The sequence below is a fragment of the Phocoena phocoena genome, chromosome 2 (genome assembly GCF_963924675.1).
Source record: "Phocoena phocoena chromosome 2, mPhoPho1.1, whole genome shotgun sequence".
NCBI lineage: Eukaryota > Metazoa > Chordata > Mammalia > Artiodactyla > Phocoenidae > Phocoena > Phocoena phocoena.
The window spans coordinates 116,882,644-117,015,832 of NC_089220.1; the positions used below are offsets into that span (position 1 = coordinate 116,882,644).

The following is a 133,189-nucleotide window of genomic DNA, read 5'->3' on the forward strand; positions in this document are numbered from 1 at the left end:
AGACCATAGAACAAACTTACTCCAGCAGGTCTGATCTTCTAGATGAGCCTCTTGACAGCCCTGAGGTCGAATGGTTTACTGATGGGAGCAGTTTTGTAGAAATGGGAACCTGAAAGGCGGGGTATGCCATAGTTAGTCTAGATGAAGTTATAGAAGCCAAGACCCTGCCACCCCAGACGTCAGCCCAGAAGGTTGAACTAATTGCATTAATGAGAGCTTTGCAATTAGGGAAGGATAAGAAATTAAATATTTTTACTGACTCTAATTATGGGTTCCATGTGCTACAGGCTCAGGCTGCCATTTGGAAAGAAAGGGGAATGTTAACCCCTAGAAATTCCCCCATAAAACATAAAGATTTGATTCTGGCTCTTTTAGAAGCAGTGCAGCTCCCGACCCAGGTAGCAGTAGCCCACTGTAGGGTCCATCAGAGGGGTGGATTTTCTGTGAGCCAAGGGAAGAGCAAAGCTGATCAAATTGCAAAACAGGCAGCTTGATTTCAGGAACCTGAACAAATTATGGCCCCCTGAACTCCCTAGCCTTCCCCAGTATTCCCCATAGGGACAAGAAAATGCTGAGAAATGGGACTATGAGAAAGGAAGCACTGGCTGGTATAAAAAGGAGGATAAAGTTCGAATCCTACTGGCCCAACAGTGGAAACTCACTAAGAGCTTACATGATGCCACCCACTATGGGAGGATGCGCTATGGGACTTGATGCAAAAGGCTTTTTCAGGGAAGGGGCTTAAAAGAACAGTAAAACAAGTAACACTTGCCTGTGATTTATGTGCCTGTAATAACCCACAGACCCATCCAATCCCCCCTTCGTTACTCAGGCCAATTCAATGCCAAGGGACATACCCCGGGGGAAGACTGGCAGTTAGATTTCACCCAATGTCCCCACGATGAGGATATAAATATCTTCTGGTGTTTGTTGATACTTTCACAGGATGGGTTGAAGCCTTCCCCTACCCGATCTGAAAAGATTATGGAAGTCTGTATGTCCCTTTTAAAAGAAATAATTCCTTGGTTTGGACTTCCAAAGTCCCTGCAGAGTGATAACAGCCCCTTTATAACCATAATCACACAGGGGTTCACAGTGGCCCTAGGGATAGATTACAAGCTACACACCTCTTGGCACCCCCAGTGCCAAGGAAAGGTAGAGAAAGGGAAGGTAGAGAAAATGAACCATACTTTAAAGAAAACCTTAGCAAAGCTCTGCCAAGACACTCATGAACCCTGGACCAGCTTGCTTCCTACTGCACCCCTCAGGGTCCGTGTAGCCCCCAGGAGTGGTCTGAGGCTTAAGCCATTTGAAACGACCTATGGGAGGCCTATTCTTACTACTGACATTGTACTGGGTGAGGAAGTAAACCAGGCCCTGAGATATACTATTAACCTAGGACAAGTTCAGAAGGCAATCCAGGACTGTGCCCACAAAGCACGGCCAGCTCCCACTAAAAATACAGAGGAAGCAGCAGTTCCTTCACAAATAAACCCCAGGGACCAAGTGCGTAAAACCTGGAAAGTTGGATCCCCGAAGATCAACTATTGCCAAAATGGAAGGTCCCCTATAAAGTAACTTTAGCCACTCCCACTGCTGTCAAACTCAAAGGATATCTAGTTGGGTACATTTGTCCACACTAAAGCTTTTACCTCCAGAAGCCCTGCAGGTCACAACAGAAGAACAATACACCTGTGAGCCAGTGGAAGATCTGAGGTATCTATTCAAAAGTCAGGCACCATCGACAGATAGTCTGTGTGATAACTAACACTTTCTGCTGCACCTGGATCAATGCGACAGGACAGGTAGAAGTTAATATTAAGGAAATATATGCCCGAGCAAAGTGGCTTCACAATTTTGGCAGGGGTGATACCGCCTCAGCTGTCTGGTCAACAGTTAAGGAAGCCCTCCCAAAGTTAACCTGGTTCCTTCCCTTTCTAGGCCCTTTAATGGCTATTGTTGTTCTTCCCCTTTTTAGCCTTTGTTTGTTTAACCTTCTGGTTAAGGTTGTGTCTTCTAGGCTCCAACAGTCTGAAGTAAGGCTCATGACGGCTCAAGGCATTCAACCCATTCCAGCGGAGAGTGGCCCAGGTCCCTACAAGTCCTTGAGACAATCAGCGAGGGACTTCTACACCTCTAGGGTAGGCTAGGGTCTGCAGCCCATCCAGGAGGAAGAGTTTCAGAAGAAGAGACCTTCAGCCCCTTACCCCTTAAGAAAAAAGGTGTAGAGTCTCTTGGGGGAAATGAGACAGGCTGGGACCCGGGACCCTTTGCTGCAGTGCCACAGTGCTGCGGTGCTTGCACCTGGTCAAACATCACCTTGAGCAACAGAATACAAAGAAACTATAAGGGACTAAAAATAACTGTGTGCATGCGCAGTTGGGGCAAATTCTGGACAACAAGATACAAAGAGACCAAAAAGCCCAAGTGGCCCTACTAAAGAGCCCGGGGCAAAGGCAGGGTACTGCGCATGCCCCCAGCACACAGCACCACCTAAGGGGCGGGCACACCATCTAAGCCACCCCACCGGCCTGAACCCTGGACACACCCCTACCCTCACCCCACATAAGGAATCAGCTCACACCACCTTGAGGGAGGGAGTTAGCAAGGGAAACTGTTACTTGTTCTTGCTCCCCTCTGCTACAGCAGGGGCCCCAGTAAAGCCTTACTTGAATTTCTTGTCTGTCCTCTAATCAATTTCTATTGATTAAGGAGGCTAAGAACCCTGGTCTGTAACATATGTATAACTGAGTCACTTTGTTGTACATAAGAAATTAACACAACATTTTAAATCAACTATGCTTCAATAAAATTTTTTAAAAAAAGAATTACCCCTAGGCACTCAGTGAACATTGAAGAATCTTGTAATAGCATGGAAGATCCAGATCATGGATATGAGTCTGACTGCAATTTAGTGATGACGTACTCATCATTCCACTTCCTTTCGCCCTCATGTGGAAAAAGGAGCTGGGATTGCAGCAAGCAGCATGAAGCAGAAAGGAGAGAAGGTGGGGGAAAGTGATAACTTATCTCTCCGTACTTATGCAGACCTATGTGGAAGATACAGAGACTTGTACTCACGTTATTCATGCAGCTGCTGCCTCTGGGCCCTCCCAGCCCATGCATGGTCTCTCCTGCTGCCCTTGACTTCCATGTCTCCTTCCCCTGAAGCCCAGTCACTGTCTCAGATGCTCCCTCATAGTTGGTTATTTTTTATTTGTAGCAGTGGGCATGTATGGGGAGGGGAGGATGTTTTTCCCAACCTCAGATACTGAGGTAGGAGATAGATGGGCCCCTGGGCTGGACAGCTGGTGTTTGTCAAGTGGAGTAAAATTGAAGCTTTGTTCTCACCCAGACGCTCCAAGGACAAAGCTAGTGGCAGAAGCTGAGCTCTGCTGAAGTAAAGAGATAAGATGACGGCTCCTGAGGTCAAGGAAAACTTCCCTGTCTGCACATGCACAGGAAGGCTCCTTGGGGGTCAAAAAGGGAGGGGGCGCCACCCCATAATAAGTGTGGACATACCCCCACAGGCCTCTGCAGTGGAATCCATCTTAGCAAAAAGTTGTGCACGCAAGTTGGGAAGGGTCCTAGGACCAGTCAGGTGTGAAAAAGGAAATAAGATAATTGGCCAAAGGTAAACAAACACTCAGAAGAACTGCCCTATTTAAGTGATTTGAATCACCTCTTTACTGCGCTCCTCCTCATTAGGAAGGACGCCCATATCCTTTCTCTTCAGGTGTGTATTTCTGCCTGCTTCTTCTTAAATGAACAAACTGTTTCTCTGTGTGCTCTCCCACTTGTTGTGCTGTGTCTCTAATAATAAACTTTGTACCTGTTCTTACAGTTTGTGCCTCGCTGAAACATTCTTGCTTTCTATGGGGTAAGAGCCAGGGGAACTTTGCTTCTAGCCTCTAGCCTCTGGTGGGCTACTGGCTAGGATTCCTGGTTTTCATCCAGGCTACCCAGGTTCAATTCCTGGGCAGGGAACTAAGATCTTTCTTCAGCACCATTCACTGCTGTCTCTCCGAGATCAGTACCAACTGTCTTCACATTGTTAACTCCACATCCTCTTCTCTAATAAAACAAGCCAGTCAGACATGGTTAAAAAAAAAAAAAGAGAGAGAAAAGAAAAAAGAAACACCCCCAGAGATTCCAGATATTGGAATTAACAGAAACAGACACAGACTAAAAAATAACCATGCTTACTATATTCAAGGAGATAAAAGACTGAGAAAACTTCAAAAACTACAAAACTACAAAAAAAAAAAAGGCACAGCAGATTGGAAAAAAATTTGAAGTAGAAAAGCACAATAATTAATAACCCCATGGATGGTTTTCATAGTCAATTAGACAAAAATGAAGAGAGAATTAGTGAGCTGGTAGATAGGTCAGGAGAAAATATTCGAATTAAACATGAAGAGACAAAAGAATAAAATATGCAGAAGGGAGAGTAGGAGATACAGAGGATACACTGAGTAGATCAAATATGCCTTCAGTTGGAGTCAAAGAGGGGAAAGAGGTAATGAGGTTGAAGCAATATTTTAAAAATAATGACTGAGAATGTTTTTCAAATAATGAAGTCATACAAATTACAAGCAGGATAAATAAAATTAATTATACACCTAGCTAAATTATGGTAAAACATCAGAAAATCAAAGACACATTTTTTTAAACCTTAGAAGAATTTGAGGAAAAATGTCAACTTGCCTTCAAAGGAGCAAGAATGAGGTTGAAAGCTGACTTCTCAACAGAAACAGCAGGAACCAGAAGACCATAGAATGACACCTTCAATGGGCTAAAAGAAAATGACTGCAGCTTCACATTCAAGACATAGCAAAAATATATGTCAGAAAAGGAGGCAAGATGAAGATACTTGCAGACATATAAAAACTGAGATAATCTGTCACTAGCAGACCTAAGAGGTACTTTCAGGCAGAAGGAAACCTATTCAAGTTGAAGGTCAGGTATGGAATAGGAAATAAAGAGATAGATAGATAGATATAAAGATTTATTTATAAATTCACACACATGTACATCTAAATGAATATTTTTACCCCATTTTAATGAAAATTTTCTACCTATATAGAAGAAAATATAATAACCCCATTATTCATCTTCAATAATTATTGACATATAGACATTCCTGCTTCCTCTATACTCTCCACGCCCTGCTTACACTGGATTATTTTAATCAAACCCTAAACTTCATATAACATCACCCATAGATAATTCAGTTTGTATATCTTCAAGATAAGGATTTTTTTTTAACAAAAGCCTGGGACTATTATGAGACCTGAAAAGTAAAATGAATAATAATTCCTTAAAATCATCAAATGTCCAATCAGTCCATCATTCAAAGTCCAATTTTTGTCTTCTTTTCAGATGGATGTTCAAATGAAGTCTTAAAATACCATTTTATTATATTTGACTAATGTGTTTCTTGTGTCTGTTTTTCAAAAATTAATTTAAAAAAATTTTAAAAACCCTCTTTTTGTTTTAAAATTTTCAAATACGAACAAAAGGAAGAAAATAGTATAATGGACCTAGTGGGAGCTAGGATGGGTAAAAGGACCCTGACCTCCGAATGTTGGAGATTATTTTTTTTCTTTTTTTCTTTTGGCCAAGCCATGCAGGTTACTTCCCTGACCAGGGATTTAACCTGGGCCCTTGGCAGCGAAATCACAGAGTCCTAACCACTGGACCACCAGGGAATTCCTGGAGATCTTTTATGATTGCTGATTGCTGCTTCTGACCACAGAGGTGCAGAAAGAGAAGTGGGCAGCCATTGTTGTTGCACCTCCCCCCATTGTTGCAACCCCACCCCATCTGATGAAGTGACTTCCAAGAGATACAGAAGGCTAGCACCATTTTCACTCTCTTCATTTTTCATTTTTCCCCTTTTAGGAGCCAGACATTCAAAAACAACTAGAAAACTAGGCTGCTCAAAAACAACTGCATATACGGGGAAAATTAGAAAGTTACTATGCATGCCCAAGGAAAGGCTCAGAAAAGACCTAAGAAGACATTAAATGTATACCTCAGGCTGATCCTCAGCACAGAGACAGACTACATCAATTTTTTAAAAAACCATACACACAATAAAGAAAATCAAAAACAAAAAGCAGCCCTGAGGAAGGGAAAGAATCTGATTTCCAGAGTTACCACATTATTAGATTCAAATGTCCAGTGTTCAACAACAAAAAAATTGCAATGCATAAAAAGAAACTGGAAAGTATGACCCATTCAAAGGAGAAAAAAGAATGCAACAGAAACTATCTCTAAGAAAGACATAATGGCAAATATACTAGACAAAGACTTTAAAACAACTATCTTAAAGATGCTCAAAGAACAAAGGAAGATGGGAGAAAGTCAAGTAAATGATGTGTGAATAAAATGGAAATATCCATAAAGAGATAGAAAACCTAAAAAGGAGCCAAGAAGAAATTCTGGAGCTGTAAGTAAAAAAACCGAAATGAAAAATTCACTAGAGCGATTCAAAGGCAGATTTGAACAGGCAGAAGAAAAAACCTGTGTACTTGAAGATAGGACAAAGGAAATTATCAAGGCTGAGGAACAGAAAGAAAAAAATATGAAGAAAAGTGAACATAGCCCAAAGGACCCATGAGATACCATCAAGTGGATATCATATATATTGTGGGAGTCACAGCAGAAGAAGAGGGAGGCAAAACAGCCAAGAGAATATTTGGAGAAATAATGACTGAAAGCTTCACAAATTTGATGAAAGACATGAATATAAGTGTCCACGAAGCTCAATGAACTCCAAGTAAGATGAACTCAAAGAAGACCCACATGGAGACACATTATAACCAAATTTCAAAAGACAAAGTGAATCCTGAAAACTGTAAAAGAGATGCAAATAAATACATGGGATTCTCAAAAAGATTATCTGCAGATTTCTCATCAGAAAAATTGGAGCCAGTGGGCTCCCCTGGTGGCACAGTTGTTAAGAATCCGCCTGGCAATGCAGGGGACACGGGTTGGAGCCCTGGTCTGGGAAGATCCCACATGCCACGGAGCAACTAAGCCCCGTGTGCCATAACTACTGAGCCTGTGCTCTAGAGCCCGTGAGCCACAACTACTGAGCCCGCGTGCTGCAGCTAATGAGGCCTACCTGTCTAGAGCCTGTGCTCCACACAAGAGAAGCCACCACAATGAGAAGACGGAGCATTGCAACAAAGAGTAGCCCCTGCTTGCCGCAACTAGAGAAAGCCCACATGCAGCAACAAAGACCCAATGTAGCCAAAAATTTAAAAATAAAATAATTAAATATTTTTTTTTTAAAAAAGAAGAAGAATTGGAGCCAAAGAAGACAGTCGGCCAATATACTCAAAGTGCTAAAAGAAAAAAAACAACAACTGTCAATGAAGAATCCTATATCCACAAAAATGGTCCTTCAAAAGGGAGGGAGAGGGAGCCCCCTGATGGTCTAGTGGTTAGGATTCTGGGCTTTCACTACCGTGGCCCAGGTTCAATTCCTGGTTGGGGAACTGAGATCCTGCAAGCTGTGCAGCACAGCAGAAAAAAGAGAGAAAGAAAAAAAAGGGAGGGACAAATCATGACAATCCCAGATAAACAAAAGCTGAGGGAGTTTGTGACTGCTAGACCTGGCTTGCTCAAGAAATGCTCGAGAGAGTCCTGCAAAGTGAAATGAAAAGACACTAGACAGTAACTCAAAGCCATATGGATAAAGATCACAATATAAGTAAATATATAGGCAATTACAAAACCTAGTATTATTGTAACAGTGGTTTGCAACTGCACTTCTTGTTTTGTACAAGATTTAAGAGACTAATGTATTTAAAAGAATTATTAGCTTTTTGTTTTGGGGCACACAATGTACACAGATGTCATTTTGTGACAACAACCAAAAGAGGTAGGGACAGAGCTGTAAAAGAAAAGAGATTTTGGGCTTCCCTGGTGGCGCAGTGGTTAAGAATCCACCTGCCAATGCAGGGGACACGGGTTCAAGCCCTGGTCTGGGAAGATCCCACATGCTGTGGAGCAACTAAATCCATGCACCACGACTACTGAGCCTGCACTCTAGAGGCCATGCTCGGCAACAAAAGAAGCCACTGCAGTGAGAAGCCTGCATACCACAAGGAAGAGTAGCCCCCACTTGCCACAACTAGAGAAAGCCCGCACACAGCAACGAAGACCCAGCACAGCCAAAAATAAATAAAATAATAATTTTTTTAAAAAACAGAGATTTTGCATGTTATTGAGGTTAACCTTGTACAAATTCAAGTTACAGTGTTATAACTTTATGATGTTAAATATAATCCCCATAGTAGTCACAAAGAAAACAGCTAAAGTATATACACAAAAGGAAATGAGAAAGGAATTTAAACATTTCGCTCCAAAATTTGACTAAAGAACAAAAGACAGGAATTCAGGAAATGAGGGACAAAAAGGCTTAGGGCATACAGAAAACAAATAACACAATAACAGAAGTAAGTCCCTCCTTATCAGTAATTACTTTAAATGTAAGTAGATTAAATTCTCCAATGAAAAGACAGATTGGAAGATTGGGAAAAAAACACACGGCCCAATTATACAAGGGACTCACTTGAAATTCAAAGACACAAACAGGTTGAAAGTAAAAAGATGGAAAAAGATATTCTGTGCAAATAGTAAACAAAAGAGAGCAGGACTGGCTATACAAATATCAGACAAAGTAGACTTTAAATAAAACAAGTTTACAAGAAGCAAAGAAGGACATTATATGTTAATAAAACATTCAATACAGCGAAAAGATATAACAATTACAAAAATTTATGGGACTTCCCTGGTGGTCCAGGGATTAAGAATCTGCCTTCCAATGCAAGGGACACAGATTCAATCTCTGGTCAGGGAACTAAGATGCCACATGCTGTGGGGCAACTAAGTCCATGCACTGCAACTACTGAGCCCATGCATCACAACTAGAGAGCCCACGCGCTGCAACTACTGAGCCTGTGTGCTCTAGAGCCTGTGCGCCACAACTAGAGAGACGCCTGTGCACCACAATGAAGAGCCCACGTGCCACAACTAAGACCCAATGCAGCCAAAAATAAATAAATATTTTAAAAAATAAAAAACAAGAAAAACGGACTTCCCTGGCAATCCAGTGGTTAAGACTCCAAGCTTCCACTGGAACTAAGATCCCACATGCCATGCAGCCAGAAAACAAAAACAAACAAACAAGAAAGATCTCAAATCAATAATCTAACTTTACAACGTAAGAAACTAGAAAAAGAACAAACTAAATAGAAGGAAGGAAAGGAAGGAAAAGAAAAGGAAAGAAAAGAAAAATAAAGATGGAGCAGAAATAACTGAAATACACTAGTTCCAGGTCTGGAGTTTTGCCCAAGATCACAGAATTCAGCAGGTGATATAATTAGGATCAGAATCTAATTTCAACTAGATTTTTTTCTAGGGAAAAATATATTTTTTAACTTTTTATTTTATATTGGAGTATAGTTGATTAACAATGTTTTGATAGTTTCAGGTGTACAGCAAAGTGATTCAGTTATACATATACTTGTGTCTATTCTTTTTCAAAGTCTTTTCCCATGTAGGTTGCTACGTAATACTGAGCAGAGCTCCCTGTGCTATACAGTAGGTCTTTGTTGGTTATCCATTTTAAATATAGCAGTGTGTACGTGTCAATCCCAAACTCCCTAACTATCCCTTCCCCTGACCCTTCCCTGCTGTTAAAATAACTGAAATACAGATTAGAAAAACAATAGAGAAAAATCGATGAAACCAAAAAGTTGATTCCTCAAAATAATCAACAAAATTGACAAACCTTTAGCTAGTGGACTAAAAAAAAAGACTCAAATTACTAAAATTGGAAATGAAAGTGGTGACACTACTAATTCTGCAGAAATAAAAAAGATTATAAAGCTATTATGAAAAATTGTATGCCAAAAAATTGGATAACCTAGATGAAATGGAAAATTTCCTAGAAACACAAAACCTACCAAGATTAAATCATTAAGAAATAGAAAATCTGAACAGACCTACAACTAGTAAGGGGATTGAATCAGGAATCAAAAATCTACCAACAAAGAAAAGCCTTGGACCTGATGGATTCACTGGTGAATGCTCCCAAACATGTAAAGAAGAACTAATGCCAATCTTTCTCAAACTTTTCCAAAAAATTGAACAGGAGGGATACTTCCTAACTCATTCTGAGGCCAGCATTACCCTGATACAAAAGACACTATAAAAAACCACAGACCCAGAAGTGGAATTGCTTGTGAACACTGATGCAAAAATCCTCAACAAGGGGCTTCCCTGGTGGCGCAGTGGATAAGAATCCGCCTGCCAATGCAGGGGACACGGGTTTGAGCCCTGGTCCAGGAAGATCCCACATGCCGTGAAGCAACTAAGTCCGTGCACCGCAACTACTGAGCCTGTGCTCTAGAGCCTGCGAGCCACAACTACTGAAGCCTGTGCGCCTAGAGCCGTGCTCTGCAACAAAAGAAGCCACCGCAATGAGAAGCCCACACACCGTAACGAAGAGTGGCAAGCCCGTGCGCAGCAACTAAGGCCCAGCGCATCCAAAAATAAGAAATAAAATAAACAAATTTATTTTAAAAAAATCCTCAACAAAACACTAGCAAACAGAATTCAGCAGCATACTGAAAGAATTATACACTAAGACCACAAAGGATTTACTCATGGAATGCAAGGATCATTCAACATATAAAATCAATCAATAAGCCACATCAACAGAATGAAGGGAGAAAAACCACACGATCATCTTAACTGATGCAAAAATAAACAGAAAACATAAAAGCATTAGACAAAGTTCAAACATGCTTTCATAATAGAAACACTTAAGAAAATGGGAATAGAGGGAAAGTATTTACACATAACAAAAGCCATATATGAAAAACCCACAGCAAACATAATACTCAATGGTAAGAGACTAAAAGCTTTTCCTGGAAGAATAAGGCAAGGATGTCCACTTTCACCACTTCTACTCAACATAGTACTAGAAGTTCTAGGCAGAGCAATTTGACAAGAAAAAAATAAAAGGCATCTAATTTGGAAAGGAAGAAGTACCATTATCTCTCTTTGCAAATAATCTTATAAGTTGAAAATCCTGAAGCTTCCACCAAAAAAACCTGTTAGAACTAATAAACGAATTCAGCAAAGTAGCAGGATACTAAGTCAATGAATAAAATCAGTTGCATTTCTATATGCAATGTGCAATCTGAAAAGAAAATTATAAAAGCAATTCCATTTACAGTAGCACCAAAAAGAATAAAATACTTAGAACTCGATTTAACCAAGGAGGTGAAAGACTTGTACAATGAAACATACAAAACACTGCTGATAGAAGTTAAAGAGATATAAATAAATAAAAACACATCCCATATTCATGGATTGGAAGACTTCGTATTGTTAAAATGTCAATACTACCCAAAGTGATCTACAGATTCAATGCAATCCCTATCAAAATTTCAATGACTTTTTTTGCAGAGATAGAAAAACCCATCCTAAAATTCGTATGGAATCTCAAGGAACCCCAAATAACCAAGACAATCTTGAAAAAGAACAAAGTTGGAGGATTCATACTCTGATTTCAAAACCTACTATAAAGCTACAGTAATCAAAACAGGGTAGTACTGGCATAAAGACAGACATATAGACTACTGGAATAGTATAGAAAACCCAGAAATAAATCCTTTCACATATGGTAAAATGATTTTTAACATGGGAGCCAAGACTATTCAATGGGGAAAAGACAGTCTTTTCAACAAATAGTGCTGGGAAAATTAGATGTCCATAAGCAAAAAATGAAGTTAGCTAAAAATGGATCAAGGACATAAATGTAAGACCTAAAACAATAAACTCTTAGAAGACAACATAGAAGTTTCACAACATTGGATTTGGCAATGATTTCTTAGATATGACGCCAAAGGTACAAGTAACAAAAGAAAAAATAGACAAGTTGAACTTCATGAAAATTAAAAGTGTCAGAGGACACTATCCACAGAATAAAAAGGCAAACCACAGAATGGGAGAAAATATTTGCAAATCATACATGTGATGAGGGATTAATATCCAGAATATATAGAAAACTCCCCAAAAGCAACAACAACAGCCGGATTTGGAAATGGGCAAAGGAACTGAATAGACATTTCTCCAGAGAACATATACAACTGGCCAACGAGCATATGAAAGATGCTCAACCTCACTAATCATTAGTGAAACACAAATCAAAACTATAATGAGATACTACCTCACACCCATTAGGATGACTTCCCTGGTGGCGCAGTGATTGAGAGTCCGCCTGCCGATGCAGGGGACACAGGTTCGTGCCCCAGTCCGGGAAGATCCCACATGCCGCGGAGTGACTGGGCCCGTGAGCCATGGCCGCTGAGCCTGCGCATCCAGAGCCTGTGCGCCACAGTGGGAGAGGCCACAACAGTGAGAGGCCCGCGTACTGCAAAAAAAAAAAAAAGATACAACAAGTGTTGGCAAGGATGTGGAGAATTTTTTCATTGAAGTATAGTTGATTTATAAAGTTGTGTTAGTTTCTTTTTTTATAAATTTATTTTTTTATTTATGGCTGCATTGGGTCTTCATTGCTGTGCACAGGCTTTCTCTAGTTGTGGCAAGCAGCTTCCCATTGCTGTGGCTTCTCTTGCTGCAGAGCACAGGCTCTAGGTGTGTGGGCTCAGTAGTTGTGGCTCATAGGCTGTAGAGCTCAGGCTCAGTAGTTGTGGCACATGGGCTTAGTTGCTCCATAGCATGTGGGATCTTCCCGACCAGGGCTCAAATCCCTGCATTGACAGGTGGATTCTTAACCACTGCACCACAAGGGAAGTCCCAAAGTCGTGTTAGTTTCTGCTGTACAGCAAAGTGATTCACTTATACATGCATATATATTCTTTTTCATATTCTTTTCCATTATGGTTTATTACAGGATATTGAATATCATTCCCTACAGTAGGGAACAGTATAGTAGTGCTATACAGTGTTGTTTATCTATTTAATATATAGTAGTTGGTATCTTCTAATACCAAACTCCTAATTTATCCCTACCTCACTTTGTCCCCTTTGGTAATCATGTTTGTTTTCTATGCCTGTGAGTCTGTTTCTGTTTTGTTAAATAAGTTCATTTGTATCATATTTTACATTCCACATATAAGTGATATCATATGACATTTGTCTTTCTGACTTACTTCATTTAGTATGATAATCTCTAGGGCTATCCATGTTGCTGCAAATGGCATTATTTCACTCCTTTTTATGGCTGAGTAGTATTCCATAGTATATATATACCGCATCTTCTTTATCCATTCATCTGTTGATGGACATTTAGGTTGCTTCCATCTCTTGGCTATTGTAAATAGTGCTGCTATGAACACTGGCGTGCATGTATCTTTTTGAATTAGAGTTTTCTCTGGATATATGCCCAGGAGTGGGATTGATGGATCATATGGCAACTCTTTTTTTTTAGTTTTTTAAGGAACCTCCATACTGTTTTCCATAGTGGCTACACCAGTTTACATTCCCACCAACAATGTAGGAGAGTTCCCTTTTAGGATGTGAAGAATTTGGAGCCCTTGTGCACTGTTGGTGGGAATGTAAAATGGTACAGCCACTGTGGAAAATAGTATGGTGGTTCCTCAAAATATTAAAAATAGAATTACCACATGACTCAGCAATTCTACTTCTGGGTATATACACAAAAGAATTTAAAGCAGGTTTTCAAAGAGATATTTGTACACCCATGTGAATAATGCTGCTATTAAACAATAGCTAAAATGTGAAAGCAACCTAAGTGTCCATTGACGGATGGATAAATAAGAAAAATTGGTATATGCATACAATGGAATATTATTCAGCCTTAAAAAGGAAGGAAAGAAGGACGGTGGAAGAGTAAGAAGCGGAGATCACCTTCCTCCCCACAAATACATCAGAAGTACATCTACATGAGGAACAACTCCCACAGAACACCTACTGAATGCTGGCAGAAGACCTCAGACCTCCCAAAAGGCAAGAAACTCCCCATGCACCTGAGTACAGCAAAAGAAAAGAGAAAAAACAGAGACAAAAAAAATAGGAATGGGACCTGCACCAGTGGGAGGGAGATATGAAGGAGGAAAGGTTTCCACACACCAGAAGCCCCTTCGCGGGCGGAGACAGTGGGTGGCGGAGGGGGGAAGCTTCGGAGCCACGGAGGAGAGCGCAGCAACAGGGGTGCGGATGGCAAAGCGGAGAGATTCCCGCACAGAGGATCGGTGCCGACCAGCACTCACCAGCCCGAGAGGCTTGTCTGCTCACTTTCCGGGACAGGTTGGGGCTGGGAGCTGAGGCTCCGGCTTCGGAGGTCAGACCCCAGGGAGAGGACTGGGGTTGGCTGCGTGAACACAGTCTGAAGGGGGCTAGTGCGCCACGGCTAGCCAGGAGTATGTCCAGGAAAAGGTCTGGAACAGCCAAAGAGGCAAGAGACTTTTTGTCGCCTCTTTGTTTCACAGTGCACGAGGAGAGGGGATTAATAGTACAGCCTAAACGAGCTCCAGAGACGGGCGCGAGCTGCGGCTATCAGCGCGGACACCAGAGACAGGCATGAGACGCTAAGGCTGCTGCTGCCGCCACCAAGAAGCCTGTGTGCAAGCACAGGTCACTATCCACACCTCCCCTCAAGGGAGCCTGTGCAGCCTGCCACTGCCAGGGTCCCGGGATCCAGGGACAACTTCACCGGGAGAACGCACGGCGCGCCTCAGGCTGGTGCAACGTCACGCCGGTCTCTGCCGCCACAGGCTTGCCCCGCATCCATACCCCTCCTTCCCCCCACGGCCTGAGCCAGAGCCCCCGAATCAGCTGCTCCTTTAACCCCGTCCTGTCTGAGTGGGGAACAGATGCCCTCAGGCGACCTACACGCAGAGGCGGGGCCAAATCCAAAGCTGAACCCCAGGAGCTGTGCGAACAAAGAAGAGAAAGGGAAACCTCTCCCAGCAGCCTCAGGAGCAGGGGATTAAATCCCTGCAATCAACTTGATGTACCCTGCATCTGTGGAATACCTGAATAGACAATGAATCATCCCAAAACTCAGGCAGTGGACTTTGGGAGCAATGATATATATATTTTTTTTCCTTTTTCTCTTTTTCTGTGTGGATGACAGGGTCTTGGTGCTCTGGCCGGGCGTCAGGACTGTGCCTCTGAGGTGGGAGAGCCGAGTTCAGGACACTGGTCCACCAGACACCTCCCAGCTCCATGTAATATAAAACAGCAAAAATCTCCCAGAGATCTCCATCTCAAGGCCACGACCCAGCTCCACTCAACGACCAGCAAACTACAGTGCTGGACACCCTATTCCAAACAACTAGCAAGACAGGAACACAACCCCACCCATTAGCAGAGAGGCTCCCTAAAATCATAATAAGGTCACAGACACCCCAAAACACACGACCAGACACGGACCTGCCCACCAGAAAGACAAGATACAGCCTCATCCACCAGAACATAGGCACTAGTCCCCACCACCAGGAAGCCTACACAACCCACTGAAACAACCTTAGCCACTGGGGTCACCAAAGACAACAGTAACTACGAACCTGCAGCCTGCAAAAAGGAGCCCCCAAACACAGTAAGGTAAGCAAAATGAGAAGATAGAGAAACACACAGCAGATGAAGGAGCAAGATAAAAACCCACCAGACCTAACAAATGAAGAGGAAATAGGCAGTCTACCTGAAAAAGAATTCAGAATAATGATAGTAAAGATGATCCAAAATCTTGGAAATAGAATGGAGAAAGTACAAGAAACATTTAGCAAGGACCTAGAAGAACTAAAGAGTAAACAAATGGTGATGAACAACACAATAAATGAAACTAAAAATACTCTAGAAGGAATCAATAGCAGAATAACTGAGGCAGAAGAACGGATAAATGACCTGGAAGATAAAACAGTGGAAATAACTACCGCAGAGCAGAATAAAGAAAAAAGAATGAAAAGAATTGAGAACAGTCTCAGAGACCTCTGGGACAACATTAAATGCACCAACATATGAATTATAGGGGTCCCAGAAGAAGAAGAGAGAAAGAAACGGACTGAGAAAATATTTGAAGAGATTATAGTTGAAAACTTCCCTAATATGCGAAAGGAAATAGTTAATCAAGTCCAGGAAGTGCAGAGAGTCCCATACAGGATAAATCCAAGGAGAAACATGCCAAGACACATACTAATCAAATTATCAAAAATTAAATACAAAGAAAAAATATTAAAAGCAGCAAGGGAAAAAAAACAAATAACACACAAGGGAATCCCCATAAGGTTAACAGCTGATCTTTCAGCAGAAACTCTGCAAGCCAGGCGGGAGTGACAGGACATAGTTAAAATGATGAAAGGGAAAAACCTACAACCAAGATTACTCTACCCAGCAAGGATCTCATTCAGATTCGATGGAGAAATTAAAACCTTTACAGATAAGCAAAAGCTAAAAGAATTCAGCACCACCAAACCAGATTTACAACAAATGCTAAAGGAACTTCTCTAGGCAGGAAACACAAGAGAAGGAAAAGACCTACAATAAAAAACCCAAAACAATTAAGAAAATGGTAACAGGAACATACATATCGATAACTACCTTAAATATAAATGGATTAAATGCTCCAACGAAAAGACATAGACTGGCTGAATGGATACAAAAACAAGTCCCGTATATATGCTGTCTACAAGAGACCCACTTCAGACCTAGGGACACATACAGACTGAAAGTGAGGGGATGGAAAAAGATATTCCATGCAAATGGAAATCAAAAGAAAGCTGGAGTAGCAATTCTCATATCGGACAAAATAGACTTTAAAACAATGACTATTATAAGAGACAAAGAAGGACACTACATAATGATCAAGGGATCAGTCCAAGAAGAAGATATAACAATTGTAAATATTTATGCACCCAACACAGGAGCACCTCAATACATAAGGCAAATACTAACAGCCATAAAAGGGGAAATCAATAGTAACACAATCATAGTAGGGGACTTTAACACCCCACTTTCACCAATGGACAGATCATCCAAAATGAAAATAAATAAGGAAACACAAGCTTTAAATGATACATTAAACAAGATGGACTTAATTGATATTTATAGGACATTACGTCCAAAAAAACCCAGAATACACTTTCTTCTCAAGTGCTCATGGAACATTCTCCAGGATAGATCATATCTTGGGCCACAAATCAGCCTTGGTAAATTTAAGAAAATTGAAATCATATCAAGTATCTTTTCCGACCACAATGCTATGAGACTAGATATCAATTACAGGAAAAAAATCTGTAAAAAAATACAAACACATGGAGGCTAAACAATACATTACTTAATAACGAAGAGATCACTGAAGAAATCAAAGAGGGAATCAAAAAATACCTAGAAACAAATGACAATGAAAACACGACAACCCAAAACCTATGGGATGCAGCAAAAGCAGTTCTAAGAGGGAAGTTTATAGCAATACAATCCTACCTTAAGAAACAAGAAACATCTCAAATAAACAACCTAACATTACACCTAAAGCAATTAGAGAAAGAAGGACAAAAAAACCCCAAAGTTAGCAGAAGGAAAGAAATCATAAAGATCAGATCAGAAATAAATGAAAAACAAATGAAGGAAACAATAGCAAAGACCAATAAAACTTAAAGCTGGTTCTTTGAGAAGATAAACAAAATTGCTAAACCATTAGCCAGACGCACTGAGAAAAAAAGGGAGAAGACTCAAATCAATAGAGTTTGAAATGAAAAAGAAGTAACAACTGACACTGCAGAAGTACAAATGATCACGAGAGATCACTACAAGCAACTATATGCCAATAAAATGGACAACCTGGAAGAAATAGGCAAATTCTTAGAAAAGCACAACCTTCCGAGACTGAACAAGGAAGAAGTAGAAAATATAAACAGACCAATCACAAGCACTGAAATTGAAACTGTGATTAAAAATCTTCCAACAAGCAAAAGCCCAGGACCAGATGGCTTCACAGGTGAATTCTATCAAACACTCAGAGAAGAGCTAACACCTAACCTTCTCAAACTCTTCCAAAATATAGCAGAGGGAGGAACACTCCCAAACTCATTCTATGAGACCACCATCACCCTGATACCAAAACCAGACAAAGATGTCACAAAGAAAGAAAACTACAGGCCAATATCACTGATGAACATAGAGGCAAAAATCCTCAACACCCATTTATGATAAAAACCCTCCAGAAAATAGGCATAGAGGGAACTTACCTTAACATAATAAAGGCCATATATGACAAACCCACAGCCAACATCGTCCTCAATGGTGGAAAACTGAAACCATTTCCTCTAAGATCAGGAACAAGACAAGGTTGCCCACTCTCACCACCATTATTCAACACAGTTTTGGAAGTTTTAGCCAAGCTATCATATAAGAAAAAGAAATAAAAAGAATCCAAATTGGAAAAAAAGAAGTAACCCTGTCACTGTTTGCAGATGACATGATACTATACATACAGAATCCTAAACATGCTACCAGAAAACTACTAGAGCTAATCAATGAACTTAGTAAAGCAGCAGGATACAAAATTAATGGACAGAAATCTCTTGCATTCCTATACACTAATGATGAAAAATCTGAAAGAGAAATTAAGGAAACACTACCACTTACCACTGCAACAAAAAGAATAAAATACCTAGGAATAAACCTACCTAAGGTGGGCTTCCCTGGTGGCGCAGTGGTTGAGAGTCTGCCTGCCGATGCAGGGGACACGGGTTCGTGCCCTGGTCCGGGAAGATCCCACATGCCGCGGAGCGGCTGCTCCCGTGAGCCATGGCCGCTGAGCCTGCGCGACCAGAGCCTGTGCTCCACAACGGGAAATGCCACAACAGTGAGAGGCCCCCGTACCGCAAAAACAAACAAACAAACAAACAAAAACCTACCTAAGGAGACAAAAGACCTGTATGCAGAAAACTGTAAGACACTGATGAAAGAAATTAAAGATGATACAAACAGATGGAGAGATATACCATGTTCTTGGACTGGAAGACTCAACATTATGAAAATAACTATACTACCCAAAGCAAGCTACAGATTCAATGCAATCCCTATCAAACTACCAATGGCATTTTTCACAGAACTAGAACAAAAAATTTCACAATTTGTATGGAAACACAAAACACCCCGAATAGCCAAAGCAATCTTGAGAAAGAAAAACAGAGCTGGAGGAATCAGGCTCCCTGACTTCAGACTGTACTACAAAGCTACAGTAACCAAGACAATATGGTACTGGCACAAAAACTGAAATATAGATCAATAGAACAGGATAGAAAGCCCAGAGATAAACCCACGCACATATGGTCACCTTATTTTTGATAAAGGAGGCAAGAATGAGAAAAGACAGTCTCTTCCATAAGTGGTGCTGGGAAAACTGGACAGCTACATGTAAAAGAATGAAATTAGAACACCTGCTAACACCATACACAAAATTAAACTCCAAATAGATTAAAGACCTAAATGTAAGGCCAGGCACTATAAAACTCTTAGAGGAAAACATAGGCAGAACACTCTATGACATAAATCACACCAAGATCCTTTGTGATCCACCTCCTAGAGAAATGGAGATAAAAACAAAAATAAACAAAGAGAACCTAATGAAACTTAAAAGCTTTTTCACAGCAAAGGAAAACCATAAACAAGACAAAATGACAAACCACAGAATGGGAGAAAATATTTACAAAGGAAGCAATGGACAAAGGATTAATCTCCAAAATTTACAAGCAGCTCATGCAGCTCAATATAAAAAAAAAACAAACACCCCAATCCAAAAATGGGCAGAAGACCTAAACAGACATTTCTCCAAAGAAGACATACAGATTGCCAACAAACTCATGAAAGGACGCTCAACATCACTAATCATTAGAGAAATTCAAATCAAAACTGCAATAAGATATCACGTCACACCAGTGAGAATGGCCATCATCAAAAAACCTATAAACAATAAATGCTGGAGAGGGTGTGGAGAAAAGGGAACACTCTTGCACTGTTGGTGGGAATGTAAATTGATAGAGCCACTTTGGAGAACAGTATGGAGGTTCCTTAAAAAACTAAAAATAGAACTACCATATGACCCAGCAATCCCACTACTGGGCATATACCCTGAGAAAACCATAATTCAAAAAGAGTCATGGGCTTCCCTGGTGGCACAGTGGTTGGGAATCCGCCTGCCAATGCAGGGGACACGGGTTCGTGCCCCAGTCCGGGAGGATCCCACATGCCACGGAGCGGCTGGGCCCGTGAGCCATGGCTGCTGGGCCTGTGTGTCCAGAGCCTGTGCTCCACAACGGGAGAGGCCACAGCAGTGAGAGGCCCGCGTGCCGCAAAAACAAAAACAAAAAGAGTCATGTACCATAATGTTCATTGCAGCTCTATTTACAATAGCCAGGACATGGAAGCAACCTAAGTGTCCATCGAGAGGTGAATGGATAAAGAAGATGTGGCACATATATACAATGGAATATTATTCAGCCATAAAAAGAAACGAAATTGGGTTACTTGTAGTGAGGTGGATGGACCTAGAGTCTGTCATACAGAGTGAAGTAAGTCAGAAAGAGAAAACCACATACCGTATGCTAACACATATATATGGAATCTAAAGGAAAAAAATGGTCATGAAGAATCTAGGGGAAGGACAGGAATAAAGATGTAGACCTACTAGAGAATGCACTTGAGGACACGGGGAGGGGGAAGGGTAAACTGGGACAAAGTGAGAGAGTGGCATGTACATATATACACTATGAAATGTAAAACCGATAGCTAGTGGGAAGCAGCCGCATAGCACAGAGAGATCAGCTCGGTGCTATGTGACCACCTAGAGGGGTGGGATAGGGAGGGTGGGAGGGAGGTAGATGCAAGAGGGAAGAGATATGGGGATATATGTACATGTATAGCTGATTCACTTTGTTGTAAAGCAGAAACTAGCACACCATTGTAAAACAATTATACTCCAATAAAGATATTAAAAAGAAAAAAAAGGAAGGAAATTCTGCAATATGCTACAATGTGGGTGAAACTTGAGGACATTATGCTAAATGAAATAAGCCAGTCACAAAAAGGCAAATACTGTATGATTCCACTTACATGAGACACTTATGTAATAGGGAAGAACAAATCTGACTCCAAATTGGATCTGTTTCTTTTACTTTGTAAAAGTTTCTTTCACTTTGTGTTCTATTGCTTTTGCTACAAGTTAATCACTAAAGGGATGTTGCCTATAGCTTAAAGTACACATAATGGCCCATCACAGGGAACCCTGCCTCCCATGCAATGAGCATTAAGCTAAAATACCTTTGTTTATCTCACAGAAAACATTCTGATCAGACTCACCTGTGAATGGCTGCAGTAAAGAAGCCATTCCCCTCAGGCACCTGGCCAGAATCAGGAAATATTTGCAACAACTCATCGCCCTTTTACTTTACCTCCTCACCTCTCCCTCTTCATTCTGTGAAAGAAACTAGCGTCCAAATCTGGGTAAGATGGTTCTTTGGGACACTAGTCCGCCATCTTCTCAGTCTGCTGGCTTTCCAAATAAAGTCGCTATTCCTTGCCCCAACAACATGTCTCTTGATTTACTGACCTGTAGTGCAGCAAGCAGCACAAGCTTGGACTCGGTAACACTTAGAGTAGTAAAAATTATAAAGACAGAAAGTAGAATGGTGGTTGATAGGGGCTGGGGGAAGGGGAGAATGGGGAGATTTTGTTTAATGGGTAGAGAGTTTGTTTTGTAAGATGAACAGGGTCATGGGGATGGATACGGATGATGGGTGCACAACAACGTGATGGTATTTAATACTTTAAAAATGGTAAGTTTTATGTTACTGTATTTTACCACAATGAAAAAGAATTTTCCCTTCTCAACTCTTATATTTGGTAACCCTATAGTTTGTTTAAGAAAGGCAGAAAGGGGCTTCCTTGGTGGCGCAGTGGTTGAGAGTCTGCCTGCCGATGCAGGGGACACGGGTTCATGCCCCGGTCCGGGAGGATCCCACATGCTGCGGAGCGGCTGGGCCCGTGAGCCATGGCCGCTGAGCCTGCGCGTCCGGAGCCTGTGCTCCGCAACGGGAGAGGCCACAACAGTGAGAGGCCAGCGTATTGCAAACAAAACAAAACAAAACAAAAAACAGAAAGGACTTCCCTGGTGGCGCAGTAGTTAAGAATCCATCTGCCAATGAAGGGGACACGGGTTTGAGCCCTGGTTCCAGGAAGATCCCACATGCCGTGGAGCACCTAAGCCCGTGCTCCACAACTACTGAGCCTGCGCTCTAGAGCCCATGAGCCACAACTACTGAAGCCTGCGTGCCACAACTATTAAAGCCCGCATGCCTAGAGCCCGTGCTCTGCAACAAGAGAAGCCACCACAATGAGAAGCCCGCACACCGCAACAAGAGTAACTCCCGCTCATTGCAACTAGAGAAAGCCTCATGCAGCAACGAAGACTCAATGCAGCCAAAAATAAATTAATTATAATTTTTTAAAAAAGAAAGGGAAAAAAAACCTTGATTCTTTCCCTTACCAGGTTTAGAATAAAAGTTGAATCACTAACATCCTCCAAAGATGATCAACTTATGTCTTCTAAATAAATAGAACGACAGGCTTGACCTGGATAACTATCAACTCAGAGCTCTCATAGCTTAACACAGTTGATGTGTTTCAATTCATTGCAGCTCTTTTTGACGCTTGAAATATTATATTTTGTCCAGAGAGAGGCTCTTCAAAGACAGGATTTAAAGAAACCCTCTTCTCCTGCCCCTGGAAAGTAGAATAGGCAGAAAATCAGACGCAGAATTGAATCAGAAGGATGGCAGAACTGCAAAGGAGACTGCATGATCAACCGTAATTGACCTCCTATCCTAAATGCAGGGTCCCTGATAGAAAAGTAATGGGATCCAGATACCTGGTATGGGAAAATTTGAACGGATACACTCGAGAACCTTGAACCTCCAGTTTTCCCTGAACGTGCTAGGCTAGAAGCTGCCCCCCACCCCAAACCCTAATAAGCAGAACAGCTGCCTGCTGCCTGGAGACTAGGTGAAGAACTTCCCCGAGGTGGGTACCTTACAGAATGATAAAGTGTGCCCTTCTCATTGCTGCCCCACATTGCCATCACACCAATAACTAGGGTCAGTCATCATCACGGCCCAAGATCACAAGTACAATCCTGCTCTGGGCGAAACAGTTTATTCACCAGAAGAGTTGCAGGAGCTAATATATAATGGAAGAATTTGGGAGAGGAGGTATAAGAGAAGACAAGGGTATAGGGCCAAGAGTAGAATAAAAGGTTGTATACATGAGAATTTATTGACCTGGGAGCACTCTCCTGTGACTAAGAATTTATTGCCCTGTCAACAACACCTGGAGCTCTAACATGCTGCTGGAATGGCTCCTTGAAGCCTGGACATGACATTTGCTGCAGTAAATTAGGTGGAGATCATATAACTACTTTCCCAAAGAATCAAGGAAGGACATTCCCAGAAACTGACATGAGGGCCTCAAAGGCTATGCTTTGGGAGTAAGGAAGATTCCCTAGGCATAAGGAAAAAATGGGAAAAGACACACCCTAATAAAACCTAAAACCAAGCCTTGACATACATGGTCAAGTTAATCCATTAGTAATTTAATTGCTGGCGAGAACAAAACTCAGCACTATTTAGAGTACAATAACACAATCCAAATCTCTACAATGTATGTTCAATGTCCAGCATATAAAAAAATATTTGTGGGACTTCCTTGGTGGCGCAGTGATTAAGACCCCATGCTCCCAATGCAGGGGGCCCAGGTTCAATCCTTGGTCAGGGAAGTAGATCCCACATGCATGCTGCAACTAAGAGTTCACATGCTACAACAAAGGAGCTGGCGAACCACAACTAAGGAGCCCACATGCTGCAACTAAGGAGCCCAAGTGCTGTAACTAAGACCCGGTGCAACCACTATAAAACAAACAAATAAATAAATAAATAAAATTTATTAGACATGTGAAGCAGCAAGAAAATGTATCCTAAAATTAAAAGAAAAGCCAGGGGCTTCCCTGGTGGCGCAGTGGTTGAGAGTCCGCCTGCCGATGCAGGGGACACGGGTTCGTGCCCCGGTCCGGGAGGATCCCACGTGCCGCGGAGCGGCTGGGCCCGTGAGCCATGGCCGCTGAGCCTGCGCCTCCGGAGCCTGTGCTCCGCAACGGGAGGGGCCACAACAGTGAGAGGCCCGTGTACCTCAAAAAAATAAAAAATAAAAAAAAATAAAAATAAATAAAAAAGAAAAGCCAGTCAACACAAGCAGATTCATAAATGGCTGAGATATTAGAATTAGGAGACAAGGGCATAAAAAAATAATCACATTAAATACACTGAAGAGTTTAGAGGAATAATTTCTTTTAGCTTAAGTATGTCCCAAATAATGCATGGGACACAGTTATACTAAAAAAAATATTCCTTGTTTATTAGAATTCTAAATTTCACTGTGCATTCTGTATTTTACCTAGCAACCCTATCCCAATGCCAAGCAGGAGAAGAGTCCAAAGCCCCAGCCTCCTGCAGGTGGCCTGCTGGGGGGCAATTGTACATTGGATGGATTTGAGATGCTCAGTCATTTACTATGTCAATTTTTGCCAGACCTGTGTACTGTTGATTTTTTTTTACTTAATATTTTCATTTAAATCAATTCTTTTTCATTTTTTAACTTATTTGAAATCATTATAGATTCAGCGATTTCGAAGATATTGCAGCGAGGTTCTGTGTACGCTTCACTCTGTTTCCTCCAATGGTTACATATGAGTATAGTCCAATATCAAAGCAATACCAAATGTATAGTTCTATGTCATTTTATCACATGTAGATTCGTGTAACCACCTATGATCAAGATTCAGAACTATTCCATCAATACAAAGAGCTCCCTCTGCTACTGGTTTGTAGTCACACCTTACCTTCCACCCTCCCACCATCCCTATCCCCTGGCAACCACTGATCTGCTTTCCATCTCTATAATTTTGCCATTTCAAGACTGCTATACGAACGGAATCATATGCTATTGACCTTTTGAGATTGGCTTTTTTTTCGATTCAGCACAATACCCTTGAGACCCATCCAAGTTGTTGCCTGTATCAATAGCTTGTCCCTATTTATTGCTGAATAGTGTGAAAATAAAGGGAAATCTCACTAAAAATGGAATCAAAAGGCCAGAAGGGGGAGCTCTTGTGCAGTACCACTCCATGTCAATTACGGGAAGAATTGTCAATTACAGACCCCAACAGGAAAAGATGTACATTGCATCTTCTACAAGACATTGACTACCTCCCCAACTCAGCCAAACAGAAACCACCATCACCCTGAACTCTCACTTTTCTCCTACGGACTTTCATTCAGAACAAACCCTCTTAACTTCCTCCTTTTACTCTATAATGTTCCTCTCCTTTGTTTGTTGGACTTGCTTATGACTTTTGCTGCAGCTTGCTTATCCAGAATTGCAATTCCTCTGCCATTTCCAAACAAACCCATTTTTGCTAGTAAAATAACTTCATTTCTAAGGTCAACAATAGTAGTTTGCAGTATGGATATAAAACAGTTTGCTTCACCATCATTCGAGGGATATTGGGCTGCTTCCAGTTTGGGGCTCTTACAAATAAATCTGCCATGAACAATCATATATAGGGTTTTGTGCAGGCATAAGTTTTTATCTTTCTGTGATAAATGACCAGGAGTACAATTGCTAGGTCATTTTAGGTATATGTTTAGTTTTTAAAAGAAACTGTCAAACTATTTCCCAGAGTGTTTGTACCATTTTATATTCCTATCAGCAACATATGAGAGATCCAGTTTCATCTGTATTGATATTGTCACTACTTTTTAGTTCACTACTTTTGAGTTCAGCTGTTCTAATAAGTATGTAGTGTTCTCTTACCATGGTCTGAATTTGCATTTCCCTAATGGTTAGTGATGTTGAACATCTACTCATTTTTAAAACCTAAACAAATGTATTTAAAAAGGCAATTTGCAGATATTTGGTCAAACATTTTTCTGGGTGTTTCTGTTTTGGGGTGAGGTTAACATTTAAATCAATAGTTTGAGTAAAGCCCTCCCTAATATGGGTGGGTCGGGGTGGGCTGGGGTTGGAAGCAGGGAGGGCTCATCCAACCCACTGAAGGCCTGATAACAGAAAGGATGATCCTCCCCCAGAAAGAGAGAATTCCTCCTGCCTGACTGCCTTCAAGCTGGGACACCGCCTTTTTCCTGCCATCAGACTCAAACTGAAACCTCAGCTCTTCCTTGGTCTGAAGCCTGCCATCCTCATATTGGAACAACACCATCACATCACCTGGGTCTCCAACTTGCTGACTCACTCTGTAGATCTTGGGACTTGTCAGCCTCCATAATCTTGTGAACCAATTCCTTATAATAAATCTATTTTTATTATATTTTATCACATAAAAAAATAATAATAAAAAGGCAATTTGGTAAGTGATTCTCAAAGTGTGGTCCCCGAACCAGCAGCAGCAACACCACCTGGGAACTTGTTAGAAATGCACATTTTCAGGCTCCACCTCAGATCTACTGAATCAGAAACTCTGGGGAGGGAATTCCCTGGAGTCCAGTGGTTAGGACTCAGCGCTTTCACTACCGAGGGCCCGGGTTTGATCCCTGGTTGGGAAGCTAAGGTCCCGCAAGCCACACAGTACGGCCAAAACAAACAAAAAACAACAAATGTGGTTTAATAAGCTCTTCAAGTGGAAAATCGGTATCATTTACTACAAATAGAAGGTAACTATAAAACTGAATGCATTTGCATGCCACCTAAAATCATCTTGTGTACCAACAGGTTCACACACCACATTTCGGGCAGGGCCCATTCATTACTCAACTCTGGGCACGCCATTCACACAGATTATGACAAGAATACCCCTCCTCCTCCCCCTGGAGCTGTGCAGTGCACAGCCTGCCCAGCTTTAGGTGGCAGCTCTGACTTTCAGACACTGATCCAGTACTACCCACACCCTTAATTTGACCAAGAAAATCGAGGCTCTGAGGAGGGCAGAGACTTACCCAAGGTCACCCAGCAGCCTGGTTAGGCTCCTCTTCCAGTGCTCTCACCGCTGCTGGAACCCAGGGCAGGGCCCGCACAATTCCTGGCCTATTCAAAGCCTGCCACTAGTCACCACTGAGTGAAAAATTAGGTTCCAAAACAGAATATAGGATAGGATACTATTTTATAAAGCTTATTTTCACATTTGCTAAAAGGAAAAACGCTATTCTTCCACACTGAATACTCTGACATCAAACGTGTGGGTTTCTCCCCACACCAACCAATTCTCCAGCTGAGTGTCCTACAATTCAATTCAGTTCTGACACTGTCTACCGGAGGATAGCATCAGACCACACAGGATAAGGCTCAGTCCCACAAGACTGCTCCTTCCTTCAGACACTAATCACCAAGTAGTCGCTCCCCTGGTCGGTCCAACTTGGCTGCAAATCAGGGTCCTCACCACCCCTTCCTCGGGTTAGATAATTTGCTACAACAGCTCACAGAAGCTAGGCAAATACTTACGCTCACCAATTTACTATATGATAAAGGATATGTAAATCCTTTCGCGAGGATCCATTGGAGGGCAAGTCTGGTGCCAGCACCCACGGTAATTCCAGCTCTAATCCTGCCAGTAGCATATGCTTGTCTCAAAGATTAAGCCATGCATGTCTAAGTACGCACGGCCGGTACAGTGAAACTGCGAATGGCTCATTAAAGGATATGATAAAGGATACAGATAAACAGCCAGATGAAGAGACACATAGGGCAAAGGCTGGGGGGGGGTCCCGAACACAGGAGCTTCTGTCCCCGTGGAGTTGGGGTGTGGTTCACAGATCATTATAGAGGCTTCATCATGTAGGCAGGATCAACAGTTAATTCACTCTGCAGCCCCTCTCCAAGCTTCTAATCATGGCTTGGTCTTCCTGGCGACCAGCCCCCATCCTGGAGCTACCCAGGAGCCCACCCAGAGTCACCTCTTTAGAACAAAAGAGGCTCCTATTTGCCCAGGAAACTCCAAGGGATTTAGGAGCTCTGTGTCAGGAACCCACGGTGAAGACCAAATGTACATTTCTTATTGGGTCAGAGTTGCATATGCATGGGAAAAAAGTCAGAAAGGGGTGTTAGAGTAGTTATCTGGGGAGAGAAGGGGTTTACTGATTTTTGTTTTTCTCTAACTTCTCTGTATTTTGTTAATTTTATTGCAATAATGTTTAGTTATATAATTCAAATGTACCAACTATCATTTTGAAAGTCAACATGAAGCCATTACCTGTGATCCAGCCAGGGCCTGCAGTTGGCAGGGTCAGGAAGCCTTCCAGATAGAGCAGGGCCTGTCCCCACCCCAGTTTCACAAGCTGGGCTCTGCCTGGACACCCTTGCCCCATGGTCGCCCACACCCCTTCCACATTCACACCTACCATCACCTCCTGTGAATGAGGCCTTCCCCTTCTCAACCCTGGGTGCCCATACAATCGGAAGACATCTGAGTCTGCCTGTCTGTCTGTCTCTAAACAGAGAGGGAAGGAACTTCCCTGGTGGTCCAGTGGTTAAGTCTCCACGCTCCCAATGTGGGGGGCCTGGGTTCATTACCTGGTCAGGGGACCAGATCCCGCATGCTGCAACAAAATGTCCCATGTGCCACAACTAAGACCCGACACAGTCAAATAAATAAATATTTAAAAAATAAAACAACCAACAGAGTTGGGAGAACTCCTCAGGGTGGGCACCCTGCTTGACCTATCACCCCAGAGCCTGACATAGAGAAAGAGACAGCGAGTATTTGGTAAATGAGTGAATGAAGGTGGAACTAATCCCAAAGAAGGTGATTTCCTAAGACCTTTCTCCAACAGGTGCGACCAGTTCCCCTTTCAGCAGCCTCCTGGACAGGGAACCTAGTGTGAGGAGTAGTGGGTACAAAGCCCAATGTTTGTTGGCTTTTTAAAAATTATTTATTTTTGGCTGCATCGGGTCTTCATTGGGGCGCGCAGGCTTTCTCTAGTTGTGGTGAGCGGGGGCTACTCTTCGCTGCGGTGCACGGGTTTCTCATTGGGTGGCTTCTCTTGTTGCAGAGCATGGGCTCCAGGTGCGTGGGCTTCAGTAGTTGTGGCACGTGGGCTCAGTAGTTGTGGCTCACGGGCTCTAGAGCACAGGCTCAGTAGTTGTGGCGCATGGGCTTAGTTGCTCCGCGGCATGTGGGATCTTCCCAGACCAAGGCTCGAACCTGTGTTCCCTGCACTGGCAGGCAGATTCTTAACCACTTCGCCACCAGGGAAGTCCCCAAAGCTCAGTGTTTTCTGAAGCCTGGGGAGGCAGACCAGATGGACACGGGGCTTGAGGTGTGGTCTGGGGGGGCAGAGCTGCTGCAGGGCCGCTAGGAGGTTGCCAGTCTCACAGAGGTCAGTCCTTGGGTCCCCCCTTGCCGGCAGCCGTGGCTGTACTGTGCGGTGTGGGAAGTCCTGGCTGAGGGTGAAGATGCACAGGGACTTGTCTGGGACTGGCCCCCTGGTCCAGCCCGAGGAACTGACCCTGGACCATGGGCCTGCACCCCCAGTCCCTCAGACCCCCTCAAGGAGACACTCACCTCCGCTGTGGGGCTGCACGAGTGTGGCAGGCAAGAGAGAAAGGTGAGGGCCTGGGCATTAGAAGCCAAAAAGTCACATCCTGGCCAGAGGCTGGACCAGACTCCCATGATGATCTGTGGGGCAAAAGGACAGGGTCTTCAACTAGCCCAGGGTCCCAGGGCTCTGGTCAGGGCTCTCCCCTTATGGGCTCAGTAACTTGGGCTGACCCTCCCAGCGCTGACCTGGGGCTTTCTCTCAGGCAGGCAGGAGGTCAGACAGATGAGGCCTGGGCTCCCCTGCTTGCCTCCACCTCCTTACAAAGCCTTCCTCTCTCCACCTGTGAGGTGTGTGGGGCTGGGACGAGCAGGCGCTCACCTGTGGACCTCTGACTCCTCTGCACCAGGTGGGCCTGGAGAGCCTGGTCTACATACAGCGCTCCAGCACATTCCACTAGCCACCGACCACCTTTTAATTCTTTGTTACTGGGGACCGTCCTACACCTTGTAGGATGTCTAGCAGTATCCCTGGCTTCTGCCCTCTGCACGTCAGCAACACTTCCTAGTTGTGACAACTAAGAGTATCTCCAGACATTGCCAAATATCCCCCCGGAATACAAAATCACCCCCAGTTGAGAACCCCTGGCCTTAACACCTCTAGGACAATGTTGGGTCACAATGAGAGTGCGTTACTGATTCTGACTTTAACAGGAATACGTCTAGTATTAAAATATACACTAGTGGGACTTCCCTGGTGGTCCAGTGGCTAAGACTTCCTAATGCAGGGGGCCCTGGTTCGGTCCCCGGTCAGGGAACTAGATCCCATATGCTGCAACTAAAGATCCCACACGTGGCAAGGAAGATTCCATTGTGCCGCAACTAAGACCTCGCACAGCTAAATAAATATTTTAAAATATCTATATACACTAGTATCTGTATACTCCTGTCCAGGGCTAGTACACAAGTATACTCTATCAAAGTTTAATTTGACAAAATGAAAAACGTGACTTTCATACAAGTGAAGGAATGCATGTCAAATATTTTATTCAATTAATGAGGGAAGAGTAAGATGGTAAAGCTAACTCGAAGAACATTCTGAGAAGTATTTCTAGCGCACTGGCAAAGGCATTTTGAAGTGTGTGCTAAGTTAGAGACAAAACCTGCTAATTTCCCAAGGGGCAATGAAATTGTAATCTTTGGGGTTAACTTTTCTATTGGACAGAAATCTGTCAGTTAACATAATTTCTCAGGTACATTTTCCTACATGAGCGGTTTTCAAAGTGTAGTCCCCGAACTGGAAATCTCAGCACACCTGGGAACTTGTTGGAAATGCAGATTTTCAAGTCCCACCCGAGACCTATTTAATTAAAAACTCTGGGGGTTGGGCCCAACATTGTTTTAACAAGCCCAGCAGATGATCCTGATACACTGTAAAGTCTGAGAACCACTGCCCTAAATAGGCAAATCATCTTTATTTGTGAAACAAATCTGTGCGACAATGCATGACATTAAAAGGACATGCCACCCACCTTTTCGCCTTATTTCCAAATTTAAATAATTTGTCTTTTTGATGTTTGCTGTTTTGTTTTTCAAATACTCTATCAACTTAAGGCAGTTTTCATCTATTACTGATTTTTTTTCTTTTTAATAAAAAAATGGTTTCCCAAATCTATCAGTTCTTTTCTTTAACCTACTGAGATGATGAAATACAAATGGCACTATTCTTATACTCTTAAAATTTTTTATTGATATGGTGTATTGTAACACACTCTTGACTTCAACATGATGTTTATGATTTTTAGAAAGCTCTTTACAAGTGAGATCAATTTTAGCAGGAATTAGCTTTCCATCTCTTTCTATTTAGGGAGCAGTTTAATTGCCATAGGCTCTATCTGGACTTTGAAAGCCTGCAACAATAAAACAAGCGGGGCTAGTGTATGGGTGAGGGGCATGGAATTGAAGACAGATCTCAAACAGTTCAATTTCTTCTTTGGTTATTAGTCTATTCTCTAGTGTATTTTTGTTGTTGCTATTTTGGGTTTTTTTTGTTTTTCCCTCTTCAAGTGAACATGGGAAACTTAGTTTTCCTAGACTAGCCATTAGCTCAAACTCACAAGTAAGCAGACTAATGCAATTTAAAGCAACCTATGTTTCTCCCATTAAGATAAACATCTGATGTTGGTGAAGCTGAAAAACAGCTCTCCTGAGGGTGTCAACTGTTACAGGCCTTTTTGCTAGGCACCTTAAGGGATTCATCAAAATGAAATAAAATACCTAGGCACTTGAAGGAGATATCTGGGGTACTGGTAATGTTTCCTTATTTGGGTGCTGGTTACATGGGGTGTATGGTTTATGAAAATTCATTAAGGGGCTTCCTTGGTGGTGCAGTGGTTAAGAATCCGCCTACCAATGCAGGGGACACGGGTTCCATCCCTGGTCCGGGAAGATCCCACATGCCGCCGAGCAGCTCTGCCCGTGCACCACACTACTGAGCCTGCGCTCTAGAGCCCGCAAGCCACAACTACTGAGCCCACGAGGCACAACTACTGAAGCCCGCGTGCCTAGAGCCTGTGCTCTGGAGCAAGAGAAGCCACTGCAATGAGAAGCCCGCGCACCACAACAAAGAGCAGACCCTACTCGCCGCAACTAGAGAAAGCCCGCGCACAGCAACGGAAGACCCAACGCAGCCAATAAATAAATTAAAAAAAGAAAATTCACTAAGCTCTGTGTTTACACTACGTACAATTTCCTGTATGTGCATTCTATTCCAATAAATTTTTAAAATACGTCTTTTGCCACAGCCCACAGCTGTATGTAATGGCATTGCTTACTTAACCAAAACACGGAGACAACCTGAATACCCCGGCAGAACGGAAGGCTCCCGCTCCCTTAAGGCGAACAAATTAAACGGTTTCTACTACCTCTTCCTACTGCTTTGGTTCTGTTCTCAGTTAACCTGGGGGTTGGCGCTGGCCCTTTCCAGGGAAAGGTTCTGGGGACTGAGAAACGGACCCGGTATTCCGCCCCAACAGCTCGGAACTGGCCGACTTGCTCCCGCCCCGATCCGAGGAGGCCTCCGCCCCCACGCCCCAGCGTCACGTGACCGCCACATCACCTGACCCGGCGCAACCGGAAGGTGGAAGTCTTGGGCGCGGGCTTCCTGGCGCGATGGTGAGGGCTGAGGGGTGATACGAGGCAATGGGTACTGGGGGCGGGCAGAGTACGAGACCCCCAAATCTCACCGCCGCGGCTGCGGGAAGGGTGGGGCGCCGGGTGCGAGGAGATGGGAAGTCTGCCGGGCCCCTCAGCAGACACTTGGGTGCAGTCGTGAGGGCCGAGGCTCTGGTAGAAAAAAGCCTCCCTTCACCCTCCTCCCTGCAGGATGGGTAGGGCAGGGCGGGCCGGCAGGCTAGGAGTGCCTTGATGGGAAGCAAGGGCCCGCGCACCCCCGGGACACGAGCTGGGGCTTGTCCCTCCAGGCCTTCCTCTGCCCCAAGAGGCCCTCCCAAAGGTGCCCACTTCCCAGCGCTCCTGTGGGACCTGGAGAAAAACTTGCTTACAGTTAAGCTCAGTCTTCTGCACTGTTAGGAAGGCCCTTCGCTCTTCCCAGAGCCAGAAAGGAGTAGATTTGGGGTTGGGATTTCCCAACTCATACATCCATTCATTCCTTCAACAGGCTGTGAGTGCCTGCTGTATACCATGCACTGTGCTAGGCACTGAGACTTTGGCTGCAGGAGGGCAGGGCCACGCTGGAAGTTTGAATGGGCAGTCATAGCTAAGACGAGGGGAAGGGGCCAAACTCACCTTGTACATAGTGTCAGGGAGGCGACCCAAGGATGACATCATATGAGGGCCTGGGAGCAGGGAAGAAAGCTAGCTGGGTGCAGTGCAGTTTGCGTACCAGGGGTTAGGAGGCATGGAACGGGGCTGGTGGGAGGCTGTATCTTCAGACAGGGAACAGCATTCAAAGGCTTCAGGTGAGAGGGAGCATGGCTCCCTAGGAATGAATGCATTTCATCACCTGGAAGAGTAGAAACTGCAGGCTAGTGAAAGATGAAGCTCGACGGGTAAGCATAGACCAAAGCTTGCTGGGTCTTGAAAGCCACATAGAGGAGTTTGGACTTTAAGAAGAGGGTGTTGGGAAGCTAGGAAGAGCCTTTCAGCTGACTTGTGGAGGGAGCAAGAGAGGAACAGAGAGCCCAGCCTGGGGCAGCAGGCCCCCCAGGAGATGGTAGTGACTTAAGATAGGGTGGAGAGAGTGGAGATAGAAGTGGGGGAAATCAGCAGGGCTCAGGGACTAAATGCGTGTGGGGGAAAAAGGAGAGGGAGGGGTCTGGGCGTGGTTCCCAGGTGGTGGTGCTCACTGGGGTGGGGGCAGGTTTCAGCTGGAAGAGAACCAGTTACTTTGATACGCGCTGAGTGAGGCGTCTGAGCTGCCAGGTGCAGCTGGCTAGGAGACAGTCTAGATTTAAGTGTCTGGAGCTCAGAAGAGAATCTACAATGGCAGTTATAAATTTGGGAGTCATCAGCACAAAGATGATCACTGAACCATGAAATGTGTAACCTGTCTCAGCCAGAATATTAGTTGGGAAGAGAGGACCTAGGACAGAACTTAGAGAAAAGCCAGCATTTTAAGAAATTGCACAAGGAACACGTGCTTATGGTAAAAAAGTAAATAATACAGAGATGGTAGAAGTCAGAAAAAATGCAGAGATGGTAGAAGACTTCTGTGGGTAGAAGTCAGGGACCCATGAAGTTAGGAAAAATATTACCTCTCAATTTTGGCTAACTTCAAACTGAAATTTAGTATTTTCTTCAATTATGAGTGTTGGCAACAAACCCCACTATGATTAGCAGCACCTCTGACTTTGTCACTAATAGAAATCAGATATTTTCATATTACAGCTGTTGGCATTGTTTACATATCGTTTATGCTCATTTCTAAATTACTGTCATTATTTGACTTGAAACATATGTCACATCACCAATTTGTTTTGAATACTTTGATAACTTTTTTTTTTGGCCACTCGACGCGGCTTGCAGGATCTATGTTCCCTGACCAGGGATTGAACCCAGGGCCATGGCAGTGAAAGCCCAGAATCCTAACCACTAGGCCACCAGGGAACTCCCTATTTTGATAACTTTTAATTAGTTTCTTTTATTATGGAGTTTTTCCTATGTATTTACAAAAATATTTATTTATTTATTTGGCTGAGTCGGGACCTCACTGCGGCATGTGGGATCTTTCGTTGCAGAGCTTCTTGCAGTGCGCGGGCTTCTCTCTAGCCGTGGCGTGCGGGTTTTCTCTTCTCTAGTTGTGGTGTGGCCTCCAGAGCGCATGGGCTCTGTAGTTTGTGACACGTGGCTCTTTAGTTACGGCACGTGGGCTTAGTTGCCCCGCGGCATGTGGGATCTTAGTTCCCTGACCAGGGATCGAACCCATATCCCCTGCATTGGAAGGCAGATTCTTTACCACTGGACCACCAGGGAAGACCCTCCTGTGTATTTTGTACATCTAAAAACATCATTTTGGGAAAAGCCTATATAGACTTCACCAGATGCCTGATGAGTCCATGCCACAAAATGGGTAAAAACTCCTGAAATAGCAGAAGTACAAGGCTGTCCTTAACACTCCCACCACCTCACCAGCAGTCCCAGTCCCCTGCCCCAGAATAATGACAGGGATCACCACTTGGGGGCTGGGGAAAGGAGGGTGAGCCAGAAAATGAGACAGAGGCCAGGCCATCGGGAGAAACCCGGAAGAGTACGTGGCTTCAGGAAGAAGGATGTGTTTGTGTCAGACGCTGCTGAGGAGTTAAGGAAGAGGAAGACTAGATTTAGTGAAGAAAGTCATTTGTGACCATGGCTAGAGAACTTCACTGGAGGCCCATGTAGAAGCCCCAGGGCAGTGGGGTCAGGTGTGATCAGGGGGATGACAGGTGAAAAGGATTGGAGGTTGAAGGGTCATGGAGCAGGTCTGAAGTGATTGATAAGGTGAACGATGGGGCCAAGTAGAGGACATGGGATTATGGGGCTGCACTGAGGGCCCAGCAGAATCAGGAGAGCGTGGACTGACCGTGTACCCAGTTTGCGGGTTCTGTTCCCATCATCTGTAAGCAGCCCAGACAGAGGCGTGGGAAGATGAACATGTATATTGCTGTGTGTTAGAGCTTTGCCACAGAAACAGGACAAAGGACAGTTGATCAGGGGGTGGAGGATATTGTCAAGATGTGGTTAACCAGGTGGGTTTGCATCCTAACAGAGGAGATGGGCCTTGAATAAGTAATAAAATGTGATATATTCTGTGATAAATGCCATGGAGATCAAGAAGGAAAGATAAACAGCTAAAGCATGATGGTGAAGAGCTGTTTTATTTTTTTTGAACAGCTTCCTTGAGATAAAATCGACATAAAACAAACCATGTGTGTGTAAATATATGGTTCAATAAGTTTCGATGCGTATATGCTCGTGAAAACATTACCATGATCAAGATAATGAATACATCCACTGACCCCAAAAATTTCCATGTGTGAGGGGCTATTTAAGAAAGCATAGTCAGAGAAAGTCCATCAGAAGAGGTGTCATTTGAGCAGAGACCTGAGTGAAGTGAGAGAGCAAGCCATGTTTAATCTGCAACAGGAGCAGCAGGGAGGCCAGTATGGCTGGAGCTGGGGAGGGAAAGGAGGAGAAGGTGAGATGGTCACCGGCACCCTGAGGCCAGGTACTTTGTTGTGTTCCATGCTGCACCCCAGCGCTTAGAGTGGGCTCTCCCACGGAGAAGGTGCCCAGTCATGTCTGCTGAGCACATGAATGCCTGGGACAGCCACGAGAACAAGGTTTGGTGGCAGGGTGAGTCAGGGAGAGGGTTCTCCAAACAGCCTGGTAGTAGGGGGGAAGACGTGGGCCAGAGGGCACGCATCTTGGACAGGCAGCAGGAACCCTGAGGAGCAGTAGCGTGGGAGACACCTGGCCATACGTCAGCCGGCCCTCCAGCCTGACCACCTACCTTACTCCCTTGCAGAGGTTCCGGTTCTGTGGTGACCTGGACTGTCCTGACTGGGTCCTGGCAGAGATCAGCACGCTGGCCAAAATTGTTGAGTGCATAGGGTCTTGGGGGTGGGGGCAGAGAGGGATTGCGGCTGGGGGCTCTGAGGGTGGAGGGTGGGGAGGTCACTCTTGAGCTGGGGCCTCAGTGCTCTCGGGCTATCCGAACGTGCTGTGTGACTGATCAGGTATGTGGCCAGCCTTCTCTGAGCCAGCCCACCAGCATGGAGGGGTGAGGTGGGTCAGTCTGGCTGATGTAAGGCCTTCCCCTCCAGTCCTCCGTGAAGCTGAGGCTGCTGTGTAGCCAGGTGCTGAAGGACCTTCTGGGACAGGGGATTGACGTGAGTGCAGGGCCCCGCACCCCACTGTCCCATGACCCTGTGACCCCCACTGCCCTGAAAGTGCACCAGACCCAGGGAGACGGGTGATCAGCTCCCACCCTCCCTAGATACCTCGTGTCCTTACCACAGGATGCAGGCCAGGGGTTGGGGGCTAGTGAGCGGGGGTCCGGCACCCCTTGAGGGCCTCCTTTCTCCACAGTATGAGAAGATCCTGAAGCTCACCGCTGATGCCAGGTTTGGTGAGTACCCCACTGGGTCCGCAGACCTTTGGGCAAACCCGGGTATTCAGCCTGGGGCCTGGCACAGAGGCCCCTCCTCCCAACAGCCCACTCTGACCCACCTGCCTCAGCAGAGGAGCATGAGGGAAGAAAGACATTGCCAGCCCTAGGGTCCTCTGCCCACTCCCAGTGGGGCAGTAGCGGTGCTCATGGCTCAAGGAGGCCTAGGGGCTCTGAGCTGAAGATAGTGGGGTGTCAAGGAGGTGGCTGGGGCCACAGCGACACCCCCCATTCCACCCATGGCTCCCCCCAGAGTCGGGTGATGTGAAGGCCACAGTGGCAGTGCTGAGTTTCATCCTCTCCAGTGCGGCCAAGCATAGCGTGGATGGCGAGTCCTTGTCCAGTGAACTGCAGCAGCTGGGGCTGCCCAAAGGTACAGGGATGAGGGCAGGCAGGTGGGTAACCTGTGGGCCAAGGGGTGCCAGGCAAAGGTCAGGCTGTGTGACCCTGAGATGCACCTTGCCCTCTGGGCCAGGAGCCTGAGACCTGCCCTTTGAGTGGCCTAAGCCCCAGCACCCACCTGCTAGCTCAGGGGACCTCCCTTCGGCCCCCAGAGCATGCAGCCAGCCTGTGTCGCTGTTATGAGGAGAAGCAAAGCTCCCTGCAGGAGCACCTGCGGGCCTGCAGCTTGCGAGGTGAGTGTGGGGTGCCCGGGTGGGGGCTGGGCTCCATTCTAGAAGGTGCATGTGGCTTGGGAGGTGTTTGTCCTCAGAAAGGAGACTTAACCACATCACATGTCGAGCAGTCACAGAGCTGGGATTCCTGACACCAGCCCCGGTTTCTTTCCTCTGAGATCTGCTATGGGTAATCTGAGCTCCTGGATCAGAGGGATGCGAGCTTCTCAAAGGCCACATAGCCCTGAAGGGTTCAGGGCTGAACCAGGGTATGGGCTAGGGCTGCCTGGCTCCCCTGCCTGTGACCCTGAGCCCCTTTCGGTCTTGCAGTGAATAGGCTGACAGGCGTGGGCTGGCGGGTGGACTACACCCTGAGTTCTAGCCTGCTGCGGTCCGTGGAAGAGCCCATGGTGCACCTGCGGCTGGAGGTGGCAGCTGCCTCGGGTGCCCCGGCCCAGCCTGTTACCATGTCCCTCTCAGCAGACAAGTTCCAGGTCCTCCTGGCAGGTGAGGCTCAGCTGTACCTGGAGGGTAAGGGGCCCTCCCGGATCCTGCCTAATTGCCACCTACCTACCTACCTCTTGCCCCTGCAGAACTGAAGCAGGCCCAGACCCTGATGAGCTCCCTGGGCTGAGAAGAAGAGCTCATGGGGCCCATGTGGAACTGCCCTCCGAACTTCCCTTCAGGGGGTGCCCAGCTCCAGGACCCTAGGGGCCTGGCCTCCTGGATGTCTGGCTTCCTAGGTTACCACCTGAGAATTCAGCCCAGGGATCCTGAACACTCTTGCAGCATTGTCTTCCCTCCCCCGTGAAAGGCACATGTCAGTGGTTTTCATGAGAAGGAAGAATAAACAGAAGTGTAAGAAGTGTAAAGAAGTGTGTGCATGGATTTCTTTTGGGTTCAGATCAGAGGTTTTCAGGAGAGAGACCAAGTGACATACTGACCTCCCTGACCTATTGCACGTTTTCTTTTTTCTTTGCTCAGCTGTGATTGAGGCAGGTCAGGGTTGAGGCAGAACGAGAGCCAAAATGAAACAGCTTGTCTGTAGACAGGAAAATCAGGGTTCTAGCTCCCAGTCCTATGATGCTCTTGACTCTGCCCTCTCTGTGCTGGCCCTGTCCTTAGGCTGGCAGCAAGTGGTTGGCCCCAACACCAGATACCCCAGGTAGAGAAAGGAGAGAGCCCTTGCCTCTCTGTCATCTTCTTTAGGAAGAGAGAAGGCCCATGCCGGAACCACTCACTGGCAAGTGGAATGGGATAATGGGCTGAATGTTTGTGATGCACCCATTCCCCACCCCCTGCCAAATTCATATGTCTAAGCCCCAACTCCCAGTGAGATGGTTTTAGGAGGTAGGGCTTTGGGGAATAATTAGGTTCAGATGAAGTCATGAGAGTGGGACCCTTGTGATGATTAGCACTCTTATAAGGAAAGGAAGACAGACTCTCTATACCGTGGAAAGGCCATATGAGAACATAGCAAGAAGACAGCTGTCTAACAAGGCAGGAGAGAGCCCTCACCAAGAACTGATTCTGACTCGAACTTGGACGTCCCAGCCTCTGGAACTACGAGAAATAAATGTCTGGTTTTTTGGATTTAAAAAAAATAATAATAATAAATTTATTTTTTGACTGTGTTGGATCTTCACAGCTGTGTGCAGGCTTTCTCTAGTTGCGGAGAGCGGAGGCTACTCTTTGTTGCGGTGCACAGGTTTCTCATTACAGTGGCTTCTCTTGTTTTGGAGCACAGGCTCCAGGGCACGCAGGCTCAGTAGTTGTGGCTCACGAGCTCTAGAGCGCAGGCTCAGTAGTTGTAGCATGGGGTTTGCTGCTCTGCGGCATGTGGGATCTTCCTGGACCAGGGCTCAAACCCATGTCCCCTGCATTGGCAGGTGGATTCTTAACCACTGCACCACCAGGGAAGTCCCTAAATGTCTGTTTTTTAAGCCACCCAGTCCATGGTGTTTTCTTATAGCAGCCCGAACAGACTAAGACAAATGGCCTCCCAGGACTGGCTTAGGCCAGCTAGGGTCCCTTGTAGAACAGACTGATTCCAGGTGTGGGGCAGGGAGAATACAAGGTAAGCCTAGAACATCTCGGGATCCAAGGAAGCTATCAAAGAATAATAAGTAATGTCAACAGGAGCCAGCTCATCCCACTGGCTAAAGATGGGACAATTTAAGCATCAAAGATATAAGGACTCACTCCCCTCCTGGCTTCTGCTTCTGGAGAAATGGAGCAGATGGGCTTTTCTCTATTCCTTCCACTAAGCTCAGCTAAAAACCTTAGACGTTATATATAAAGCAAACATAAGACTATGAAAGGTGACAAGAAGAAAGCAGACTGGCTAGACCTCAAGACCTGAAGAACAACACAGCAGAGAATCCCTTAGATTTTCTTTTTGCTTCATGTATCCCAAGCTGGGAGCTGGAGAAGCCATCCACCTAGAAACAACACACAGACAAAGGAAGGCCCAACAAAAGCCTACTCTCTCTAGGCAAAGGACTGGGAAAAGGACAGTCCAGCAAGACAGAAAAAGTTACAGACAGTAACAGCTGTACTCCAGCCACACCCTGCAGAACTGCAGCCCTTCTTCGACCCCTGACTGCAAAGGCTGAGTAGAAGCCTAGACTCCCACCCCATCCAGCAATAAGGAGGTGGTATACCCCTTTCCCCACTGGTACTGTGTCAGAGGAGGCCTGCTAAAAGAGAAGATTTAAATAAGATGCAGTCTCATAATACCCCAAATGTCTAGGATTCAATGAAAAAAATCGTTGTACCAAGAACCAAGAAAATCTCAACGTGAATGAAAAAAGACAACAAATGCCAACACCAAAATGACTCAGCTGTTAGAATTCTATGCTAAGGATTTTAAAACAGCTATCATAAAAATGCCTCAAGTCTCAGCAGAGAAACAGAAGATATAAAGAACCAGATAAAAATTTTAGAACTGAAAACTACAATAACCCAAGTAAAAATCTCAATGGGTAGACTTAACAACAGAAGAAAGAATCAGTGGATTTGAAGATAAATCAATAGAAATTACCCAGCCTGAATAACAGAGAGAAAATAGTTTGGAAAACAAACAACAACAAAACAATAAAACAGAGTTTCAGGGACCTGTAGGACTATAGCAAAAGATCTAGTATTTGTGTTGTCAGAGTCCCAGAAGGTGAGGAGAAAGAAGGTAGGACAGAAAAAGTATTCAAAGAAATAATGGCTAAAATTTTCCAAAATATGGCAAAAGACACAAACCTACAGAGTCAAGAAACTGAATGAACTCCACACAGGTTGAACCCAAAGAAATCTATGTCAAGGTATGTCATAATCAAACTTCTGAGAACTAAAGAAAAAAATTTTTGAAAGCAGCAAGAGAGTGATGACACCTTACATATAGGGGGGAAACAATTCGAATGACTGAATATCTCATTAGAAACCACAAAGGCCAGAAACAAAAAGCGCAACACGTTTCGGGCCCTGAAAGAAAAGAAGTGTCAACCCAGAATTTTATATTCAGCGAAAATCACCTCAAGAGTAAAGGGGGAGTAAAAGAATGAAATTAGAACATTTTTCTCACACCATATACAAAAATAAACTCAAAATGGATTAAAGACCTAAATGTAAGACTGGATACCATAAAACTCGAAGAAAATGTAGGCAGAACACTCTGACATAAATTGTAGCAATATTTTTTTGGATCTGTCTCCTAAGGCAAAGGAAACAAAAGCAAAATTAAACAAATTGCACCTGATTAAACATAAAGCTTTGGCACAGCAAAGGAAACCACTGACAAAATGAAAAGACAATCTACAGAATGGGAGAAAATATTTGCAAATGATATGACCGATAAGGGGTTAATATTCAAAATATATAAATAGCTCATACAATTCAATATCAAAAAAACAAGCAACCCGATTAAAAAATGGGCAGAAGACCTGAAAAGATATTTTTCCAAAGAAGACATAGAGATGGCCAACAGGCATATGAAAAGATGCCCAGCATCACCAATTATTAGAGAAATGCAAATCACAACCACAATGAGATATCACCTCACACCTGTCAGAATGACTACCATCAAAAAGACCACAAATAACAAATGTTGGCAAGGATGTGGAGTAAGGGGAACCCTCGTACATTGTTGGTCTGAATGTAAATTGGTGTAGCCACCGTGAAAGCAGTATGGAGGTTCCTCAAAAAACTAGCAATAGAACTACAATGTAATCCAGCATTCCTACTTCTGGGTATTTATCTGAAGAAGACAAAGACACTAACTCAAAAACATACATGCACCCCAATGTGCATAGTGTGTGTGTGTGTGTGTGTGTGTGTGTGTGTGTATACATATACATATATATATATATATATGATATCACTCAGCCTTAAGAAATAATTAAATTTTGCTATTTACAAAAACATGGATGGACCTGGAGGGTATTATGCTTAGTGAAATAAGTTAGAGAAAGACAAATAGTGTATGATATCACTTATATGTGAAATCTAAAATGAAATGAATGAATATAACAAAACGAATAGACTCATGGATATAGAGAACAAACTAGTGGTTACCAGTGGGGAGACAGAGGGGGAGGGGCAAGATAGGAGTAGAGGATTAAGAGGTACAAACTACTATGTGTAAAATAAATAAGCTTCAAGGGCATATGTACAGCACAGGATATATAGTCAATGTTTGATAATAACTTTAAATGGAGTATAATTATAAAAATATTGGATCACTGTGTTGTACACCTGAAACTAATATAGTATTTATTGTAAATCAACTAGACTTCAATTTGAAAAATGACAGAATTGTAAGGCATTTTAAAAAAGAGTAAAGGGGGAAATCAAGACATTCACAGATGAAGGATAACTAATATAATTTGTCACCAACAGACCTAATCTAAAAATAAAAAGGCTAAAAGGAAACCATAAACAAAACAAAAAGACAACCCACAGCATGGGAGAAAATATTTGCAAACGATGTGACTGACAAGCGATTAATCTCCAAAATATACAAACAACTCATGCAGTTCAATATCAAAAAAACAAACAGGGCTTCCCTGGTGGCACAGTGGTTGGGAGTCTGCCTGCCAATGCAGGGGACACGGGTTCAAGCCCTGATCCGGGAAGATCCCACATGCCGTGGAGCAACTGGGCCCGTGCGCCACAACTACTGAGCCTGTGCTCTAGAGCCTGCGAGCCACAACTACTGAGCCCATGTGCCACAACTACTGAAGCCTGCGCACCTGAAGCCCGTGCTCCGCAACAAGAAAATCCACTGCAACGAGGAGCCGGCGCACCGCAGTGAAGAGTAGCCCCCACTCGCTGCAACTAGAGAAAGCCGCTGTGCAGCAACAAAGACCCAACGCAGCCAAAAAAATAAAATAAATAAATATATAGAAAAATAAATTGTTAAAAAAAACAACCCGATGAAAAAATGGGCAGAAGATCTAAATAGACATTTTTCCAAAGAAGACACACAGATGACCAAAAAGCACATGAAAAGCGATGCTCAACGTCGCTAATTATTAGAGAAATGCAAATCAAAAGTACAGTGAGGTATCACTCCACACCAGTTAGAATGGCCATCATCAAAAAGTCTACAAACAATAAATGATGGAGAGGGTGTGGAGAAAAGGGAACCTTCCTACACTGTTGGTGGGAATGTAAATTGGTACAGTGTGGAGGTTCCTTAAAAAATTAAAAACAGAGCTATCATATGATCCAGCAATCCCATTCCTGGGCACATATCCAGAGAAAACCATGATTCAAAAAGATACATGCACCTCAGTGTTCACTGTGGCACTATTTACAATAGCCACATCATGGAAACAACCTAAATGTCCATCAACGGATAAAGAAGATGCGGTACCTATATACAGTGTAATATTACTCACCCATAAAAAAGAATGAGATAATGCCATTTGTAGCAACATGGATCGACCTAGAAATTATCATACTAAGTGAAGTAAGTCAGACAAAGAAAGACAAGTGTCATATGATATTACTTATATGTGGAATCTAAAACATGATACAAATGAAGTTATTTACAAAACAGAAACAGACTCACAGATGTAGAAAACAAACTTATGGTTACCAAAGGGGAAAGGTGGGGGGGGAGGGATAAACTGGGCGGTCAGGATTAACATATACACACTACTATTTATAAAACAGATAATCAACAAGGAGCTACTGTATAGCACAGGGAAGTCTACTCAATACTCTGTAATAACCTATATGGGAAAGGAATCTGAAAAAGAATAGATATATGTATATGTATAACTGAATCACTCTGCTGTACACCTGAAACTAACACAACATTGTAAATCAACTATGCTCCAATATAAAATAATTTTTTTTAAGAAAAAGGCTAAAGGAGGATCTCCAAACAGAAGGGAAATGATAGAAGAAGAAATCTTGAAACATCAGGAAGGAAGAACAATGGAAAGACTAAAAACATGGATGCAGTAGACTTTCCTTCTCTTGAGTATTTTGAAATATGTTCGACAGTTGAAGCAAAACAAAATACTGTTAGATGTGGTTCTCAATGTATGTAGAACAGATATTTAAGGTTATTATAAACACGGGAGGGCAAAGGGAAGTAAGGTTTCTCTATACTCAAATTGATAAAATGTCGACACCAGTGGACTGTGACAAGTACATATATGTGTATAGTGTAACACCTACAGCAACCACTTCAAAGGGTATGCAATAGAACACACTCAAAAACAATATAGGTAAGTCAAACTGGAATTCTAAAAGATGTTCAAGGAGCCCACAGGAGGGCAAGAGAAAGAAGACAAAACGAAAAACAGGGAATAAACAAAGCACAAATAAAGTGGCAGACAAAAAAGTCACAAAGAAATTTCCAAGTCTCATCAAATGTATAATATGAACTTGGTTTCCTAGGTAGCATTCCCTCTTCTGTGTTGTCACAGAATCCCGTAGAATCTCCTCTCATTGCTATTGTAGCACTGCATTAATTTTGTATTTACTACCTGCCTTTTACCAGCCTTTTTTAAAGATGGGAATTGTATATCCCTGTTTGTATAGCCCCAAAGACTAATATAGTACTCTTTCAATAAGTGGGGGTAAAAGATAAAGATTGCAACAAATTTAAAGATATTAAATGTGGAAAAAATCAATGAATCCATAAAAGATAACCCCCCCAAATCAATTCTAATTTGTCACCATTGGATATTATTGCACCAAATTCTTAGTCTAAAAATTGATAATTAAAGAGAAGGGTTTCAAAATTTATCCTTCTTTTTAGTATTTCAGAATACCCAAATAACCCTAGTCAATGAAGTAAATCTCTTCTTTACAGAAGAATTCCAGCTAATGTAGAAGGAATGACAGAATCAGAAAATCACCATTTTGTAACTCCCAATTAAATACTTGATTGGGGCAAGGATCACCAGTGATGATAAAGCCATTAGGTGAAAGGTTGATGTGATGTGAAACTGGGTATTTGCGTGGTGCTAAAGAATCACCACATGTAAACAACCCAATGTCCCTCAGCTGGTAAGTGGATAAACACGCTGGTACGTCTACACAGTGGAATACTACTCAGCAATAAAAAGGAATGAACTAGGGGCTTCCCTGGTGGCGCAGTGGTTGAGAATCTGCCTGCCGATGCAGGGGACACAGGTTCATGCCCCGGTCCAGGAAGATCCCACATGCCGCGGAGCAGCTGGGCCCGTGAGCCATGGCCGCTGGGCCTGCGCATCCGGAGCCTGTGCTCCGCAATGGGAGAGGCCACAACAGCGAGAGGCCCGCATACCGCAAAAAAAAAAAAAAAAAAAAAAGGAATGAACTGATCGATAAGCATAACAACGTGGATGGTTCTCAAATGCATTATGCTATGAGGAAGAAAGCAGATGCACAAGGCTATGGGCTGAAGATTCCATGTACAGGCACACCTCGGAGTTAACTGCAGGTTTGGTTCCAGAACACCGCAGTAAAGCAAGTATGGCAATAAGGTGAGTCACATGAACTTTTTGGTTTCCCAGTGCATAGAAAAGTTTTGTTTACACTATACTGTAGTCTATTAAGTGTGCAATAGCTGTGTCTAAAAAAACAATGTACAAACCCTAATTAAAAAATACTTTAAAAAAAAATAATACTTTATTGCTGGGGGTGTGGGCGAGGCGTGAATTGGGAGTTTGGGATTGGCAGATGCAAGCCATTATATATAGAATGGATAAACAACAAGGTTCTACTGTATAGCACAGGGAATTATATTCAATATCTTGTAATAAACCATAATGGAAAAGAATATGAAAAAGAATATACATATAAATGTATAACTGAATCACTTTGCTGTACAGCAGAAACTAATACAACATTGTAAATCAACTATACTTCAATAAAATAAATTTTAAAAATACTTTATTGCTAAAAAATGCTAACCATCATCTGACAATGGAGGATTGCCACAAACCTTCAATTTGTAAAAAAAAAAAATGCAATATCTGTTAAGTGCAACAAAGTGGAGTGCAATAAATGAGATATGCCTGTGTATGATATTGGCAAAAAACTATAGGGGCGGAAAACAGATCAGTGGTTGCCAGCGAGTACGGTGTAAGTGTTGACTAAAAAGGTGCACGGGCAAATTTTAGGGGGGTGATAGAAATGTATTATCTCTTGATTGTGGTGATGATTATGAGTGTATGAATTTGTCAAAACTCACACTCTAGGGCTTCCCTGGTGGCACAGTGGTTGAGAGTCCGCCTGCTGATGCAGGGGACACAGGTTCGTGCCCCGGTCCGGGAAGATCCCACATGCCGCGGAGTGGCTGGGCCCGTGAGCCATGGCCGCTGAGCCTGCGCGTCCAGAGCCTGTGCTCCACAACGGGAGAGGCTACAACAGTGAGAGGCCCGCGTAACGCAAAAAAAAAAAAAAAAAAAAACTCACACTCTAGGGACTTCCTTGGCGGTCCAGTGGTTAAGACTCCACACTTCCAATGCAGGGGGCCACAGGTTCAATCCCGGCTGAGGAACTAAGATCCTGCATGCTGTAAGGCGCCACCAAAAAAAAAAAACACCTACCAAAAACAAACAAAACAAAAAACTCACATTCTAAAAAAGATGAATTTTACTGTATGTACCTTTTAACTTAATTTAAACAAACAAAAATAGACCAACAAAACAAAGAAATCACCCCATAGATTACTTAGTGGTCACAAGGTGTGAAACATACCTTTGCAACACAGAAGTCTGGCTGTCAGAGCCTCACCAGTGATCAATTTCAGCCTCACTAAAGTGAGACAACCAGATGTTGGGCACCTCCTAATGTGATGCAGTTTGGAGTACAGAGCAGCACCCAGGAGACATATGTATTTCCAAGCTTTAGATCTAATTTCTGGTGTGCAGGGAAAACTAGAGATAGAGGAACAAGTTAACGACACCCAAGGAAACATCAGACAAATCCAGAATGTGATGGGGCATCTCAAAGGACAATTGGCTTGGAATCTTCAGAAAGGTCAGTATCATGAAGACCAAAAAAAAAGGAGGTGAGGTGGGTAAGAGGTGGGGATGGTGGTTCCATCTAGATTAAAGTGACTGAAGAGACACAGAATCCTTATTTGGTCTCTGCCTTGAACAAACTAGCTATCAAAGACATTTTGCGGACAATTAGGGAAATCTGAGTGTGGGCTATGTATTAGGTAATATTAACAAGTTATTGTTGGGACTTCCCTGGTGGTGCAGTGGCTAAGACTCCGAGCGGGAACTAAATCCAGCATGCTACAACTAGGACCCGGTGCAGCCAAAATAAATAAATAATAAATAAATATTTTCTTTTAAAAAGTTGTTAACTTTACTATCTCGATAAAGGCATTGTCTCATTTTAAATACTGTCAAAATAAATGAATAAATAGATTAAGGGGGGAGGAAGGAGAAGTAGTATGAATCCTGGCAGTGGGTCAGGGACCAGTGCCTGCTACACTTAGGATGAAAGGCCAGCTCCTTACAGAGGCCTCCAGAGGTCGGACCAGACCAGACCAGCTCCTGCTTGTGTGTCTGTCCTCACCTCTCAGCACTACCCCCAGCCACCTTCTTTGAGTGGGCCAATCGCTCGCTTTCCAGCCTCCAAGCCTTTGCATTGTCAGTTCTTTCCGCCTGCCGTAGCGACTCGTCCCCTCTCTTTTCCGGATGGCTCCTTCTGAGGTTTCAGCCTAAATGTCATCGCAGAGAGACCCTCCTCCACAACGGAAGTAGGTTCCGCTCTCGGCTCCTGCCTTTGGCTGCTTGGCTACACTTCATCGCCCGTGGTGATGATGTTTACTTGTTATGTCTGACTAGCGTTGAAACTTAGAGCCACCACCGGGTCCCCAGAGCCTGCATTTATCGCGCACCTGTTCGCGCTCTGCGCACAGCTGCAGGCGCCTCTGCTTTGGGACGGTGCTTCTGTTTCCTGCTGGGAGTGCCGACCCGGTCCCGGACTAGCCGGGTGGCTTCTCACAGCCACAGAGACAGCTGCAACCCGGGACCTCAGACCTGACGCCGGATCCCGCCGGCGCCGGGCAGCGGGAAGCCAGGTTCTTCCGCCACCCCCCAGCCAGGTGACTGACCCAAAGCCTTTCCCACACCCCAAGCCCCCCAGCTCGGGGACCCCACCCGGAACAGTCTTTGCCACCTACCTGAGGAACTACACTTCCCATCAGGCGCTGGAGCAGCGACCGCAGCTCCCAGTGTGCTCCCAGGCGCCGCTCCGCCCCCGGCCTTAACCCCATAGTGCCTGCAGGCTGGCGGGAGCGGCGACGGGCGCAGGTAGCCTGCCAGTGGGCCCGGGGTCGGGGTGGGTGTGCAGCAGAGCTGAGGAGAGGACGGGTTTGGGGGCCTTGGGGAGGAAGGGAGCCAGGGTTAACCGAGGACAGGCAGCGGGGGTGGAGGATGGGGGTGGGTGGGAGGCGAGCCATAGAGCGTCCGCCCCTCGCGAAATTAAGAACCTGGAAGTTCACCTTTTCCAGCGAAACGAACCCTTTCGGGTGCCAGGTCCGGGGCGGCGCTGAGGTTGCGGCGGGGGCGGGGGGGAGGGCAAAGGAGTCTGCCCTGGCTAAATGTCCCCCTCTGCCCAACACATACCTTCGCCGTCGATCTGGCGAAGAGGAAAGTGGCAAACTCTCCTCTCTACGCCAGCGAGGGTGAGGAAGGGGACTACGCCTCTCTCGGCCCGAGGCGCTGACCGCTGACCGGGGCGTTTCCTATTCCCCCCTGGATCATGGGCTAGAGTTTGGGGAGCCCTTCTGACTCCCCTGTCTCCTCCCTCGAAGTCGTGTGTACCTGACTCCAGCGCTGATGTACCTGGAGACACCTGCATTCCCTCTTCCTTGTCCTCGCTATGGTCCTGACCAGTGGGTGGTGGCAGGCCTCCACACTGCCGGCTGAGCCTCTGAGCAACCGTTTTCCCAGCTCTTCTCTTCCAGGCTCATTCCCTCAGTCATTGTGACAACCTATGCGGGCCTGATTCCAAGCGGTGGGGTGATGAGCAAGCAGAGCTTCCACTCTGGGGTGGGAGTGGAGGTAGAGGCAGAGAAGAGATGATAAAATAATTTCAGGTTCTGGGAGTGCCACGAAGGAAGGAAAACGTGTAGGGGGTCGGGGCGTACGATGCTGCCTTGGATAGGGTGGTTAGGGAGGTCCTCTCTTGGATGTTCCCAGACTGAGGGGGACAGCAGGGGCGAAGGCATGGGGGAAAGAAGAGCAGTGTGCTTGAAGCAAGTGAGTCAGAGGGAGCGTGGGAGGAAATGAGATGACAGTGTGGGCCCGGGAAGGAGCTGGACGTTATTCTAAAATCAGGAAGGGTTCATGGAAGCCCATGGAACGCGTTAATGAGCAAGGGAGTCACGTTTCCCTAGTCTGAGCTTTCTCAGCATTTTCGGCCGGGGGGGGGGGGAGGGGGGGGGCAAGGGTTGTGGAGCAGGGGCTGTGACCAAGCCAGCTGACTTCCTGCCAATTATCAGTTGACCATGGGCCCCCTCTGACCCTCTGAAAACTGGAAGTGATAATTGCTACCTCACTGGATGCACACCTGGCCCAACCTGCTATCATCCTCCCCCACAGGGCCTGGCCACCCCTCCCACAGAATGCCTGAGGGCCCTGAGCTGCATCTGGCCAGTCACTTTGTGAACGAGGCATGCAGGGAGCTGGTGTTTGGCGGGTGTGTGGAGAAGTCACCTGTCAGCCGCAACCCTGAGGTGCCCTTTGAGAGCAGCGCCTACCACATCTCAGCTTTAGCCCGAGGCAAGGAGCTGCGCCTGACACTGAGCCCCCTGCCTGGGGCTCAGCCCCCACAAGGGCCACTGGCCCTTGTCTTCCGCTTTGGCATGACCGGCTCCTTCCAGCTGGTGCCCAGCGATGCGCTGCCGCCCCATGCCCATCTGCGCTTTTACACGGCTCCCCCTGGCCCCCGACTTGCCCTCTGCTTCGTGGACATCCGCCGCTTTGGCCACTGGGACCTCGGGGGCAAGTGGCAGCCAGGCCGCGGGCCATGTGTCTTGCTGGAGTACGAGCAGTTCAGGTAGGGCCCGCACCAGGTGTGATGAATACAGCCCTGGGCTCCTGGCCGTTAGTGCCTCGGTGGCCAAGAAGTGAGTTCCACTCCCTTCACCTGTAGACCAAGACAGTGTGCTTTCCTGGGGACAGTTCCCTGAGCTAATGGATGTGGAAACCCAAAACTGACGAGGGAGAGGGTGGGAGCAAGAGGTGGATGAGGACATGGCCAGTTAGTGTGAGAGCTGGGTCTCAGGTCAGCATCCCACTCTGTCTTCTGGCACCCTCAAGAGGCTAAGAAGAAAGGTGGAGAGGCTTTAACAACCTAAGAAAGGAGGCTGAGCAGGAAGGAATTGCTTCAAGGGAGTGCGGAGAGGACTGCCTAATGTGGTTTCTGAATCAGACTGTGGTCTCCCACATTCTGCCTACCCACTGGTCTGTGTCCCGTGGTCTCTGTGCCTGTCTTCTGCCTGAGGGAGGGGTAACGGCTCCACCTGGGATGTGACCCAGGTCACATAAGATGGCACACATAAGATGGCACAGTGTCAGCCACTTCCCTTCCTCCTCTAAAGATAAAACATGTATGAGTCTCTGCTTCGTGCCAGGCCAACTCTAAGTGTTGGGGGTTCAGCAGTGATCAAGAGGGATGTGGTCCCTGCTCCCACAGAGCTAGTTCAGGTAGGGCAGGGGGAAAAAGGGGACTAGATTAATTCAAATAGACACATGCCTGAAGAAAAATCCAAGAGGTAGAAAATGACTTTGAGCTGTGGAGGTGGGGGGAGGAGGAGGGTGCATTAGGAAAGGCCACCCCAGGTGACGTGTGAGCTGAGGCCTGCCTGATGAGAAGGAGCCAGCTGTGCATAGCTCTAAAGTAAAAGCAATCTGACAAGAATCACAAAGACAAAGGCTTGGAGTGGACTTGGCAAATCCTTTCTTGGGGAAGGCACGCCTTCGGCTGCCCCTTGGGGTGGGTCAGGGCGTCTCTGGTGTCACAGAAGGCAGCAGACTGCTGGCCTTCCCAGGTATGCCCCCAAGTGCACCCCTAGGGAAGTGTCTGTGTTGTCTTGGATTTCTCCCACTTCACCTCTTCTGGGGAGTCATGCCACAAGTGTACCCTTTGCCAGCTGAAGCTCCTCTCACAAGATGAGCGTTTCGGCTTGTTTTGTCCTCCAGCTGCGGAGCCTGTGGGGATCCGCCCCCCTCAGAATTCTGAACACCCAGGCCAACCTTCCACTCTTACCTTTACCCCAAAACTCTGTCTTCTGGCCCCCTATTTCACTTGCTTCTCACGCCCATCACTGAGTCAGTCTTGCCATGATCCTTTTCCACAAAGAAACAAGATACACGTACCCTTCATGGTGGTGAAGAGACCCATGCCCCTTGGAGGTGGGGTGGGAGCTGCTGGGGCTCTCACCAGCCAGGGCTTGCCCCCTCACTCCTGCTAAATAAACAGTGCCAGTACCAGTTTCCTGGAAGATCTTCAGCTTCTTGAAAAGACCTGACCCCGCCAATATCAAACCTTCATATCTAACCAACCAGAAGTCCTAGACAGGGAGTTCCAGACTGCGGACACACCTGAGGTCCTGTGGTCACCTTGTTCTCAAAAATGTCTCGAGTCTGAGGCACTTTGGTGATATACACACCACACACCTAGACTCATGTGTTTTCCTGAACGTGCTGCTTTTGACTGGTATTTTTTTACCTTTTGTAATGCATTAAAATCCCACACTGTTGTTCCCATTTAACAGAAAACTGAGGTTCCCACTGCCAAAACACCACTGAGGCTGGGAAGAGGGGAACTGGGACTCCCCACTTCCTTCCCTTGCACCCAGGAATGGGTTCCCCCAGCTCCTCTCCCCTAACCCATTGGGAGGCAGGGAGGGGTGGGGTGGGCAGAATGGGTCTCATGTGCCCAGACTGTGTCCCTCCAGGGAGAATGTGTTACGAAACCTAGCAGACAAGGCCTTTGACCGGCCCATTTGTGAGGCCCTCTTGGACCAGAGGTTCTTCAATGGCATTGGCAACTATCTGCGGGCAGAGATCCTATACCGGTCAGTAGGCAGGCCCTGGGCACGAGGGCTGGGGTGGCTGGGTGTGCCCACAGTCCCCACTGCTTAGCATGGCGCCCTCTCTCCACCTCACTGCAGGCTGAGGATACCCCCCTTCGAGAAGGCCCGCACGGTTCTGGAGGCACTGCAGCAGCGCAGGCCGGTGAGGCTGCAGGGAGGGATGCACGCACCTATCAGTGCAGGCCGACAAGGGCCTGGGCTGGGTCAGGCGTCTCCAGCTTAACTCAAGCAGGTCCCTTCTCGGTTTCCAGCCTGTTTCCGCATCTCTGCAATGTGTGTGCGTGGGGGAGGTGATGGGGGGCAGATGAACTGTCTGAGTCCAGCCAAGCTCAGAAGGGGTCTGTTCCTCAAGGGGTCAGCTGCCTTCTGAGTGGCCCTGCCTCATACTGACATCCAGGTCCTACCCCTGCCTCTTCTCCAGAGCCCGGAGCTGACCCTGAGCCAGAAGATCAGGGCCAAGCTGCAGAACCCAGACCTATTGGAGCTGTGCCACTCAGTGCCCAAGGAAGTGGTCCAGCTGGGTGAGGCCTGGGAGGCAAAGATGGCCAACTAGGTCTGCTTTGGCATATCGTGTAATCTGGGACAGTTCCTGCCCCTCTCTGGGCCTGGTTCCCTGCCTGGGGAAGTTTGTCAACCTAGTCGTTCCTAAATGGACTAGGCCTCCTTCACTGATCTTCACGTGTCGGGTGTCTGTGTCCCCTGAGCTGCCCCATGAGGCAGGCAGGGGCAAGGATTCTTAACTCAACTCCAGGATGGGAAAGCCATGGCCCAGAGTGGGGAAGACACCAGCCTGAGGTCACACAGCTGGAGGAGGGAGAGCCTTGGCCCCCTGGCTCAGTCCATCAGCTTGTAAAGCTGAGGTCTGAGCCAGGTCTAACTGGGCTCCCCCCCACTCCCAGCCTAAGTCAGCCCTCTGACCTCCGCCTGGCTCCTCTGTCCCACAGGGGGCAAAGGCTATGGGCCGGAGAGCACGGAGGAGGACTTTGCTGCCTTCCGAGCCTGGCTGCGGTGTTATGGCACGCCAGGCATGAGCTCCCTGCGGGACCGGCATGGCCGCACCATCTGGTTCCAGGTTTGGGCTCTAGTGCTCACACAGGCAAATGGAGCCCTAAGGAAGCTGGTGGGATGGAAAGACCTGGGGTTGCACTGTTCCTGAGGATCTAAGCTTTCCCTGTGCTATGCCCCTCCCCTCCTCTGAGTCCCAGGGTCCCAGCTAGTGGAGCAGCCCAGGGCAGGGTTACCTTGCTGTTGGCTCTGACCTGGGGGGGAGGGGACGGTCAGAGAGGCTTCCTAGGGGAGGGGCTTCACTGATCTGGAAGGACAGGTGTGAGTTCTGCCTCTCCAAGGAAAACTACCCCTGCCAGATTGACTCCTGAATTCTCCTGATTCCATTTTAGGGGGATCCTGGACCCTTGGCGCCCAAAGGTAAGCTATGCCTAATGTAATGAGAGGGAAAAGGACTAGTTGCCTGCAAGGGCTACAGCACCCTTCTCCATCCCAGTCCCCACTCCAACCCTCGGAGGCACTCCAGAGTGGGAGCATGGGAGTCTAGAGAAAGGGGGCTGTGGCCACAAGACCCTCCAACCCCATCAGCAACAGTATCCTGCAGGGGGCAAGTCCCGCAAGAAGAAATCCAAGGGAGCACAGAGGGGTCCTGAGGACCAAGTGGAGGTATGTCTCCCTGCTCCTACCCCCTCCCTGTACCCTCTCCTGTCCTGGCTGCACCCCCCAGGCCAGGCTGTTGGGCAGCTCCTTCCCTTGACAATGGAGGGCAATGGTGGGTCCTAACCAACCTGTGACCTGCTGAGCTCCTCAGGGACCCGTGTCTTCTCCACCCAGAACCCTCCACCTCCAAACAAGGCCCCTTCAAGGACACGAAGGGCACGGAGAGGCCTTCCTGAGCAGACTGCGGCCCAGCAGCCAGAGGGGACCAGCCTCCAACGGGACCCAGAAGCCCCCTGCGTCCCTGAGAAAGGGAAGAGGAGGAGGCAACCAGCGACCTCAGGTGGGCCTTCCTCAGCATCTTCCTCTAGGGAGGGAAGGGGCACCACCAAAACGGGCTCTCCAGGAGAGGAAGGGATGGCAGTGCGGGTGGGAGGAACACGTCGACAGAGGTGGTAGGGAGGCTGTTGGGACAGAGTCCTCGGCCTGGGGTCCGAGCTGCCACCTCACCTGTCCTCCCCACAGGCCGCCGCAGACCCCAAAAGATCAAGGCTGACACCCCATCCTTGGAGCCTGAGGAGACCTCAGCCTCTTAGCAGGAGGGTCTCCTTGCTTGCATCCACCCCTTCCTGCTGCCCAGGATCTGGGCCTGTGCGGCTTCCTGGAAGTTGCAGGGGACTGGCTGCCCCTGGCCCTGTGGCCATTCCCTATACAACTATGATGTTTTTAATTGTACCCATTGTCCCCATTTTTTAAGCCCACGTGAAAAAGGCTGTAATTTTTAGTAAACTGATAAACCTTGAACTTCTTGGGCTGGCTGCAGAAGGTCTCGGAAAGCCGAATGTGGAGGGCCTGGTGCCCAGCCCTGGGGACAGGAGGGCCACTGCCTCAGCATGGCAGACTGAGCCCCATCCCAGGCCTCAAGGCCCTGGCTCTCAGGACAGTCTGCCTCTGCAGGGACAGCCCTTCAGAGGTGGTGCAGAGACCCACCCCGTCCCCCGGGGCAGCCCAGGCTCTACAGCTCCTCCAGTCCAGGATTCCTCATGTGGCTGCTCCCCTAGCCTAGTCCAGACTAGTCAATGCTCCCCTCCTAGTGGGGACCAGCCAGAACCCACCCACCAGGCCTCCTCCCCAGCCCCAGGCCCTCTGCCTGTGGACACCGGGGAAGAGCTGCTGCTGCTTTTCTTCCCCCCACCCCACTGGCCGCACCACATGGCATGCGGGATCTTAGTTTCCCGACCCGTCCCCTGCATTGGAAGCTCGGAGACTTAACCGCTGGACCGCCAGGGAAGTCCCAGAAGAGCGTCTTATATCGTGGTCTTACAATCAGCTTATGGTCACCGATATCCCCCGTCTCTGTCACGGGGCCTGCAATCCAGACCCTGCGCGCACAGATAACCTTAGATCTTGCCCCTGTCCCCAGATGCCTGGGGTAAATACTTCCCCCCTCAATGCCTGAGTTTGGGACCTGAGGGGACTGAGCAGGGGCTACCAGCAGGGTTCCTAAGCCAAGCGTTTATTGTTCAAGAGGTAACTGATCCTTGCTTCAGGCTTGAGAGGCAGAAATGAGGAGCCCCCAAAGCCTTCCACAAACAAAACCCCACGCTCAGGGACTCAGCTCGGTGCGGGCTGCAGCACGAGCAACAGGGACTGCACTTGGAAGGGAGAAAAGGTGAGCTTCAGGCGGCTGTCCCGAAGGGGCAGGGGGCCAGCAGCGTCACGGCGCTCCAGGAGGTCACAGCTGGAGAACAGGAGGGACCATGAGGGCCCCGCGAGGGCAGGACTCCCACTCCCACCCCGCGCCCCCACTCACAGGACGGCCTCCTGAACCGGCAGCGACATGTGCAGCCAGCAGTCCACGTGGCTGCCGTGGGCCTCGTACAGCCTCAGGACCAGCTCGCGGCCCTGGAGGCTGGTCTCCGCCTACGGAGGGAGGAGGTGGTGGTGGGCGGGGCCGAGGGCGGGCCCAGCTCGGGACCCCGGCCCGCTCCCCGCACCCCACCGGCCCTTGCCTGCTTGACGGTCTCCAACACGACTGCGGGCGAGGACACTGAAAAGGCGCTCCAGGCGGCGGCGGGTGCCGGGCCCGGGGCGGGCAGCGCCAACAGGGGGAAGTTGAGGCTGTAGGCAGCGGGAATAACGCCAGCGTCCTGGAAGGACCCTGGGCGCAGACCGGAAAGGGACGCGTGGTGGAAAATGAGGGTAGGGGCGTGGGACTGCTGGAGTGCTCCCCACGTACCGTTGGGGCAACCGAGGCTGAGAAGGGCAGAGAGGTATCGGGGCCGCAGCACTCACCTTCATGCGGCATCAGCGCGTAGGTGAACTCGTGGCGCCCCATGTCAACCGTGGCGTCAGGGGACTTGGGCGCCCGCAAGCTGGGGTGGGGAGGGTGGTAAGGGCCAGGCTAGAGCCGCCGAAGTTCTGTCCTGGGAAGACCGCACTCCCATACCCGTCCCTGGGAGGCACCCCACTCACAGGGAGAGGCTGAGGACGCTGCCTCGCACTGACGCGCCATACTTGCAGTCATTGAGCAGAGCCAGCCCAAAGCCGTGCTCTGACAGATCCATCCAGCGGTGGGCCCACACCTGGAGGGTAGATCGGAGACCCACTTGGTGGCCCCGCCGCCTCCTCGTGCTCCAGAGCTCCTGTCAGTAGACTGAGGGAAGCTCTGGGACCACACGATTGAATGCCAGCTCTCACTACAGGAGGCCCTGCGCACACCGCACTACCTGTCTAAGCCCCCGCTCCTCATCTGGGAAAGGGGGATAAGGGTACTTACCCCACCAAATGGGCATGAATATCAGACTAAACAGAAAGCACTTAGCACCATGCCTGGCATACATGTCAGGAACCAGCAAATACTGATCATCATCTTCCTCCTCCTCACCCCATACCACACAACTAGCCTCTCCCCAGCCAGGGAGGATCCAAACCCTCCACCACACCCCGCCCCACACCACCCCACGTCAGACCTCAAATCGGGCCCAGTCCCAAGAGGTGTTGTAGTGGGTGGGCCGCTGCAGATGTCCGAACTGGACCTCAAAGGTGGCCTGGGGGCTCCGCACACGGGCAGGGAACTCCACCTTCAGGAACTTGTGGGCCTCGTGCCAGTGCACCTGTCGGGGGTGGAGGTAGGGGTGCAAGGGGAGGGACCCCTCCTCACCGGCCACACCCAGGGAAGATACCCACCACCCTGCCCCCTGCTACCTCGGTGTGGAAGCGGACATAGGGGCAGCCGACGTCCAGCACAACCTCTTGGCTGAGCCGACTACTGGGGCTGATCTGCAGCAGAAACCAGGCGCTGCCCCGCACGCCACCCTGAGTGCCCACGGCCAAGGTCCCTGCCTGGCCCAGCACTGGCTTCCTGTGGAACAGGCGAGGGAGGCACTGAGCCAGGACGGCCTGGCGGAGGGGGCCCAATACTCTCATATCCCACACCGCCCCCGAGTCCTGCCCACCCCGCACCGTGTTTCTAGGTGGTAGTCCATGACGTCCCACGCGTCCCAGTACAGGGGGACATCATCGAACAGCACAAACTGGTTCCCCACGGCACCCTCAGCAACGGCCTCCCTGGAAGGACGTGGAGACTAGCGCTTTACAACTGTATGACCGCAGTCTCTCCAGCTGTGTGAGGTGGGTGGGGTGGGAGGTAGGGTGAGTAGGCCCAGAGGACAGGAGACTCCTAACCCAGCCGGCCCCATTCCATGTGTGGGTCCCAGTCCTGAGCCACCTGTGGGCTACTGTGGTCAGCTGTGGCCAGGGGACAGAGGGAATGAGAGGCCTGGGGTCCCCTGCCAGGCACTGGGAGAGGGCAGTGAGGGGTGAGCACCTGCCGGAGGCCACCAGCACCAGAGACGTCAGGCGGCCAGTTGGGTCCAGCCTCACCCGGATGATGCCGTTGTCCAGAGTCACAGAACCGTCAGTCTTGGTGGGAGGGGGGCCTTGAGGCTAAGTCCGCAGAGGCTTTCCGCCACCAACAGCCCGCCCAACCCCAGCCCCAGCCCTGCCTTGCCACCTGCTCCAGGTTGGGGAGCTCAGAACCCCCACGTTGTCAGGGACAGCCCAGGACAGCCAGCCCCCGCCCACCGCGATGTGCCAGCACTCACCTCCTGCACTACAAACACAGGCTGCTGGGGCAGCAGGGGCTGCAGCGAGGTGGGGGTGGGAGCAGGAGCATAGCCCATGCTGGGCACTGTCACCAGAGCTGGGGATGAGGCCTGGGCATCAGCGCAGCCTCCTTCACCTTCCAGGAACCATACTCGGGGCGGGGTGGGGGGCTGGAGGGGGTGAGTATTACTAGTACTCTCTAGCCTGGGGCAACCCGGGGCAGAGATCTCCAGGGGAATGTCCCCAACTCTTGATTTGGCCTTGATCCCTCCTGCTACAGTAGCCACCCTTCTCCCCAGCTCATACCTAGGCAGTGGGCCCCACCAGGCCTGGGCAGGGCCAACACTTCAGTGCGCTTCCAGGGCAGTGTGTTGACAATGAGGAGGCCCTCAGGACCTGGCTCCCCAGCACAAAGGGCTGCGGCTGCAGCGCTGAGCAGTGTGTTGCCACGGGAACGGATGTCTGGGGAGAGACTGGCTGGTCATGGGTGGGCAGGGGGTCTGGGTGACCCCTGAATGTCCCACAGGAGACACTCTGCCCTGGGTGCTGGAGAGCAGCGGAAATGTTGTCAGCCTCACCTTCGTAGTGGCACATGGCTTCCTCTGCCACCAGCTGGATGCAGCTTCCAGTCACCACATCGTGGAACTGGTTCAGAAGCAGGAGCCTGCGGGGGGCCAAGGGCAGGGCTGCGGAAGGCTGGGAGGGAGGGGCAGCCGCAGAGGTGTCTGGGGTGAGGTTAATGGGTGGCAGGGGGGCAGAAGACAGACTGACCTCCAGAGGTCCTGCAGCTGGGCGGCCGGGTAGAGGAACTGGGCACTGCGGGCCAGGGCCAGGCTGCTGAGCAGCTCCACATCATGCAGGATCCGCTCACACTCCCGGTTCCCCTTCTTGATCTGAGCCCAGGGTAGGGAGAATCAGTCTAGAGTCTGTTCAAGCATCCCAGGACACCTTCCAAAGCCTTCCCTTGCTCAGAACCCCTGGTGGCTCCCCAGGGCCTCTTGTGAGTTATCTACCCCAGATGCCTCCCTTCTCTCCCCTCAGCCCAAGCCCTTCCTCCCTCAGGGATGCTCAGTCCTGCCTCCTCCAGGCTCCTGACCACCCGGCCCTTGCACTTCTCTCCTCTCGGCTCCTCTGTGGAACACAAGCCTCTTCCCCCAGGTCTGGGCTGGGCTCTGTCCCCTGCTTCCTCCTCTGACCCTCTGGGCCTCTCAAGGGCACACCCTCCCCATCTGGCTCAGCAACCAGCTCCTGACCTGGGCATGGGTGGTGTAGGTGCCATTATGTAGCTCCAGGAAGAGCTCTCCGACCCACGTGCACAGCTGCCCCGAGTGGCCCTCCAGCGCCGAGAAGAGTCGCTCCGGAGAAGAGAACTGCACCCTGAGGGAGACTGCAAGCCTGGGTCTCCCAGCTTGGCCGTGTGATTCACCCTTCTTCCATGCAAGGGTGACAAGAGATCCAGTCCCGACAGAAAGGAGCCACGCCCAGAAAGCTCCCTGTCCACACAAAACCAGTTCTGGACACCCCAGGAGAGTTTTCTCTCCAGTAGGTTTCAGCCCTGTCCCACCTTTAGCTTTCCCCCCACCCTACCACCAGGGTAGAAGTTGGGAGGAGCCCATGGTCTGGGATTGGAGGGGGACAAGGTTTAGGGGAGGTGTCGGGCCCAATATTTGAACAGAAGGAAGGACTAAGGGCAAGGGTGGAGGGTAGGGCCGAGTGAGCCCAGGCCTGACCTGGGCAGCCCATCTGTATTGCACAGCCGCTTCAAGCGGTCCACCATGGTCTGGGTGGGGCCACCACCCCCATCCCCAAAGCCAAAGAGGAAGGCACTGTGGTTGGTACGCCCCTTGTCCCGGTTTTTGGCCACAGTCTTCAGCACCTGCACAGGTGGGCTCGGGGTCAGCTTGGGACAGGACACCCAGCCCTCTCCAGCCTGCCTCCTATCCCCGACCTTGGCCACTAGGTGCCCTCTCACCTCCTCCACACTGCCCTGCATCCCATATGAGTCACCAGGCGGGAAGTGGGTCAGCACCCGGGAGCCATCCAGCCCCTCCCAGAAAAAGGTATGGTGCTGCAGGCAGGGAAACAGGTAGAAGAGAGAGGGCAGAGTCAGGGCTGAGGCACAGCCGGGCCTCCTAGACCTGCCCCTCCTGTTGTGTGACCCTGGGGGAGGCATGCCTTCTCTGGGTCGGGGTTGGGTGGCTTGTCCAGGGCCCCTCAATAAACCTGGACGGAGATGTATGGGCTAGGTGGGACCCAGGCCCACTCTGAGCCTGGTTCCCTGGGGCCTGCTCACCGGGAAGGAGTTCACCAAGTTCCAGCTCAGTTTTTGGGTGAGGAAGTGCCCGATGCCACAGCTGCGCATGATCTGTGGGAGCTGCGCTGAGTAGCCGAATGTGTCTGGCAGCCAGAACTGCAGGGAAAGGGCCTCTGGGCACGGGAACCACGGCTCTCGGCAGCACGGCCACAGCCTCTGCCCCTCATCACTCAAGGGCAAGCTCCAGCCCCATGCGCCTGCAGGCGCAGCCGCTCCCAGCCTACCTCAGAGCACATCTTCCCAAACTCCTGCAGGAAGAAGCTCTGTCCCTGCAGGAACTGCCTCACCATGGCCTCTCCACTGGGAAGGTTCCCATCCTGGCAGTGAGGGAACAGGGAGGCAGCTGGGGTCAGCACCCGGTGGAATGCGCAGGACCTCAGACCAACCACCCGGACAGGAGCAGCCAGGGCTCTGACACTGGGTTATAGTCAGTGCCCAGGGAGTGTCCATCTCCTCACAGGCCCACCTGTCTGTCTGCCAGAGGGGAGGTTTCTGGGGCCAGGGCTGTGGACTGCACTTACCATCTCCACCCAGGTGCCCCCGACGGGCACAAATTGCCCACGGCAGGCGAACTCCTGGAGCCGGGCATGCAGGCCAGGGTAGTGGCTCTTCACCCACGCGAGCTGCTGTGCCTGTGGGGCAGACGAGGCAGGAGCTGGGCCAGGGGGACAAGAACCCCACCCAGGGCTGAGCACCTGGGGCCCAGTGGGTGGCTGAGGGTGAGTAGCCCTGCCCCTCAGGCCCCAGAAGCCCTCGGAACCTCACACTAGCGCCCATTGGGCTCCAGGTACCACCGCACAGCCGGTCCCTCTGACCTGGGAGCAGGCAAAGATGAACTCAGGATTCCGCTCCATGAGCTGAACGACTGTCACCCAGCTCCGGGCACATTTCCGCACGGTCTCCTTGAAGGGCCAGAGCCAGGCTAGACGGGGAGGAGGGTGGAGGATAGGAGAGCAGCAAGGTCCCCCGCTCCTCACAGATCTCCAGCCGCACCCCTGCCCCCCAGCATCCAACCACGCCCAGCCTGGGCCTCCAGAGGGTCATCCTAGCCTTCCGTCCATCCCAGGCCCTTTCCCTGCAAAGTCCTGTGGCATCTCTCCTGAGCTGTCACTTTACATCACTCTTGCAAGGTAGGAGTAGGGACTGGGGAAAGGAGGCTGGCTGGGCCTATCGGATCAATTTTACATCAGGAAATGGAGGCCCCAGTCCCTGGAATAGCCTTACTCTGAGGTTTAGACACCCCTGAGAGGATCCTATAAGAGGTAGTGTGGGTTGGCCCTTCCCCTACACGCACATTGAAGGACAGCCTGGAACAGAGGGCACAGCTTCCTGAGATGGACCTGCCTGGGCCAGCTGTCCTGTGTGAGGCACTACAGCCTCTTGCAACCTCTAGGCCTCAGTTCCTTCTTTACCAGCCCAGAACTCTACATCCCATGCTTTGGCACAGCAGAGAAAGCCCTTGTTCTGTGGTTCAGAAACTTTAGCTGCATCCGAATCAATACTTTGGGAAGTTTTTAAAAAATGTAATTTCCCATAAGCCTCACAGACACTGCAGACTTAACCAGGTTCAAAACTGACCTCCTGATCCTCCCCAGGAAACCTTCCCCTGGGCTTGAGTCCTCATCTCAACTACTTCCACATCACTCCTATCTGAGGACTTGGGAATTGTCAAATTCTTACTCATCCTCACTCTGTTCAAAGGTCATCTCCTCTGAGAAACCTTTCTTGAATCCCCCAGACCCAGCTGGGTTAAATGCCTCTTCTGGGCTCCCCAGCCCCCCCATCCTTCCCTCCATCCTGGCAGCAACTGCGTCTGCCTATTTTGTGATCGCCAGTCTCTATAGTCCTACCCCCCCCCACTACCCTGGCCACGGGGCCACACGGGGCATCAGATTTTGTTGAAAGAATAAATGAAGCCACATCTAGCAGAGCCTACAGCCCATTCCCCTTTCCCCAGGGAAAACTGAGGTCCAAGAGGGGCAAGAACTCGATGTGGATCACACAGTGCTTCCAGGGCACAGCCAGGTCTTCGAGGCCACTCCTGCCTCCCCGAACCAGCCCAGCCAACTGCTGCCCTACCTGTATCAATGTGGCAGTGCCCCAGGGCATGGATGGTATGCTGGCTTTCACCCCCACGTTGGCCAAAGAACTTGGAGGCCAGGGCCTGGGCCACTGGGAAGGTCTCCGGCTGGGCGGGGTCACATATGTTCACCATCTGGTTGGCTGTGTACAGGGCCTGGTAGCTGCGCTGGTTGTCCTCCCCGAGGCCCTGCAGCAGGGTTCTGTCCCTTAATCCCCATCTCAAACAAGCAGAGTCTCCAAAATTAGACCCCAGCTGATCTCCCACGGGTTCTCAGCAGAGCTCCTCCCTACCTCCGACCCTGTGCTCCTGCTGGCCCCCCTGCTCAGCACTGTCTCCTTCCTCCCCTTTACACAGGGAAATCCTCTCAACACTCAGGCAGGCATGAAACACCCTCCCTATTCTGGATTCCCAGGGCTCCAACTATCTGACCCAAGAAACAGCCTGCCTGGAACAGGGCTCTAGAGGGTGAGCAGGTGGCGCGGGGGTGTTGAGTACCTTGGCTATCCCCAGCAGCAGCTCCAGATCCACCAGGAGCTTGTGGACACCCCGGTGGAACACGGCCAGCTCAGCCCGGCTCACCTGGAACATCTTCTCTGGGTCAGGGGCTGCGATCATGCTTCCCTTCCCGGCCCCCAGGAGCCCACTGCAGGCTACTTCCACATAGAGGGTCAGGCTACAAATGCGGGGAGGCAGCCTCAGGCCAAGGGACTGGCAGAGGACTCTGGGGCTTGGGGAGGGAGGACCAAAGAGGCATCCAGCAGACCCCTCCCTATTCACCCCCAGGATCTACCACCCAGAGGATCTCACAGTTATGTCAGATGCGTGTGAGAGAGGGCCATGGCAGAAACAACAGACACACCAAATTCTGCTGAGTGTTCTGCCTTGGCTGGGGTGAATAAGTAGCCAAGTTTGGAACCATGTGAATTATGCTGTTGTTTAGACTTTTATTTCCAAAGCTGTCTTTACAATGCACACTGCCTTGGTCTCAGGACCCTCTTTGCACATTAAAAACATGTTTGGATCTCCCAGGTCCAGTCTTTCAGAACAAAGATCCATCAGCCAATATGGGCAGGCCACTGTTTGGAGAGCATGGTGGGCTGTGGTGCTGTTCTACTCAGTCTTCAGAGAGCAAACATGACTTCCTTCGGGAAGCCTTCCATGACTCTCCTCTCATCCCTCTCCCTAGTCTAGAACAGATTTCTTATGTTGAAAGTTTTTTCTTTCAAAGCCCTCATCAGTTTTGCAATTAGGTAAGTATATGTGAGTCCCCCTTGCTGTCAAGAATCACATCATTCACCATCACAGTCCCAGTGCCTGGAAACATCAGATACACAATGTTCAATAAATATAATACCTAAGAAGAGTTTTTGATAGTGTCATAAAATGCATGTTATAATACGGATTTTTAAAAAATCAGGATTCAAAATATCAAAGAAATACAACCTCAACTAGTAAAAACTACATTTGAAAGAATTCCTGAGAAGAATGCTGAGATGTTAATAATGGGCATCACTAAGTGATGGGATAATGGGAGTTATTTACTTCTTTGTGCTTTTCTGTATTTAACCCAAGAACGAGAACACTATCTTTATAGCCAGAGAAATCCTGCTTTTCAAAAATAAACTATGAGAGTTGAAGATGGTTGTATTGAAAGTGGGTGTGTTTCTCAGATGGCTCTGGGCCTCAGCTCCTCCTTGCCCACTGGTGCTCCCTCCCCTACAGCACTGGTCAACCACAGCACAGGGACTCACTCACCTCCGGGGGTCTTCTTCCCCCAGCTTGTCAGTCAGGACATAGCTGGTCTTCTCCCCCTCTTTGGTCAAACCCTGGTGGGGAGTGCAGTGAAAGAGACAGGACCTGAGGCTTGTGAACAGCTCAGATGAAGTATAAGCTGAGGGAGGCCAGGCCCCTCTACCGGGTCCCTAGCACTGGCTCCTCTCTCCCAGACAAGGCCAAGATTGACAAATCAGGGACCTCTGGTAGCAGGTGCCCCAACCCCCCTGGCAGTCAGTGCCATGACCACCAAATGGCACCTATTTGCCAGCAGAAAAGCCACTGGTCTTGGAGTCTTGGGGACGTATCAGGTCCTTGGCGGCTTCTGGTGGCCTCTGTACCCCTGAATAAGCATCTGAAGGGAAACTCTATGAAGTCAGGGACAGGTTTACCTCATTCCCCACTATATCCCCAGTGCTTAGCACAGGGACCTGCCAGAGAGGGCACTCAGGAGACATCCCGCTGAGCCAGTGACGGGAGGGAGGGAGGGGTCTGCCATCTTTCTGTACAGGAAGAACAACAGTCCTGACCTGAGACTGAGAGTTCGTCAAACTGAAATGGAAGCTGTGTGAACCTGAACAAGTGTGTTAACATCTATATATCTCAGTTTCTTAGTCTGTACATGGCCATAAAGACCTACCACATAGGATTTTAAAGGTTAAACCTGTTAAGGTTAGATGCATAAACAAGGTACTTAATAGTGGTTATATCTGGGGAACTGTGGGTGAGGTACCAGGGAGATATCCATTATTTCAGGTGAAGAGGACTTTTTAAACTTTATATTATCCAGAACTGTTTCAAAGTCTCCCTCCCCGACTGCCATAAGCATATATTCCATATAATAAAAACCAGTTTATTTAAAACTAAAAAGTGATATAGTCTGCAAAGTCACTAGTCTGGCACCTAGTAAAGGGTTAATAAATGGATCTGCTGTACCTATTATTGTACTTGATTAATAACTATTTTCATCCCAGAATGGGAGGGTGACCAGTCAGTGGCAGGGTTGGTTTAGTATTAATTATGTTGAGACCCTCAGCGATCCTCTCAAACATGAGAAGGAACAATTACACAGGGGCCCAAGCAACAACTTGTCCAGTCCTGAAATCCTGATACCACCCTGCAGGCATAGCCACTCAGCTGTGGCTTCTCCAGAGACCAGGGCTGAAATGTGGCCATACCTGACCTAGGGCAGGGCTCCTCACCTGGACAGGTTCCCCATCACGCCACACCAGGCCTTCTCCATCACTTTCCCAGCGAAGGTGAACTTCCTGACCCACCCATGCCTCTGGGATGGTCAGCTCCACCCGGAACCAACAGGTCCACCATCTGCAACAGAACCACTAAGATGGGCCTAGGGTAGGGGTCAAAGCCCTTTCCTTTCGACATACTTCCTTGGACTAAGGGTCAGCAGGGGCTTGAGACTTTCACCAAGTATCTGCAGCATCGCAAGATATGCAGCTTTGATCCACAAGAAAGGAGCAACAGGGTGTACAGCAAGGTGAGGGAAAGAGCCAGAGAATCAGGGGTCTGTGATTTGTCCTAGAGTGTCCTGCCTAAGAGATGGATGTCCAGGGACTGGGAGAAGGGGGGAAATGAAAATTCTCCCATTAAGTCTTGCAGGATCAGGGATCTGCTCCCAGCAGAGGGTGCTGCTCTGCCCCAAGTGACTGTCTAGGGCAGAGGGCCGACAATGGAGGTGTGGCCCTTAGGGGAAGCGAGTAAGCCGGGAGCGGGGCCCTGTCGGCCCCGCCCTCCCTCTGGAGCGTTACCCACGTGGGTCCGAAGCTGTCGCCGACCTGCGCGGGGCGGAAATCCTGCTGGACTGCCTCCTGGTAGGGAAGCCTTTCGGGCGTCAAGAAGCTGGAGAGCTCGGCCACTGGGCAGCTGTCTCCGAAGAGCCTGGGCGGGAGGGGCAGGTGGGCACGCGCCACTGGGCCAGCCGGCGGGTGGGGACTCGCGTTCCCTCGATGCACCGCCGGGAGGGCTGCCTCACAGCTCAGTCTCCCCCCATCCCCTCCTCCTGGGCCCCAGCCCTTTCCGCGGCGGGCACTTTGTCCCTCGGCCCAGGTGGCCGAAGCTTGGGTTTCCCCCCGGGGCGGGAAGGCTAGAGACGCGTGGATGCGGCCGGCCGGCGCCATGGACGAGGTGGCCACACCTGCCGCGGAGATTACAGTCGGTAAAGTAGAGCGGCGACACGAATTTCTCCACCCGCTCCAACGTAGTGCGCCAGTGCTTCAGGGCCGGCGCCGCCGCCATCGCCGCGCGCTCTCTCCTCTCCTCGGAAGGCCCCAAACGCTGCCGGCGCGGTCCACGGCCTGGAACCAAAGGTTCCGGCGTCCGAAGGGCGCCTTCCAGGCCCGGACAGCTTTTCTTGGAACACCGGCGGCTCTGTGAAGTCTCGCGGCTCTGAACTTCGAGCAGGGAGCTGAAAGCTAAAAGCCGCACTTCCGATGCTCTCCTCTTATCTCGTCCGAGCTGGTGGCCGTTTAGGGCAAATCCCTAAATAAAATAGGAAGTTTGACGCTTTGATTTTGCAAAAGGCCTGGGACAGAGACAAGCCGTTAGGCACGACGGGTGGGAGCCTGGGTTGCTGCCGACGCAGGTCACCTAGTCTCAGAAGCTGCAAGCGGGAACCTCCTTGCCCTCTGGTCCCAGCCCGCCCTCTGGCTATTTCGAACACCCGTGTCCGCTTAACGTGGCAAGAGCCGGGGCGCCAGGACCGGTGCTTTAAAGCCAATCGGCAGACATGCGTTAAATAGAGCTTTGCACCCCAGTAACCTCAGCTTCCTTCTACTACATGTTTTATTTTATGTATATGGCTAAGTGCTGCCCATCGCCAGAAACTCCGAAGATTTTGATTTGAGATTGCAGATCACAGACATAGAACTCATGATCCTAAAAGAATAATGTATTTCCCTACACGGGACTGAAGAGTTCAGAGAAGCCATAATGCCAGAAACACCTCCAATTTCATCCTCACGTTTCTCTGGTAATCTGTTGGCAGCATTCCCCCCTCCTGGGAATGCTATGAAGTCCTTGTCTATAAAATCATTAGGAAGAAAAGTATATACACAACATGAGCCCTGATATTTTAATGGAAATACTGACCAAGTTTACAACATTTCAAATGCAAATCATAGGGAAAGGTGATTAAGTACAGAATACCGAACGAGATTTAAAATATAACTTCCTGCTATAAGACAGGCTGAGTTGAGCTTGGAGCTCAGATGGCAGGAGGGATATAAATGCTGTTTGTGAAACCCTGGCTGTCGGTGAAGCTCCCCCACTCCCCCTTCTTTTGGTTGCACTGGTAGGATGGGGTTTTCTCCTCTATTGGCCCTGAAACCCTATCCTGACCTGCAAGCAGCTGCTCTGGGCATAACCCTATGCAGAGACAGCAACAGCTGGGGCTGCCCCTGGTCAGGTCCCATCAGTTCCCCCCCCCCGCCCCCACCCCGGCCGTAATTCCAATTCAACATGGTCTTAAGCAAGCAGAGGTGAGTTATTGCTGGGAAAACCTGAAGATCTTCCCCCCCCAGCCAGTATCACTCCATCTCCCAAGTCAGGCATTGCCCCAACTTCACCAGAGAATCTCCTCCCACAAGGCTCTTTTGCCACCCTACACTTTTGGGCTCTGAGTCTCCTGTAGTTGTCCCATCCCTCCACTGCTCCCCACCACACCCAACAAAAAACTCTAAAATCGGAAAAGTCTACCATGTGTTATGAAAGTCCAGAGCCAAAAAATTTGTGGTTTTGTGGTGGTGATGTTGGGAATTTTTAATTAAAAAGCAAACAAAACCACACAAATCACTGCTGGTTACTTTACAGCTACGATAATGGTTGCTGGAGAAAAATTCACCAGAGTACTGGGAGGGGCTCAGTTGGTCTTTGTTCAGAAAGTCCAGGCTGACCACATATAAAAATCCTAATCAGTCATGTTTAAATATCTGCCAGTTTAAATTTATGTAATTTAAAAAAATATATGTATATATTCCATTTGCAGTTGCTAACGAAATGCATCGAATCTCCCTCCCAGCCCCATTTATACCACACACTCTGTACACACTTCTTTCAAACACTGGTTTGGTATTTAAGCTGTTCACTCCCATTTCCAATAAGGATAAGAAAAAATACAGAAAAGTACAAACTACATAGCTGCACAACTTACCCAAATATAAAATATTTCCAAACAGCTGAAATAAGGGGGGAAAACACGTACTAAAAGAATGAATAATTCTATTTTAAAAATTTAAGATATTTTGATTTGGAACACATACAACTGACTGCTAACTATTTAAAGCAAAATCCTGTTTGTACCGTAGATAAGGAACTGAAGCCAAAATCCCTGCTTCACAGTAGTTCTCTGGTGAGGACAAGGGACTTGGGTTGAGAGTTTATTCCTTAAGTAAGAACCAAGCTTTATTTATTTACAAAAAAAAAAAAAAAAAAAAAAAGTTGGGGCAAGGGGAAGACAAGTTTTACATAAAAGTACTACAACGGTAACTCCCTTTGGTAAAAAGTGTAATAAATGTCTTGTACATCTGTTCATAGGTACTAAATCTGAAGCCACATAGAACTATGGTACACAAGAAGCTAGAGCAGTTATGCTAGCACATCAAAGCATATTTCTTTTAATAAAAAATTGACAGTATGTACATTATTTACAAAAAAAAAAGAAAAACCAAGTTAAAACTGTGTGTGTTGTGTGTGTGTGTGTGTGTGTGTGTGAGTAAAGCTGGTGGATGGCACTAGGGTAGACTAGTAAAGAAGCAGGTACAAAACAGTTCCACGGGAGCTAAAAAGGACGACTGATTTGAACTTGTTGAGGTTGAGAACCAGAGGAGAGAATAACGGGTGGGCAGCAAGGGATTCGTCAGGAATCAAATCCACAAGATGATCAATCCCAAAGCCAAACTGCAGGTCCCAGAGAAAATCTTAATGGGTGATCTAGATGTGCTCAAGTGACCAGGAAAAAAAAAATCCAATACAGTTTTTTTTCCTTTTGGGGGGGAAGAGGAAAGGAGCAGTGACCATCAGAGTTACAATCCATCTAAGCATTGAGTCCTTCCCCAGTCTGTCGGTCAATCCAATCAAGGTGTGAACAGCATCCGGTTCTCTCACTGAAGGTCAGGCCCCAGGAGGCTGCAGTCTTAGCTCTGCTGGTGTGTGCAAGCAAGCTGCATATCCCTGTGCTTGCATGGATTTCTTCCCCTCCAGGGCAGGGTAATGCCCAAAACCCCTGGGAAAAGTTCCAGCTCCGGCTTTGTAAGGTATCCACGTTCCTTATATGTAGCCCACTTGGTGCCAGGTTGCACCAGCCACACACAGATCAGGTGGCCATGTCCCAGAGAGGCCCAGTGAGGCTTGAAAGGCATCTTCCTTGTTTCTTCAGTGTGTGCGAGTACACGTGCCCCCCCCAACACACACACACACCCCTCAAGTTATCTGCTCTGGCTCTGCAGTTATGGGGCTTTGAACACTGTGCCATATTTGACACGGTACTTGTTAATGCTCACAAAGTGCAGGGTCTCTGTGTCACAGGTGGTGGTGCAGGGCACCAGGCCCTCCAGCCCCTCACCCATGAGCCACTTGCTGGTCTCCGCTGCCATTTCACGGGGCACATGCTCCTTGGTCCATTTGTCTACCCAGGCCTGGAACCTCTGATGTAGCCGCTTGCTTACCCGCTCATGGGACTGCAAAATAGAATGAAGAAAAAAACAACCCATGAACTAGGACTAAAAACCTTCAAATACAAAGCCCAATTTTCTCCTAAAGTGCCAGAAGAAAGATGTGGGCTTGTCAGTGCTGATACCACTGATAAGTTTAAAAAAAAAAAAAAAAATTAGGAATCTGTTTAAAGAAAAGAATTGAAAGAGATTAAGAACCTAGAACACATAAGGAGTTGGAATTCATAAAGCTCCCAAAGAAATACCAACACAAGGTCTGGGCAGAACGAGCTCAGTGCTTCTCGATTTTAGCCTCCTGCATCATTATCACGTAGGGGGGCGGGGCAGGGGGTGGGGAGAGAACGACTTGATCAATCTGCAGTTTTAAACCAGCAACCCAGCTGATTCTAACATACCCGGAGTGAGACACTGAGTTGAAGCCGTTAGTCATTTCTGTCAGCATGGCAATCCACTTCTAAGTAAAACAAGGTAAAGGGCTTAAAACCCACTCTCCCTTCCCGCTATTACCCCACCCTGCCCAGCACAGTGCTGGGCATAGCAGATCTTCAGTGGAGGTTTTTGTTCCTACCTATACATCTGGTAAATATTTATTAGTGCCCACAAGCAAGGCAGAGAAGGGGATCCAAAGATAAATTAGGTGTTGCCCAGCTCCCCAAATCATTTGAATCAGAAACATGCAGGCATACAACACACAGCACCATGAGAGAAGTACATTAAAAATCGCCCAAGGGCTTCCCTGGTGGCACAGTGGTTGAGAGTCCGCCTGCCGATGCAGGGGACACGGGTTCGTGCCCCGGTCCGGGAAGATCCCACATGCTGCGGAGCGGCTGGGCCCGTGAGCCATGGCCGCTGAGCCTGTGCGTCTGGAGCCTGTGCTCCGCAACGGGAGAGGCCACAGCAGTGAGAGGCCTGCGTACCGCAAAAAAAAAAAAAAAAAAAAAAATCGCCCAACCTATGGTTCCCACTTGAATGTTCTGTAGTCTTTTCATCTGCCTCCCAAACCTGGTAACCCCTTCCTATTAACAGATGTACCCCTAAACTTCCCATTTACTCAAGCAAAATGAGCAAAGAAACAAAACCAAAAAACAAAAACCACCAGGCATCATCCTTAATGTTCCCCTTTCTCTTAACCTCCCTACATCCAAACATTACCACATCCTGACAGTTATATGTCCAATCTTTTTTTTTTTTTTGGCTGTGCTACGCAGCATATGGGATCCTAGTTCCCTGACCAGGGATTGAACCCACGCCTATTGCATTGGAAGCGTGGAATCTTAACCCCTGGACCACCAGGGAAGTCCCTCCAATCTAATTATAATTCCTCTACAACCCTGGTAGTCTGGGTAGACATCACATCTCATATGAATGAAAGCAGTCTTTCGAGTGGTCTCTGCCCTTCCAACTTGGTGCCCTCACTCGCTCTCATCAGTCTATGTCTTTGTCAACGATGTCTCAATGTACCTCAAACAAAATCCAAACCGCAGCCTATGAGAATAAGTAATGTAGCCTCTGTCCACCCTTCCAACTTCATGCACCCCACTTTCCCTATGGCGCAAGCCACATTGATGTTTTTAGTTTCTTGAAAATGCCAAGTCCTTTCCTCCTTCCCAGCCTTGTGCTTGCTTGCTTCCTTTGCCTAAAAAGTACCAACCCCCAACTCTGCACCAGGTTGGATCCTTGTCATTGTTCAGGCCTCAAGCGTCACCTCTTTAGAGAGGTCTTCCCCAACAAAAGCAGGGCCCTGCCTGCCAGTTACCCTTGATCACTTCACCTAGTTTCTCTCCTTGGTAGTGCACATCATCACACTACCTTATATGCTCTACCTCACGGTTGTAGTCCCAGGGCCTGGCACAATACCTTGGTACATAACTGCACTAGGACTTTCACAATTCAGGTAGCATGAGAAAACAGACAGGATTCATACAAGCAATACTACCTGAAATGTAAATGCTAGGAGTAGCTTCACTGGAAGGTGTGACCAGCTGTTATCAACTGAATCGTGTCCCCACAAATTCATATGTTGAAATCCTAGCTTCCCCCCCGCCAGAATGTGATGTTACTTGGAAATAACGTTGTTGCAGATGTAATTAGTTAAGGTGAGCTCATACTGTCTGTTGTAGGGTGGACCCATAATCCCACATGGCTGGCATTCTTTAAAAGGGGGAAATTTGGACACAGACATGCATTTAGGGAGAATGCCATGTTAAAATGAAGGCAGAAATATGCAAGCCAAGCAATGCCAATGATTGCCAGCAAACCACCAGAGGCTAGGAAAGGCAAGGAATAGTTTTTCCCTCACAGCCCTCAGAAGGTTCAAAGCAACTCTGCCAACACTTCGACCTTGGACTTCCAACCTCTAGAACTGTAGGACAATAAATTTCTGTTGTTTAAGCCACGCAGTCTGTGGGACTTTGTTACGGCATCCTTACTCAACAATTCTCAAATCCAAGAGATTTTCACAAAGGGAGAGAAACAACCAGAAGCCTCTGGGGCAGGCCTGGTCCTGGCGGAGGAGGGAGAAGTGTGGAGAAATTCCAGTTACTGGTTCTCACCTGATGAGCCCGGAGCAAGGCGGTCCTCCGATACATGTAGTCCTCTGACTTGATCACATATACCATCTTATAGGAATTCAGCTTGAATCTACACTCCAGCTTATCCAGGCTATCCGCATTCTCCATGGTCTTCTTGCTGTTCCCTTCCTTCCCTTCCTTTTCCTGCTGTTCTCGACCACGCTGACACTTCCGGATCCGCCGCAGATTCCTACAAAGCAGCAAAGCCCTGCAGGATGAGAGCTCCTCCAGGTGCAGGTTCCCATGGCTGCCCCAAAAGTTTTTTATTTGCCTTCACAGCACGTATCACAATTTTAATTACATACATTTTTTAAATGTCCAGTGGTTTTATTGTTTAAAAAAATTTTTTTTCAACTGCAGAGATACAAAGAATAAAAAGAAATTGCCAACTACCCCCTACCCCAATTCTCGAAATCCCACTTGCCTTGCCACAGGTAGCCACTGTTAGCAGTTTTCATTTAAAATCTTCTAGGTCTCTCTCAATTTTTCACTTAATGTCATGAAGATTTTTTCATTTCACTACAGATAGATTTGTGTCATTCTCTTTAACTGCTACAGAGGAATGTGTCTTAATTGAACAATTCCTTAACAGGAATTAATCAGGTCCTTCATCTGAACCACAGAGCACAGAAAATTACTTAAATGTCTATTTTTTTCAATTCTCCCACAGATGGTACATAACTAGTGCTATTCTACACATCTAGGAAAGAAGATAATTCACATCAGTGGATGCCTTGGCAGGCTTAATTCCCTCCAACACAAGCAGAGAAAGGTTGTCAGCTAGACAGTTCTACTGTTTCCTACACTTTGCTATTAAAAACATTGCTTCAGGGCTTCCCTGGTGGCACAGTGGTTGAGAGTCTGCCTGCCGATTCAGGGGACGTGGGTTCGTGCCCCGGTCCAGGAAGATCCCACATGCCGCGGAGCGGCTGGGCCCATAAGCCATGGCCGCTGAGCCTGCGCGTCCGGAGCCTGTGCTCCGCAACGGGAGAGGCCACAACAGTGAGAGGCCCGCGTACCGCAAAAAAAAAAAAAAAAGTGACTGATGAGGTCGACGGCAATATTAATAAATGTGGTGTTTTGGGGGGGCTGGGTGGGGGGTGGGAATACTGTAAAATGAAGACATGTCAACATTTGGTAGGTCTGCATAACTTAGTGCACTAAAATGTTCCAAATAACCAACTGCCTGAAGTTATAAAACCATGCATAAAAAAATTCAAAGTATAAGATAAACCAATGGATTCTGACATAACCAATGAAAAGTTCACTGATACTGCAACTAACCTTTAAGAAACTACTACTTGGACAGTTCTGCTGTCATATCAAAGAATATCCATAATTATCTGAAAGGATATGGAAATACTACTTTTTTCAGCTACATTTTTCAGTAAGGCCAGATTTTCTTCACGTATTTTGACGAAACAAAATAGTGCAACAGAATGAATGTAGAAGCAGATATGAGAATCCAGCTGTTCTTCTATTAAGCCAGACATGAAACAGATTTACAAAAATGTAAAGCAATGCCACTCTTCACTAATCTGTTGTTTTGAAGTAGCTTTTCATTAAAATATTACTTATGATAACACAGAATGCATTTAGCATTGTTTTTAATGAATTCATAAACATAGTAAACATTTTTCAGTTTTAATTTCTAATGTGGTAAATATTACTAGATATAATCCATATAAACAAAAGTTTTTTTGGTGTATTCAATCTCTAAGACTGTAAGGGATCTTAAGGACAAAAAGACTGAGAAAGAACCTCAGCTGTAATAGCTGTAAGGCAAATTATTAAAAATTAAAGTTCCAGGGTAAAGGTCCTATATATTTTAACTGCTCTGATCCTGGAATGACTGTATCAACATTTCCCCCCACAGTAAATCAAAGTGCCTCCCCTCTTCCCCACACGCTCCATAACAAAGATTACAAATCTTTTTAAGAATTTTGCCAATCTGTTGAGAAATATACAATGTTATGTTTCATAAGCATGGAGGGACTTCCCTCGTGGCGCAGTGGTTAAGAATCCACCTGCCAATGCAGGGGACACAGGTTTGAGCCCTGGTCCGGGAAGATCCCATGCGCTGCGGAGCGGCTAAGCCCGTGCGCCACAACTACTGAGTCTGTGCTCTAGAGCCCGTGAGCCACAACCACTGAGCCTGCATGCCACAACTACTGAAGCCCACGTGCCTAGAGTCCGTGCTCCACAAGAGAAGCCACTGCCATGAGAAGCCCACACACAACGAAGAGCAGCCCCCGCTTGCCACAACTAGAGAAAGCCCGTGCGCAGCAACAAAGACCCAACGCAGCCAAAAATAAATAAATAAAATAAATAAATAAATAAATAAAGCATGGAGACTAAATCTGTTTTGTTAAGAAAGGGGCCTGGCACAGAGCAGCTGCTTGAAGTCTGTTAAATGACTCAGTGAATGGAAGAAGCTGGCAGGGCCCTTCTGTTCTCACCCCTTTCCATATTCCAATTAGGACTAAGTCTAATAATACTGGGATAATACCTTTCTGGGAATGTAAGACATGAGATTTCAATTCGCAAAATTTGGGGAAGGAAGAAAGCCAATCTACTACAGCAAAACCTATTTTCTACTTCTGAAACTCTGTCTTCATCCTCAGACAGAGGTCCAGCATACAACTTGCCCATATATGGGGAGGAAATTTTTTTTTTTTTTTTTTTCGGTACGCGGGCCTCTCACTGTTGTGGCCTCTCTGTTGCGGAGCACAGGCTCCAGATGCGCAGGCTCAGCGGCCACGGCTCACAGGCCCAGTTGCTCCACGGCATGTGGGATCTTCCTGGTCCGGGGCACGAACCCGCGTCCCCTGCATCGGCAGGCAGACTCTCAACCACTGCGCCACCAGGGAAGCCCAGGAAATTTTTTAAATTCCGTGAAGAGAGTTAACATAGCAGGCCTAAGACTGCTATCCTTTGAAAACTGTGCTTACAAGGTTGTCCCTTGGCTGGGTTCTGGCATCTTGGATTTTGGGAGAGTTTCCCCCATTCCCTGAATGATAAGAGTGCCTCACTGTACCTAAACTGTACAAAATAAATGGTTTATGCTGAAAACCTGCTTTCCTTCTGGAAGTCTGGAATTTTGGTACAAGCTAGGCAGAGGGTGCCTGCAGGAGTAGCACCCAATAAAACCCCCAGTACCAAGTCTCCAATGAGCTTCTCTGGTAGGCAGCATCTCAAACATATTGTCATAATTTGCTGCTGGAGGAATGAGGAGTGTACTTGTGCCTCCAGTGGAAGTCACAGCCCCTTAGAAGCTTGCGCCTGGCATCCTCTGATTTTGTCACAGGCACCTTCTCCCTTTGCTGATGTAGCTTTGTATCCTCTCGCTACAGTAAACCATCACTGTGGGTATGCCTACATGCTGAGTCCTTGAGTCTTCCAAGTGAATCATCAAACCCTGGAGACTCTGACACACATTCCTGAAGGGAAGTTACTACTGACTCCTAAAACTCTTGTCTCCCTGATGCTCTGGCACGTGCTCCAGGTAAGCTCATGGTGTAAAACCATACAAACCTTGAATTAGCATCCTCAGTAGACAGAACAACAGAATAAGTGAAAACCAAGAAACTGAGAGTCATCTAACTCCTCGTTCCTGGACCGTGCCTTAGTGTTATGCTGCCGATACATGAGCTGGTTCACTCACCGTGGGAGAAACACTGGTTTCCGTGCCAGGTGCTCACGAAGCTCAGGAGAGGTAGTATCAGAATTCATGTATCGCTCCACATAGTCTGACCAGCGCTAGGATTGTAAACACAAAATGGGGGTGGGGGAGAGAGCACAAAAACTGAACTCCAACCTCATCAGGTTGTCTAGCAAATTCTATGACTAAAATGTCTGAAATATTTAAATACAAGATCAAAAAAATCTCTTTCCATAATGACATGCTTGTTACTTGGTATTAAAACACAGCTTAAAAATATCTGTGAGAATGCAAAACCTAAAGTTTCTCTGAGATACTTAACAGTTACCAGAAGTCATAACTGGTTAGAAGCTGGCTCACTGACAAGTTTTATTTCCCTACAGAGGGTTTTGTTAAAGAACAAAATGTATAGTGGCAAATGTTTGAAAATCAGTATCTTTCACATCAAAATCTAAATTTCTGGCATCTCTTTTAAAAAAAATTTAAGATTTGGCAACCACGAGCCAATATTCCCATAAAACAACAGTCTCCTCCCCTCCATATGCCCTCAGCACCATACATACATGTGGCTTGCATTTCTCATTAATATTACCTGCTAGACCCAACTATGATAACCAACTCACTCTGTCTACCCCGTGGGGTTGAGAACTCCTGGCTCCATCTATCCCAATAAAAAGTAAACATGACACAAAGGGTCAAGATGATACTGGGCAGATGGCACCTCATTTGTTCTTTCTTGTGCTTTAGGAGAAAAACAAGAAAGCTGCCAACCATGAGACTTCCTCAGAGGAGAGGGCTTTCCTGAAAGCTAGATGAGACTGCCATCAATCCTAAATATCTTACCACCAGGCAGTCCTTTTCTTCAGCTGAAGATATGGCTGAAATGACCTGTACTTAAGCGTCAGGTCCTGACCCTTAAACAGGCTAACGCTGGCTAGGCTTCTAGAAGACACTCACTGGGCAGACTCTCAGAACATGACATACTCTCTCCAGTTTCTGCAGTATACTCATCCATACCTCTGCTTCTACAGGGTCATCCGAGTTCTCCTCTTCCGTGTCCAAAAGCTCGATGGTCAGCTGAACCTGGCCTTGGCTCTGAATGAACATAAGCTGCAAATAAGAAACCTGAATGTAAACAAAAGACCATCTCCAAAGCTGTAAATAGATTCTCAAGGGTTGAGAGGTGGGGAGGCAATAAAGTTATAAAAAAATTTTTTTGCTCCAAATGAAGAGACGAGGAAGATAACTCAAAAGCTTAGCAGGTGATAAAAAGGCAAAGGTCCAATCTTGCTACCAGCAAAATGAAATGTTAGAGCAAGAAGCACCATTTCATGTTTCTTACTTCTCGAATTAGCTAAAACAGTAATCAATATCAGAAAGAGTGCTCAAAAGTCAGAACCATAAAATGTCAATGCCATTTCACTCGATAATCCCATTTATGGGACTTGATACAAAGATGTAAACAAGCCTACAGTGTTTAAAAAGAAAAGGAAACTTCTCATACCAAAGTGAAATGGAAAACATCAAACAGAAAACAGCAATCACATTTCCACCACAATAAAGACTACCCAAGAAATCACACATACCATGAGGTAAGTAACACAAAACATCAACATAAGAAGTGATCTGCTGCAATGGTACCAATCATATTTGAAGCTGAGTTCTGCTAATACTATTTGTGTGATCTTTTTAAAAAATTCATATTTAAAAGCAGTACACTGATAGAGGCAAAACCACGTCACATTTTGCACAAAAGAAGTATCAAATGGTGATGGCACACAGATCTCCCCTTTTGGAATCCCAGGATTCTCAATGCCCTTATCCTAAGGGCTGGCTGCAGACCAGATCACTATAGGAATCACATGGTGAAGATTAGCGATTAGAAGAAAGCTTGAGAATCATTTATTTCAACGTTCTTCATTTTACATAGGGAAAAACCTAAAATTCAGAAAGTTCTGATTTCTCAAGGCCACACAGCTAGTCAGTAAGCAAACAGGACCAGAAACCAGTTCTGGTTCACAGTTCTTCTGGAGAAGAAGAATTCCTATTTGCTAATAAAATTTAAAAAGTAACAAGAACATAACATACACACATACAAACATAGTTACTTCCAAAATAGATTTGAAAAAAACTGCTCCTAGGAGTTTGCTAAACCCCCCTGGATTTAGGATGAATAACCTAGAGTGTCAAGATTTGTCCCACTGCTGTAAAGAAACCACTCTTCAAAGTAATATTGAGAAGACAAGTCTCTTCTACATGCCTAAAACTGAACTCAATTTCATCCCAACAGGCTCCTCGCCTGTCTGACACCTGTCTTGTTAGGTCCTTTACCATGTGTTCACCCCAACTCTCTGACCTCTGCAACCACTCTCCAAGTCTTGACTAACTTTATTATTAGATTGCCCACATCCATCACCCAAATTTGGTAACTGCCTCCAGTTGTAAACATGACTCTGATTCCTCCCCTCCTCCTTACTCAGTGTTACTAATCTTCCTGAAAGCTCAAATCCAGTGGAATATTTAGTCCTTAAAAATGCTTCACTGCTCGCCAACCACAACAAAATTCATACCTTTTCCTTAGTTATGGCTGTGAAGATCCTCTACCATTTGGACGCCCCCACCTCCTCTCCATGCCTCCTCTGCCAATCTCCTAGGCTTCATTCAACTAACACATAGTCACTGAATGTTTGCCATTTATTAGGCAGAGGCACACGCAGAAGAGAACATGGTTCCTTGCTTGGAGGAGCTCAATTTAGTGAAGGAAAAGGGATACAAATAGCTATATTTACATTACAACAAAATAACTACGAAGGTACTACTCTAGAAACATGCGCAATATGTTATCCCCCCTCAGTGAGATGAGAAAGATTTCACTTCACCGAAGTGACACTCAGCTGAGCACTGAAGGACAGGACATAGAGGAAGACCAATCAATTTCAGAGAAATCATGACAAAGAAAATCATATCTGAAAAAGTACATAAAAAGAACTACAGGGCTTCCCTCGTGGCGCAGTGGTTGAGAGTCCGCCTGCCGATGCAGGGGACATGGGTTCGTGCCCTAGTCCAAGAAGATCCCACATGCTGTGGAGCGGCTGGGCCCGTGAGCCATGGCCGCTGAGCCTGCGTGTCCGGAGCCTGTGCTCCGCAACGGGAGAGGCCACAACAGTGAGAGGCCCGCGTACTGCAAAAAAAAAAAACAAAAAAAAAAACTACAACCCCTCTCCCCCGCAAAAGGTGAAGGATACGAGTAGGCAATACACAGAAGAGAAAAACAGGAAACAGTAGCAAACAGGGAAATGTGAATTAAAATATTTTACTAATCATCTAACTGGCAAAAGTAAGTGTGATAATACTAAGTGTTGACTAAGAATGGGGAAATAAATGCTCTTATCAAAGTGCACACTGGTATAGCCAGTCATTTTGGAGAGTGAAATGGGAATATCCATTAAAGTTTAAATTTTAAAATATGCATACCATTTAACCTAGTAATTTCATTTCTCTGCCTCTACCCTAAACAAACACTACCACGTGCACGCAAGGATACAAATACAACAAAATGCGGTTCAATGAAGCACTGTTTGAGATAGTAAAAAATGGAAATAGTTTAAAACGTTTACCCACGAGGCAATGATTTTTTTAAAAACTATGGTACAGGGAATTCCCCGGCAGTCCAGTGGTTAAGGACCTGGCGCTTTCACTGCTGGGGGCCCAGGTTCCACCCCTGGTGGGGGAACTAATATCCCACAGGCCATGTGGCATAGCCAAACAAAAAAACCCCCAAAACAAACAAATAAAAAACCCCACAAAAAACTATGGTACATTCATACTATTATGTATGACACAGCAGTTGAAAAAATGAGCTGGATCTATGTAAACCAAAATAGAGCAAATTCTAAGACATTAAGTAAAAAAAAAAAAAAGCCAGATGTAAAATACGCTATCTAATCCAATCTAAATCTAATCATTAATTTCTATATAAACATCTATGTGTCAATATATGCAAATGCACAGAAAAGGGTCTGAATGGATACACAGAGAGCTAAACTTGCCTGATTTTTAAAAAGCACCGTAGAATATGCATAGAAAAAAAATGAAGGGAGAGGAGGCGGGAGGTGGGGCTGGGCAGAGGATTTGAAGGGCTGCTTATTCTTAGCTTAATGCTAATACTGTGGACTTTTATTCTCTATGTAAACATCTGAAAGAAAAAGGTCACTGTGATGACACGATTTTCCTGGTTACCAAAGCCTTCTGTTCCTGCTATTCCCTCTGCTATTCTGACAACTATTCTTATCTACAGGGTGAGTCTACCCATTCCTTCATAGGCCCTCACCACACAATTTAATACACTGTTAACTCACTGTAGATGGGGATGATAATTCTGTCCACCATGAAAGTAAACACCCACTAAACTCATAATAAACATTTATAGATTTAAAACTCTGAAAGGCTTAGGAAATCTCTTCTGTAGTGGGAAAGTCCTCGGATAGTAGAACATCAGATCTGTGACTGAACTAGAAAACTCATTTCCAGGTCTTTGATTCTAAATTAAGCCAACAGTACAGGTGATAGATCAGAAACTAAAGAAATAGCTGAAAATAGAAGTGAACAATTTGAGGGTCAGATCATTAAAGTACATAGAACATGCCCACCAAGGTCAAACTTTTATTTAGCTTAGCTCTCTCTGCTAGGCCAACTACAAACCTTATTCTGGGCCACCTAAACCTGTCCTTACATTAATACATACAGGCTTTGTTCAACTATACACGTTTATTACATAGATGCAATCATAACACACATAATTTTGTGTCCTTTATCTGTTTCAGTATTTTTATAATTTATAATTAACTTTTAAGAGCTGCAAAATATGCCATCCAGCATTCACACAATAGGCTGCCATTAACCATTCCCGTAAAGGGTTGGACACCTAGACTGTTTCCAGCTATTTGCTTTTCTAATTAGCTATTACAATGGTGGAAAACTGGAAACAACCTAAATGTCCAACTAGACAGGCATAATTTTCTATAAAATTAAATATCAAATAGTCATAAAAAGATGCTGAAGACCCAGAGGTGTTGCTAATTGAGCGAAATAAGTTCCAGAACATTTTGCCCAGTATAATCTTTTTCAAAATATATATTAGCATAGAAAAGTTTAGAAATGTCATCAATGATTATTTCTGGGAAGAACTGTAGGTGACTAGTTTTTCTTTTCTCTGCATTTCCTATCTTTTCTACAACGACCATGGATTACACTTCTAAACAGTAATATTTACGAAGCATTTAATACTCAAATGTTCAGCGAAGAAGAATACAAAATTATAAAAATCATATGTAAGAGCTAATTTTTTTAAAAGGCAAGAAACAGACTACCCACAAGAGACTTTACTTTTCCATGTTTTTTTGCATTTCTTCCAGTGAGTTCACAGGCTCTCCAAGGAGGTCTAGGAGTGGAATCACTGGGTCAAAGTACCCTGGTATGGCTTTGACTTCTGGTGGAGAGAGCCCCAACAGCTCACACTGTCGTCAGCATGGTCCCTGACTACCTGAGTACCTCTCACCTTAAAGCAATTCTCATCTGACATGAGCTGCTCAGCCTTCCGCTGATATGTTGACTCCAGGAGGCTCCTTGAGGTCTGTGTATTCAGCTGGCCTCCAGTGGCCCCATTATTGTTTTCCGCCAGGTACAGGTCAGTCACTTGTACACAGATCTCATCACTCACGATGTGCTGCAGCTGGAATCAAGCAAAGGCAAGTCATCAGGGAACCAAAAATATAGTTCTCCCTGTCATACACTCAGCCTCCCTTTGGTGGTTCCAATCACTCAGCTCAAAAAGGTTTTTCCAGGGCCTCCCTGGTGGCGCAGTGGTTGAGAGTCTGCCTGCCGATGCAGGGCATACGGGTTCATGCCCCGGTCCGGGAAGATCCCACATGCCGCGGAGCGGCTGGGCCCGTGAGCCATGGCCGATGAGCCTGCGCGTCCAGAGCCCGTGCTCTGCAACGGGAGAGGCCACAACAGTGAGAGGCCCGCGTACCGCAAAAAGAAAAAAAAAAAGGGTTTTCTGGTTGATCATTTTAGAACATTAATCATACAAAACCACTATCTTATTTTCTTGGAGAATAACCAAGCCAAAATCTTCAACCGTATCTCTGGTCCATGAATAAAATGTTCATATATATTTAAAAGCAAAACCATAAGCAACTCAGGTTAATGTGCTGCTTATTTAAAGTTCTAAGGAACTTAAGAAAAAAAATTTTTTTTTTTTTTTTAAGAAAAATTTTTTTACATGAAAGAAAATTTCCATGGCTTCCTAATTTTATGGCACTTCTTTACCATTTACAATTTCCTTTCATACGTATTCTCAGTTGATCCACACAACTACCCTGGGAAGCAGGCTGGAGAAGGGTACCCTACTATATTGATATATGAGACAAATTTACATGTTAGATAAGAAAACTCATGTGTGCTAAGGTGAGGAGACGGACTTCGGAGAACCATGAAAGCAAGATCCATGTCTACATTCACAGCCCTAGTACAAAGTCTGAAACTCAACAGGCACTGAGGAAGCTGTTACTGAATTAATCTATCATGGGTGCTCAGCTGAAGGAGCCGAGTTAGGACTAATATTTCTAACACACCCCCTATTTTTCCACATCTGATAATAAAAGTATAGTATTTTAAACTGTAGGTAAATTAACTCATTTTCAACACAGGTCAATCACGACTGACTACTGGTAACTTCTGAAACTATCTTATTAAATTATCTGATGACTACAAAGTTGAATCTTTCAGAGATTCTATTCTCATAGGTCATGACGATATATCTACTGTGAAATAAAAATTCTCTCAGATGAAACTTTACCCATTAAAATACCAGAGAATGTGAAAAAGAGATACAAGAAAGCAAAATGTTAATTGCAGTATCAATTTGTCTATTTTACTTTAAAATTCTCATAACCACTAAGCCATTCTATTTTTAGGAAGATACACTCTTTTTGAAGTGCTAGTAACTATGACAACTACTTATTTTTAACATTTAAAAAACTCTTAAGTGACAAGTATGTGTATTTGTAGATAAATGGACAAGGTGCAAGGTCAGAAGGGTGAGTGACCTGATGGTGGCAGAAAGGCCAGCAACTGGAGGTGGTTAAATTACAATTAGTCTATACAATGGCTTTTAATGTGACCATTAAAATAATGCTTATGATAACTTGATAATACGGGCAAAGGCTTAAAATACAGTGTTTAAGAGAGAAAAAAAGCAGTGCATGTCCAAAGCATGGTCTCTATCGTGTAGATACTTCTTTATACCTTCCTGTAAAAGGAGACCACGTCACCGACTCCCTATCCACACCCTCTCCTTGGATATCTGGCCCCTTCTAGTCTTTGGAAAGGGCAGCATTACAAATCCAGGGACAACTAGGCAACTCTCATCCCCACACTAGGCTGGTTAGATTCTCTCTCCTGCTAAATTGAAATGACACCATGAGTGTGTCTGGTAGACTTTTTACAGAGGAGCACCTGGATGGAAAGGTTGGTAATGCCAGGGCCAGAGGCACTGCCGTGGCAAGTGAAAGCCTCAGGTGCTGGAGAAGCCTTGAATACGGGCTGAGTGTTCATCTGAAGAGAGAAGCATGAGGATGGGGGAGATGTCCAGAAAGGAGGCATGCAGGAGAGGGAAAAAAAAACCTCCCCAGTCTAACCCCTAGATGGTCTGGCCATATTTTGAGTCCCACACCAGATGTCTGTGAGACTGCCTATTGTATTCTTAAGACAAACCCCTCTTAAACTAGTCTAGAAAAGTAAGATAAATATATGGTTTGACCTTGAAATATATGTTCCACCTCCAGTCAGCAATGAACGCTGGGAGAACAGCAAAGGAGATAAGGAGAATAAGAAATGTTATACCTCCAATTCAGGAGTTAAGCTGAGGAGCATAAATGTATTTTAAAAACAATGGATTCAGATTTCTGGATAAAACCTGTCTCCATAAAAAAAGATCAGACCTTACGTATTATTGACTCAAAATCATAACCAGGTGCTTCTAGTAAATGGACTAATTATATCTATTTAAAAAACCAACCTTGGGGGCTTCCCTGGTGGCGCAGTGGTTGAGAGTCCGCCTGCCGATGCAGGGGACACGGGTTCGTGCCCCGGTCTGGGAAGATCCCACATGCCTCAGAGCGGCTGGGCCCGTGAGCCATGGCCGCTAAGCCTGCGTGTCCGGAGCCTGTGCTCCGCAACGGGAGAGGCCACAACGGTGAGAGGCCCGCGTACAGCAAAAAATCCCCAAAAACAAACAAACAAAAAACCAACCTTGGGCTTATAAAAAAATAAATAAGCTTGTTGTATTAGATTTTTAAAGTTGTGCTGGTAGTATGAAAGACTTTACTTCTAGCTGTAGCAACAGCAAACTTGTAAACAGAAACATAAGCACATGGTAACTGAAGTCTTTTATGTAAACCTAGGGGACATTAACAGGCATTAATCTCTCAAAAATTATGACCATAGCTGATTGTATACATGTAAAGATTTCTGTCCATCACCATTAAGACCCCTTAAGGGACGGCCTAATAACCACTTCAACTTTCAGCTCTCTGCCTGACAACTTTTGTGAAGATGCCAAGATTCAGTTATGTGAAGCAACATTCCTTGACTCTCAGCAGATCCTGTGAGAGGGGTGCAGAGCCATGCATCCTTCTAAATTCAAGGTAAAAGCATGAGTACGTTGCAAAGGATTCCATATTTTATCCGAGGAAAACACTGAACAAGCTTTTCTTTCAATAGTAGTGGTGTGGACTCTAGAATTAGAATTGTCTTTTTAAAAGTTTTCACTCTGGGCTTCCCCGGTGGCGCAGTGGTTGAGAGTCCGCCTGCCGATGCAGGGGACACGGGTTTGTGCCCCGGTCCGGGAAGATCCCACGTGCCGCGGAGCGGCTGCGCCCGTGAGCCATGGCCGCTGAGACTGCGCGTCCGGAGCCTGTGCTCCGCAACAGGAGAGGCCACAACAGTGAGAGCCCGCGTACCGCCAAAAAAAAAAAAAAAAAAAGTTTTCACTTTAAAGAAAGTGGTGCACTATCAACAGACTCTGATCCCTTCAAAAGTTCAGAACTAAAGGCAAAGGAATGGAAACCTATTACATGTTATTTGCTATAAAATTATTGTTGTAAAGAACAACATACTTATAAACTTCCAGGGTGCCACAAGAATAAATCAAAAAACCAACTACAAGTCTAACTCAGAGGGAATCTCAGATAGTGAGGTGGACAGAGTATTATAAAAAGATGTTGTATGAAACCCTTCCTGTAAAAAGAACTTCAAATGTTAAATAAGGAAAGTCCATAGAATTACCAACACCTAAAGAAGAGGAAACTGAGCTCACGCCTGGTACCCAACGTAAGAGCTGGGAGGGTAGGGCAGGGGGTCAGGACCAGTGCTGGGGGTAAAACATCACGTCTCACGTAGGCTCATACTCCCAGGGCATTCTGAGCAAAGAAAAGGAGTCAACCACATGGCTGAAGTACTCCCACTCTGTTAACAGGAGAAATCCGACATCACAGCACATTAACCTCTCCCTCCCCTCTACAGAACCATGCGTTCATAAACATCATTATATGAGGAAACTGACTTTGCTTTCCCAACAGAAATCTTGTCTTTTCTCTTTCCTGAATCCATCTGTAGACTTTCTCCCTCACCAACCCTAGCCTCCGCCATGCCCTCACCTGTCTGACAATGCTCTGGATGAGTTTGTCCATGGTAAAGGCAATGTAGGCATGAATGGTAAACATCTCTCTTAGCGAATCTTCATACTGTGAAGAGTCTATGTTGCCATCCAGCAGGCTCCGCACCATATCCAGGAAAGCTGGGTAATAATCTTCTACATCAACGTCCACTGTGGGAGAGATGGGAGAGATGAGGCCTCACCCTGCTAAGAAAAGATTGGAAGAGAAGGCAGGGCAAATCCCACAGCTGGCCTAAAGAGCACTTAACAGAACAAATCTAGGTGTTTAGTCTGCTGCAGAGAGACGAGATCTGACAGGTGGCTACAACCCCCAGCACTGTCTATTAAAGGAGAGTGACTCTGCAACTTTAATAGCGGCTTCTAACACTGCCACTGACCATGCCTGAAAAACACTTATTTACAGTATGGCCTGGCTGTGCGTGACAGGAGAGCAAAATATCCCAGGGAAGAAGTTTCGTCAAAAAGTTCTTGGCTCCCCTGCTAAGATAGGAACCTGCTCTCGCAGCCTACGAAGAGCATCCCTCACACGGTTCTCCTGCTCATACAGCTCTTTCAACGGAGCATCAAGGGCTGAAGAGAAAAGGCAGACGGAACCATACTCTAGCACTAGGAAACCTCTCGGGAACAGAAAAAGAGGAGTGCAGATTAAATCCCCTATGAATAATGAAGTGATCTGCATTTGTCAAAGTCCTTTTGTTTAAAAATGGATTCCCAATATTGTGCTTCACAAATTACATTAAATGATTCGTACTTGCTGCATATGAATCACTTCAACCACCAGCTGGCACCTTATCAGTTGTTACAGGGACGTCTGGCAACTAGCAGCGTGCACAAGGAAAGGTGAAAGGACTCCGCCTTTAGCTCACTAAAACAAGACCCATCTACACAAAGCTCAAAAACAGGCAACTCTGATCTCCAGCGCTGGCAATCAAGACTGTGGCACGACGGGGCTACTGGTTATGTTGTTTCTTGATCAGGGTGCTGGTTATCAGGTGTGTTTGCTTTGTAAAAATTCACTGAGCTACACAATTCGGATGTGTATACTTTTCTATGTTTTGCACTTCAACAAAAAGTTCACTGAAATGAAAAAAAATTACAACAAGAACTCTTTGTCTTTGACATTTAGTTACCTCTCTGTAAAATATAGGGGAAAAAAGGCTGAGAGCACAAGCTGAGTCCATTTCCATTTATCTCAAGTGTGATGGATTCATTCAAGACAGGTTAAACAGGACAACTACTGTTTAAAAGAAGCAACTGGCTTGAGTTTCATTACAGAACATTACCTTGTCCGGATCCACAGCATAGGAACGGGCTGTGCTACTGCCATGAAAAAATGCTTTCATGTCAGAATAAAGCTATGAGTGCTATTAGCGCAAACCACATGACCCACGATCAGTGTGAGGCTTGACATTATTACTCAAGAACAAACTGTAAGCCTCAAACCAGGTTACGTCAATGGTCAAGCCAGGATTAGGTCATCTTCTGTCTCATTTCTACCCAAGCAGATGGAATCACTATACTGAAGTCTCTCAAGCTAGTACTAATCCAGATAAAGTCTTTTAGAATTAATTCCCAGGTTCATTAGCTCTTCAACAGATAGAAGGCCAGGGCTTCAAATGGGCTTCTTACACCAGTAACAGTTTTTAAAAAAAAAAAAAAAGAAAGAAAAGAAAGGATAATTCACTCCAAAGATTGGCTATTTCCTAAAGAGCACAGAAGAAAGGCTTCACAAAAAAGCTTTTGGCTCACAGCTTAAGCACCTAACTTATGACCTGAAGAGATATCTAGAAGCAAGCAGCATAGAATTACTTAGAGGATATGGTGGCTTCCTTAATCCTCATTTATTTTCCTTTTCCTGAGTCTTCTATCTTCATTCCTGCTCTGCCTGTTCTGCTGTCTCAAACCATCTCTTGAGTCCCCATCTCCTCTTTTGCATCTGTCTCAGGCATGAACAACTAGGAATTTATGTTCTGTCATGGAATGAAACCAACTATGATGTTTGAGTCACGTCTCTGTCCTTTCAAACACTTTGCAATAACCCAGAGATCTGCCATTTGGGAAACTGACAGTAACTGACACCCACTTCCCTGGTATCCATAGTACCAGCTATTGAGTGTCCACGATCCAAGCAGTGCACAGGGTGCTTCGCATATTTTCTCCAATTGTCCCAACAACCCCAAGAGACAAGTAGTACCTCCATTTTACAGGTAAACAGGTTCACAGAGTTTAAGTAAGGTCACACAACCAGTAAACTGCGGTGCTAGGATTTGAACCTAGCCAGCCTCTAAGGCCTGCCTGTGCTCTATGTATAAAAGAAAGCAGTCCTGAGTCTAACTAGGCCCTGAGGTCCCCAACCCCTCACATCTTCTGTAGACTGACAATCTAAGCACTCACTAGGTTCTTTGAGACGTAGCTGGATGGCGGGGCTGTCACTCTTGTCTCGCTTTATGCCCAACACTTCCCGTTCCCACTCTCTCTCTCGGTTTTCTTCTTCAATTTGCCGTTCAGCTTGGGAACAAATCCGCAGCAGCCTCAAGCAGAGTATCTGGTGCAGTCGCATAAAGATATACCAGTTATTATTAACATAGAAGAGGTTGTATACTTCATCCATCCCTCTTAACTTCTGAGCTGCTGTGTTACTGAACAGTAGCTTGGACTTAGGGGGACTGCCCCCAACACCATTGTGCTTCTTAGCCGCCCCTGTGCCTTCATCTACATCCATCTCTTCTTCTTCCTCTTCCTCTACATCCGAGAGATCACCTCTCTGAGCAAAGAGCAGATCTGGAATAAAATGATGCATGATTTGCTTGATTTTATATTTGTCCTCCTTCTGAATGCCTGTCTGCCTCTTCACATGGTGGATAATCAGAGCAGCAGCATCTTCCAGAATCTGTTTGTCTTCGTAGGCAAGTGAGAGGTGTGGGCCAACAGGTACACCAGCATTTTCTTCCGTAGCCTGCTCTTGCCTCTAACAGGGGAGAGAGACAAAGTATTACGCGACGTACCTACAGGAACAACAAACAGACCTATGAGACTACACCAGGAGTACTTTCTATTAACCACAGTGGCCATTATTTTCTAATCCAAAACTTCCAGAAACAAAAAGATAATGTGCGAGATGTGGTTTGATACCAAAATGATCGGTGCCTTCCAGACATTGAAGACTTGTAAGAGACAATGGGACAGAACTGGGACCATCTTTTAAAATTCCGGATTAGTATTTATGGAGGATACGATATGAAGTCTAGGATTTACTTTAAAATCCTTCTGGGGTGGGAGTGTGGAAGGTGGCAGATATAACAAAATTGGCAAAATAGGTGATTAAGTTTATGTAAGATCTCATTTTACTATTCTCTCCCCTTTTGTGTATGTTTGATAGTTTCATAATACAAAGTTTTTTCAAATTCAAGATCACACCACTTCTAGGAATTCTCAATCACACTGTATTTGTTTCTATCCACCCCCTAAGACTGTGAGCTCAAAGAAAGCAGGATTAATTTCTTATTCATCTCTGTATCCTAGCTCCCAGTTCTCTATATAATCCTGGTAAGGATGCCGAATAAACAAGGATTAGGAAGAGTCTAGGGGGAGTCCTCTGGCGGTCCAGTGATTAGGACTACACACTCTCAGTGTGGAGGGCCCAGCTTCGAGGAACTAAAATCCCACAAGCCACACAGTGCGGCCAAAAAAAAAAAAAAAAAAAAAGTCTGGGGATCAATGATAGTATTTTAAGCTGTGGGAAGTTGAGATGGGCTACATGAAGGAATATAAGGTACTGTTGGAAGGAAACAGATAGGGAGAGAAGTGGGAGAGGGGGGTAGTGGGCATGAACTGAAACCAGGATGGGAAACTAGTAAAACAGCTTAGTGAGGCTTAGACTTAAAATGGTAGAATCGGGAATAGAAGTCTATGCTATGAAGCAAGAATCAACAAGTTTTGGAGGGTCTCACATTCATATAACAAAGGTAATCTGCAGCAGTCAAAGCTATGCTGAACATACAGACGGGGGACGTCGCACAGATGTAGAGACCTCCAGCTCACCTCATCATAGATACTCTCAATCTCGTTGAGTAAGCTCTTAGACCTCAGGACCTTGGTGTCATTTTGTTTAAAGTTGATGCCTTGGTGGTCCAGAGATTTCAAGTAGTATTTCTCATTTTGCTCTCTCCACACCTTGTTAAAGCCTCTCTGAGCTTCTCGCCATTCTTCCTCTTTCATCTTCAACCTAGTGGAGTGGAAGGTGGAAAAACAAGACATGGGAATCGAGATGAGGGAATTTTAAGGCAGGGAGTCATACTGGAATCCTGGCTCTGCCATATTAGCCATATAAGACTGTCTCTTTATCATAAGGGTTTAGAAGCAAGAAATATGTCAGGTTTATTTTATTTCGAAGGTCAAAAGATATAGCAGATCTGCCAAAACTGTTGGCAACTTTGGGGTAAATTTTATTCAAACCAGTCTTGAACTCTGATACATGAGAAATTTAATCATTCAAGACTTACTTTGGGGAAGTAATTTGTCCCAAAGTCAGAAATCTTGCCAAGAATAGTTATTTCTCAAACAACATTCCACAGAATACCCTAGAAAAGAAGGTTCTCTTCCTTGGCCAGCTAAAACAAAGTGAAACAAGTTTCTTTGCTACAGGACTTCTGAGAACGTTTATTATGCTACTGTAAACGCAAAAGTCTAAGAGCAGAGAACTTGCACAGAAACGTTCCTCTGGCCACAGTTTGTAAGTTCTAGTGAGAACTGATCCTGATACTCTAGAAGAGAGGAGAGTAAAATCAAAACCAGCACTAGAACTGAAGAATATCCTCCATCTCAAACACAAAAGTTAAATGCTACTGGCAAGGAGAGGAACAGCTTGTGCCAGCTCTTGAGGAGAAGACTAGGGAGGAACAATAAAATCTGGGCACTTGTGCATTGTGCAGCAGGTAAGTTTTCACCAGGTGATACAGACAGAGGCCCCTATGAATCTTAGCTGGGATTCATAGTGTAGTATACAGAGTGCCATGTGCTTGGAGGAGCCTGGGGCTCAGCCCTGGCCTCCTCCTTGATACCTAGCCTTAGGTGGGTTCAACAGCCCCTCTATACCTCAGGCTGAAGTTCTGTTACAAGAAAGAAGACATTCTTGGTAAAAATGGCAAGCTAAGTCTTTTTTAATAACACATATCAATTTTACAAAGACAACGTGATTTTTCTTATTAAAAAACAAAGATGTGAACATTGGTTAGTACTGAGTGGCAGGAACATGGGTGGCTGTTTTCTTCTTTGTTCTTTTCTCTATTTTAAAATATTACCTCAAACACACAGAGCATTCCACTATGGACTTTAAAGGTTTGTTCTCTACTGCTGGCTACACAGAACCCCATCGGGAAGCTCCACTACCCCACACTCCACCTGATTTCCTACAACCAGGGTTGGGGAGAAATGGAGGTCTCATGGGATAACCAAGTCGAAAAGGAGAATCTTATTTAATGGGACACTATGTCTGTCAAGAAGCACACTGAAGCATGAAGGGCATATTCACTCAGGTACCTTTTAAGGACAATTGGGACGGCAATGGAGGGGTTCTTCCTCAGACCATCAATGATGTCAGCTGCTTTATCAGCATATATCCTTTGGAGGGCTTTTCGATGGATGACTTCTGATGTGCCCCCGAGGGTGTTGTCCAAGCGAAATTTGGCTTGTTCCTCAGCAGACAAGCGGGAAAGCTTCTTCTGTATTGCTTCCAGAACCCGGATCGTTGCCAGATTAGTCTCTAAAACTACATCAAGCTAAAGAAAAAGACAAAGTATGTTCAGGACCCCAACCAGAACAGAATAGCTGTCAGGCGTATAAGGTAGAAGAAGTCAAACTCCTTGGATTTGAACCCTGGCTCTGCCATACCATAGCCATATAAAACTCTGTGTCCTTATAGGTAAAACAGGGATAACACCACGTACTCTCATAAGGTTGTTTTCTGGATTTAACAGTACAATCCATGTAAAGGATTTAGCACGATGCCAGGCACGCAACAAACATCCAATAAATGATGGCTAAGCGGTAGTTAATACTTGTACCACCACCAGTGTGCTTTACTTAGGACTACTGGCCCCCGGCCCCCACACCAGAGGGACCTAATAGGAGGCAACCTTACAGACACTTTCCCCTGAACTTTCATGAATTACTAAGATGTTACAAACAATAACAACCACTACAACGAAATCCCAAAAAGACCATTCAAGATTACCAATCAGTCTCATGAGTAAGGTTTTTCAGGGTAACTTGAAATGTTTAAATATTTAATAGCCTTGTTCCACATCTAGTAATAATAAGAGCAGTGGCTATCATTCCTATGGACTTCAATGTCGTATCTGTGGGTAACCATTTAAATTCTTACTGAATTTCTGGCATTTTATTTTCTGGCAAGGGCTTAGCCCTGACCTGGTTAAGGATATGACTAGCAACCTTTGAGTTAACTTTTTTCCAAGGCTTAACACAAAATTCTCCAGATGAGAAAGAGAAAATGAAATAAATGAGCAGTCTCAAGGGTCTATGACCAAATGTCTGTGTGTTTCCTAATTTTTGTAGTTTCAGGACTATGGCAGTCATTTTGTCAAATATTTCTGGTCGTTGCCCCACTTTTCCTCAGTTATAGATAAATGATGGATTGAACTTCCTGGCTCCCTTGTGATTAGATAGGGCCATGCAACTAGTTCTAGCAAATGAGTTTTGCACAGGGGAGTCAAAGTAATGTCTATTACCTCTAGGCTAGAGCATTTAAGGGTGCAAGATCCATCTGAGCTCTTTTTCCCTCTAGTCACTGGCACTGTTCAAGATGGTGGCACTCTGTCAGCCTAGGTCCCCAAGCAGTTCTGATGAGCAGAATCTCTTGCTAAACATCATGCACATGTAGTATGATGAAGGAATAAATCTATTTTTTTAAGCCACTGAGATTTGGGGGTTGTCTGTATTGCAGGAATGTTAACCTATACTGATGCATAAAGGATTCAAACTAGTCCATCCCATCCAATCCTAAGTATACGCATGTGCACACACACACATTTCTTGCGTCTTAACTCCTGTAATAACAAGTGGGAAATGAGGCTGTTGCCTCTCATTTGCAGGCATACTAGTCGAGAATAGGAATATCCTGTCAAAAACAGAGGCCAGTCTCTGCTTTCTCACACATCATCTAAACGTACTAAACATAGGTAAAAAAGAAATGCTTTCTTTAGCTTGATAAAACTTTCTATAGAAGTTAACATCTGTCACGATTGAGTTTTCTGCAAATGGTTGAAGCTCCTCATAAACACTGGGGCAGAGATGGCCAACCGCCTGCCAGTGGCCAAGCAACATGGGGCTCTTCATTCAAAACATGCCAGAAACAGATGAAGCAAGTGTGAAGCGGGATAACCGGCAGAGAGCTAAATCAGTATGGATGAAAAAAGGAGCAAAACATCTCCCATCCATATGAATGAGCAGGGGCAGTCGGTTTTATATAATAAATACATTAAGTAGGATGCACGTAATTTTACCTCTCAAGACACAGTTAACATTCCATTTTTGTTGCTATCAGTGAACTAGACACTGAGAATTGAGTCCATTTTCAGTACTCCCACTCCTGGTATTGGGGCTGTCTACCAGCTCATTTCTTCACTCCAGCTCTTCCTTTCCCAACCACTTTAAAATAAAGTCCCTAACTCAACTTTCTTTCAAATGGAGCCAAATCAATATCAGAAATATGAAAGAGGAGTTCCAGTTCTCACAGGAGAGCTGGTCTGCTAACCATTTTAAGATACCTGCTAAAAATAATACACACTTTAAGATAAATAATTTAAAACAGCTGCAAGAAAGCCCACTAGGTCTTAAGATACTGATTTTATATACCATGTGGACACAATAACCTTTAAAACACTATTGAAAATTCAAAGGAGTATTATTCAGCCATCAATGGATAATTTCAGTTACAAAGGGTAAGTCACATTTGTCATAAAAATATTACTAATATATTTGACAAAGTCGTAAAACATGGTAAATACAATAAGCATTTACCACAGAAGAACGTGAGCCTCTTGCTCCTTTGTCTTAAAAAACCAACCCTCCCAGGTAGGTATTTAAGATATCCTCTTGTTCCAAATCTCCCATTTCCCCAAATTTCAAATGATAAAGGAGCTTGTACCTCAAAACGTTCATCTTCACAACGATAGATATGTTCTTCATACTGAGTTTTCTTGGAGCTAACAAAGGTGGAGTCCTCAGACCAGGAGGGGAAGGAAACCCAGGTATCATTTAAAACCTTTGGGTAAAAGAAGAGAAATTGAAACAAAAGTGTAGAAGTTTTCAGGTGATTCAGCGTTCTCAATAAAAAAGACAACGCTTTAGGGGAGGGAAGAAACAGTTAACATTACAATTTTCACCTTTAGCAAGTTTAAAAAGATAGTAAGAAAAAGGCTCTCAATAAAGGTATAAAACATTTTCTTTTGAAAAAAGACAGAAAAGCATTTTGATTTCCTCATTCATGTAAATTCTCCATCCCAGGTACCACTCCCTTCTGGAGGAAGCTGCGGATTCAGGGCTAATCCTTTCTCAGGGAGCTCTTACCTCTTTACAGAGAGAAGTCCGTCCTGTACACTTGGGCTGCTGGTAACTCTTTGGCAGGGCTCGATAGCTAGAGCCCAACCGTTTACAAGAGGCATAATCTATCTCCATGGCAATGCCCTCTGTGGCTCGTTCCTTTGGAAAGGTTTCCAGATGTACAGACTCCTTATAGCCCAGAAAGTTTTTAAACCAATTAAACAATTCTGGGAATTTCCTGAAGAATCAAACCAAAAATTGGTGAGCAATTAGAAGCATGATGCAGTAATCCTGAGGTGTGACTACCATTATCTGGTGTTGGCTCAGAACTCTACTACCATTGGACAAATTCCAGTGACAATTACTATTTCCTGCCTAAGAAGCAGTGCTTCTGAATACTTGGCTTCTCCTTTTCTTATAGAGTGCTCTAAGACCAATTAAGGTGGTGATGGAAGAACTGTACCAGGCAATAACGAGCCATTTTCTAATCAGGAATATTGCTTCAATGTTCAGATAATTCTTAGGTTGTCAAAGTCAAGATTCTAGAACCCTGGAAGAGATTCGTCTCTATAAAACCTCCAACATTGGTCAGGGGATCAGGAGACCACTAGTCTTGGCCAATGCCCTCTCTGCCTATTTTTTCATCTCCAAAGTTGAACTAGAAGACTTCCTAGAGGAGTCTCTTGACACCGACATTTTATGAGTCAACTGACCCACCACAATCAAATTAATTTTGCCTATCACATACTCCCACAAACTAAGTTTTATTTCACCTCCATATCACACATCAGGGCTAAGCTCCTGACTCCACTTACCCCAGGAACGGGGAGACTAACTGCACAAGCTCCGCCCGAGAGATCACCTCCTGGTTAAAGATAACAAGACAGCGCAGGAAATTTTCATAGGCCTCTGCACTCCGCAGAGCCTTTCGGACCTTACGGAGACAGACGAAAGAAAAATAATTAAGCAAGGAATCAAGGGATCCTGGATTGCTTTTAAAAGACTGGGGAAATTTGAACTGTATTTGACAATATTAAGGAATCAATGTTGGTTTTCTTAGATGTGTTAATGCTTATGCTTGAAAAAAGGTATCATTTAAAAAGGAAACAGTAAAATACTTATGGATGAAATAATACATTATCTGAGATTTGTCCCCAAATAAGAGTATAAGAGTACACATGAAACAAGTACACCGGCTAGGAGTTGAGAACCGCTGAGGTTGGATGGCGGTGGCATGAGGAGTCATTTTACTGTTCACTTTAATTTTATATGTTTAAAGTTTTCCATAATAAAAATTCTGAAAAAGAGACCCTGGAGTAAAGAAGACATTCACCGTCTCACATGCCTGATTCTCTGGACCATATCAGAGTTACCCAAGCTTTTATTGCCTCTCCTAACAGGTATGTACAGAAAGAATCTTTGACAACACTCTTTTTGAACTCTGGTAATCTTGAATAATGACCTTTTAAAATAAGGTACTTTTTGTCCTCTGACCTGATTCTTTTCCTTTCTCCACTTATAATATTGAGAATTTTAATATCCAAAATGCTTTAAAAAAATGGCAGAGACAAAGTAATACTAGCCTGGCTAGATGAGCAATCTGGACTTCAATTTCATATATAGACATGTACTTAGTATTGTGGGGGGTGGAGACCCTCACACCAAGCCAAACGGTTTATCAAAAACCCCTTCTCCAGGCTCCCATATACTTTTCATAACGATCAATCAGTAGACACTATACCGAATGTGTACCTTCAGAGCAAATGACGAATATTTACTTTTAATTTTTATTAACTTGTAAACATATACAAAAGCAGACAGAATAGTCTAATGAACCTCTTGTACTCACCCAGCCGCAATGATCAATACATAGTAAATTTTGTTTCATCTATGCCCATTTCCCCCACCACTGAATTTTAAAGCAAACTCCAGACTTTTCATCTACACACACTTCAGTATGTATCTCTAAGAAATAAGTACTTCAAAAATGACCAAAAAAAATACCACCACTCTTTTAAAAATTAACTTACTCGGTCCCCCGTCCCTCACCCTTTCCTTACCATTTGTTGGTTGTGACCTGGACTTCTACATTTGTCTCAAAAGCACCAATGCCCAGGCTGCCCTCAGAAATGGTTCAAGTCAGAGCCAGGGATGCTTAACTGTTTTGCAGCACAGCTCACACAGGCAGAGAGCAATCGGGAGGCAATCATGGAGATGCTAAATCATTTGCCCTTTTGCAAAAACACAGAGGTGAGGGGCTTCCCTGGTGGCGCAGTGGTTGAGAGTCCGCCTGCCGATGCAGGGGACGTGGGTTCGTGCCCCGGTCCAGGAAGATCCCACATGCGGCGGAGCGGCTAGGCCCACGAGCCATGGCCGCTGAGCCTGCGCATCCGGAGCCTGTGCTCCACAACGGGAGAGGCCCGCGTACCGCAAAAAAAAAAAAAAAAAAAAAAAAAAAACCCAGAGGTGCAAGACAGGTTAAGTCACCACCAGATCAATCCAGGCTGGTTCCTGCCAGTGAGAAGTCTGATGTTTGCCAGCTACCATGATTAAAGTAGGCTGCTAATCAAGTTGACTCCAAGGAGGAAGTCAGGCACATACCACACAACACGGTTCAGACCAGTAATCTCAACTCTGGCTGCTCATTAGAATCACCTGGGGAGCTCTGAAAACATACAGTTAGATCAGAATTCCCATGAACCCAATATGCGATACCACAAGCAAGTATCACAAGCAATCAGAAGGTTAAAAGTCATCTTAAGTCCTCAACAATTGGTGCACTGACACTCCCCACTTTTTTTTTTTTTTTTTTTTTTGCTGTATGCGGGCCTCTCACTGTGTGGCCTCTCCCGTTGCGGAGCACAGGCTCCAGACGCGCAGGCTCAGCGGCCATGGCTCACGGACCCAGCCGCTCCACGGCATGTGGGATCTTCCCGGACCAGGGCACAAACCTGTGTCCCCTGCATCGGCAGGCGGACTCTCAACCACTGTGCCACCAGGGAAGCCCCCAGATATCTTTTGAGAGTAATATCATGCATTTCTTTTAAAGCTTTCTTCCACCATAGCAAATGCTGTATTTTGCGGCAACTACTTCGCAAAACTGAAGCAAACAATGCTACCATTTCTCCAGCTGTGCTAATAGTTCTCATAGACTGAAAGGACCTACAATTTGAAAACTATATTAAAAAGTAGAAAGCCCTAATCAGCTCGATGCCTCTAAAACAAAATCTTCTTGGGGACAGGGTGATTTTCTTTCGGCATTAGTAGCTAAGTTTAAATCCAATTCACTCATTACTCACCTTATCAAAAAATAATGATTCCGTTCCTACACCATGTTTGCTGGCATCTGCCATAGAAGAATCCTTGAGGCTGAGCAGTTTGGGTTTCTTCTGCAAAAAAAGGAAAAACACAAACATGTAAGATTCAAAGCATGGGTTTCTCTGGGTTTTATTTTCTTCTTTTTGTTTTTTTTGGCTGAGCCTCTTGGCTTTATGGGATCTTAGTTCCCCAACCAGGGATTGAACCTGGGCCCCTGGCAGTGAGAGAGCAGAGTCCTAACCACTGGACCACCAGGGAATTCCCTCTCTGAATTTTATTTTCGTCTCTGTTCTAAGGTTCCATCACTGACCACCACTGATTACTAATTTGCAACAAATGAGAGAATTCAAGCCACTGACTTGCTTTACATCCTAAAAAATTTCCACTCCTCTATTTTAGATTCTCTATTTTAAATTGCCTGTCAGTTTTTTCCCCAGAGGTTCACAGATCATTCTACTTCCCAAATACTCTCTCTATAAATGGTCACAGCATTACTGTGACGTTAGAATTAATATCCTCACTTTTTTCCCCGGGCCAAAAGTAACTTTATTTGGAACCTAACGCCACTGCCTTGTCTTCCTAGCTGTGGAGGCAGAAGAGGCTGTTAAAATATCTGGAATACACAGAAATCAATCTTTAACCTTTACCTTTTAATCGTTCAATTTAAAAATTCATGAAAAAAAAAAGTTTATTTTCCTAACAGGAGGAATAACCACCTTGTGAGCAATATCCACTCAGACCAACTTAAGATTGCTCTTTCAAAGCATATGAATTGGCCATACGTAACTACCAGGCAAAAATTTTACTTTAAAAAAGCCACCTCTCAACTACCTGTGAAGAAATGCACAAATGTTCGGAGAAGCAGCACGTTTACCTTTGCCGCGTTGCAGTACACTCTCTTAGGAGCCATAGCTTACACTGCATAAGGAGAAGGTAGATAGGGAATCCTAATCTCCCAATATAGGGTTTCCACCTGTGGGTAATCCAGTGTGGGAGGAGACTAACATTGGCCTGTATCTGCTGACCTGATTCCTGCTACTCCTGTAACACTCCTTACTAAAGTGAAGAAATATAACCTATTACTATGTTCAACTTGCTTTCAAAAGGAGAAACCATTATAAACACTGAAAAATAGTTCTTCAACAGTACTTCAAAAGTGTCAACAACACCTAACAGGTCAGTCTTTGTGGTTATTTGCTTATTTACCAGTCACTTCTTACCATAAGAAATTCCACTAGCTTTTGCTATTTTTTAACTAAATTCTGCCAACACGTCTCTTCAGTGTTATATACAGCTTTAGGATTCACTGAAGCAACATTCAATATATACACCTAGCCCGCTCCCTAGCACAGCTGCCCCACGTCAGAGAGGAAGGGAGTGGGCTCAGCTTTCTGTAGGCAGACCATCAGTGTTTACTCTAACAAGAAACATCACGTGATAGGTCACTAACAGGAGTTGAAGACTCCTGCCCTCTGCTGCAGCCCAAAGGTCCTTCCTTGGAGATTAAGATGATACAGATAAGATCTGGCAACCCAACAAAGAACCATGGACACGATAGGCCTCTAGACCAAAGAGATCCCACAAAGCATATGTGCTTTACTCACTAGAGGACCTCAGAGACTACTGACTTGTTTAGGAAACAATTATCAAACTTAAAAATCTTCTTTCTTAGCACAAGGCAGGAAAAATTAATTAACTCTCAGAAACCCTTGGCAGGAAACAAAAAAAACAGATTCGAGCTACCAGCAAAGAAGAGGGAAAATATAAAGAAAACCAGTAAGAACTCGAAAGTACAGTAATCTGAGCAATTAGCACTATTCTAACATTCCTTCACAAGCCAGATAAAAAGCTTTGCATTGAGTTTCTGTGACAGACACCAACTAACTCCCAATACCCAGGATCCAACTGTCAACCCTTGAGCACTGTCCACTAGTACTGCTCCGGAAAGTCAAAATGAGCATCTGCGCCCTTCTTACCTTCACTGGAGGGGTGGCTCCCGTTCCAGAGTGCCTGCGGATCTGGCAGCCATTCTGGCTGGGCCTCTGCGGCTTGTTGTTCAGTTGAGGTTTCTTCACAGTGCCTCCATGGTCATTTCTCACAGAATCGACCTTCTCAGCAGTTGTTTTGCTTAAAAGCTAATTAAGACACATGAAAGAGATGAATGCTCTTATTAAAGCAAGTAAGTTTCATTTAGAAAAAGTCTCCTGATTCCAGCTTCCTAACTTATCTAAGATAACCATTCTCAACAGTGTAGTTCTAAATAAAACTTACCACAGAGCTGTTGGCATCTGGTAGGAACTGTCCAAACTCTGATAACAGATCTTCCTGATTTTTAAAAAGACGAGCCACCTGGGCATACACCTCCTGCTCAGTCAACGCTGGAGTGTAGTTTCCTCCAGCTTCCTTGGCATTCCGCTGCTCTTTCTGATGGGAAATTGCAAATGGGAAGAGATCATATTAGAAGGCCACTGTTTTGAGTGACTCACTTGCACACTTTCTGAGATGTCTGGTAGGGGCTTTGTATGTTATCTATTTGGGCTGCACTTAAGAGGAAAGTCTATGTTCTCAGCACCTGTTTTGGCTTCAAACTTTGAAGTTGAGAAAGGAGTGGAAGATGGTAGCTGACAATTCCTTTTGAAAACCAGGGCAGTATATGTGAATGCTCAGGGGACCACTAACAACTGATAAAACACAAAATATTAGAGAAATTCCTCCTTATATTGTAGGTTAACTATATTACCCAAATCATTCTTTAAACTTTCCAGATAAATAAGCATTCATTTCACAGAGCAGTGACTTTAAAAATCCTGACCGGCTGCTACAAGGCAATTAAAGTCAGGTAAATCACACTGGCTTTATAAACACACATCACAGTTTCTAACTGGTTAACTTCCGGTAAGAATCAGTGGACACAATAATGGTTATTCAAGTCTTCTTGGACTAGCCGTCCCCGGAAGGGCAACCTGGTTAAGACAAGTTGAAAGGGCAACTGTCTTACCTGATATGTGTGCAAAATCTCCAGGAACGCTTTGTAGATGTCTGGTTGGCCCTGGAATCTGTTCTTGATCTTATTGACATAGTTGATGGCATGGTTAAACTCCACAGGTTGATTGTTCTGCAAGGGCGGGGCTGTTCCCAACGAGATTGTCACTGGTGTATGAGGCTGGACAGGTGGAGAACGTGGGGACGCATATGGTGGGAGTGGGGGAGTCTGCTGACTGGCTGGAGTATGTGCTTGTAGTTGGGAAGGCTAAAAGGAAAAAGTCATTATTCTCCTCAGGAACACAGATGGTTTAACATATGAAAGAAAGGTCAAAGTAAAGAGAAACAAAGTGTCTGATCAACATATATAATACTTTATTCACTCTGGCCAGGCCACTTTAGCCCAACTCAAATCACACTGGGTAGGGGTGGGAAGTGTAGAGGGTTCACACATTCTAAAACAAAAGTTCCAGTCTCCAGTTTTCTAAACACAACCTTAAAAGTGGGCTATGTCTCCAACTACAAGGAAGAATTTTCATATGCAATTTTTAAGCTCACTTGCTGAACAGGTGCAAATAGAATAGGAAAAAAACCCTCATTCTACATAGATCTTTAATATCAAAAAAGACAATTCAATTGTTGCAGTTAACTTCACACACAAAAAAAGTCTTCTAAACCAGCTCTGCCCAATAGAAAACTCTGAGGTGATGGAAATGTTCCTTATTTGCACTATCCTGCACAATAGCCACTAGCCACACGAGGCTACTGAGCACTTGAAATGTAGCTGGTGCAACTGAAAAACAAAATTTATTTTAATTAATTTATATTTAAATATAGACATATGTGATTAGTGACTACTGTATCAATACATTTCTAGACTAAGAACACCCCATCATCGTCATCAACAAGATCTTCTGCTTAGCTTGATACGACCTAATCTGGTAAATGGAGTAACTTTTGTAAAATGATGACCGTGCGGAAAACAGTGTAATCTGATCATAAGATGACCATTTCTGCCTGTGCTATCCAAGTACTACTACACAAAGCTGCCATCTGTTGGGACGCTCATGGTTCAAAAAGCAGAAGTTGGGGGCAAAACAGTCCTTGTAGGTTGTTGATGTGTTGATTTAAACAGATACATAAATATGTGGTATGTAAACGTGAACCACTTTACAGGGATGCGACTACTGCATCTCCTCCAATGAAATTTTAACTTGTATGATCTATCTAAGTCTTATAATAAGGGAAAATGTCAAAGGAGGGTGCTTTCTAGGGATGGATTTCACACGGTGCAGTTTTCCAAGTGCTCACCTTGCTGACTTTGGCAGGTGGGGGCTGAGGAGCTGGCTGGGCAGGAGCTGCGGCTGACTGGGCTGAAGGCTGGGAAGGATGTTGGGGTGGTGGTTGAGGCTGGGGCTGGATGCCATGGGTTGGAATCTGATGAACCTGGCCAGGAGTTGTCACATTCACCATGTCATTGGTTTGCACCTCAATCTTGTAGCCAGGAGGCAAGAAGGTATTGAAGCCCATGATCAAGTCAGGGTGGCCTTTGAACAGCTGGGACACACGACTAATCACTCCTGGAGTGTCGATGCTGATGGAAAAACAAATATTAAAGTGGCAAGCTTAACAAGCACCCTAGCAAGAAAAAAATCACATTCCACTAGGTTCTCTACACAGGAAACTAAAAAATCAACCTGAATATTACAAAATTAACAACACACAAAGAGCTCTGAAATTCCAAAGTCATTTAGCTTCATAATCAAAGAGGTTTGGTCACAATTTAAACAGAATATACAATCACGCGTGGTAACAGTCCTATCAAGCAGATACTCAGGCAGTAAGTCTAAAACTTCAATTCCCATGGAAGATACAACCTCTGATACACCAGTATAAATCATAATGTATCTATCTACATTGTTCAGACCAGTTACTCTTTTATAATAGTGAACCATGCCACAATATTAGTGTATCTTAAATCAATCCAAAAAGCAAGCAGCCTAATCATTACCAGTTTACTTCCCTGATTGAGGTGAAGTACTACGAAAAATTTTACTTAAGAAAAATTTACCAGTATGCAGAAAACAAAGGTCTAGGGCCTGCAATTTTCATAAAGCAGTATATAAAAGCACGACCCATGAAAATAAAAGCATAAACCCCCCCAAAAGAGCATCCTTTATCTTTCAGCAGATAAGAATAAGCTATATCCTCCTTCCAAAACCAACATAACAAGCACAAAGCTTGAGTACAACCGTGTATATCTTTTACCTCTGAGACTTAAATTCCTTCATGATGTCAAGGAAATCATTGTAGACCTGAGGCTGACTACCAAACTGCAGCTTCACTTGGTCAAGATAGGATAGGGCATCCTCCACCTGAGGCAGGGATAAATCTCAAGGTTATAGAAAGAAAGTCAAGAATTATTTTTTAAAAAATGATTTATGCCTAAATAAAATCAGCATAGTAAATGAAATAGAAATATATAGTAAACGTACATAAAAATATTAAAAATTAGTATGTTACCAGTAATAAACTCAAGCTTAAAATAAAAATCAACTCATAAAACCTGAAGCCTTGCTTTGGATAATTGTGCATAGCATTATTAGTGAAGAACAGTCACATTAATACATCATTCACTTATTCGTTCATTTATTCATTTCACAAATATCTACTAAGCAGCAACAACATGCCAGGCCAGGCCCAATGTGAGGTACTAAGGAGTATGACAAATAAGCCACGGTCCCTGCTCTACAGAAATTCATTTCACATCCAGTTGGGAATCATAACACAGTGGGGCAAGTGGGCAATCACTGAATGCCCAGAGAGCACATGGGAAGGGCACCCCTCCACACACTAAAAAAAAAAAAAAACCCTATGGGGACATAGGGAGGGATTCCCCCAGAAGTGGTGTCTAAACCAAGTCCTAAGGATGAGTACTAATTAGCAAAAGTGAAGACCCATGAAGAAAGTCAGAGGAAGCAGCATCCCAGACTGGACACCATCTGGTACATTTGGAAAACTGAAAACAGTTCAGTTTGGCTAGAGGATCTGTGGTGAAAAGGAGAAATGGTGGTACGAAGAGTGACAAGAGATAACACAGGAGAAGATGCAGGACCTAGACCCTGAAAGGTCTTGTAAATCTTGTTAAAAAGCAATTTAGGTCTTCCCTGGTGGCGCAGTGGTTAAGAATCCGCCTGCCAATGCAGAGGACACGGGTCTGAGCCCTGGTCTGGGAAGATCCCACATGCTGTGGAGCAACTAAGCCCGTGCACCACAACTACTGAGCCTGTGCTCTAGAGCCAGCGAGCCACAACTACTGAAGCCCGCATGCCACAACTACTGAAGCCCGTGCGCCTAGAGCCCATGCTCTGCAACGGGAGAAGCCACCACAATGAGAAGCCCACACAACGAAGAGCAGCCCCCGCTCGCCACAACTAGAAAAAGCCCACGCGCAGCAAAGAAGACCCAACGCAGCCAAAAATAAATAAATAATTTTTTAAAAAGCAATTTAGATTTTTAGCATCTGCACTTTAGTGTACTCAATTTGGTTACAGTGTTGAGAACGAGTTGGTGCAAGGCAGAATAGATTAAAAGGAGGTAAAACCAGTCATTGTATAAGGCTAACTCATGTGTGAACACGAGTGGCATAAATTATAGTACTGACCAAAGGAAAAGAGAGAAATGGACAGATTCAAAAGCTTTTTAGAAGATAGAAGTAACAGGGTTTGTGGACTGACTGATTGGATATGGGAGATAAGGGAGAGGGATCATTCACTAAATTATAAATTATTTGGGCATTCACAAAGCGGAACAAGTTTGAAAGTCTAGGAAGTTATGAATGTGATTTAGGACAGCTTAAGTTTTAGTTACTCAGGAGATATCCAAGAGAACTGCCTACTAGGTGTACCTTACATACTCTGGGATTATTTTTAATTATATAAAACATCAAGTTTAGGAAAGTTTCACAGGTAAACATCTGATTTGATAAGCACTACTCTTGTGATATATCGTGAAATAGAACATTTATGTTCAAATAAGCCATTAAACAGTATTCCAAGAGCTGCCCAAACTTCCACTATGGCCATGGTTAATCAGAGCATTTCAGTGTTGCTAGAGAAAAAAGTGTATACTTGGTCAATACCCACTCATTTGATGGCTGGTCTTTTGGTAGTTTAGAAATAACTTGACAATTTTTGTTGAAATTCAATGGATTATTTAATTCATATTCAGAATTTTCCATATTGAAGTGGTTCATTAATGACCAAATTGATGGAACTTAAAACTCACTAAGTTTGCAGAAGAAACAAAGACTATGGAAGATATTTAAGAATAGCATTCACAGTCACAACAGAGGAGTTATCAAAAATAAACAAATACACAAAAAATTAAAAACAAAAAAAGAGCACTCTATGGTATAACATAATTAATACACAGAGGGAAAAAGTGCTGAAACCTGAAGGAAGGAAATTATATGTGATGTGTGTGTGTGTGTTTGGAAGAAAAAGGTACAGGTCATAATGAACCACTGTTTAAATATTAGTTATAAAATAACACTACACTTAAAAAAGCCAGCACGACACCTACATTATAAATAGAAACCTGCATGTAAGAATAGTGAGGAAATCCTCTAGTTACCTGAAGTGTAGTACAACTCTTTATAAAAGCACATATACGTTCTAGGAATCACAGCTTAGAAAAAAACAACTTGGAACTAGTCATTTGAAAGCTGCAAGTTTAAGGAGGCACTTGGGGAGGCTCACATTCTGCTGATGAATTTTCCTGGCTCACTTCAACAGGCGTTTATCAGTAAGGTCCCTAACCTCCCAAAGTCCACAATCTTGTTGGGGAGACAAACACAAACAACTCTAAACAGGACTTGCTAAATATGTGCCAAATATGTATGCTACTGGCATTCAACAAATAACGAAATCACACCAAACATGCCTCAAATTATTCAAATCTTCCTTGTCATCAATCTGCCAAAGACAAAGAAAGTACAGACAATGTTGATGCTTGAAATAACCTAAGTATTCTCACTGAACACTTCCTTATTATAGAATATAAATCATTTATTGAAGTTGATTCAAATGCTTATAAAGCATTTTAAGACTGATCCAAAAATGGCAAGCAATGTGAGAATACTGAATGAAATTACATGGAGGCGCAAGAAAGCATTTTACCTCTCCTCATTAGAAAGGAAATTCAACAAGTTATTATGCCCAGGAATCACATTCAAGAGCTTGTGACTAAAGAACAGAGCAAAAAGACCTAACTCTACCTGACTCACTCTATAACCCCAACTCTAAAGCCCTTTCATGCTTCCTTGACAGCTTCTATAAAACATACAAAGCACACTCTATATACTTATACACAAGTGAGGAAAGAGAATAAAATAGGTGTTATACCTTTGAAAGGACTGACTGGAAAAGGGATATAGAAATAAATATATTTTTTTGTTAGTTTAACAGTAAGTTTATAAGCTCTTTTGCAACATTAAGGTATTAACTGCTGAATACAGTATTAATATGGAATTAAGTCACACCAAACCAACTTAAAAAAAAATATTTTCAGGACTTGGTGAAGTGCTAAGTCCATAGCAATAATACATTTTGGTACACGGCCATCACTCTACAAGCAGCGAGTAAAAATGTTTTAAGGGAAACATCAATATAACTTACAAATATTTTCCCAAAGACAGAGCCCAGAGTAAAGTTACAGGCCCAAATAATTTGTACTCTCTTTAAGAACTATGCTTATGTATAATCAACTCTGAATTACTTAAGCTAATATAGACAGAGTAAATTTTTACAAAATCCCTCTATATACCTTAGCTTTGGCGTGCTTTTTATTTATGTAACATTTAATTTCCATAGGCCAATATTAAAGTTCCCGAGAACCCAAACCAATGAGGGCAGGAGTCAGGGAGAACTAGATTAAGTATCAAGGAAAAGAGAGGGCCGAAATATTTGCTACAAAAATATATACTTCAAGGATATACTGTTCATTCCTACTTACAAGCTACTTGATATAATTAGCCTGGTATGACCAAATAAAGATCCAACATCTTATCTCTTTATAGTTCTTTAATTTTATATTTCTTGCACTAGATTCTAAATTTTATACAAATGTAAAACTAGAAGAAAATGAAATCTGGAAAACTTGTTACCACAATCACACGTTTTGAAAAGTAACACTCAACAGAGAGAGAAGGTTAGCTGGGCGTACAAGCTTCACTTCTCCACAGATGCCTCATGAATTTCAAAGTGGTGAAAACCTACAGCATATACTCAGCAGATCAGATGAAAACACTGACACTTCATTCACAATAACAGCCTTTCCCAAACTTCATAAAGGTTCCCCCAGAGGAGCATGTGTTTTACTAAGGATGGACTTGATGATCCCAGCCAATTTAGCTAGTCATAAACAAGAATAAAAAGATTAAACCATAATACCGGGCCCATTAACTATACAGGACTGTAGCCAACTATGTGTATGTTAATAAAACCTTATTCCATGCTAAGAACTAAGAGTTCAGAAGGAGGCATCCAAAAAATGGACTTTATTTCATATGAAAATGGCCCCTCAGTCCTGGAACGTTTGAATACCATGCATTCATACATTCCAAAAACATTTCTTGAATGTATTTTCTGGATCAGGCACTGGTGCTAAGACAGGAAATCTAAGTAGGTTTCAAAACAAAAACAAAGTAAAACTTCTTGTGATTCAACGCCCCCAGTCTACTGTTAAAAGTTGTTACACCACTACCAATAGACTGAAGCCAATGTAACTTGCTAAGAGAGAAATGGAAGGAGTTGAATACCACCTTGAGCCTCTGAAACTGCTGCTGCCCCTGCACTGGTGCAACTGGTGGAGCTGGATGAGCATGACTCTGGACCACCTGGCCTCCATGGGGCTGCACAGCTGTTGGGTGATGATGGCTGCTATGAACCGCTGCTATGGTGGGCCCATGACTGCCGGAGCTCTGTGGAACGGCTGAAACCTGGAATGGACAAAATACAGATAAGAAGCTTCAAGCTTTACGCATTCTTCCCCAGATGCCTCTAAAGAACATGCACACATATCTTTGCATACACAAAGATAATCAGAAACTCAAATTTCCCACAAAAGGGAACTGGTGGAATAAATTATAGCCCAACCAGATTACAACAGAATTCTGCAGTTATTAAAAATTATATAGCTCAGCACATCTCAAACTATCTGAGGTAAAGGACAAGTTTTTCTTTTTTCTTAAATTCCAATCCATCACGGACCACTACTTTTATAAAATACAATAAAAATGAATTACTAGAAAAGTGAGATAAAAAATATATAAGCCCATAATTTTCATTACTAGGTTTTATAAATATAAAATTACAATGTCCAATTGCTATAAAAGTTTCTAAACATGCTTCATTTCTGTACTTATCTCATTACAGACTAGTATGAAAGTATTCACATCAGCCATCTGTGGACCACAGTTTGAATAGCACTGATATAGATGCATATATATCATTTAACATTTAAAAATGTTCACAATCCATAAATTGAATGTACTCATGTGTTGCATATGGATTTAAACTTTTAATTTTTTAAAAAGCACATTACAAAGCAGTATATGTAATACATACACTAAGGATAAATTAGGAGTTTGGAATTAATATGTACACATACTATATATAAAACAGATAACCAACAAGGACCTACAGTATGGCACAGGGAATTATACTCAGTATCTTTTAATAACCTGTAATGGAAAAGAATTTTAAAAAGAATATATATATATATATATTCTTTTTCTGTAGCGCTTTGCTGTACACCTGAAACTAACACAACACTGTAAATCAACTATACTAGAATAAAAAAATTCTTAGTCAACACTCAGAAAAATAATACAATTAAGATTTTAAATCCTAGACAACAAATATATAGTAAAATGTCCGCATTTTATCTTGTGGTAGTAGGAGTAGAGAAGATTTTTATTTTGTTTTATTTATGCTGCTTATCCGTACCTGCTACTCATTTTTTTTTTTTTTTTGCCGCACTGCACAGCTTTCTGGATCTTAGTACCCCTACCAGGGATTGAACCCGGGCCCTGGCAGTGAAAGTGCTGAGTCCTAACCACTGGACCACCAGGGAACTCCCTTATTTGCTACTTCTAAAATTAAAATTTTAAAATTTCTTCCAAATTGTTGGTGGTTTGGCCTCAAACATATTTCTTTTCTATTCTCTCTTGTCCTCTTATAAGTTTAAGAGTAAAATAAAAGCACAAGCCCCTTTCCTTCTATTTCTGTTGCAAGAAATGCTATATAAAATTTCCAAAGCTTTTAAAATTTTCCTATTTCAGAACTGTTAATCACTGCAGAAGACAACTAAGGACAATATACCTGAGTTGCCACATCTCCAAAACAAGGAGACCAAATAACATGACACCTTAAAACAATGTAAGCTGCAGGGCTTCCCTGGTGACGCAGTGGTTGAGAGTCTGCCTGCCGATGCAGGGGACACAGGTTCGTGCCCCGGTCCGGGAGGATCCCAGGTGCCGTGGAGCGGCTGGGCCCGTGAGCCATGGCTGCTGAGCCTGCGCGTCCGGAGCCTGTGCCCCGCAACGGGAGAGGCCACAACAGTGAGAGGCCCGCGTACCACAAAAAACAAAAAAAACTAATGTAAGCTGTGTACTACAACTTAAGAGAGAATGTTTTTTTCCCAAGTCCCCACAGATTTATAAAGATTACCCTGGGCAGAGCGGAGGGTGGGAAATACAGCAACTATTTACAAATCCACAGAAACAATAAACATTAGTAGTAAAAAGAAACTATTTAGACAATTCTAAAAGCTCTAATATATCTCTCGCAAGAAGAGTTATTATTCTGAGCTTCTATATTCCAACATGCATGTGCTGGACAGGTTTTTACAAGACTTAATTGGAGTTTATAAATATTTGAGATGGCTGGTTTTATAAGAGCACATTATAGCTTCCAGTATAGGAATAAATGTAACTATCCCCAGTGTAGGAAAAAGTCCTGAACTAGTTCAGATAAAAGTAATCACCCAGGGACTTCCCTGGTGGTCCAGTGGTAAAGAATCCACCTTACAATGCAGGGGACGCAGGTTTGATCCCTGGTCAGGAAACTAAGATCCCACATGCCTCGGGGCAACTAAGCCCGTGTGCCACAACTACTGAGCTCGTGCGCCTCACCTAGAGAGAGAAAACCCACATGCTGCAACGAAGAGCCCATGTACTGCAATGAAAGATCCAGCGTACCACACGCAGCCAAAAAAATAAATAAATAAAAATAAATAAATCTTAAAAAAAAAAAAGTAATCACCCAAGGAAAACACGCCACTTTTCTTTCCTCTAAGTCCTAACCTAACGATTTGATCTGTAGCAGTCCTCCGACTGCTGCACCCAGTCCCATATGAAGGCACTATACTGCTTCAAGGGGGACTCCAAAGGAAGAGTGACACCTAAGGAATTACCATTTCCTATTTCACCTGGGTTTCCCTCTTCCTTGATTGTTTTCTTATAATAAGTTCCTAGAAATGGAATTTCTAGGTAAAAAAATAACTAAAGAATCTGACACAAACTGTCAAATTGCTCTCAAGGAAGATTATGTCAATTTATGTTCCCAGTACCAGCCAAACCTTTTTATTTTTTTAATTTTTACTTTATTTTTTCTGGCCACACCACATGGCTTGCGGGATCTCAGTTCCCTGACCAGGGACTGAACCCAAGCCACAGCAGTGAAAGCCCAGAATCCTAACCACTAGGCCACCAGGGAACTCCCGTGCCAGCCAAACCTTTTTAAAAGTCACTAATAACTTAGGTAGAAGAAGGTCTCTCCAGACTAGTTAAATAAATTATGGTTCAGACTGACCTGGAATGGAATATTATAAATGCAATGATTTTTTAAAAATTTACTTGGATCTATACATACATTCAAGTGGAAAGTTGTCCACTATATATTAAGTGAAAAGAACAAACAGTAGAATAGTATACACTGTATGGTCCAAATCATGAGAGGAGAGAAGTGTATCTAAATAATTAGGCAGGTAAATAAACATATGCTTGTATATGCATACAAAACTTTGGATACCCGAGAAATGCACCAGTGGGATAAAGTCTGAGGGGTCAGAAGTCACATTATATCATTTTTCTTTAAATGGTGATATTTATTTTCATATAATTTAAAAGGGCAAAACACAAATTTCTTCCATTTTTACAGAACAGAGTGAACAGACAAGAGATGAATGATCAGTTGTTGATCAGGATATGCAATGATAGCAATATAGAGTGCTATGTAAATATAAATAAATTGGTACAGCTTTGGGACTTCCTGGTGGTGCAGTGGTTGGGAATCTGCCTGCCAATGCAGGGGGACATGGGTTCAATCCCTGGTACAGGAAGATCCCACATGCCGCGGAGCAACCAAGTCCGTGCACCACAACTACTGAGCCTGCGCTCTAGAGCCCGAGAGCCACAGCTACTGAGCCCATGTGCCACAACTACTGATGCCCGCATGCTCTAGCGCCCGCGTGCCTCAACTACTGAGCCCACGTGCCACAACTACTGAAGGCTGCGCACCTAGAGCCCATGCTCCGCAACGAGAAGCCACCACAATGAGAAGCCTGCGCACCACGACAAAGAGTAGCCCCTGATCGCCACAACTAGAGAAAGCCCGTGCGCAGCAACAAAGACCCAATGCAGCCAAAAAGAAACCCAACAACAACAAACTGGTACAGCTTTGAAAAACAATTTGACGTTACCTGCTATGGGTGAAGATGTGCACACCCTATGACCCAGTAATCCGTCTCCTAGGCACTCAAGAAACTTCCTACCGTGCCCTCAGACCCGCTGAGTGGTCTGCAAAAACAAAGAGCTTGCACCAGGATGTAAACCAACTACTTCACACAGTTGTGCTTCACAACTAAGCACACTGTTTAATTCCACTGCCTTTTTAAATTCCCATAGCAAAACCCTCTTGATAAAAAACGTAGTGCATTGACTTACATTCTGTTGCAAGCTTGTCTTGTCACTGTGAATTGCCACTGTGAGTACCACTGCACTAGGAGAACCTAAGAACGTTCACCACAGTTCCTGTCTAACAGGAAAAGTCTGGAAACAGCCTCATAGTCCATCAACAGAAGAATGGATAAATTAATTGGATATATTAATATAATTCATAACTAAATGAGAATGACTCACTCAATTGGTCACATACTAAATATGGATAAGTCTTAGGAACCACACCGAGTGAAAAAAAAAGTGAGTCAAAGAAGAAAATATACGTTTTCATTTATATACAAGTTCAAAAATACCCAAACTAAACAACTTTATTGTCTAGAGGTATAAACAAAATGATTTTATATAGCACAGGGAGTTCTACTCAATACTCTGTAATGGCCTAGATGGGAAAAGAATCTAAAAAAGAGTGGATATATGTATATGTATAACTGATTCACTTTGCTGTACACCTGAAACTAACACAACATTATAAATCAACTATACTCCAATCAATCAAAAATAAATAAATGATTTTAAAACACGAAATAAAGTCAAGGGAATAATAAACCCAGAGTTCAGATTAGTGGCTACCTCTAAAGGGAGGGAAAAGGAAAAGGGATCAGGGAGAGACAGTGAACTTCAAAGGTCATGACAACATTTTTTTTTTTTTAAATGTGCATGGTAAATACACAAGTGTACATTGTTTACATTATCTTTTATACCTTACATATATCTCATAAATAAATTTTTTGTTGTTGTTGTTGTTTTTGCGATACGCGGGCCTCTCACTGTTGTGGCCTCTCCCGTTGCGGAACACAGACTCTGGACGTGCAGGCTCAGTGGCCATGGCTCACGGGCCCAGCTGCTCCGCGGCATGTGGGATCCTCCCGAACCAGGGCACGAACCCGTGTCCCCTGCATCGGCAGGCGGACTCTCAACCACTGCACCACCAGGGAAGCCCCCATAAATAAGTTTTTTAATATCTGAATGTTTAATAAAAATTTTTTAATTGGGTAAAATCACCAGTGTTCCTCTTTCACCCCTAGTCCCTTGATGGGCTCCAGTTTACCTGGTAACTAGGTGTCACAGAGTACTGAATTCCTGTGGCTGACTGCATGGTCTCAGACACCGCTTCATACACAGGAGGGGCAGGGGCAAGCACCCGGTGCTGGTGAGGAAAAGCCTCTGTGCTACCAGGGATCCGACGCTGCTGGGCCGCATACACCGGTGACTCCTGGTCATCCAAACGTCGCTTCATTCTGCACTCATGCTCAGGGATGCACTACAAAACCTGCAGAAATGAAAAGCAATGACATGCAAACCAATTCGCACTCCAATACAATGTGTACAACCAGTCACCCAAACTGGTATAAGCTCAACTCCCAGAATCAATGATTATCTACTTCATCCTAGAGATAATCACTGGGTAGTTTTGTGCACGCTGGTGCACACACTCCCAACAGTGGACAGATTATTATAACTGAAAAGACAAAATTTAAATAATAACATAGTTTGAATTACTCTGGTACTAGAGTTGAAAAATAACCTCCAATTTAAAAACACAAAGATACACCTTTCTTCATTCTCTAGTTTTGTCAAGTGTCATCATCCCTAACATTAATTATATTATTCACATGCTATAAAAACATTCAAGTGTTTCTTCCTAACTCCTCTCAAAAGCTAGTACTATAATTCCCGTCTACTTTTTAAAATATCAATTGTTTCAACAATTAAATGGTATCAATGGTAAGAACACTAGGCCAGGAGTAAGAAGACGATGGTTCTAGACTTGGCAATTTAAGAAACTATGTACACCTCAACAAGTTCCTTGTTCCATGTGAGTTTGTTTCTCCGAAAATAAAATAAGATTGAAATAGACCATTGCTAAGGTTTCTCCTGATTCTAACATTCTTTAATCCTAAAGTGATTCCAGAATCCCTTAGTTTAATAATCCCCCTGTAGGGGAACACTTCCTTTCCTGCAGCACACAAAAAGTCTAATAAACACTATGGCCAGGAATCCAGATGGGTCTTCTCAGAGCTTTTCCAACATCGGTATCATTAATATAAGCATATCAATAAGAAAGAATGCTCCAGTCATCCGAAGACAAAATAGGGCCAAGGCCTACCAATTTTTGGTCACAAAAAAAACTTTAAAAAGACACCACTGCTGTGGTAAGATTAAAAATACAGTAACAGATCTCCAAGCCACTCCCTCTCCACCTAAAGTAAGGCTCTTTTTAAGACTGGGGGTGGGGGGCTTTTACCTACTTTCTACATCCACCCATACCTTTTTTCTTCATTCCCTGGGACCGTGCATGCTCTGAGGGGAAGCAGTCCTCACAAGGACTCCTCAAGGCTGCTTCACCCCTTCTCCGTCCTCACCATCATCCTCGCCATCATCCTCAACCTGCCTGCCACTCGAACGCTCAGCCTTGAAATAGTGTCTTGGGTTTTTCTCACACCTTACAAACCTAAGTTAGACTCTGACACAGGAGCACAACTGTTTCATTTGCAAGCCAGCTATTTTCAATATTATTTTTCTGTAAATCGCAAGCTATAAATATCCTTTCTGTTGACTATAACTTATTTATTTATTTAGCCACGCTGTGCGGCATGTGGGATCTTAGTTCCCCTACAAGGGATCGAACCCACACCCCCTGCATTGGAAGCGCGAAGTCTTAACCACTGGACCACCAGGGAAGTCCCTATTGACTATAACTTTAGATCAAAGGACTAAGTCTCCCAAATTTCTATGAACACTCAATCTCAACCTACTTGGGGATAAGTCTAATAAATGGACAAGACTGAAAAGTCTTAAAGACTTTTTGGCTGCTACTTCTATGTATACCCATGATCTAGATCACAGTTTGTTTTGGGGTTCCACTGGCTTGAAACTTAGATGCTTAAACACATCTGAGATTAATCTCTGGAACCAAAAGCCAGTCAATACCTCATAAATGGAAAACCAAATTTAGATCAGAAGAGCACAGCATAGGACTATGGAAAAAAACTAAGTACCTGTCAAGACCTGGATTCTAGTCCAAACTCTGACTCGAAGCTGTATAACTTTGGTCCTGCTTCCTTACTTGCAAAAGGATGTAATTAGACTACTCTAGTGATTGCCAAATGCTGGTCTGTGGACAAGTCTATAGGAAAATGAAAAAGGGGTGGGGGGGAGAGGGGATTGCAGTGAGTTTTTCATATGTTAAGTATTAAAGAACTATGCTTTACTCTGAGATCATGTCCTATCTTTTAGCTATTAAAATATCATTTCTTTTATAAAGTGACTGTGATTCTATAAAGTATTTAACTTCATTTGCCTCTACAGAGTTTGCCTTCCAGACCATCTCTATGACACTATAGAGACCGCCCAGGGTCTGCACTTTCTCTGAACTGTACTTTACTTCTTTAACAATAACCACTCTTAATTCTATTCCCAAAGTGGTTCTCAAATCGATTGCTTCTTCTCTAGCCATACAGACACGCCCTCATTTCAAGACCTTATCATCCCTTACCTCAATTGTTACCAACACCCTCCAGCCTCTCTCCCATCTAGTCTACCCTCTACACTGCTTTCAAAATGGTCAGCCTCAGGACTTTCCTGGTAGTCCAGTGGGTAAGACTCGGCGCTCCCAATGCAGGGGGCCTGGGTTTGATCCCTGGTTGGGAAACTAGATCCTGCATGCGTGCCGCAACTAAGAGTCTGCATGCTGCAACTAAGGATCCTGCATGCCGCAGTGAAGATCCTGCAAGCTGCAACTAAGACCCAGTGCAGCCAAAATAAATAAATATTTTTTTAAAAAAGTTGGTCTCAAATGCAAATCCAATCCAGCTGTAAATCCATCATCTTAAGTGATGGCTTCCCATCACTTAAGAAAACAATCCAGGAATTCCCTGGTGGTCCAGTGGTTAGGGTTCGGCACTCTCACTGCTGAGGGTCTGGGTTCAATCCCTGGTCGGGGAACTAAGATCTCACAAGCCGCGCAGCACAGCCAAAAAAACCCAAAAAACAAAATCAAACAAACAAAAAACGCCCCAAAACAAAACAACAATAACAACCTAAATTCCTTAACTTGGCCTTCAAAATTCTTCCTTACTCACTGGGGGGAAAATTTAACTTACCAATTACATCCTATCATCCCCACCCTATCATCCAGGCCTGTCAAGTGTCTTCCCACTCCCCTAAACAAGCCTCAAGTCTATAAGCTTCAAGGTAGAGTCCTTTTCAACTGTCTGCATTTCCCGACACTCATCACAGATGCTCAAATACTGTACATGCAGAAGGAAAAAAAACATAGTTAACATAATAACAGCATATATTGAATGCCAAGCACCATTCTATACAATTTACCAATAATAATTTAATCCCTACAACAACCCTATAAGCAAGGTACTACTATTCTCTATGTTATAAATGAGAAAACTGAAACACAAAGATTAAAATTGCCCAAGGTTGCACAGCTAAAAGGCAAAGCTGGGGTATGAATCCACAAAATCTGTCTCCAGAGCCTGGATTCTTTTTTTTTTTTTAATTGAATACAGAAGTATATCTTTTTTAAAAAATTAATTAATTTATTTATTTTGGCTGCACTGGCTCTTCATTGTGGTGTTTGGGCTCTCTAGTTTTGGCATGCGGGCTTCCGTAGTTGCAGTACGAGGGCCCTAGAGCGTACAGGCTCAGTAGCTGCAGCGCATGTGGGCTTAGTTGCGGTATGTGGGATCTTAGTTCCCCGATCACGGATCGAACCCAGGCCCCCTGCATTGGGTGCGTGGAGTCTTAACCACTGGACCACCAGGTAAGTCCCCAGAGCCTGGATTCTTAACTACCTCACTATCCTGCCTCACACAGAAGAGGAGAAAACAAGGAGGAAAGAAGAGTTCCTTTATTTATTTAACACACACATGCATTGAGCAACTTCAGCTTTAACGTCTCACACACTTAGCTCATTCATCCTTTCTTCAGCCTCAACCCAACAGCAGGAATGCTTTGGCAGCACTCATCCATTCAGTTAGCAAATACTCAGGGAGCAGATATGAAGGTGGTAGATGATCTCAGCCCTTGCCCTAGAAAAGCTTAAAAACTAGTTGGAAAGACCATATATAGCCTCACTAGTATTCAAAGAAATATAAAGTAAAACGATTTCCCAAAGGAACTGCCAAAAATTAAGAGAATGATGATATTCAGCGTAGGTGAGAATGCAGGGAAACACTACTGGTGTAAGTTTTAATTGTTATAGACTATTTGGTTGGCAACTTGCAGGCTTTTATTAAATTTTTAAATTAAATTGAAAATGTGCATACCCTTTAATCACCTAGCAACTCCACTTCTAGGTCTCTATACCATACATCTGCCAAATATATTTACTGCAGCAAAGTATAAAAAATTTAAATGTCTATCAATAGCTAAATAAACTTGATCCATCCATATTAGGAAAACTATGTAGCAATTAGAAAGATTAGGGTTCAAAAAAAAAAAAAAGAAAGATTAGGGTTCATCTACAAGAAAAGCTGTCCTGGACATAATAAGTGAAAAGAATAAGCTACAGAATATATACAGGGTGATCTCAACACAATACACAATGTACTCTTAAGATTTGTGCATTTCATTGTATATAAATCTGCATCAAAAGGAAAAGGCTAGAAACAAGCATTGAACTCTAGATAAGGAAATGCATGCTCAGGTACTTAGACGAAAGTGTAAGGAATTCTCTGGCGGTCCAGTGGCCAGGACACCACGCTTTCACTTTCAAGGGCCTGAAAAAAAGAAAGTGTACTAATGTCTGAAATGTACTTAGAATAACATCAAGAGATCAGTTTGGATTAATAGATGGAAGAATGGATAGATGGATATGTGATAAAGGAAGTACTGTAAAAACGGTAATGGTAAAATCCAGGTAGTGTGTATATATGGGTGTCAACTATAAAATTACATCAAATCTTGGGAGGATAAGCTAACAATACAAACTAGTTCACAAGTGGTACTAATGAGCACTAGAAACTTGGAAGGGAGAAGAAGTGTGTACAGTGATAAAGAGTCTATGGAGAAGGTAAATGTTTAGTTATATCTTGAAAATTAGGGATGAATTAGGGCATGGGGGATACAGGATGAAATTAAAATATTACAGTAACTTTGGACTTACAGGCAATAAACAGCTATTTAAAATCTCTGCCAATTCATTCGCCCCACAAATAATTCCCGAGTGCCAGGCCCTGTGCTTTAGTGTTGGGGCTCCAGCACTGAATAGGACATTTCCTGATCCAAAACAACCAAGTCTTCCATATTTAACTGCTATCAGTTGATGTGCTCCTCACAACAGTCCTGTCACAGGAGCACACCCAGAAGCCTCCTATTTAGAGGCAAACTAATACTCAAAGAAATTAAGTGATGTTTTCCAGGTCACATAGCTGGTTAAAGGAACAAGATGGTAGATAGACCCTTTCTCCTTGGAATACATGATCAATCTGGAGTAGAAATGTAAGTATTTGAATGCCAAATGATGGAGCCACAAGACAGAAAACTACTTTCAAGTCCTGCTTCAGCTGACATGATTTTCGTCTGCCACTACAGTCTCCATTCCAACTGTTTCAGATCTGAAGCTTACCCTGTTATCAAAACACTAGTCTAAGAAGACAGAATTTAAAAAGCCAAAAACAAAGGCACTTTGAGGGATAGAAACTAGTAAAGAGAGACTAATGTGAACAAACAATGGCACAGAACACTACATAGTCATCTGGCCATGTGTTATAATAAAAATTGGGAATAGCTCCAAATCATCATGCAAAGAAATCATAATTCCCAAATAAAGTAAGTAGAGCAGGATAATTCTGATATTGCAGGGGAGTATTCTGGAGTAGGGCAAGACAACTGAACAGCGAATGTGACACGTTTCGGACAAATGTTAGAAGGGCAGAGGTAAAAGCTAATCCTTTCAGAACAAGAAAAATAAAAACCAACTTTCTAGTTTTACAACCTAAATGTCTTTAATCAAAATAAAGAGTTGGCCTCCTAGAAATCCAGACATCTCTCCATAATTATTAGAATCCAAATGGAAAATCCAACTTTAAAGAATCTTTTCATTTAAATTAAATTTCACAAATTGGCTTAAATGGAAACAATAGAATTATTTCAGTCAAGATAAGCTCAAAGTAACAGTGTGTATGGAACAAACCACCTTATTACAGAGGGTTTTAAGTCTACACGCTTTCTTTTTGAAATGCATTTAATTTATGGTTGACCCTTTAGTGCCTCTTGATTTTGTGTTGATATTATCTTGAATTAGGCACACTTTAAAGTTCTTTTATTTATATAAGAAAAAAATCTGAAATTATTCTCTTCCTGGTGGTCAACACCACATGAAATCACATAAAATTGTGCCCTGGTCAGTTTATTTCAATGAATACTCTTGAAAAAATGGAAGGCTTCTCTTCAAAAGCAAAGAAATTTTTATCAAAGCATTAAGTGAATGTAATTATTTCAACCCAGTAAAACTGCCTGCCACAGTCTACTTCAAAATCTGTCCAAAGATCCACTTCTGGATTTAAATCTGCTAGAAAATGAAAAAAGTGTTCCAGAATGAAAAAGTCAATCTATTTATATTTCCCATACTACTCAGAATAATCACTCAACAAAATTAACAAACCATTTTTCTCAAAACACCATAATATCTGATACCCAAGCCTCCCCTGAAAGTAGTTTCACATTCTTCTGATGAGGTGGCCCCCCAACCTGGGGAGATTTTGCCCCCAGGGCGCATTTGGCAATGTTGGAAGACATTTTTGGTTGTCACAATTCCAGGAGAGGGGTGCTACTGGCACCTCATGAATAGAGGTCAGGGATGTTGCCAAACATCCTACAGTGTACAGGATAGCCCCCCACAACAAAGAATTATTCAGCCCAAAATATCAATAGTGCCAAGGTTGAGAAACGATATAATATAATGACAATCCCATTTGACATATACCTTCTGTGAGCTTTGGTGGAGTTACGTCATACTACAGTGTGACAATTTTTAACAAGGTGACTCAGGACAATTATTTTGTATATGCAGACAATAACACCGCTTTCTTTACGACATGTGATTCACCTTTAACCCTCAGTATACCATAAAAACTTATCATTACATTATCATTTGGGCAAAAATACCTTTATTAGAAATTTTAGTAAGAATTTAGGACTTGCCTGGTGGCGCAGTGCTTAAGAATCCGCCTGCCAATGCAGGGGACACGGGTTCGATCCCTGGTCCGGGAAGATCCCACATGCCGCAGAGCAACTAAGCCCGTGCGCCACAACTACCGAAGCCCACACACCTAGAGCCTGTGCTCCGCAACAAGAGAAGCCAACGCAATGAGAAGCCGGCACACCGCAAAGAAGAGTAGCCCTCGCTCGCACAACTAGAGAAAGCCTGTGCACAGCAATGAAGACCCAACACAGCCAAAAATAAATTAATTAATTTTAAAATAAATTAATTAGTTAATTTAAAAAAAGAATTTAAACAGCAAATCCAAATTTTTATTCCGTATTTTCCTGGTTTTGAAGATATGAATACCCAAAACAGGCACTATTCTTTACAGTGCAACTGACTAGTCATCAACTGTCATGGATGAACTTGGAACATAGCCATTCTATAAACTTTGATTCTAGATTTCAGGTAAATCTCAAGTAAAGTTCTAGCTTACTGTCACTTTTGGGTTTTTTTCCCCCCCCCCTCACATGATCAAACACAACTTTGAAAACTTACTTCCTAATTTTGCTGAAGAGAGGACGATCATCTTTTTTTTTTTCTTTTTTTTTTTTTGCGGTGCCTCTCACTGTTGTGGCCTCTCCCGTTGCAGAGCACAGGCTCCGGACGCACAGGCTCAGCGGCCATGGCTCACAGGCCCAGCCGCTCCGTGGCATGTGGGATCTTCCCGGACTGGGGCACGAACCCACATCCCCTGCATCGGCAGGCAGACTCCCAACCACTGCGCCACCAGGGAAGCCCAGGACGATCATCTTCTACGCTCCACAAATGCAAGCGTCCTCAGTTTTAGACTAATAAATACCAATTAAACTATCAATCCAATGATTTTTCTTTTTCATTTCTACATGTTTCCTTCTAGTCACCTCCGTACACACACCTGTCTTTGGCATCGTCCACTTACAAACCACATCAAGTAAGTTTTGGTATAAAAACATCATAAAAGATGAAAGAACACCATTGTACATGCTTTTAGCAAATTGGAATGGTTTGGATTCTTCTTGAAAATATTGCACTCTGGGGACTTCCCTGGTGGTCCAATGGCTAAGACTCCACACTCCCAATGCAGGGGGCCCAGGTTCGATCCCTAGTCAGGGAACTAGATCCCACATGACACAACGAAGATTCCCGCATGCTGCAACTAAGACCCGGCACAGCCAAAGAAAGAAAGAAAGAAAGAAAATATTGCATTCTGAAGTCCTTCCTGTTGAATGATTCCTCGATGAGGACATCATACTCCCCGCCCACACCCCGCCCTCAGAAGTATATTGTCCACTCATAAATTCTTCAGTTTGAGAAAATTCATCTAGGATACTGTCATTTGAAGACTCAAAGTCTGCAGCTTGGCTTATACAATCAATTCTACCATCATCATTACAGCCTACAGTGTTGCTATCTGTTGCACTGCTTTCATCTATTAGTTCCTCTAGTAACTGTGAAATGTCTTCCTGTTAGTTTTCTTGTCTTTGCCATTATTAGAGGAAAACGAAAGATTACGGGTTATCAAACATGTTGAATGAAAACATAAAAAAACTGTAAAAATAGTAGTATAAAGAACTTTCATATCCTTTTCACCCCAAATGGTAACATCTTACATAATGTTTAAGATGGCATCCCCCAACTTCTTGTACACCTTCTTGAAAGATGCTGTAATGCTTTGGGCAAAGCAGTAAGAAAATTGTAGTGATGACTTATTTTACTACTGCATCATCCTTCTAGGCAATTCATCATTCTTCCATTTTCTTATTATTTTAGTTTTTCTTTTTTTTAGCATAGTTGGGAATAATTGATGAGTAATGCTAAAGTAATTCCTGAGATGACAAAAGACCAAAACATTTCAAGATATAGGATAACTAAGATCATCAATATCCTACAATATAGGTCAGATGTATAAGCGGTAATAGCTAAAATGAGTTTATTCCATTAAAAAGAAAATAAGTAAATTTTCTCTTCGTTCTTCTGAAGACCTCTAATAAAGAATAAAGTCATTAAATATAAATCTTTACAAGTAGTTAATACTGCTCAAAAAGAAACTCAGAAACTAATATTGGGTCTAACTGACACTGATGTTATAGGTAGAATATGGACAAGAAAATATTTGGTTCAATTCAAAAGATATTAATAATTATATCAATGTTCACATTCTGATTTGATCACTGTACTATGGCAATTCTTTGTATTATTTTTTGCAACTTCTTTTAAGCCTAAAATTATTTCAAAATGAAAAGTTTAGGGACTCCCCTGGTGGTCCAGTGGTTAAGACTCCACACTCCCAATGCAGGGGGCCCGGGTTCGATCCCTGGTCAGGAAACTAGATCCCGCATGCCACAACTAAAGATCCTGCATGCCACAACTAAAAATCTCATGTGCTGCGACTATGAACTGGCGCAGCCAAATAAATTTTTTTGAAGTTTTTAAAAAATTAAGTATAATAGTAGGGGAATATAAAAGAAGGAAATCATTGTGTATACCTATTCTCAAGGACATTAACATTTAGTTTGTGTGACAAGGTTTCTATAAACTAACTAGGAATGGTATAAAACAAGACTAAGTGTAACAGAAGATATACTAGCCGAAGCTATAAAGAAAGCATTATAAAGAACAGAACGCAAGGTAGTTCTTAAGTTGATAGATGTGTCACTCACCTCATACTGCCTCTATCCTATTAGCTATATTTCTGCCCCTACACAGACATGGGCACACAAACTTTTAACCATCTTTGTATCCTCCACCGTGCTTAGCATAGTGCTTTGCTGTGATGGAAACCAAATCATTCATTCACACATGCATGCATCCTCTAATATTTACTGAGCACACACTATGTGCCAGGAATTGTTCTGGGAGCTAGGGATATAGATGTAAATAAAACAAAACTCTCCTCCCTCAGGAAGTTTACATTTTAGTGGGAGAAATAGACAACAAGATAATAAACAGTGTTCAGAATATCAGACAGTGACAAGTGCTAAGAAGAAAAAGCAGAGGATTTTTGAAATTTTAGACAAGGGTGACCAAAGAGTACCTCACTAATATAAAGTAACTTTTGAGTAAATGAAGTAAGGAGTTACCCATGTAGAAATCAGTAGAAGAACCATTATAGGCAGAGGGGACAGCAAACATGAAGACTCTGATATACATATGTGCTTGGTATTTTCCGAGAAAAGCAAAAAGGCCACGTAGTTGGAGCAGAATGGAGGAAGGAGAGACTAGTAGGAAATGAAGTCAGAGAGGTAATGGAGTTGGGGGTAGTAGGTAGGGAGCATACCGTGTTTGTTCTCGTAGGTCATAATAAGAACTCAGACTGAAATGGGAAGCCATTGGAGGGTTTTAAGCAGAGAATCACTTGGGTTGCTATCAATATGTTAAGAACAGACTGAAGAGGGGCAATAACAAAGCAGAGAGAACAGTTAAGGTGCTACTGATATAACCCAAGCTAGAGATGTTAGCGGCACTCACTGCTGTAGTTGGGGGTTAGAGGGTGGTATCAAGTTGGTCAAATTCTGGATAGTATTTTGAATATAGAGCAAATAGTATTTATTTGCTGATAGACCACGTGTGAAAAAGAGAGAAGTCAAAGATGCCTGTTAGATATCCAAGAGGAAATATGAAGTGGCCCACTGGATTTGTTCATCTACAGTAGTACAAAGGAGAGGTCCCCAGGGAGAGACAGAAATTTGAGAGTTATCAGTATTGTTTAGATTTTGGAAAGCTAATACGGTGCATAGAGTAGCTCTCTATAATCATGCACATTCACATTTCTGCACCAAGTGGGACAGCGTAGAACAGGCTGTCCCCCTAAATTAGTTGTGGAACCAAACTTACCAAAAAACAAACAAAAATTCTTGCATTTCAGAGCTGCAGATAAGAGACTGTGGCTCCATATATCCTTCAACAGCCTGCAAGTCAATAAGCCTGGCACCTGGAGGATACCAGCAGGACTGAGGAAACATCCATTGACACGAAGCTGATAAATACAAGTAACATGCAGGCACACACACAGAAAAGGGGGTGAGGAGTACAAAAGCAAAAGAAGGGAGGGGCAAAAAAGAGATGTATCAGTTAGGAATTGCTACCAATAAATGCCTAACTAATTCTGAAGCCAACTGCCAACTAAACAGAGGTATCCTCTAGTTAGCAAACTTTAAAATGCCAACAGAGTTCAGGCTGTAAACTACTTATCTATCACCTGTGTGCCAGCATTGTCCTAGGCACTGAGGCTATCAAGAAAGTAAAGTCCCAATCTAGATGAACTGTGAGCCACTGTATAGCTCTCCCTGATGAAAACCAGTATCAGGTTGTTGACCTGCAAATATACAAGGACAAAAACAAAAAATCTGCATTTGGTTATAACTGACAACAAATCCCACTGGGCATGTCTTTCGTGTGATTTTTTGTTTTGTTTTGTTTTGTTTTTGGGGGGGCGTGTCTTTTGAAGAAAGACCCCAAAAGAAAGTTACAAAACTAAAGAAAGTCAAAGTTTTTTTTTGTAATGTGTTGTTAAAAGACAATCAAACAGGGCTTCCCTGGTGGCGCAGTGGTTGAGAGTCCGCCTGCCGATGCAGGGGACACGGGTTCGTGCCCCAGTCCGGGAAGATCCCACATGCCGCGGAGCGGCTGGGCCCGTGAGCCATGGCCGCTGAGCCTGAGCGTCCGGAGCCTGTGCTCCGCAACGGGAGAGGCCACAACAGTGAGAGGCCCGTTTACCGCAAAAAAAAAAAAAAAAAAAAAAAAAAAAAGACAATCAAACAGATAACTGTATAAAGACAATTAAAATTCATATTTAAAAAGAAAGATGTCTGTCAGAAAAACAAAACTCCTTGAAACATTTGGAAAGAATATAATGTAATAATGGCAGAACCCTGATTCAGACTACCCAAGTATGCTGCTAGATGAATTTCATTATTTGACCTTAACCTCAACAAAAAACAAACACCCAGAATTAATTACTTAAACTGTAACAAGAAAAAGAGTAAAATCCTAAGATATTACCTCTACTACTCACTTATTAAAGTAGCAGAAACAGGAAGGCATGTGAAAGAAAAGAAGTATTAGGAAATAATAGTTGACCATATTAATAATATATCTTCAGCTTGACAGAGTAACAGCAACAAGTTATGCCAAGTCCATAATTTCTTCACTGTGATTCTTAACTACCTTGCAAAGCAGGAGAAGCAATCACATCTACGAACTGAAGAGGACAGGATGCACAAACTCTGGAAGAGAGACAATTCATGTGCCATTTTCAATACAATGCCACCCCTTCTAACATTCCAAAGCACTCTCTGGGGGTATTTTGAGCCTAACAACTCCCTTAAACTAGATGTATGATTTCAGACTCCTCCCTCCTGTTTCTCATTCAGTGTCCCCTCTTTCTCTTCCCACCAAAAGGTGGGCTCTCCTCTGAATTCCTTACAGCTCTTTGCACTTGACTCTTATGCACTCAACCTACACTGATGTGTAGTAAAATCATATTATATGTATATTTACCTTTCCTTCTAAGAATGTAAACTTCTTGGGAACAGAGACTCTTCCTGTGTCAGTCCAGAGCTATTTTAGATGCTCAATAACCTTTAAAATTGTGAATCACTCTGTTGTACACCTGAAACTTACATAATATTGTACATCAACTATACTTCAATTAAAAAAAAAAGGTGGTCAAGAATGCATGTTGAGGGCTTCCCTGGTGGCACAATGGTTAGGAATCTGCCTGCCAATGCAGGGGACACAGGTTCCAGCCCTGGTCGGGGAAGATCCCACATGCCGTAGAGCAACTAAGTCCATGCGCCACAACTACTGAGCCTGTGCTCTAGAGCCCGCGAGCCACAACTACTGAAGCCCACGCGCCAAGAGCCTGTGCTCCGCAACAAAGAGAAGCCACTGCAATGAGAAGCCCGCGCACCGCAACGGAGAGTAGCCCCCGCTCACCGCAACTAGAGAAAGCCCGTGCACAGCAACGAAGACCCAATGCAGCCAAGAATAAATTAATTAAATAAATTAAGAGAAAAAAAAAAGAACGCATGCTGAGGGACTTAGCTGGTGGTCAAGTGGTTAAGAATCCACCTTCCAATGCAGGAGATGCGGATTCAATCCCTGGTCAGGGAACTAAGATCCCACATGCCACTGGGCAAATAAGCCCTCACGCTGCAACTACTGAGCCCACGTGCTCTGGAGCCTGCGCACCACAACCAGAGAGAAGCCTGCGCACCACAACTACAGAGAAGCCTGCACGCCACAATGAAAGATCCCACGTGCTACAACTAAGACCCAACACAGCCAAATAAATAAATTTTAAAAAAGAAAGAAAAAAGAATGCATGTTGACTCAATTTACCTTTAGAACCTGAATCCCAATCTTTTCCCCCAATGTGCTTTCAAAAGCACATTGCTGGGGACTTCCCTGGTGGTCCAGTGGCTAAGACTCCACACTCCCAATGCAGGGGGCCTGGGTTTGATCCCTGATCAGGGAACTAGATCCCACATGCCGCAGCTAAGGGTTTGCATGCCGCAACTTAAGATCCCTCATGCGGCAACAAAGATCCTGCGTGCCACAACTAAGACCCAATGCAACCAAATAAATAAATAATAATTAAAAAAAAGGACATTGCTGCTTCCTCCAAAAATTAAACATAAAATTACCATATGACCTAGCAATTCCACTTCTGGGTATATATCCAAAAGAATTCAAAGCAAGTACTTGAAGAGATATTTATACACCCATGTTCACAGCCGCATTACTCACAATAGCCAAGAAGTGGAAACGACCCAAACGTCTATCACACATGAATAGATAAACAAAATGTGGATGATGGTGATGACTGCACAACAATGTGTATGTACTTAATATCACTGAATTGTACATTTAAAAAATAGATAAAATCATAAATTTTACATTATATATGTTTTACCACAAGTGGGGGAAAAAAAAAAAAAAACCCACGCTGCTCCTTCTCCATTTACTACCCTTAGACCAGAGGCAGCTGAAGTATAGCATTAAGAGTGTGGACTCTGGAACCAGAATGTCTGGGTTCAAATTCTGGATTAGCCACTTAGCATATGTCTAACTTCTCTTTCCCACTGTTTCCTCACCTTTAAAACATAGATTTCATAGTACCCACTACATAGGGTTGTAGTGAAGATTAAACAGATTAATAAATATATAATACTTAACTCAGTGCCTGGGGGGTAGTAAAGGGCTCGATAAATGTTAAGTTCTCTTATTATTATTCAAGGAGACAGAGGGTGTAGTTTGAAAAAGCATTTAACATCATCTATATAAGAATCTACAGAAAATAAAGCTTAACAAACTTTTGGTTGATGGAGTTATCCAGAAGAGTAAGAAAGCCTTTGAAAGCACTGCACTAGATTACTGAATGCCATGGACATATCTTTTAATTCCAACTAAAATTCACAGCCATTAATATCTGTCTCGAATAGCCCTCCAGTATCTTGTCTGTTTGCACTTAAGATGTAAACAGGAGTGCGCTTTGCCAGGAATTTTATCAAATTACTACACACCACCTTCCTTAAAAAAATAAAATTTGGGGGCTTCCCTGGTGACGCAGTGGTTGAGAGTCCGCCTGCCGATGCAGGGGACACGGGTTTGTGCCCCAGTCCGGGAGGATCCCACATGCCGCGGAGCAGCTGGGCCCGTGAACCATGGCCGCTGAGCCTGCGCGTCCGGAGCCTGTGTTCCGCAATGGGAGAGATCACAACAGTGAGAGGCCGGGGTACCGCAAAAAAATTAAAAAATAAAAAAAAATAAAAATTTTTTTACTCTTTAGGTGAAAACATCTTAATTACAAAATGCAAATCTCTCTACGGTCTCTGACTCTGACAAAACTATAGTATATGATACTGATATTTGGAGAGAGAAAAAGCATTTATGAAAACTTTCCTAATACAGCATATCCAGGCTCTTACTTGAATTCTTAAAGCCTATGTGGGACTTCTGACCCTGGTTCGCCAACAGAAACCATATTCTTTTTTTTTTTTAATAACTCAATTTATTTATTTATTTATTTTTGGTTGCGTTGGGTCTTTGTTGCTGCATGCAGGCTTTCTCTAGTTGTGGTGCGCGGGCTTCTCATTGAGGTGACTTCTCTTGTTGCAGAGCACAGGCTCTAGACATGCAGGCTTCAGTAGTTCTGGCACGCGGGCTCAGCAGTTGTGGCTCGCAGGTTTCAGTAGTTGTGGCACGCGGGCTTCAGTAGTTGTGGCGCACATGCTTAGTTGCTCCACAGCATGTGGGATCTTCCCGGACCAGGGATCGAACCCGTGTTCCCTGCATTGGCAGGCAGATTCTTAACCACCGCACCACCAGGGAAGTCCCAACATATTCTTTAAGGGTATAAATTAGGTCTTTTATGTTTCCCAGCACACAGCATTGCAAATGGTAGGAACAATTATGTGTTGACCAAACTTTCCTCAATGGTAAATTCTCCACTCTTTTCACAAACTTTGTCAGTTTATGGCATCAGGAAAAACACCCAGGTTTTCTGCCTCCACACCAGTTCTACCACAGTCACCATAAACCCAACTAAAAAGCTACTGTTGCCATTGCTACTTCTTTAGCTAAGAAGGTGAGACTTAATCTCTTCACATGGGTATAGCACACGGCACCACGCTCTCAGTCCCAACTGAGCAAAGCACAAACCTAGAATTTAACTTCAGTTCAGCTAATTAGCCAGAGGGCTTGCTCAGATATTAGTGCATAAATAAACATATTTGTTCCTTGTTTAATTTCTCATGAAAAATATCGAAAACACAAGTAATTTCTCTTAAGAAAAGATAATGTCTCAACTCAGAGCAAAACCCTCAATTAAACTGGTTCATTAAACTTGAAATGTCCTAAGGCAATTTCCCAATACAGGTTGGAGGGCAACAAGTCACATACACAAGGCTACACTAGTCCTCGATTTCACCCTACTCTCTGCAAAAAAAATAGGGCAAGAACAGTGTTTTATAGAATATAAATAGAAAGTGGTCTAGATGTTCTAACAGAATTACATAAAACAAGCAGACTTTTCAAGAACACCTGAAGCTACCTAAATTGGAACTTATTTATTTGAGAAATTAAATAACAGAACCACCAGTACAATTAAAGCATTCAAAAATGCAGAAGCTGAGGAAATTGGAGTATTTCATTCAAAGTCTGAGTTTAAAAAAAAAAATCACCATCTTCTATAAAAGATCATTTTTTTAATATAATGTAAGTCCAACCCTTCCTTTTCTAAATTTCAGCCTTAGGAAGAGGAGTTTCCACCTCCTTTTCTTGGCTAACTGGGTTTGAAGTTCTAAGGCACCGAAATAGTGGCGAAGTCTAACTACCCACCATCCCATTGGCTCAGAGGGAACCCCGCCCCGTACAGCCACGGTAACCCAACATCAAGGGAACTCCAGGAAAGGTTGTCCCCGGCCACATTTCTAGTCTCTGATGAGTCTCTGCCCCTCCCCCCACCATCACCGCTGCGGAAGCACGGTCTCAGCACGAGCAGCACTCGACCGCAGACTGCAACGAAAGGACCTTGAGCACCTCGCCCCAATAATTACAATCGAGAGGGGAGGGGCGGGGACCACGATCCCACTGTCCAGGCTGCATGGTGCCATCCATGCTGCACCAAGAAAAGCAGAGACAACAGCTCTGGCACCTGACCCTCGTGCCCCAGGCAAAAGGCATGGCTGAGCCACAAGAGAAAGCCCTGACATCTCCACAGTTTGCAGTCTGGGGGCCCCTCCCACCCAAAAGAGACGTAGGGCGGGGCAGATCTAGGCGCCGCGACTCCCAGCCAGACCGGACAGCGGGCTTTCCCGAGCCCCGCCTCACTTGCCAAGGAGGCGGAAACCCGCGGAAGGGGGAGGACGGCCAGGGGGAGTGGCATCGCCGCTCCATACTGCCCCTCCGGCCAACCGGATCCCGGGAAGGCGGAGGAAGGCGGACTTCACGCCCCCTCCCTGCCGCGCCCCGAAGCCACAAGCGGGAGACCCCCCAGGCCGTCCCTTCACCCCAGCAGGCCAGTGCAAGGCCGCCCAGCCGAGGCCCCGCCCAACCCGGGAAGACCGGAGGGGTGGTCGACCGCAAACAGCACTTAGCACAGGGCCCAGCCCCGCCCCTTTCTCCACAATCGCACGCGCGCGCCGGCCCCGCCCCTGAGCGGCGGCGCGAGAGCCCGCCCCCTCCGCGCGCACCGGGACTACGCTCTCCTCCCCCTCCCGCACCGAGAGCTACCCCGCTCCGCCCCCCACCCCCCTCACACATCCACACGCCTCCCGCCCGCCTGCTCTACGGGAAGCCGAGGAGGTCAGTCCCCCCCAAAAATACACACCCTCGAGTCCGGCGTTACCCGCCACCAGGCTCCCTGCCCCAACCCCGGCCCGGCGTGCTCTCACCGCAAAGCTGCTTCGGCCGCTCTCACTGCGTGTCCCTCCTAGCATGAGCCTCAGGCTCAGCACGGAGGCCCCGAGAAACGCGCGGGGCACAGGCCCGCCAAAGCGGACTGGCAGCCTCCTCTCCGCTAACGAAGCGGTCACAGGCCCCAGTGCCCAGACTGGGAAGGAGGGAGGGAGGGAGGGAGGGAAACTCCAAGGGGGGAAGGGGAGGGGGGGAAGATGGAGAAACCGTCTCCGCCGCCTCTACCGCCGCGGCCGCTTCTCTGTTACCCGGGAAATCCCGCCCACTCACCCGGCCCGCCCCGCAGAGGGAAGACTCAACTTCGCTCCGCACAGGCCGTACTATCCGCCTATCAAAGGTTTAGCCAATCGCTGCACCCTGGCTGCCGACTGCCCGCCCCTTCCCCCCCGGCTGGGAGGGCAGTAGGGGGGGAAAGCCGCTCACCTTCTCCACGCCCCTATTGGCGGGGAGCTTCCCTAACTCAACCCCGCCTATTGGAGACGAATTCCTGAATCCCACCCCCAAGCCGCAACACTATTGGAGGAGGCAGGGAAGCTCTTCACATCTCATTGGAGGACTCCATATGTCCCGCCCCTTGCCCTCTCAGCTACAGGCCCAACAACTCCGCTCCCGCCCTCGCCAGTCATTGCATTGGAAGGCTACCCCTAGCTCTCTGGCTGCCCCAGGAAGGTAAGTAACCGATGTGGGGTAAAAATGTCCGTGAGATAGTCTCCTCCTACCGCCCTGCCGGGCCAGGCCCCGCCCCCAACCATCGGATTGGGTATCTCGACGCCGGTAGGAGCCTCTATTGGCTAGGATGCCCGTCTAGGAAGAAGCTGACTCCGCCCTGCGCGAGGAGGCTGAACCTTAGCAGTCCTTTTGTGGAATGTTTACACTAGAGACTGAAGCGCAGAGTTCCAGGGCCTGAAACAGGAGGTGGTGCGGAGCTCAGCAGCGGGAATTCGATGCCCTGGGATTTGTAAGGGAGAGGCAGCAGCATCAGGACCCCCTTACAAAAAATGATAAAGAGAACCTCATCATTCCCATCCAGTTCTCTACAATTTACATTTCCGCACACTGCCTCCCTGTAAACACAAATATACGGAGCAGCCGACAGCTCCTTTCAGTAAGTATAGAATACAGAATTAAGGGCTGGAGACCAAAATCGAGGAATAGCCCCAGGGGTTGTTCAGCCCGCAGCTAGTGGTGGCTGCATACTTCTATCGCCGACACTCCCTAAACCTGAATATGCAGTCCTAAGAGGGCGGAGATAACCAAAATGAGGGCAGGGCCCTAAGAGCCAACGCCCTGGCAAGCCTCCGGAAGGCGGAGCGTGAAGCGTAAGGCACTAGCGATCTCCAGAGTAGAACTGGAGGAATCAAGACTCGAAGAACTGAGGAAGGAGACCAAACAGGCCACGGCATAACTGAATCCTACGCCACACTTAAAGAGAAATGATAAAAATTCCAGAGTTGGGGACAATAATAAGAACAGCTGTTCCCTCCTTCTTGGCCAACGAGTGTTAATGACAGTCCCTAGGCCCTCCCTGTTTAGGTAATATGGCCTTGAACAGAGAAACAAAGTGCTTGCGATACCTAGGTGGCTTTTATTTATTCACTAAATAGGGCGAACTGACGCTGGCCTTGCTTTGGGGGGCGCTCACGGAGCGCCAGGAGGGGAGGGGGCGGGACTAGAGTTTTCCCGCTCTCTTCCGCAAAAAGGCTACTCCCCCAAGAGAGCTGAGTCAGTATCCAAGAGGCAGGCCCCAGGTAACTCACTCCTAGGTCCTACCTTGTCCTCCCTCTGCAATCTGCCGGAGACCACAAGAAATGAGCGCTGGCAACAGGTGGGCCTGACTCCCAAGCCTCAAGGACAAGGCAGCGAACTGTGAACTCCATGAATAGCCGACAGATGGGAGCAGCCTCGCCGGGAGCTAAGCCCTGCCCCAGGACGGAGCTCAAAAAATAAGTCACACCAATGAAACAACGAGACCCCCAGGCCAAACCTCTAGGAGGTTACGAAGAAGAGGTAATCATGCAGAACTGACCGAGGGCTATTTTAAATTTGGGCCGTCCTCCGCTCCCTGGACTGGGTGCCACACGGCGCTCCCACCTGGACATCAAGAACCACCCAAGCATAATTGGGCCGCCCTCGACTTTTCTGTCAACAGGGGATGAGCTGCCCTGGATCTTGCCTAAGGCATCCAGGCCAATCCTAAGTTGCTCAGAGTTTTTGATAAAGCCAAGCAAGGACAGCGGCTGCCTTGTGCTGGGAAGAAAACACACTGCCAGCGTCCGCAGCGTTCTCAAGCTTAAGCCTAGGGCGATTTCCAGGAAGTCGAGAGTCGCGGGAAAAGCCAGGCCACAGGGTCACAACTTTAGTTCTTGGAGAGGAAGGATAGACCTCACACCCTCCTCCCAACCCTTGCAGAACCCCGAGAGCTAAGTCCCCCAAAGCCAGCGTACACCGTCAACTCCTAACTTCATCGCAAAGGCTACCAGATCTCGAGACTTGGAGAAATCATTGTGTGCCTCTTGCCTCTCCCCGCCCCCCTTGCCAAGGGCTCCAAGCCCGGGACTTCCGGGCGGGAGGACTGTTCGAAGGAGCTAGGCGGGCCTCACACATGTGCTGAGCGCGCACACACGCTAGGGGAGGGGGCGGGGAA

At 45.1% G+C, this 133,189-nt stretch overlaps 4 protein-coding genes across 7 annotated transcripts; 2 read left to right on the forward strand and 2 right to left on the reverse strand.

The window, feature by feature from the left end:
- Positions 1-32,726: 32,726 nt before the first annotated feature.
- Positions 32,727-38,760, forward strand: COMMD4 (COMM domain containing 4). The gene is made up of 8 exons (XM_065900775.1): positions 32,727-32,782; positions 36,633-36,704; positions 36,931-36,996; positions 37,196-37,235; positions 37,528-37,647; positions 37,829-37,909; positions 38,219-38,395; positions 38,482-38,760. The coding sequence occupies exons 1-8, from the start codon at positions 32,780-32,782 to the stop codon at positions 38,520-38,522; spliced, it is 600 nt and encodes a 199-aa protein (XP_065756847.1). The 5' UTR covers positions 32,727-32,779; the 3' UTR covers positions 38,523-38,760.
- Positions 38,761-48,630: 9,870 nt separating this feature from the next.
- NEIL1 (nei like DNA glycosylase 1) lies at positions 48,631-54,905 on the forward strand. 4 transcript variants are annotated; one of them, XM_065871459.1, is made up of 10 exons: positions 48,631-48,654; positions 49,948-50,404; positions 52,308-52,427; positions 52,524-52,587; positions 52,867-52,966; positions 53,390-53,517; positions 53,843-53,870; positions 54,055-54,116; positions 54,285-54,450; positions 54,633-54,905. In XM_065871459.1, the coding sequence occupies exons 2-10, from the start codon at positions 49,971-49,973 to the stop codon at positions 54,701-54,703; spliced, it is 1,173 nt and encodes a 390-aa protein (XP_065727531.1). In that variant the 5' UTR covers positions 48,631-48,654; positions 49,948-49,970; the 3' UTR covers positions 54,704-54,905. The 4 variants fall into 4 exon arrangements, with proteins under 4 accessions (XP_065727531.1, XP_065727529.1, XP_065727530.1 ...); XM_065871460.1 differs by lacking the exon at positions 48,631-48,654 and having other exon boundaries at positions 49,971-50,081; positions 50,391-50,404; positions 54,633-54,703; XM_065871457.1 differs by lacking the exon at positions 48,631-48,654 and having other exon boundaries at positions 49,896-50,404.
- A 748-nt stretch (positions 54,906-55,653) lies between these two features.
- Positions 55,654-66,640, reverse strand: MAN2C1 (mannosidase alpha class 2C member 1). The gene is given in 27 exon segments (XM_065871481.1): positions 55,654-55,806; positions 55,809-55,848; positions 55,921-56,030; positions 56,120-56,268; positions 56,403-56,482; positions 56,583-56,692; positions 57,080-57,223; positions 57,315-57,471; positions 57,573-57,677; positions 57,937-58,031; positions 58,214-58,311; positions 58,521-58,676; positions 58,793-58,878; positions 58,986-59,107; positions 59,468-59,591; positions 59,945-60,090; positions 60,187-60,282; positions 60,508-60,624; positions 60,753-60,845; positions 61,050-61,160; positions 61,344-61,450; positions 62,608-62,797; positions 63,107-63,284; positions 64,367-64,437; positions 65,587-65,710; positions 66,158-66,283; positions 66,540-66,640. Coding segments are annotated over 27 exon segments (3,189 nt in total).
- A 2,349-nt stretch (positions 66,641-68,989) lies between these two features.
- On the reverse strand, positions 68,990-113,160 carry SIN3A (SIN3 transcription regulator family member A). The gene is made up of 20 exons (XM_065871004.1): positions 112,972-113,160; positions 107,724-107,900; positions 103,169-103,275; positions 102,212-102,494; positions 100,917-101,168; positions 100,190-100,342; positions 99,895-100,053; positions 97,900-97,989; positions 95,416-95,534; positions 94,628-94,838; positions 94,206-94,322; positions 91,580-91,818; positions 90,083-90,266; positions 88,436-89,009; positions 86,022-86,191; positions 81,860-82,033; positions 77,320-77,412; positions 76,306-76,400; positions 72,624-72,831; positions 68,990-70,077 (listed from the first exon to the last, which is right to left on the reverse strand). The coding sequence occupies exons 1-20, from the start codon at positions 113,158-113,160 to the stop codon at positions 69,847-69,849; spliced, it is 3,825 nt and encodes a 1,274-aa protein (XP_065727076.1). The 3' UTR covers positions 68,990-69,846.
- Positions 113,161-133,189: the final 20,029 nt, after the last annotated feature.

Bases quoted from the DNA above. Each gene is read 5' to 3' on its own strand.
- SIN3A (XM_065871004.1), bottom strand. From the start codon at position 113,160: ATGAAGCGACGTTTGGATGACCAGGAGTCACCGGTGTATGCGGCCCAG. The intron at 90,267-91,579 runs GTACCTGAGTGA...CCACTCCACTAG, and splicing joins GTCCCAATTGTCCTTAAAAG to GTTGAAGATGAAAGAGGAAG. The intron at 86,192-88,435 runs GTGAGTGCTTAG...TCTCTCCCACAG, and splicing joins GCTACGTCTCAAAGAACCTA to TGGACGTTGATGTAGAAGAT.
- COMMD4 (XM_065900775.1), top strand. The intron at 36,705-36,930 runs GTTGAGTGCATA...CTTCCCCTCCAG, and splicing joins TCAGCACGCTGGCCAAAATT to TCCTCCGTGAAGCTGAGGCT. The intron at 36,997-37,195 runs GTGAGTGCAGGG...CTTTCTCCACAG, and splicing joins TTCTGGGACAGGGGATTGAC to TATGAGAAGATCCTGAAGCT.
- NEIL1 (XM_065871457.1), top strand. From the start codon at position 49,908: ATGCACACCTGGCCCAACCTGCTATCATCCTCCCCCACAGGGCCTGGC. The intron at 52,588-52,866 runs GTGAGGCTGCAG...CCTCTTCTCCAG, and splicing joins CACTGCAGCAGCGCAGGCCG to AGCCCGGAGCTGACCCTGAG. The intron at 53,518-53,842 runs GTTTGGGCTCTA...ATTCCATTTTAG, and splicing joins GCCGCACCATCTGGTTCCAG to GGGGATCCTGGACCCTTGGC.